General features: G+C 40.8%; 4 protein-coding genes across 5 annotated transcripts; 1 reads left to right on the top strand and 3 right to left on the bottom strand.

Moving 5' to 3' along the window:
* Positions 1-6227: 6227 nt before the first annotated feature.
* Positions 6228-7567, bottom strand: LOC143891399 (early nodulin-like protein 21). The gene is made up of 2 exons (XM_077395973.1): positions 7231-7567; positions 6228-6751 (listed from the first exon to the last, which is right to left on the bottom strand). Exons 1-2 carry the CDS (start codon positions 7424-7426, stop codon positions 6396-6398), a joined length of 552 nt encoding a protein of 183 aa, XP_077252088.1. The 5' UTR covers positions 7427-7567; the 3' UTR covers positions 6228-6395.
* A 40238-nt stretch (positions 7568-47805) lies between these two features.
* Positions 47806-102137, top strand: RGS1 (REGULATOR OF G-PROTEIN SIGNALING 1). 2 transcript variants are annotated; one of them, XM_077395971.1, is made up of 11 exons: positions 47806-48024; positions 52295-52415; positions 52500-52563; positions 52991-53075; positions 53175-53248; positions 64389-64580; positions 99006-99094; positions 99819-100057; positions 100176-100300; positions 101365-101486; positions 101580-102137. In XM_077395971.1, the coding sequence occupies exons 1-11, from the start codon at positions 47948-47950 to the stop codon at positions 101799-101801; spliced, it is 1410 nt and encodes a 469-aa protein (XP_077252086.1). In that variant the 5' UTR covers positions 47806-47947; the 3' UTR covers positions 101802-102137. The 2 variants fall into 2 exon arrangements, with proteins under 2 accessions (XP_077252086.1, XP_077252087.1); XM_077395972.1 differs by lacking the exon at positions 47806-48024 and having other exon boundaries at positions 52343-52415; positions 52936-53075.
* A 1277-nt stretch (positions 102138-103414) lies between these two features.
* On the bottom strand, positions 103415-107624 carry LOC143890012 (O-methyltransferase family protein). Its single transcript, XM_077394491.1, has 3 exons — positions 106743-107624; positions 105686-105750; positions 103415-103879 (listed from the first exon to the last, which is right to left on the bottom strand). The coding sequence occupies exons 1-3, from the start codon at positions 107464-107466 to the stop codon at positions 103580-103582; spliced, it is 1089 nt and encodes a 362-aa protein (XP_077250606.1). The 5' UTR covers positions 107467-107624; the 3' UTR covers positions 103415-103579.
* Positions 107625-111206: 3582 nt separating this feature from the next.
* On the bottom strand, positions 111207-111833 carry LOC143891164 (secreted RxLR effector protein 161-like). The gene has a single exon (XM_077395800.1). It carries the CDS (start codon positions 111831-111833, stop codon positions 111207-111209), a length of 627 nt encoding a protein of 208 aa, XP_077251915.1.
* Positions 111834-144179: the final 32346 nt, after the last annotated feature.

Raw genomic sequence — 144179 nt, 5'->3', positions numbered from 1 at the left:
CCTAAGAGAAGCAAACATATCACATCACTTATACAGACGATTAAATCACTAAACAGAAATCAGTAGTATAGTCTCATTGGCACTGGTAGGAACAACATTTTTACTCACATCGTTCATAACCTCCTTCCTCGTTTCGATAACGGTGCTGAAGTCATGCTTCTCGTCCCCCGCATGTTGTCTCTTCAACGCTTCAACGCTTCAACGACCTTCTCTTTGTCAGCCTCCAACATTTGAGGAAGCGAAGAGGGGGTTTCCATTGATGGGACATGAACAGATTATGTGCTTTGTTTCTCAGTCACATCCTTGTCCTTCCCATCTTCCGACGAGGTTGGAGGCTTCGCCAGCTGACTTGCCTTCTGCTTCTTCAGCCCTTTTTCCTTCTCCTGAGGGCCAACAACTATGCTTTGTTTTCTGCTCGCCTCCTCCTCCTTCACATCTTCCGATAATGTTGGAAGCTTCGGCAAATGACTTGTTTTCTGCTTCTTGAGCCCTTTTTTCCCTTTTTCCGAGGGCCAACAGTTGTGCTTCCTTGGGGTTCTTAGATTTTTTCTCAATGACATCCTTGTGCTTCCCAGCTTCCGACAAGGTTGGAAGCTTGGGCACCTGACTTGATCTCTGCTTCTTCAGTCCTTTCTCCTTTTCCTAGGGCCCAATCGCTCTGCTTTCTCGAGGTTCTTCGGTTTTCGGCCGTGATCGTTTATTATTAAGGGTCTCTCTCCTTTCATTAATAGCAGTCTTGAATACGTATTTATTTTCAACTGTCTCTGGAGCCACATCCACATCCTCACCCTTCCCTACCTTAACTTCCTTCTTCTTATTCCCCATAGGTAAATCTTTTGTTGCCCTCTTAGCAGCCTTATCATCTTTCTTCTGCCCTTTCTTCTTCTTCTTCTTCTTCTCCTCTATGAAGAAGCCTGAAGCATTCTTCTGCCGTAATCTTAGATTCAACGCTGATATGTCACCGCGGAGCCGTTTGTTTTCGGCCTGCAATTCATCTACCCCCTTAAGGTCAGCCTCCAACTTCCTCAACTCAGCTTCTTTTCTTTTCAATTCCTCGTCCTTCTAATTAAGAAGTGCGTCCTTGCTACTTAGTTCTCTGTTTCTCAAAGTCAGAGCAAGTTCCGTGTTCTGAAAATCAACTTCCGTGGAAGCTACCTCATGTGCAGCTTCAGGGGGGATAGCTGGGCTACCCTGAGTAACAAAGCATAGCACATAAGTCATTTCATGTAAAAGAATACGAAAGTAACTAGTATTGAGAAAAACTACTATACCTCATTAGTGGGTTCCTGGTGTTCAAAACTCTGGTTTTCATCTGCATCCTCCTGCACACACAATGCCTTCACAGATTTATTTGATGGAACATACGGAACGAGCTCTGCCTTTCCCTACTATTAAGATACAACTTTACCTGTGCGGATCTTGTACCTACGCCTGAACCTCCATCTGCACAAGCATGCCCTATTTCTTCTTCTGCTGCCTAATTACAAAACATGTTCACCTCCATAAAAAAATAGTTTAACGTTAAACATTATGACGTAATCTATATCACTCACTGTGGGTAAGATGGTTAACAACTCCTCATTTATCAGTTGTAGATCAACAATGATCTGCAAAATTTCAAACAACTCAAATACATGTCAAAGCTCTATAAACAACTAGGTATCCATAAGTTAATACTGCATCAAACAATGCTATTTTCTTACCTTGTGACCCTCTTCAAATCTAAAATATTTTTTGTACATTTCCCGATCCATGGACTTCCCGACTTTGTATCCCTCCCATCTAAAATACCGTGGCACGACATTCACATTGGAGGGAGATACGTAGCCGGTGTGCTCATAGAACCAAACCTGTGATTTCACGAACAACAAGATTATACTCTTAATCAAATCTAAAAAATTGCTCATTGAATAATCGAATTAAATACTTTGTAGTGTGGAATAAGTATGCGATCCTAACCTGGAACGCAACTACCGTACTGTGAAAATATGTAGTCTTGTGTTCCGCCTCCATCTATGCCTTGTTCTCCACTAATATATCATACACCATATTTCCCCACGAATATTTACAGATCTCACGAACATCATCAAGATAATCACAAAACACAGACTCGACTCTGTGCTTCGATGTAACGAATAAGAAAGTCGAAAAAAAAGCAAAATAAGTAGCCATACACTCTCCTCCACTTTGAGAGGATCGGCTACAGATTCTTTCAGCCTATCAAATATTACATCAGAATCAATGGAACTATATGAGGCAAATAACTGCCTGAATGGGGTAATTTTAGCCTTACCCGACTTAATTGGCTCCCCCTCTATAGGCAATCCAAATATGGCACCCACATCAAGGGCAGTAAATGGCACCGACTGCCCACCAAGTTTAAAGGCCTTAGCCCCTGTCTCCCAAGTAGGAGTCAACTCTTCCAGCAAGGCATGGTTTATAGGCATGTCATCTATTCTCCGCACTAACGTGGAGAACGGAGTCCTCCCCAACACTGTTAGATGCTCATTCCTTAAGGCTAATTGCTTTTAGTAGTTTTTAAATTTGGTGGCACTGCACCTCGAATCATATGGAACCTGCAAACAAGACGTAATTAAGTTCTTCAATTGCACTCAAAATCACACCTAAGATAACGACCCAACCCATCTCAAAGAATGGTAGATTTACTCTTGCTCACTGGTGGGGCAGTGAGGAAGAGTTAAATTTTTATGTTGGAAGGAAACATAATGTAACACAAACTACTAATTCCTGGTGGCGTTCTTCACCTATTCGGTGGCGTACAGTAGAGCTTTAAAACTGATACGCCACCAGAAACGCTACCAGAAATTAAAAAAACGCCACAGGAGAATTACATAGCTGCAGCGGCAAATGAGTACGCCATCGGAAACGCCACCAGAAATGCCAGCGCTAAGTAATAACGCCATAGGTGAATTACATAACGCCAGCGGCAAATTAATACTCCAGCGGAAACGCCAGTGCCATCGAATTTACCCAGTTACTGAGGCAATCTCGAATCGATAGCGCTACAGGAAACACCAGCACTATCGAATTTACCCTGTTAATGAGGTAAGGTAGAATTGATAGCGCTACCGAAAACGCCAGCGCTTATGAATTTACCCTGTTAATGAGGCAAGGTGGAATCGATAGCGCCACCGGAAACACCACCGGAAATGCCAGCGCTATCGAATTTACTCTGTTAATGAGGCAAGGTCGAATGGATAGCACCACCGCTACTGGATACGCCATAAAAAACGCCACTGCTATCGAATTTACCAGCTATTTACACAAAATCGAATCGATAACGCAACCAGAACACGATAATGCCACCGGTATTACGATAGCGCCACCGGGTAGGGGATAACGCCACCATTATTTTAAATGTTTTTTCACATGGCCATTTAACCTAGAAAAGGATGTTACTCCGGTGGGGACCCCGTTTCTTCTTAGATATCACGTTACTTTACAGTTTAACATGAAACACACAAAAAATTCATTTGCATACCTCTCTCTTCATCCTTCCCTACTTCAATGGTGATTCCACAGAACGAACCTGAGTAGTTGGAGGAACCTGAGTAGTTGGTGCAATTGTTGTGGCCTTCTTGGATCTCTTCGGGCCCATTTTGCCTTTAGATTGGGGGGGAGAGGATTTGATGAACGGAGGGAGTTTGATGAACAAATGCAAGGGTAGGTTGAACAAATTATTGAAAGGCAAGGGTTCGAATGAAGATGGTGAATACAGAGAGATGCAAACGGTTGAAATCAGAGGGGAGCGCAAAGGGTGGGACGGTATTAGTTTAATTTTTTTAGTAACGCCGGCGGTATTAGTAAAGGACGCCACCGTTCCATGTAGATGTCTATGTGTCGTTGATCCGACTGTCTATGCATATTGGCAACGGCCAAGATTTAAACGAACCCAAGGGACTCTGGGTTCAAACGGAAATTTCGAATCCAAACCAAACTAGCTGTCAATAAAGGTACCACCATTCGGAAAAAATTATTTACGACGTGTCAAGCATCCTTCCGTCTGCAGTTATTTCCAACGGCCAGGATCCAAACGAACCCAAGCTTCTGTCAATTCAAATATACATTTAGACGAACCCAACAAAACCTCGTGCAGTGCGCCAAACGTAAATGGGGGTGAGTTGCATTAAATACAGGGGGTTTTCTCTCCGAAGAAACTAGTAAAATAATGAAAAAGTGAATGATGAGGACCAACATACGAGGACTCCTGAGGGTATCAGAAGGGTATTGGGGTCTTCTTCCCATGCGATTTTGAAGATTAGCCCGTGTTTCATTCTTGTTTTAAAAGGTGCCGAATCCGTAATTTCTCAAAACATTAGCCATCATTCTGTACTTTTCTCGGCTACTATTATCAATTCCACTACAGATAGTCAGATACAAAGACACATGCTATGAGAAAATCACCTTTGCAAAAGTTTGGAAAGGAAAATATTTCTAAAATTTCCAATTTTAACCTAATCAATTTTTACTTTGAGGGACCTTCAATTTATGATAAAATTCTTCTAAATTAACCATAATCATATCATTTCCCTCTATATTATGGAAGGAAATTTTTTCCTAAGAAGCCATCAGAAATGGCTTTCTTGCAATCCAGACACTCAAAGGAGAGAAGGTATTTGTTACCATCAGGATTGATACAAACACATTGAGGCTCTGTTTCTTTCAAAGTAAACTTTTGTGATGGTATTTGTTAGGCAATTTCGCAGAAAGCCATTTCGCCGCTCACTTTCGGAGAATTAAATGAAAAAGACAACTAAAAAAGGGCCTGTGTGGCTATATTCTCCTGCAAAATTGACCCGCGAAATGGCTTTCAACAAAATTGCCTATGTAAAATGAGCGACTGGGCATAAAGTAAATTTAAAAATGGGCATAAATTTGTTTTATATATGCCTAATTTGCCTTGAAATCAACAGGGCCTTAGAGACTTGCTAGGAAGGCACATCCCTATTAAGGACGTCTCTAACAACCTTCAATATTTTCCCATATGTACAACATCACATTAATAATTAATGACAATAATATCTCTAATTCTTTTTATTAAATATCAAGTATAACCCTACTTTGTAATACGTGACATGGAGTATCTTACTATTTCTGATAAAAATTGCTTAAATTAACACCGGCAACAAGAAGTACAGAATAAAGAAGAGTGAGTTTCAAATTATTTTTTTTATCAGTCTACCAATACAAATTATACAATGATTTAGTAGGAAGCTGATGCTAACAAGCCTTCTTTTTTGTATTTTCATTTGTTGTTAGCATACAATATGCAAACAGGTGACCTTTGACAATTGATGCAGGAAGTTTAAAATAGGACAAATTCTATGGTAGTACAACATGTTTTTCCAAATTAATTTACTTTTGTTTTTACTGAGGCTCCGATTCTTTCTATGTAAAATGGGTGTAAAACTCATTTTATGCCAATTTTTCACTATAAAATGAGAGTAAATTCAATTTGTTTTACGCCCATTTTATGCCAAAAAAACAGGGCCTCTGAATTATTCATACTACCCCTTTGATATATATGAATGGTTAGGATCTTCCAATGGAGAAGATTTTTAGAGAAGCAACAAATCAACGGTTTGGATCATTAAGAAAATGGCTCCCATATATAATTTTACCCGATCTTATTCTTCTTTGAACGAATAGGATCAACTTCATATAATTTTATGTAAAATAGAGGAAAATAGAGGAAATGAATCGATGACAGCAAGGGCGTATCAAAGGTCGAGGTTGGACCTCATGCCTTAACACAAAATTTCTTTTCTTTTCAGTTTTCTCATTTTCTTTTCAGGCCACCTCCTCTAGTGTATTTATAACTACTCGTTTTACTCTACAAGGGTGTGATCCGAGGATGAAAAGGGGGTGAATATATCATTTACGGTTCTAATATTATGATTTTTTTTGTTGTTGTTAAACATGGATGGCAAAAAACTGCATGCAGGAAACATTTGACATTCGAAAACAAAAAATACACAATTTGATGTAAACGGTTGCATGATTGCCGTTATTTTTGGGACATAGGAGATGAACGGTGTGGATCAACTTAAGGTGGGACCTACTATGCCTTAGCAGGCGCACCACATTGTAATACAATGAAGTCGCGCCCCACTAAATCATTCATTCCAATAGAAAATAACCCATAATCCTTGTTTTTGAAAAAAAAAAAAAAGTCAGGCCTTCGTTTTCATGCGATCAAACTTACATTAGAAGAAAAACCATTTCTAGTTCAAACCCATTCACTGTCTTTACAAATCCCACATCAGAACTTGTAAAATCAACCCTAATAACCTTACGAAGAAGAAACCTAACATAGACTAACCATATAACTGAGATACTTACTAACAATGTCTTACAATACCTTGAACCTAAAATTAAAAGAAAAGGACCCCAAGGAATAGCATTATAAGCTGCACAAAGACTAGAGAAGATATGCTAGTTTTTGGAACTCCACCATTAGCCTCACCAGGAGGAGGAGGGGGCCCACCATAGCCACCAGGTGGGACAAGAGGGTTTTCCGGTGCCGGAGAATGACCCAAAACCTTAACAATCATCTTCTGTCCCCTCTCGCAGTGTCCTGAAACTCCGCTAATGAAATAGAACAGCTCCGCGCGGTCGAGCTTGAAGACAGTTTCCCCCGTGTTGGAGAAGAAGAGAGGGTGGAGAGAATTACATTGTTCATAATCTACTTTGCTTACCACCATAACTGAATCTTTCTTGTACTTGAAATCTGAGAAAAAAAAAGATAGGAAAAACATCATGAAACCATTCACAATATAATACAAGGAATTTTAAGAGGTCACATGAAATTGAACTAGATACAGAGCAAAATTTCGGAAATAAGCCCATGTTTGGCAACCATGAAATGTTTTGTTAGGTGCCTAGATGGGTCTCACTTAGGTACAATAAATTAGTTTATATCAAGAGGCCGATCTTTCCTCTAAGAAGATCAATCATGTTGCAAACCAATTTGGGTTAGTAACATTTTTTTCAGGCAATATTAGTTGGGGATGGGCAAGGGCGAGAATTGAGGATGCAGAGATGGTGCTAAGTGACTGAAAAAATAGGGGGAAAAACTCTATTTTGAACTAGATATGGAAACTATTCACAATATAATACAAGGACTTTAAAGATATCACACGAAATTGAACTAGATAAGGAGCTACATTTCAAAAATAAGAAGATGGGTCATTTTCTTATGTAACTTACTGATGGTGTCACCAATTTGAAACCTGTTCTTTGATGCCCACTCATTGTAGATTTGGGTATCATTGTGCGGTGGAACGGCCCAACCGGCTGTGTCTCCGACGTCGAATTCGAAACCGGCGACCAGAAAAAGATGAAGGGAGGATAAGATGGTTAAGAAGAGTAAGGTTTTGCATGAAGTAGAGAAAAAGGATGCCATTTTTAGGTTTTTGGGAACTGTAAATAGTGTGGTTTTTTGTGAGAGGAGATAGGAAACAAGTGGAAGTAAGGTGAGAGGGAGAGGAGATTGTTTGAGTGATTTTGGGTTTGTTAGATTATTATACTGATGAGATATGAAATTGAGGAGAGGTGGGGGTGGTTAAAGAGTTAGTTTTCTGGAGAGAGGGAGATATGGAGATATGGGAGGTAACCGTTTGAGGGCTTGCCTTTGACTTGGTCTAAACTATAGTTCAAAAGATACGAAGTTCTGAGCTGGCGCTAAAAAGGTCGATAGAGGTGATATCCGCACCCCTTGTTTTGATAATGTCGCTGAGAAGTGTGGCCTTACTATTTACAAACATGTATTTTTCAGGGGAAGTGATATATCCGCCCCTTTTGATTACCAGGAACACCCCCTGTCAGTGTTTGTGGCAATCAGGGGCATTGAATTCTTGTGACATAAGTACATTAGTACAACAGTCCCTCTTCAGTCATTGATACACTGACAGGGGGTGTTCCTAGCGATCAAAAGGGGCAGATATATCATTTTCCTTTTTCAAAATGTGCGGTTCGGCCCACACCATAGGATGATCCAAACCGTCCATTTTATGGACCATAATGTAAATAGAACGGAGGGTTAGGACCATCCTATGTAAATGATTTTTTCTTTTGTGATGAAATGGACGGTTTGGATCATTCTATGGTTTGGGTCGTACCGTACTTGCTGAAAAATACCGATTTAAACGGCCACACATCATATAATTTCTCATGTCACTCATCTCTTTGATTTTGTATTCTTCTAGTTAGCTAGTGGTGAGAGAAGTTACTTTTTAAAATATTATTCAGCATAGGATGGTATTAGCCTTTCTATTTGTAGGGGATTATATACGGCTGATTTTTATTTTTTTTAATTTTAAGAGCCGTCCATTTTACACCAAATATATCCGAGGCTTAAAATCATCATATGGAAAAGTTTTTTTGGAGGGCAAGGCCTATCGAGACTCATAAATAAATGATTTAGATAATAGAGATTAAATAGGTGGGCCCTACTGTACTTGCTTTTTGATTGGCCGTTGTTAGTTTTTATTTTATTTTAATATATGTTTTTTTTTTGGAATTTAAGGAGCCTTTAACGTTAGTGTGAAAGGTCATATAGTCTGGTCGCCTCAAAATCAGCCTTTCACTTTCTTTTTTGTGAAGGGCTGAGATTAATCTTACAAAAAACACAAGTTTTTTAATCTCAGTCCTTAACCAAAAAGGTTAAAGGCTGATTTGTAGTGACATACTTAGTTGGGGATCATATGTTTTTTTGCGGGGTGGGCTGTGGACCCGAACCAGAATCATGAAAAAAAGAATAAGATTACATCCTTGGGTAGAAGCTCCAGAGGAGTCTCGATTTACCTCGATTTGCAATCTCTCTCTCTTGTAGAGGAAGAGGGATATGATGAGGAGGAATATCCTCACCTTTGCAAGAACAGTTAGCATTAGAGAGGAAATTGGCTGCTGAGTTTGCTTCTATGGTGGGGCACGTTTTGATATGGTAGAACAAACTATCTATACCCAAAACCATGCATATGGTGGGGCATGCCTAAGGGTGTCAATTTTGGCTCGGGCTCGGAAGCTCGCTCGAGCTGGGCTCGAGCTCGGCTTGAATCCTTAACGAGCCGAGCCGAGCCGAGCCGGCTCGCCAGGCTCTTAAGCTTAACGAGCCGAGCCCGATTTAGGCCAGGCTCGGCTCGGCTCAGCTCGTTAAGAATTTAATATATTTATATATATATATATATATATATATATATATATATATATTATATATTAATATATACACTAAAAGGGTTGTCCAGGGAGTGAAAGGGGGAGGCAAAATATGTCACTTTATTTTTGGAACCCCATTTGTTACTTGGACCACCCCCCATAGTGTAAAAAAAGTAGTCAAATTACACTAGATAGGGCTGTCTAGGGAAGATGAGGGGTGTGAACTTAATATAATCCGAGCTCGGTAAGGCTCGCAGCCGCTCACGAGCCTAACCGAGCCGAGCCGAGCCGAGCCCAAGCCTGATTCGAGCCCGAGCCGAGCTTTTGAGCTTAACGAGCCGAGCCGAGCCTAGCCAAGCTCGGTTCGTTTACACCCCTAGGCATGCCAAGCCATTACTGCAGCTGAGGAACCTTTTTTTTTTTTTTTTGTTGATGGGCAAACTGGGGTTAGGCAGACCCCAACCAGCATTTTATCAAAAAACCAAAGGAGGAGAAACAACTACAAGCGTAAATAACTAGTGCCCATGGCATCAATACATATAATATTAGAAAGATCCTGGGAGGATCGAGATTTTTAACTCCTTCGAAAGGACAGTCCTGCTTGGATAAAAAATCCACTTCACTGTTAGCTTCTCGCCAAACATGCGTGACTTTCCACTTCTCGAAGCTGTTTAGGATGTCTTTAATCTTTTCTACTGTTGGGATCTTTTTCCAGGGGCAAGGGAACTCTCCCAAGACTTTTACTGCAACCATTGAGTCCGATTCCACCCAAAGTTTCGTTACCTGATTTTGTTTTGCAATTCTAAGCCCACAAAGGATTGCTTCATATTCCAGATTGTGGACAGTATCCAGATCAACATTGTAGGAGAAAGCTATTCTCATTTCGCCATCAAAGTTCCGAATTAGGCCTCCAATACCAGGTCCATCATCTTTCTTTGAGGCGTCCAAGTTGAGTTTTTCCCAGTTTTTCTCCGGTTTATGCCATTTAGAATACCTCGGGTCTGGGGTGATGCACTTTTATCGGATGTCTATATTTTAAATAGGGTTCCTTCTAAGTCCGTGCCAGTGCCCCCCTATGAATTGTGGACAGGCCAAAAGCCTGACCTGAAAGAGTTGAAAGCATGGAGATGTTTGGCACATGCCCTAATACCTCATCATATTCAAGGTGGAAAGATGGAGAAGAGAACTCGAGAGTGTATTTTTATTCGATATCCTGAATACTCAAAGGGTTACGTACTTCTCCATGACTCTGTTGAGGTTGAGTCCAGAGATGTCACATTCTTAGAGGATTCTTTTCCCAGTAGGAAGAAACCCAGGTTGGATATGGATTTTCATAAGATGCCCTTAGATATAGTAGGAGTCAACCATTAGACAGTGGGAGTCAAATGGCGGTCCCTTTGGACATTGGGAGTCAGCCACCTATACCTATGGTTGTAAGTAGTCCACCAGTCGTCGAGGATAGTGGGAGTGACCAGCACGTGGTTAGTGGAGTCAAGCCCATCATTGTTAGTGACTAACCCGACATTCCTGCCGTTAGAAGAGTGTAGACACCCCATTTTGACCGAACCCCAAATAGTTTGGTTTGACTGAAAACCTTATTAAATTAGTGATCTAGAGTCCTAGATTTTCCCCAAGAGTAGTTTAGGTCCCTTGTAGGTCACCACAAAATTTCGTCGAAATCCATCAAAGTTTGCCTAATAAGACGAGTGTAGGTCGTAGTATAGTATAACATAGGGTAAAAGAAGGGAGTGGTTTATCCGGTTTAGGTGTGTACTAGTTAGTATAATTTGCAGTTGGGGGTGTCACTGGACAACTAAAAGAGTATAGTTGATCCTCAAAAAATTTCATTAAAAAATTTCATTTGGGCCACCCATTTTGGACAGGGCAGGGTTAAATAAACACATGGGGGGTTGTCTTAGCAATTTATAGGGCCAATTAATTGACAGAATTTTCTATAAATAGAGGTGTAGGCCTCATTCTTAATTTTTTTTTAGGGTTCTCATCCCAAACCCTAGCAGCGCACTCTTTGGCAAGAAAATTAGGTAAAGAAAAGAGAACACCGAAGCCCTAGCTTTTCCAAAACCCTAACTTCTTTGTAAATTCTTCTTCTCCAGCTGAGATTCCGGCTAACTTTGTTGACCTTCGGCAAGATTCCAACCTGTAAGCCCAATGGTTCCCACCTTGGCATTCCCATCTTATTTTGATGATTCCAATACACAAGTGATTTAAAGATCACTAATGTGTTTGCATGTCTAAGTTGTAGATCTTAATTGTGCTAAGACAAGATTGCTTGGATTGAGGCCAAGAAGCTCTCATTGGACCACATTCGGAAGGCCAAAGACATCGGAGATCCAAGACGCATGAAGACTTGAAGCATTGCAAGTGAAGACCATTTTAAGTCTTTTTTAGAATGTATAAGATCCAATCCTAGCTTTAGATTTTAAGAGGCATAAATTAAGTAAATAAACACATACCCCTAAATGTTTAAATGATTGTCCTTGTGGTGTTCCAACACTTTGGAACCCTCATAACAATCCCAACTCGGTGTAAAGTTGGAAGCCCAAAAACAAAGATTGAAAATCTGCTTGACATAGGCTTCTCGGAACTGCGAGAGAATTCTCGGAGCTCCGAGACAAATCCTCGGAGCTCCGAGATTTGGTCCAGTAGAATTTTTCCATCTTTTGTTTGTATTCCCAGAACTCCGAGAGAAATTCTCGGAACTCCGAGACCACTATAATGGTAACAATTAAAGCCGTTGGGAATTTTTGCAGAATTACCACTATGCTACCAAACGGTCATATTTTGGTTCTTCTATATATATGGGCATTCATAACTTCCCAATCATCAATCTTAACACTCTAAAACTCTATTTGAATATCCCAAGAGTGAATCAAACTTGTTTATGCCTCTCATCCTTTAAGATTAGGATTTGGATCATTAGGCTCAAATTTGTACATCTTCTACAAATCTTGTAAACCCTTGTGAGGAATTTTTTGTTTGTTCTTTCTTTCTTATTCAAGACGTTTGTATTGGGCGAGTGTTCGGAGAAGCAGAGCCCACTCTCCATGGTGAAAATTGCCACCAAGGTTAAAGCAATTGGAATTGTAATCGGCACCGATCTTCGCCGAAGTTAAGAAGATCATATAGTGAAGCCATCAACGGGTTTGGTTGGTGGAGTGGAGTAGGCCTCGCGTTGGAGGACCGAACCACTTTAAATCTCGGGTGCAATCTCTCTTATCTCTTGCCTTTCTTTTATTGCACTTAGGATTTAACTTGCGTGCTTAATTTTCATTTTTGATCTCTTAATCTTCAATATTGGGTTTGAGTTTTCAAAAGATTAAAACTTGTTAGCAACCTAATTTTATCTCTTCATTAGTTGCCATACTCGGGACCACCCTTGGAATTTCACTTGGTATCAGATCCTTGGCTCTTAAAAGTGTAAGCCCAAGGGTCTACTCTCCAATCTTGTTTTGATGATTCTAAACATAATTGATTGTGTTTTTTAATACTAATCAATTTGCTTTGAAGTATTGTGTTTAAGATAGGATTGATCATTGAAGAAACCAACACACTACATGGTCATGCTTGAAGATGTACCCAACAAGAGTCAAAGGAGCTAAGTGGAGCTCACATGACCTCTCAAGCAAGCATACAAAGATGGAAGATCAATTGAAGACCAAAGCTAAACAGAAATTGAAGGTTGCATAGGTATCATTGTACATCCCCTCTCTTTAGATTTTCAAGTCAAGGCAAAGTGTTTTCAAAATACTTTTCAAAAATACTTAAAGAACTTTAAAGGTTTAGTGAATGGTTATGAAGTGGACCAACATGTTGGGCCCTCATAAACATTGCAAAATTATCATATGAGTTGAGTTCCAAAAGCCAAAAATCAAATAAGCAATAAAATCTCAAAACTGCTGATTTTTTAGGCTTCTCGGAACTCCGAGAGTTCCCTCGGAACTCCGAGAAATGGTCCAGTAGCTTCTGGACATTTTCTCGGAACTCCGAGACATTTCTCGGAAGTCCGAGAAATGGTCCAGTCTGGCCGTTCTCTCGGAACTCCGAGAACCTCGCGATAGGTGAAAATATAGCCGTTGGGATTTGAATTAATTCATGGTTTTGTTATCTACACCCCCAAACGGTCATATTCCATAGAGAGGCTATATATACAACATCTAAAGGATTCATTTCTACTCTCTTGATGATTTGAAAACCTCCTTAAGCATTGAAGAAAACTTGCAACCCATTTGTGCTTAAGATTTTGTTTTCTCCCCAAACTTGCCTTGCACTTGCAAATTTATTGAGTTGGGATTTTTAGAGCTTTCACTTGTAACCATCATTGAAGAGCAATCAAGGGACTACAAAGTGCATCAAGCTTTCAAGAGAAGCCAAGCTATTCAATCTCTATTTCTTGTAAAGGTGGCTAGGGCATCCTACCTTAATACCCTAAGGAGCACCGCTTAGAACTCGGCGGAGAAGGAGAGTTTTGTTTTGTAAAGGTGTAAGGGCATCCTTATTTAATATCTCTTGGAAGTGTAACCGCCTCGGAGCCGGGCATCGTAGAGGTCTCCAATAGTGGAAATCCTTAAGGACGATCTTAAGAAGGGTGAAGTAGGGCTTTGCCCGAACCACTATATATCGGTGTGTCATCTCTTATTCTTGCACTTTCATTATTGCCTTTTGGTTTGGCATTTCATTGTGTCTTTAATTATATTTGCACTAATCACATATTTAATCAAGTGAAGAAAATTCAAATTAGGGTTCATAATTAATTTTCAAAATGGCTAATTTAGTGTTAAAATCAATTCACCCCCCCTCTTGTTTATTTCAATTGGTATCAGAGCCTCGTCTCTAAGCTTTTAAAACCCTAACCGGTCTAGAGTAAAGATTCTAAAATGGCAAACCATCATCAACACCATGAAGGTTACTCAAACACTAGGCCACCCTATTTTGATGGAACAAACTGTGGTTTTTGGAAAACTAAAATGAAAATCTTCTTAACCCAAGATTATCAAATGTGGAGAGCCATTAATAATGAATATACATTACCCACAAGAAATCTAAATGATTGGACAGAAGCCGAACAACAAGCTTCAAATTATAATGCCAAAGCCATGAATTCCCTTATTTGTGCTTTGTCTCCCGGAGAATTCAATAGAGTATCTAATTTGAATTCAGCTAAGGAAATTTGGGATACCTTAGAAGTCACCCATGAGGGAACCAATCAAGTCAAAGAATCTAAAATGAACCATCTTTTTCGGCAGTATGAGCTCTTTCAAATGACATCCGATGAAACAATTGCCGACATGTACACTAGATTCACTAATCTTGTAAATGGACTAAGGGGACTTGGAAAACAATTTTCTTATAGAGATTTAGTGACCAAAATCCTTAGGTCCCTACCTTTGTCATGGGAATCCAAAACCTCCGCAATCACGGAAGCCAAGGACATGAATACATTAAACCTAGATGAACTAATAGGGTCCTTGATCACCCATGAGATGATTTTCAAAACAAAAGCACCCGAAATTGAAACTAAAATTGAAAAAGGAAAAGGAATTGCTTTTGCTTGTAATGTAGGTGAAAATGAAGATGCAAAGGAAGACATGGAAGATGAAGTTGTCCTCCTAACAAGAAGGATCAAATTCTTACAAAGGAATATGGGAGGCATGAGAAATAGAATGATCAATCCTCCATTCAAGAAGAAAGAAGAACTTGGTGATGGATCCTCTCAACCCCGATGCTACGGGTGCAAGAAGCTTGGACACATTCGCCCGGATTGTCCACTCAACAATGAGCCTTCTTCAAACAACCGCTTCAAGAGAAGAGAAGGCAAGAAAGGAATGACCGCCACATGGGATGAGGAAATTGAAAGCGAAGGCGAACAAAATGATGGTGAAGATTGCTTGATAGCAAGAAACGTTTGCTTCATGGCCTCAACAAACGACAATAACGAGGTATGCCTTAAAAGCCATAACAAGAAGAACACATGGTACCTTGATAGTGGATGCTCTAGACATATGACCGGAGACCTCACTCAATTTGCATCCCTATCACTCAAGGATGGTGGAGACGTTACCTTTAGAGATGATAAGAAAGGAAAGGTCAAAGGAGAAGGCACCATAGGTAACTCTACCTCTCCCATACATGATGTACTCTTTGTTGATGGCTTGTCCCATAATCTTATTAGCATTAGTCAATTATGTGATAATGGTTTTGAAGTAGTCTTCAATCCCGACAAATGCATTGTTAAAAATAAGATAGATGGAAAAGTAAAATTCATAGGTTCTAGAGACAATAACATTTACACCATTGGACTAGATGATCTTAGACTCCAGAATGTGACTTGTCTTAATGCCATTAGTGAAGATTCTTGGCTATGGCATAGGAGGTTGGGTCATGCCGGAATGGATCTCATTTCGACCCTCTCCTCAAAAGAAATTGTTAGAGGATTGCTAAGTTCAAATACACCAAAGATCACATTTGTAGAACTTGTCAATTAGGAAAACAATTGAAGAGCTCATTTGCACCTAAAAATATGATTTCAACCTCTTACCCCTTGGAACTACTTCACATGGATCTTTTTGGACCAATGAAGACAAGTAGCCTAGGTGGAAAGAGGTACGTGTTTGTAGTTGTGGATGACTGTGGGACCCGATCCCGCGAGAGGGGGTGGGGCGCGAGCCGCCACGCTCTCCCTTGGTCTCTCGTACCCACGCGATTGGCGTGTGCATTTTATTATTGGTTTTAATTCATCTTTTATGTGAACTTGGGATCACTAAGGCAATCCGAATTCCACACAAAAGAGACTGACAGAGTCGCCACCTAGATGTGGGATCTAGGACCCATAATTAACCAGAAATCTAGACTCGCTACCTGGTTACAAGAATGGAAGGTATGGGGAGTTATCCACCACATGCACCATTCCTGCCCGATAATCGGTCTTCAATTCCAAAAGTTAACTCTTTTAAATTCATTTTAAATGGCTCATTCAACTCTTTGTTAGTGTGCGAACTAAGTGACATGCATCCTAAAATCTAATTTCAATATGAATCCTAAATGTGTATCTTGATTTCTTAATTTGTCTGGATTCAATCTAACTGAAAGTTCTCCTAAAATTCTAATTTCAAGGAAATCCTACATATTTTAATTAAGAATTCATAATAAAATAAATATACAAAACTCCACATTTGTTGTGGAGCCGACTCGTGATTGGTATGCCATCAGACATCCAAGCTGCCTACGTACCCAAGCCTCACTGGGATCAGAATCGACGTAGTTCGGTGCACCTAGGCTAAGCTACTTATGCCTAACTCAACTAAGACACCGACCTAGACGGGATTGACTGTTTCAACAGTTTTAGGAGAAGTTATTTAATTCAAGTTGAGGATTTTATTATCCTAGGATTTCATCTAAGATGCTATATGATTCTTATCTAAATGCAAGTTGTTCCTTAGACTAATGCAGGTTAGCCTACATCCTAGTTTACTAGGCTTGTCCTAGGGAAAGATTGGGTGACTAGTGTAACTAAACCTAGGGCACGGTTGCTATACGTAGCAACTGGCCGTGATGAGGCTGGACTCCTAACTCTAGGACTCCCTAAAACCTAAGACTCCCTAAAACCTAGGACACGACCTGACATAAGTGTTCCTAAATTGGGCTCTAATGGTTCCTATGACGGAAACCGTGATCCAACGGTTCCGACAGACACGAGACGCATCGACTCAAGTTCTTGAGGGTAATTAATTTTAGATTTCAAGGATTTTCGGTTTCTGGATATTTAAGGATTACCAATGGCTCTAGGGTTCACCAATTTCGGCCCAGAATAGCATCCAAGGAAGGGAATCGTGCGCTCTTTCCTTGTGCAATTTAATACTTAGGTTATAGCACCTTATTGCTTGGCATATCTTAGGATTTCCGTGGACAGTAACCTCGGAGCCAACAACGTGCTATAGCTTAAATATTCAAATTGTCAAAGATCGAGTGCAATAGGGATACGATTATGGATGCGCTGGCTATTTTTCCAGGAAAATCTAAAAATCCTAAAATTTCTGTTTCGATGGATTAAGGAATTAATATGTGACAGAATTTTAAGGTTCCTTAGGAGCTTTGTGAAATTTTTTAATTAATTTCGAATTTTCAATGAATTTTATCAATTTTAAACATATGAGTGATTTTACAAGTGAAACTGTTGCAAACGAATTCGAAATGAGTTGAAACTTCTACAGAAACAAGATATGATGAAATGTAACTTACTGGAAGATTTTTAGATATTTTTACATTAAGCTCATATTTAATTTTGATTTAAAAATTAATTGACCAGATTGCAAAAATAACACAGAAACTACTAGAAATAGAAATCTAAATTCAATGAAATTTCTACAGAAATAAGATATGGGTAAATATAGCATGCTGTGAGATTTTCATGAATTTTGGAAACTATTTACTATCAATTTCGGATTTTTCAATTTTCAGCCTAGATTATGAATTAACACTACATCCCATATGAAACAAGATTCAAAGCACTTGAAAATTTTACAGAAACAAGAAATCTGGAATATAAAACTACTGTAAAATTTTGGGAATTTAATCCATGATCTGATGTCTGTAAAAATTCTCTCAAAATCTGATAAGTTTCAAAGAAAGCATAAACTAATATACCAAACCAATTCCAAAAATTCTCAAAAATTCATGGTAGAATTTGTACGTATCATATTATTTTCCCACAAAATTTCATTATTTTTGGAATCTATTTAGTATATATTTCATTTTTCTTCGTCGAAAAGATATTTTTGAAGAGTTTTCTATTTTTAAAACACGATTTTCGAGAAAATTATGATTCCGGAAAATGTCCTCCGACCTTGTTCTGATGTGATGAACACAAGAAAATTTTAAAATTCCAAAAAATAGATCATCCTGAGATGGCTATTTTTTCGAATTTCGTAATTTCTCAGCCAATATTTTAAATAAAATTCTACTCTTCACTCAAATTCTAAAAAACCGTTGATCCAATGTCCGATCCGATCCGATAGTTATTTTACTCTATTTAAGTAAAACATCGTATTAAATTTTGGGACGAAACGGATTTGAAATACTCATGCAGATCATGATTTTTAGTTCACACATTTAATATTGAATTAAATTTAATTAAATGCTAAAAACCATGCAAAATTCATAAAAAAAATGCCAAATCATTTGGGAAAAATCTGAGAATAGTGTACTAACCTGTAGGCGAGATCTCTGCCGAATCCGAGAGCCGAAAAATCCGAAAATCCTGCCGATGTGCGATCCGATCCGATTTTCTTCTTCTTTTCTTTTCTTTTTTTTTCTTTGTTTTTTTCTTCACTGTAGATGAGGAGAGGGAGGTAGGGAGAGAGAGAGAATGGTAGAGGTCGACCCTCAGACCTCGAACCCGAAATCTCTTAGCAAACTCCCCCGCGCCAGTTGATGATATGAGAGATTTTTGTAGTGATACTTGAACTCCCAAATCATCTAAAACCCGGCGGTAAACCTTAGCCACCACCTTATCGGCGATGATCACATCGTCACCTAGGACTGCATAATTTGTGAATTTGCGTCCCGGGTAAACCTTCTCTGCACAATGCCACACCACCACATGGTGGGATAGCGCAAAGAGTGGCAACTGTGTCTTTTAGCCCGATTCTAGGCGATTTGCTGCATAATCTTGCTACGGCTAGGAGTGTGGGTATATAGAGAGGGAAAAACCGAGGGAGATGGCTGTGTGGGGAAGATGGACAAGATACCGATAGAGTGATGGGGAAGCGAAAAACAGAGATCTCGAGCCCTCTTCTTTCGGCCAAAAACTCTCCTTTTGAATAATAAGTTACTTTCTTATTATCCAACCCTTGACAACAGAAAGTTTTCGAATTCATCCCAGAATACCAATATTCATCCACAGCTCAATATATTCTTCCTATGAGAAAGATAGCATATTTCCCAAAAATTTTCTTTCCTTTTTTAGTTTTAAATACCATTGCTATTTCAACTCTTTTTTTCTTTTATGTATATTTTCTTTGAAAATTGCCTGGGAATGTTTCCCATACGAGAAGCATGCTTTCTTTTTATTTTTTTATTTTTTATTTTTTATAAATAAATAATCCTTCCTCACTATGCGTTTCCACTAGCATGATCTAAACGGTCCATTTGATGGGGCATTCGACAATCTCAACTACTCAAATATTGGGCCTCGATGAATTGATTGACCACACCTTAACCTCTTCTATAAGATGATCCTAGCTATTCAATTGATGGGCCGCAACGAGAATGGGTCGCCAAAATCATTTCCATTGAGTGATATGAACCGCTCAAATAACAGGCCTCAATATACATTCGCTGCGCTCCTTGAATCGTTTTCAAGAGTCACCTGAATAGCTCAACTTGATAACTGCCAAAAAAAATGGGTTGCTAAAATGACTTATCTGAGATCTTGCTTATTCCCTTGATGGGTATCTTTATGCACTGGATCGAAGTAGGTTCAAAACTCATTTTTCACTACAACAATATGCGGACCCCCCAAACGGGTCCAAACTCTCTCGGCTTTAATTCTTGCGAACAACCCCTCTCAACAATTATCAGGACGACGCAAAACATGACAGAAATAACCGAAAAGATCGAGAAAACATAGGGGACGGACACCGAAATGGAAAACACTGAAAAAGACTGATAACAAGAACATTAACCTCTTTGTTGATTAAAGCAGAGCAAAATGGGGTGTCTACAATAACTACTCACGATTTACATGGGTCATATTTCTAGCACACAAAGATGAAACTTATGAAAACTTCCTTATATTGTGCAATCAAATACAAAATGAAAAAGGTATTGCTATCTCTTACATTAGAAGTGATCATGGAACGGAATTTGAAAATGTACATTTTGACACTTACTGTAATGAACATGGCATAAAACATAATTTTTCCGCACCTAGAACACCTCAACAAAATGGAGTTGTAGAAAGAAAGAATCGAACTCTCCAAGAAATGGCTAGAACTATGTTGCATGAAAATGATCTCCCTAGATATTTTTGGGCAGAAGCGGTTAGCACCGCTTGCTATATCATAAACAGGGTATATTTAAGGCCAATTTATAAGAAAACACCTTATGAGCTTTGGAAAAACTTGAAACCAAATATAAGCTATTTTAGAGTGTTTGGATGTAAATGCTTCATTTTAAACATTAAAGATAATTTACACAAATTTGATAAGAAGTCGGATGATGGAATATTGTTAGGGTATTCTTCACATAGCAAGGCATATAGAGTATTTAATAGAAGAACCCTAGTTGTCGAAGAATCCATGCATGTGACATTTGATGAGAGAGAGCCAACACCTCACGAAATGCCACATGATGAGGATGAACCCATTGAACATCTTTTACCTAAGTTAAGTGCTCCTCCTCATGCATCTACAAGTCATACATTACCTAGTGAGGAAATAGAAAATGAAGATGATAACTCATTACCTAGGGATAGGAGAACATTGGTAGATCATCCTGAATCCCAAATTTTAGGTGATGCCACATCGCCAGTGAGAACTAGATCATACTATCGTAGTGTGAGTAATAATTTGGCGTTCCTATCCGAATTAGAACCTAATTCATCAAAGAAGCTGAAAAGGATGAATATTGGTTGATGGCTGTGCAAGAAGAGTTAAGTCAATTCGAAAGGAATAAGGTGTGGAGGCTAGTGCCTAGACCTAGTGATCATCCAGTCATTGGCACGAGATGGGTGTATAGAAATAAATTGGATGAAAATGGAATTATCACTAGAAATAAAGCTAGGCTGGTAGCCCAAGGGTACAATCAGGAGGAGAAAATAGACTATGATGAGACATTTGCTCATGTTGCCCGTATGGAGGCTATTAGGATACTCTTGGCATATGCATCTCATAAAGGATTTAAACTATATCAAATGGATGTCAAAAGTGCCTTCATATATGGCTATATCCAAGAGGAAGTGTATGTTGAGCAACCTCCAGGTTTTGAAGACTTCAAACACCCAAATCATGTCTTCAGGCTTGATAAAGCTTTATATGGGTTGAAGCAAGCTCCTAGAGCTTAGTATGAGAGGCTTTGCACTTTCTTAGTTGAAAAAGGATTTGAGATGGGAAAGGTGGATAAAACATTATTTATCAAAAGATAAAATCAAGATATCCTCCTTGTCCAGATCTATGTGGATGATACTATCTGTGGCTCAACTAATCAAAAATTGTGTGATGAATTTACAACTATAATGAAAAATGAATTTGAAATGAGCATGATGGGTGAGTTAACCTACTTCTTAGGACTCCAAATTAAACAATACAAAAATGGAATATTTTTAAATAAAGAAAAATATACAAAGGAGTTATTAAAGAAGTATGGCATGGATAGCAGTAAGACATCAAGAATTCCCATGAGTACTACTGCTAAGCTAGAAAATGATGAATTTGGCAAATCTGTGGATCAGAAGATGTATAGGGGTATGATAGGTAGCTTACTCTATTTGACAGCCAGCAGACCAGACATTATGTTTATTGTCTGTCTCTGTGCTCGATTTCAATCGGATCCAAAAGAGTCTCACCTATCAGCAGTCAAGAAGATCTTCAAGTACTTAAGAGGAACCCAAAGTCTAGGACTATGGTATGAAAGATCATCTTCCTTTACTCTCATCGGATATTCAGATGCAGACTTTGCCGGATGTAGAGTAGATAGGAAAAGCACTAGTGGGACTTGCCAATTCTTGGGTAAATCACTTGTTTCATGGTTTAGCAAGAAGCAAAATTCAGTAGCTCTGTCCACAACAGAAGCAGAATATGTGGCAGCTGGAGCTTGTTGTGCTCAAGTCCTATGGATGAAAAGCACATTGATGGACTATGCAATTAAAATGAAAAATATTCTCATCCAATGTGACAACACTAGTGCTATAAGCTTAACAAAGAACCCCATACAACACTTAAGAACAAAACATATTGAGATTAGGCACCACTTCATTAGAGATCACTCACAAAAAAGGGATATTTGCTTAAAATATATCAACACTGAAGATCAATTAGCGGATATCTTTACAAAACCCCTTAGTGATGATAGAATTTGCTATATCCGAAGTGCCTTAAACATTTGGAGTGCGGATCAAATCAAAGAAATTGCCAAATAAATACTTTGTGCCTTTCACCAGCTTATCTATATAGTATTTATATATATCACCCTTACTTGGTAGTATCTGCATGAATGAGATGTCAAATATTAATCTTAAAAACCACTCAATTGGTACTCTTAGCCTTCGTAGTTTTCTAAGTTGGAGAGGTACCTTCACTTTAATTAAAATACCTAACTTTTTGACATATGTCAACATCTCGATCATGAACAGGTATATGTGCATTACTTGGTTATATATTTTTATACCATAAGCATTGATTTAGGGGGAGTACCTAACTAAATCTTTATCTACTCCTAAATTGCTTTTTTTCACCCTTTCTGTCGATGACAAAAGGGGGAGAAGTTTGAAATTGATTATCTATTCAATTGACTTTATGCACCATATGCTTTTAATTGTTATCATTTATCTGTGTGCATATATTGAGGGGGAGTTCCAGTATTCACTTGCCTACTATGTCACTCCACACACACCTCATAATCAATTTTGTTTGTCATCATCAAAAATGGGAGATTGTAAGCCCAAGGGTCTACTCTCCAATCTTGTTTTGATGATTCTAAACATAATTGAATGTGTTTTTGAATACTAATCAATTTGCTTTAAAGTATTGTGTTTAAGATAGGATTGATCATTGAAGAAACCAACACACTACATGGTCATGCTTGAAGATGTACCCAACAAGAGTCAAAGGAGCTAAGTGGAGCTCACATGACCTCTCAAGCAAGCATACAAAGATGGAAGATCAATTGAAGACCAAAGCTAAACAGAAATTGAAGGTTGCATAGGTATCATTGTACATCCCCTCTCTTTAGATTTTCAAGTCAAGGCAAAGTGTTTTCAAAATACTTTTCAAAAACACTTAAAGAACTTTAAAGGTTTAGTGAATGGTTATGAAGTGGACCAACATGTTGGGACCCTCATAAACATTCCAAAATTATCATAGGAGTTGAGTTCCAAAAGCCAAAAATCAAACAAGCAATAAAATCTCAAAACTGCTAATTTTTTAGGCTTCTCGGAACTCCGAGAGTTCCCTCGGAACTCCGAGAAATGGTCCAGTAGCTTCTGGACATTTTCTCGGAACTCCGAGACATTTCTCGGAAGTCCGAGAAATGGTCCAGTAGAAATTTTATTTCTTCTGGCCGTTCTCTCGAAACTCCGAGAATATTTCTCGGAACTCCGAGAATCTCGCGACAGGTGAAAATATAGCCGTTGGGATTTGAATTAATTCTTGGTTTTTGTTATCTACACCCCAAAACGGTCATATTCCATAGAGAGGCTATATATACAACATCTAAAGGATTCATTTCTACTCTCTTGATGATTTGAAAACCTCCTTAAGCATTGAAGAAAATTTGCAACCCATTTGTGCTTAAGATTTTGTTTTCTCCCCAAACTTGCCTTGCACTTACAAATTTATTGAGTTGGGATTTTTAGAGCTTTCACTTGTAACCATCATTGAAGAGCAATCAAGGGACTACAAAGTGCATCAAGCTTTCAAGAGAAGCCAAGCTATTCAATCTCTATTTCTTGTAAAGGTGGCTAGGGCATCCTACCTTAATACCCTAGGGAGCACCGCTTAGAACTCGGCGGAGAAGGAGAGTTTTGTTTTGTAAAGGTGTAAGGGCATCCTTATTTAATATCCCTTGGAAGTGTAACCGCCTCGGAGCCGGGCATCGTGGAGGTCTCCAATAGTAGAAATCCTTAAGGACAATCTTAAAAAGAGTGGAGTAGGGCTTTGCCCGAACCACTATATATCGGTGTGTCATCTCTTATTCTTGCACTTTCATTATTGCTTTTTGGTTTGGCATTTCATTGTGTCTTTAATTATATTTGCACTAATCACATATTTAATCAAGTGAAGAAAATTCAAATTAGGGTTCATAATTAATTTTCAAAAGGGCTAATTTAGTGTTAAAATCAATTCACCCCCCTCTTGTTTATTTCAAAAAGATTTTCTTTTCTTAAAATCTTTGGTAAATTTTTTTTTAAATTGTAACAAGGGAAAGATCATAAGATCTTTGGCAACTTTCTAATTGTGAAATGGCAAATACAAATGGAACCGGACTTCCGGAAGGCCATTCCACAACTAGACCTCATTTCTTTGATGGGTCCAACTATGGACATTGGAAGACAAGGATGCGCATCTATCTTCTTTCGATAGATGTGGAGCTTTGGCACATTGTTGAAAATGGATACACATTGCCTTCCAAACCATTTGAAGAATGGAATGTAGTAGAGAAAAGGCATGCAAATTTAAATTAGAAAGCTATAAACTCTTTGTTTTGCACCTTATCTACGGAGGAGTTTAATAGAGTCGCTGTTTTTTATTCCGCCAAGGTTATTTGGGATACACGTTACCCATGAGGGAACATCATAAGTCAAATATTCCAAAATAAACTTGTTAAAGAGCAAATATGAAATGTTTAGAATGGGTCAAAATGAAAGTATTTTCGATACGTATACCCGATTTTCTAAATTTCTAATGAATTAGCTAATCTTGGTAAATCTTATCCTACTGATGAGCTTGTGAGTAAGTTGCTTAGGTCACTTCCTCCACATTGGGATCCAAAGGCCACCGCAATACAAGAATCAAAGGATCTCAAGGCGCTAACTATGGAGGAGCTTGTAGGATCTCTTATCACTAATGAGATGCTCCTCACTAAACATCAAGAAGAAAAGAAGCCGAAAGAGAAAGAAAAAGAAAGTCGATCTTTAGCTCTAAAGGCCTCCAAGACGGACTCATCATCAAGTGATGCGGATAGCGATGAGGAAGAAGCGTTAAGAAAATTTAAAAGCTTATGGAGAAAGAAGCATAAAAATGATAAAAAGAAGAAGACAAAAGAAAGTGAAGTAGAAGGAGGAATAAGGTGTTACAATTGCAAAAAGACGGGACACAAAAGACCGGAGTGTCCACTTCTCAAGTCATCCTCCTCAAAGTACAAGGGAAAGAAGGATTGGAAGAAGAACAAGGTTCTTGTAGCCGCTTGGGATGCTTCTAGCACGTCAGGCAAAAGTTCAAGTGAAGGGGAAGCAGATAAGGATGATCTTTGCCTCATAGCACTCTCCCATGAAGTTGAGGTAAATTCTAACTCCTCTTGTTATTCATCAAGTAGTGATAGTGAAAAAATATCTTATGATGAATTGTGCATAACCTTGCATTCTCAAATTTCTAAAAATAAAATTCTTAAAATATCATTTCCAAAATTAGAAAATGAACTTGATGTTTTAAAAGAGTCATCTTCTTCCATATCTAAATCTCAACCACAAATTGAAAATTTTAAACTTGAGATTGAAACCCTTAAGGGTTGTTTGGATGAGAAATCTTGGCAAATTACTAAACTCCAAAATGTGGCAAGCTCTTCCAAATCTTATGAAAATAAAAATAATGATTTTCTAAATCAAATAACCCATCTTCATAATGAAAATGAAATGTTAAGATTATGTCTTCATGAATTTCTAAATGGTGATAAAATTATTGACATAATTTTGAAGAAGGCAAGTCATAAACCTAATCATGCATTTTATGATAGGACTAATCTATCAAACCCTCATGTTAGATGCCATTATTGTGGAATCAATGGTCATTACCAATTTCAATGTGCATCTAAAATTAGGGATAGTGGAGGAACCAAGAAATCTTGGGTTCCCAAAGCCCCCATATGATTCTCTTCATATGTGCTTAGATTATGGGCTTGAATTTAAAATTGAACATCTTTTTATGGTTATTTAAATATCCCCTCTTGTATTGAATTTGTTTTCCAAATAGGGGGAGTTCTATGTTTGTCTTTTTCCTTGAAAAATGGGAAGTTTAAAAATTGAAAATTTTATCCCTTTGATTTTCTTTTACCCCATCTTTTTTATAGATGCCAAAGGGGGAGAGAAATCTAGAGTAAGGAAATATATGTATGCTTTTATTGGAAAATCTCTTGTGCTTGTCATCATAAAAAAGGGGAAGATTGTAAGCCCAATGGTTCCCACCTTCGCATTCCCATCTTATTTTGATGATTCCAATACACAAGTGATTTAAAGATCACTAATGTGTTTGCATGTCTAAGTTGTAGATCTTAATTGTGCTAAGACAAGATTGCTTGGATTGAGGCCAATAAGCTCTCATTGGACCACATTCGGAAGGCCAAAGACATCGGAGATCCAAGACGCATGAAGACTTGAAGCATTGCAAGTGAAGACCATTTTAAGTCTTTTTTAGAATGTATAAGATCCAATCCTAGCTTTAGATTTTAAAAGGCATAAATTAAGTAAATAAACACACACCCCTAAATGTTTAAATGATTGTCCTTGTGGTGTTCCAAAACTTTGGAACCCTTATAACAATCCCAACTCGGTGTAAAGTTGGAAGCCCAAAAACAAAGATTGAAAATCTGCTTGACATAGACTTCTCGGAGCTCCGAGCTCGGAACTCCGAGATAAATCCTCAGAGCTCCGAGATTTGGTCCAATAGAATTTTTCCATCTTCTGTTTGTATTCCCGGAACTCCGAGAGAAATTCTCGGAACTCCGAGAAAATATCTCGGAACTCCGAGACCACTATAATGGTAACAATTATAGCCGTTGGGAATTTTTGCAGAATTACCACTATCCCACAAAACGGTCATATTTTGGTTCTTCTATATATATGGGCATTCTAAACTTCCCAATCATCAATCCTAACACTCTAAAACTCTATTTGAATATCCCAAGAGTGAATCAAACTTGTTTATGCCTCTCATCCTTTAAGATTAGGATTTGGATCATTAGGCTCAAATTTGTATATCTTCTACAAATCTTGTAAACCCTTGTTAGGGATTTTTTATTTGTTCTTTCTTTCTAATTCAAGACGTTTGTATTGGGCGAGTGTTCGGAGAAGCGGAGCCCACTCTCCGTGGTGAAGATTGCCACCAAGGTTAAAGCAACTGGAATTGTAATCGGCACCGATCTTTGCCGAAGTTAAGAAGATCATATAGTGAAGCCATCAACGGGTTTGGTTGGTGGAGTGGAGTAGGCCTCGCGTTGGAGGACCGAACCACTTTAAATCTTGGGTGCAATCTCTCTTATCTCTTGCCTTTCTTTTATTGCACTTAGGATTTAACTTGCGTGCTTAATTTTCATTTTTGATCTCTTAATCTTCAATATTGGGTTTGAGTTTTCAAAAGATTAAAACTTGTTAGCAACCTAATTTTATCTCTTCATTAGTTGCCATACTCGGGACCACCCTTGGAATTTCACAACCTTCAGGAAGCTCATAGATTTGTAGTTTGCTTAGATTTTTGCATATTTTCTCTTCATTTCACCTAGCTCAGATGGAGGGTTGAAGCAAAGTTTTGGTTTTGATTGGAAAGGAGAAGGTGATATATAAGGAAAAATAAAGCAGGTCTTTGATTTGAATTCAGGTAATTCATTACAAAATCTTTCGATTGAAACAGGTAAGTAAAGATTAGATCTGTAGAATATATGATGAAATATGTGGAGTGCATGTTTTAATTTGTAAAATATATGATGAGATCTATTGAATGCATGTGATTTTTCTTGAAACCTGATTTGAGATCTTCTTCTTTAAGGTTTATAGGATGATCCTTCATTTTTAGTCAATTCTCTAGCTGAACTTCTTTCTTCATTTTGTTTCTTCATTTTGGCAAAATGTATGCTCGTCTTTGACTGATACCCTAGCTTTGATCTAGATATACAATTCTTCTTGAAAAAATTCATATCAGCTAATCTTTTGTATCAATTGCGATTAGTTTTATTTTCCTTTCTCCATTACAAGCTTTAATTCTTATTCCCGCTTGAAATTTGGAGACAAGTAGAGGAGCATTGAGAGGGAGAGTTTCTTCCATATTCAGATTTGAAAATACAGAGAACTGAGAGGGAGTTGAGAGATTGACAGAGTGATAACTATAGAAGAAGACGAGAGACTTCATCTTTTGTAATCCTTGCAAATCTTAGTTGATTTCAAAATTCTTTCAAGTGAAAAGTTCAGGTAATCATCTTATATTTTTCCTGTTTAAGATTTTATCTCTTAATACTCTATTAATTGTTGTGATAATAGCTTGGTAATTCTTTTTATTCTATGAATGGTTTGAGTTATAATTTGGCATAAGAAGGAAGATATTTTCCCAGAACTGTATTGTTTTCAGAATTTATGTGTTTTTTGCTTCTAATAAAAGAATGTGTAAATTTCTAGCATTTTTTTGTAAATAAAATGGTAGATTATCTTGAATTTCACATCACTTTAATATTGTTTGCTCTGATTTGATTTTTTTATATGTTCAGTCCCTGATGATGTTGATATAGTGTTGTTATGAAATTTACTTTGAGTTCTTTCAATTTATGCTTCAGTGATGTTGCATTTAAAAAAAACAAATGTGTGCTTTGAAGGCTTTGGCTAGGTTTTGGACTTATGAACCATAAATTTCACAATCAAACATAAAGGCTAAGTAGAAGAAGGTTGGAATTTTAGGCAACTATTTTGTATGATGTCCTTGAATCATTTAAATTAATTGAGGATTATGGGATCAGTTATGAGTGAATTTCTTGTGTGCTGTAACAATTGGTCTTTGTGTTCTCTTGTTGAACATGTGTAGTTATCTTGTTAAGAATATAATAGGGTGAGATTCACAAAATTGTATTGACTTTGGCAGGTTATAGTGTTGATGAAAAGGAAAATGAGATGACATGAATTGAAAGATATTGTTATGTGGATATTATTCCCTTGAAAGTATATGCCTGCATTAATATGTTGGGATGAGGGCATTACATTGTTGAGTAATCCATTTGAGCGGCTGCTTTGAACATAGAGATAACTAAATTAGTAGTGTCATTATCAATTGTTGAAATGTAAAGGTTGACTGTTGATCATAGATTATATGAGTCTGTACCAATTATGTGTCCATTTGAGTTTGAGTTCTGTCCAGGGAAGAGAGTATTTAAATGCTGGAAATGAAGCTGGAATTTTATTCCTAACATGAGCTTCATTCAGATGCTTGGCTTTTGGAGAGCATTGAGACAATGTATTAGTAGGTACCCAACCCCATACTTTTTTTTAGCAGTATACCTTTCTTAGAGACTCTACTTTAGTGGTGGAAGTGTCATAAGATTCGAAGAATTGATTGGAAATGCAAAGATTTTGATATATAACCTCTTGCTAGTTTATGTGGTTCACTGGTGTGATTTCATTTAAGAATAGTCGCAAAAGCAAGTCTATTTGTTTAGGCTGCGTGGTTTATTGATGGAGTTTGGTAAAGGTTATACATGTATAATGCACTATGTATGCGCCATAGGTAAGGTTGTACCTTGCATGTATTGTATAAAGTCTATAGGTGTTAGACAAAGGTATAGCCCATGAGAGTTTAATTGCAATTAACTAATAGTATATAAATGAAATTTGCATAAGTCATTGGCCTTAATTAAGGACTGTGAGTATTTGGGTATTAAACTCGAATAAAGTATATATTGTTTTAAATCTGCAATTCTACCATCCTTTATTATTGTGTGTAAAATATAGCTTACTGAATTATTTTGATTATGACATTGGTAAGTTCAGGTTATGTGGTTATCATCATGACCTTAAAAAATCATAGCTAGAGGAAAATTCACATTATAAATGAAACTGCAGGCTTGTGGGATACAGTGTATAATTGGGCTTTAGGGATATATTGATTTGATTGAATAAGGCTATATGTCCTTGGTTTGTAAAACAACAAGAGGAGAAGGTATTTTGTTTCAGTATACATTATGAGTGTAAGAGTGCCATTTGTTTGATTAGTAAGAAGACAGCTTAGGACTTAAGAAAATAAGTTCTCATGGGGTTTTGGGGTTTGATATAGGGACTCTCCAGTCTCAAGAGAGTCATTGGAGAGCTTTTTGTGTTTGATTTCGTTAGGATTTAAGTTTCAGGAGTAGTTAATAATAGTATTCAAAGCTGTTGAATTTTATTATTTGTAGGACCTTTATTTTACTTTTTTTCTTCCCTTTTATTTTATTGGATACTAACCAATGTTATCTCAGTAATTCTTTATTTTCCATTATAAGGGCGATGAAGGAGTCATCCCAAGCCCATCCTTTAGGGGACTAGCTTAGTCCATATAGCATTCCCCTCTTCTTTTCCTCTTTAGAAGACTTTCATAGTTTTTTAGACATTAGCTCTCCATCATAGCAAGGGCTATGATGGCGCTAGCCGGACCCTCCCCTTTTAGGAGACAAGCTATGTCTCAGTAGTAAAGCCCATCTTTAGGAGACAAGTTAAGTCTCATTAGATAGTCATCCCTTTAGTAGAGCACCTTGGTCTCATTAGAAAGTTGCACCACCAGGAGACTAACTCAGTTTCATGCTAGAGCATTACCCCCTTTAATTAAAAGACTAATTCAATCTTGTAGACACCCTATACCCTATTTATCATTGCAAAGGCAGTGATAAGGATACTTGGAGCCCATTTCTATGTCTAGGAGACTTGCCTAGTCTTACCAGCACCTCATTTGTCTCCTTTTCTTCTAGGAGACATGCTTTGTCTCAGTAGCACTCCCCTTTACAGAGTCATTAGTTTAGGAGTCTATCATCTAGATAGGAGTCTGTCCTCTAGTGTTAGGAGTTAGTCGTTCAATTTAGACTTTTGTCCTACTGTCATAGTGTTAGCCAAGGGTTCACATGGGTTCAACTATTCACCTTTACCTTCTTTTTTTTATGCTAGCAAACCCAAATTGATTAGTCTTTATGGACTAATGTGTTTCTTTGAAGTATTGTGCCTTAAACATGAACTTCATATGTCATATCGTCATTACACAATACAACACAACACATGACTTCAGGATCAACATGCACAAAGGAACCAAGAGAGCTTGTACACTATGAAGAAATCATCAATGGAAGGTGTTCAAGTTAAGAGCTCGGCTTAAGGATCCCACAAGCATTCCTTGCACAATCCCAAGAGAAGCTTGAAGATGAACAAGTGTTAGTGACTATCTCAAGTATTCAAAGTGAAGATGATTCAAGAAGAGAAGTCACATGTACCAAAGCAATCACAAGTATTCACTTCCAATCCTAAGATCCCAAGAAAGACCTTTGAAGCCAATACGATCAAGGTGCTAAGTAGTTTAACTTTTTAGATTGTATTGGAGGTCTTTTTTCATGTGGTTTTCATTTAAAAGTGTTTTTTAAACCATTCTCAAAACCACATTGAAACCTATTTGTATTACATGGAAAATCATTTTTAAAGGTCCTAAACTTAGTAAAACAAAAGTCCATAGCTAAAGGAATCAAAGCCCAAGTGCCAACCAAAGTTTACAAATGAAAAGAAATGACATTAGCACATGAATTATGAAAACAACAGCTTAAACCTGATTTAATGTGTCCAAAATATTTTCAAATATTTTTAAAACTATTTTTAACAGATAGATCTCATCATTTTCATTCAAATCAAATATAAGATCGTCAAAATCCGATAAGAAACGAGTGAGATACGAATTTTAAAAGATCGCGACAAAAAAACTGTTTTTGCAGCCGCGGTCGACCGGCCCAATCGACCGCCGAACCCCGGTTGACCAGGGCACTAAATCTGCCATTTTTTAAAATTCCAAATGCCCTCCCGCGGGCGTTCGCGCGACTCCGGTCGACCGGGACAGCGCAAAAAACTAGTCGTTGAGGCTTAACGACTAGTTGCTTTTTTGATCCGTTTGGGATATTTTCTTGCCCAAATCACCCCCAAACGGTCATGAATCATTATGGACTATAAATATAAGGTTTTATCATGGATTCAAAGACTTTTGGATTTATTAAAAATCTCATTTGAGCTTTAACCTTTAAAATCCATTGTTTCTCTTCAAGAGCTTTGAACTTGCATTTCCATACTTGAAGAAGATCTCCATAGGGCTTTTATTGGTGTAATCTTTTGGATAGATTGTGAGCTATTGATAGTTTGTATTAGCCTATCAAGAGGCATTGAGTGTGAGCTTTATATTCTTCTATTTTCATTATAATTAGGGTCTACGATTCGGCCCAACAACAAAGGTGAATCTGGCGCGAAGAGGAGCTTTTCCCTTTGAGGCGGTTTGCGAAGAGGGATCACTACCTTGGAGGTAGTTTGTGAAGATGAGTGATTTCCTTGGAGGCGATTTTGCGAAGAGGGTTAATCTCCTTGGAAGTGGTTTTGCAAAGAGGATTTGTTCCCATGGAGGCGGTATTCATTGTAAAGCTTGGGATTCGGCATTTGAAGAATCCCATCATAGTGAAGGAAAATCTCAAGGAAAGACCAAGTACTTGGGTAGTGGAGTAGGTCCGTTTGTGACCGAACCACTATAAATCTTTGTGTGGTCTCCTTGCTCTCCTTCTTGCCTCCTTTAGATGATTGGTAATATCTAACATTTCTTTATTTTTATAATTATTTGAACAAGGGTTAGATTTAAACTTGTGTTGATTTCAAAATCTTAATTAAACTTATAATTGCTAATTGTTAAAATTGGTTTTAACATTACACTTAATTAGGGCAAAAATTTTAATAACCCAATTCACCCCCTCTTGTGTTGCCTATTGGGATTTCACATAGTCATAGGATTTTGTCTTACCTTTGCAGAGTTTAAGAGTCTATCCTACCCTTGCAAAGTTTAGGAGTCTGTTCTACCTTTGCAGAGTTTAGGAATTTGTCTTATCCTTATAGAGTATATGAGTTTGTCCTTTTCTTTTAGTAGTCCGTCCTTTAGATAGGAGTATACCCTTTAGCTCTAGGAATTATGTCCTTAGTGTTGACACTTCCTCAGGCTGTGGATTACGGAGTGTGGTCATATAGGTTCCCTTTTGCTAAAAGGGTGAAAACATAAAAAATTGAAAACAACAGAGATTTAAATAACAAAAACATTGGAAAACTTTAAACACCAAAAACTTAGGAGAAAAGTTAATAGTCACTAGAGAGTGGTTAGGAAAGTCTGTTTCTGAACTACGTTGACTTGATCCTCTTCCACGTCGTACGCAGACAGCTTGGGATCTTTATCCCAAGTCCAGTCAAACCTTTCAAATAAAACTTTTAAAACCTTCCAAAAACCTTTAAAAATAAAAATCTTTTCATTAAGCCATGTTTTTGAAAAGATCTTCCTCTAGAGTTAGGAGTCTGTCCTAGATATTGTGAGTGTTAGAGTTAGGAGTCTGTCCTATAGTTAGGAGAGTCCTAGAGTTAGGAGCCCCTATGCGGTCAATTTGACTATATAGCTTGGCGCATAGTCGGCTGATGGCTAGACTAGGATTCACTTAGTCATCCTATTGTTTCCCTAGGATACAGCCTAGCTGCATATAGGATATAGGAACCACCTGTATTAGTTTAAGGATAAACCTTACATTTAGTTAGGGCATATAGGAAGTCCTAAAATCTACAATCTACTTCAACATAATCAATTGCTTTCAAGAAGCTTTAATCACAAGTCAAGTCAAGTCTTTTAGGATGGTCGAGTTTAGTTTAGTGGTCTAGGCACAAATAGACATTGTAGCTTAGAATAGGCCACCGAACTACGATGACCTTGATTCCAAAAAGGGGCTTGGATACGTAGGCAACTTGGATGGCTGGTCGTCGATGGCCAGGTCTTTGTGGTGCACATTTTTATTTTTAGGTTCTTAGAGTTTTAAGAGTTTTAGGGTTTGTGGTTTATTGATTGTTATGACTCTTTGTACATAGGCACATGCTAGTGTGTTTATTTCTTTCCTTTGATTATCCTTATTCCTTACACAGTCTCACATGTTTACACACACTTAGCTGTAGTGTGCTTATTCTTTTTACTGTTTTCCTTACTGCTCTTCACATACTTAGCTGTAGTCTGTGTATTCTTTTTACTGTTTTCCTTATTGCTCTTCACATACTTAGCTGTAATGTACTTATTCTTTTTACTGCTTTCCTTATTGCTCTTCACATGCTCAGCTATAGTGTACTTATTATTTTTACTGCTTCCCTTACAATTCATTCATGTGCTTAGCTGTAGTTCTTTACCGCTTACTAGTTTATTATCTCTTGATTATCATGCTTAGCTGTAACTCTTTTACTGCTTTCCTGCTATTTCAGCTTATCATATCTGCTATTTTACCCTATTATCACCTGTTTAGCTGTAGTTGTGCATGTCTATGATTACCGCTTTCTTAGATGAGATGAGTTAAGATTATAAGGGATGTGTGGAGATAGGTAGCAGGGTTATCTGATATTGGATTATCATTAGTCTTCTCCACCTCTTTATGAGATGGTGGATTCTAGTGTTCATTCCAGTATCAGATGACACTGATATCAACTCTCATTAGGACTTGGATGTTTTATTATATCTTTTGCCTATCTCCGAGTCATGCATGCTTAGGTAAACGTCTTCTCGGGGATGCCCGTTCCCATTTCACATATTTTTACCCAAAATTCTTCGAAAATAATAATAAATGGCATAAGAGACCGAGTGCGCTCGGACGAGTGGAGTGCCTAACACCTTCCCTGTTCGTAATCAGGCACGGACTCAATTATCTCGGGATTTATCCATTGCACAGAGTAGATTTTTGGTTCCATGGCCGTATTCCATGGATGGCGACTCTTCATATTTTAGGTACATCTTGATTTTGGGCTTTGACTCCAAATTAAGGAGTATCTCACATATCTCCACTGATGCTGTGAGGGCACCATTTTGAGAGAGCCTTGGCAGAGCTCTCCATCGTGTGGAGATCGAGAGGCCCCTTCAGATTCAGCCTCGAGATCGCGGGTCCACGAAGAGGGACACGCATTAGACGACAACGGTTATTTTATGGGCATGATGGAGAGGCATTCACCAGTGTTTCTGTCGATGAGGACAAACCAGGATCATTTGTGGAGGCGTTGAAATTGCCTAACTGTAAGGAATGGGTCTTAGCCATGAATGAAGATATAAGTTCCTTGATAAAAAGCAAAGTATAGGAACTTGTTGATTGCCTCCTGGTAGAAGGGAAACAGGAAACAAGTAGGTACTAAAAATTAAAAGAAAAGCAGATGGAACTATTGATAAATTTAAGGCTAGACTCGTGGCAAAAGGGTTCACTCAAATTGAAGGTGTCGATTATGAGGAAACTTTTTCCCCTGCGGCGAAGTTCACCTCTATCCGCCGATCTTATCTATAGTCACATACTTAGACTTAAAGCTATATTAGATGGACGTTAAGACTGCTTTTCTAAACGGAGACCTGGAAGAAGAGATTTATATGAAGCAACCTCAAGGATATGAATTAAAGGGTCAAGAAAATAAGGTTTGCAAGCTCATTAAATCTATATATGGTCTGAAGCAATCTTCAAGGCAGTGGTACATGAAATTTCATCATGCAGTACTTCATTCGGGTTTAAAATGAGTGAAGAGGACAACTGCATATACAGAAAGCCACTTCATTTCTTATATTGTCCTTATATGTCGATGATATTCTCTTAGTAGGGAATGATATGGAGTTGATACAGGCAACTAAGAAGTAGCTTTCTTCTAATTTTGAGATGAAAGACATGGGAGAAGCTAGCTATATCTTGGGAGTTAAAATCGTTCGTGATCGATTTAGAAAAATTTTGGGTCTATCTCAGGAGACATATATTGATAAGATTCTAGATCGTTTCAATATGTCGAACTGGAAGGCCATAGACACATCAGTTCAGAAAGGACTAAAATGAAGTGTAGATATGTGTCCTAAGTCGGATCAGGAGAAGGCTTAAGATGAGTAAGGTCCCTTATGCACATGCAGTTGGTAGCCTTATGTACGCTATGTTATGCACTCAACTCAACATATGTTATGTGGTTAATCTCATTAGTCGTTATCAGAGTAGTCCAGGTATGTTCCACTGGTAGGCCGTCAAGAGAATTTTTCGATACTTGAGGGGGACCAAGGGATATATGCTTTGCTATCAAGGTTCAGACCTACGTGTATGAGGTTTCATAGATGCAGACTTTGGTGGTGATATAGACAGGAGCGAGTCTACTTCAGGATACATTTTCATGCTAGGGAGGCAGAACCGTTTCTTGGGCGAGCAAGAAACAAGATTGCATAGCCATGTCCACCATGGAGGCAGAGTATGTTGCATGTTCGGCAGCGGCTACAGAGGCTGTGTAGCTCCGTAAGCTTTTGGAGAGCTTAGAGATCATTGCTACTGCAAAAGATCCTATTTCATTGTCATGTGATAATACTTCTGCCATTGCTCTTATGAAAGACTCCATGTTTCACAAGAAGTCGAAGCACATTAGGAGGAAGTACCACTATGTTCGTCAGGCTGTAGTTGACAAAGACGTTAACATCAGCTATGTTCCCACTGGAGAAATGTTAGCCGACCTTATGGCTAAGCCTTTAGTTGGTGAGACATTTGCGCGTCATACTAGAGGCATGGGACGGCACTATGTGTGATATGGCTTCAGGCCAAGTGGGAGCTGTAGGAGTTTTTATGGCCTTTCAGCATTTTTATTTCATTTACATTTATCTTATGTGGATACTCATATTTAACCACATATGATGGTTGTTATTCGCTATTTGATATATCTCTATTTTTGTATTTTCACTAATGCTTATGTGGATGCATGTTAAATAACTAGATGGATTTGGTTAATCGATGAGATTGATTAATTATCGTCAACAGGTACGATCTGCTACTCACACGGCATAGACCTACCCCGACATCTAGGATGTGGGGGATGAGGCCAATCACCCTGAAATCTGGGATGTACGAGGAGGTGATTGGCCGCCCTGATTCCTCAGGAGATCAGGATGAGGTATTCCCGAGATGAGTCGGATGGGCCTTGCAGTCGTTGATGCTGATCTGCATGGTGTAACCGTATGACGATATATCTAGTTTTGGATTGCTGTGTGCTTTCTGGATTTACACCATGGCATGTGCACTGGGTGTGACATGTGCTAGAGACCACTACCTATAGGTGCATGATTAATCCCTTCTACCTAGCACCGTGTGTGAGGAGCCGGTTCCGTAGGTAACCCTTCTGGCCTTAGGTACCCTTCGCTTTGCTAGGAAGTTGAAGTCTAATACTCGCTACTTTGGCATGCTAATCTACGGTTGTGATCGATTCGACCTACTGGCGAATTGCTGGGAAAGCAATTGGACTGATACGGAATAGCATATGTGGTTGGGGAAGATCCTGTGATATTTACACTATGGCTGGGCTATGGCGTGCACTTGTTTCTCTTTATCGGCCGCGACATTTTTATCGGGTTTTATCGTTCGTTTTGCAAATTGTTTTCTAAATCTATTTATATATTTAAATATGTTTATTTTGGAAAATGATTTTGCAAAACATCAGTTTGCTCAACAAATGAACAAGTGCATGCTGAGGTGGATGGGGGATCTTTGGGATTAGAGCAGTTCATCTCGGTGTATATCGTGTGGGTCTAGGCAAGCTAGATGGGATTGTGATGTTGCCGTTCCGGTCAGATGGAGATTTGGAACGGTGCTCTCGTTGAGGGATGATTGGTCCCTGAGGTCTCACCTGTTAGGTTTCAGCATTTGAGATCGGGTGTGGATAGTTAGGATTGCCGAAGGGTTAGTTTTGTGCCGTTGATCTGACTACCTTTTGGGTTAGGCAGGTTGGTAATTATCATTATGTCTTGAGGGTATTTTGGTATTTTAGATCAGTAATGGCACGGCTGTAATAAAGTTGAAGGAGGGCTTTTTGTTTGCTCTTGAGAGTGTAGAGATTTTGGGGGTAATTTGTGAATTACCAAGTTTCCTTTCTCTATATAAGTGAGCTTATGGCTCATTCTCTACACACGTAATATTCTCTCCTCCCTCTTCTTCTTCTCCCTCTAGCACCTTTCCATCCACCCTCGGTCTCACTCGTCCATCCACTTCGGATTGAGATCTAACGGGTGTATAGTTACAAACTCCCTTGTGGTGTACGTACAAATCCCCTTTGGGTGAGTATAAAGAGAAAAAAGAAAGAGGAAAGGCTCAGTTATACTTACTATCTTTTGTTGATGAAGGAGCGGCTTAAAGCCTCGACACTTAGCTTCCGTAACTCTTCCTTATCCTTCGGAAGCACGCTGTTCAGGCACATTTCCACCCCGACCCGTTGGTAATGAATAGCAGAATCTTTGTCTCCAACTTTCCAAGAAGGGACGAAGTACTTGCCCTGTACTTTGGCCTCCTCTTTTGTCATCTCGACTCGGTGAAAAAGAACTTGCGTTCGCCTACTCCCATCAATAGCAAGGGAGGGGGAAAGATCGCCAACACCTCCATCAGTTGGTGTCCCGAAAGTATCCTCCTTCAGCTTTTTTGCCGGTTCCGATCTCTCTCCCCCGGACGATTATTTCGACTTCCCAAAAAGAAAGGTCAGAGGAGGGGCGGTACCGGGTGGGTTTCCTCCATATTTGTCTCTTCGAGCCCTCTCTAATGCTGCTACTGATATAACGGGAGTCGGTCACGAATAAACCTCGGGCCTTTTAGGAGCCTTGTGTTTTTTAGGAGCTCCAGTCTCTTCTTGAGCTTCGTCCTTTTTGGAAGCCTCAGCCTGTTGAGAAGACATTCTTGCACGAAGGAGTATAATAATTATTAGACTCTTCAACAAGGGCGCAATTGAACGAATAGGTACGGAAGCGAGGATTACCGCTCTTTGAGGATTCAACGAGCTTTTCTTGGTCTTTGAACTCCCGGGTGTCAATTTTAAAGCCCGATGAGATGGACTCGAATATCTTATTCCCCATGTCTCCTAGCCACGGCAGAACACTTAATCTGTCGGATGAGGGTTTCCTCCAATCAAAGGGGAAATCCCATGGGTAGGTGGCCAAATGAATAGGAATTCATTTTTCCAACCTTTAATCGAAGAAGGGGTCTTAGCTCCGATCATAATGTTTTGACGATGTGTGATGGTCAACCAGTCCCCATCATCCACCAGTTTAAAGCACCGCCAGAAGATATCGACCAATACATCGGCATTCAGAACCTTGCTTTTGGCCAAGTAGGCCAGTAGGCTCCTCCAACTATTTGGGAAGATCTGGGAGGGAGCGATCCCATAGAACCCAAATAACTGAGGGATCACTTCTATTAAGGGGAACTGTAACCCCCCCCCTGAACGCTTCTAGATAGAAAGTCGTTTCGCTCGAAACCGAGCTTTCATAGGCTCGCTCGGTGGAACTGGGTATCCAAATGGAATAGTCATCGGGAATGAGGTACTCATTACGAATGTCATCTATGTTCTTCCCTATTAGGGTCCAAACCTGAGTCGTGACTACCTCCGGCCTATGGGGTCCCCCAACATCCCCCATGGCCTCAAAAAAGTCGGCCGACTCTCTGACCAGAGAAACATGTTGCTCTCCTATCGACTTCTTCATCACCAGGCCAGCAGGGACTTGACCGGGTCTATAAACACTAGGGGCAGCCCCCAAGTCAGTCCTTGTCCTTTTCAATACTTTTGGAATCTTCTATTTTTTACTAGATTTCGTTTTCTTGCTAGACTTTCCTGGAGCCGGTGGCTCGCTAACACTAGCCTCATCCCTAACCTCTTCGTTTGAATCTACCTTATGAGGAGATTCAGAGTTTTCCATGTAACCTACACTCGCTGAGAGGTTCTGCGAGTATGTGGCTCCAGACATGTCTGAGAACAAAAATGAAAGATAAACGAAAGAGGAAGAAAGACTTACTAATTTTAGATGCAAGGAAGACCTTTCAAGATAAGGAAAAGTTTGCCGTTCCCTGGCACCCTCCTCAAATGAAAAGCAGATAGTAAAAAAAAAAGAGAGGCTCTGAGTGAAATATAAGGAAGATAAAACACTTTATATATGGGGTAAAACCCTTGGGCGGGAAAAACCAGGGTTACCATTTTAAAAGGAAACACATGTCACGCCCCTAGGCAATGACGCCTCACATCTCCCATCATTGTGCCGAAAAAAGTGGTGGTTACCTTTATGAGTGAATGACGCCACTTCCCAAGACAATAACTGCCAAAAAGAGACGGGTACATGACTCAGCATCGACTATATACCTCTACAGGGACTTGGATTGGTAACGAACTATTCTCAGGTAAATACTGATTTATGCCAACTCAGGTAACTGAGGTAAATGATGGAGCCCAAATGAGATAGTTCGAGTAAACTTATGACTCGGTGAATACATGTCTGAATTAGTGCTAGCAAAGTGTAAGAGAAACAGGAACTACATAAACGACCGATACTAGCAAAGTAGGATTTCTATTAATTTGTCAAACTGTATACATGTGGTGGGCTTCAAGGCCTAAAAGGTAAGCAACATATGCTAGGAAAGAAATGTAAAAAGAAAGCCTGAACTCCAGTGCTATTGCCAAAAAGGAACCCGCCCCGGATTCTGAGAGAAGTGCAAAGAACAATGATTACGCCTCTTCGATAACTAAGACTAGAATTCAGGGACACTAAGCGACATCACTCAGCAGGCTCTGCCGCGGAAGAGGCTCCTGAGGGACCAGTGTTTCCCGATAGAGCCTCGAGGCGGGCACGCAGCACCGCGTTCTTATCCTCTAGAAGGGCCGCCTTCATCTCCAAGTCGCACACCTCCTGCGCCACTTCTACAAACCGGCCGACGAATGCTATGCTCCGGTCCTTGGCCCACCTTGCCGAGCTTCGGTAGTTACGAGCGAAAATCTCATCTCCTTTAGGTCAGACATCTCGCATTGGGCGTCTGACTGGGCAGGAGAAGAAGGTTCAGCCCTCTCCGGTATCTTCTTGGTTGCCGGGGGCGGAAGAGATGGAGGTGTAGCGGTCTCATTCTTCATTATCTCTTTTCCTCCAGAAGCCCTCCTGGTCCTTGTAAGATCAATGGTTCCCACCTTGGCATTCCCATATTCTTTTGATGATTCCAATACACAAGTGATTTTATATCACTAATGTGTTTGAATGTCTAAGTTGTAGATCATGATTGTGTTAAGACAAGATTGCTTGGATTGATGCCAATAAGCACTCATTTGACCACATTCGGAAGGCCAAAGTCGTCGGAAATCCAAGACTCTAGAATACTTGAAGCATTGCAAGTGAAGACCATTTTAAGTCTTTTTTAGCTTATATTGATCAAATCCTAGCTTAAGTTTAAGAGGCATAAATAAGTATCCACACACCCTAAATGCTTAAGTGGTTGTCCTTGTGGTGTTCCAACAATTTGTAACCCTCATAACAATCCCACTTGGTGAAGATTTGGAAGCCCAAAACAAATATGAAACAAGAATTGAAAATCTGCTGAAAATAGGCTTCTCGGAACTCCGAGAAATTCCTCGGAGCTCCAAGATTTGGTCAAGTAACATTTTCTTACCTTCTGTTTCATTTCCCGGAACTCCGAGAAATTCCTCGGAGCTCCGAGATTTGGTCAAGTAACATTTTCTTACCTTCTGTTTCATTTCCCGGAACTCCGAGAATTTCTTGGAACTCCGGGAAAATCTCTCGGAACTCCGAGACCATTAGTTCGAGAACAATATTATAGCCGTTGGGGTTTTTGCCAGAATTACCACTATGCCCCCAAACGGTCATATTTTGGGTTTTTCTATATATATGGGTATTCTAAACTTCCCAACTATCAATCCTAACACTCAAAAACTCTATTTGAACATCCTATGAGTGAATCAAGTTTGTTTATGCCTCTCATCCTCTAGAATTAGGATTTGGATCATTAGGCTTAAATTTGTACATCTTCAACAAACCTTGTAAACCCTTGTGGGGGATTTTTTTTGTTCTTTCTTTCTTATTCAAACGATTGTATTCGGGCGAGTGTACGGAGAAGCGGAGTCCTCTCTCCGTGGTGAGGATTGCCACCAAGGTTAAAGGCAATTGGAATCGTAATTAGCACCGATCTTCGCCGAAGTTAAGAAGATCAATATAGTGAAGCCATCAACGGGTTTGGTTGGTGGAGTGGAGTAGGCCTCGCATTTTGAGGACCGAACCACTTTAAATCTCGGGTGCATTCTCTCTTATCTCTTGCTTTACATTTGCATTGCACTTAGGATTTAACTTGTGTACTTAATTGCCTTTTTGATCTTTTAAATCCTCAAAATTGGGTTAGAGTTTTCAAAAGCTTAAAACTTGTTAGTAACCTAATTTTACCTCCTCATAAGTTGCTATTAGAATAAGTACTCGGGCATACCCTTGGAATTTTACTTGGTATTAGAGCTCTTGGCTCTTAAAAGATTTTTTTTTCTTAAAATCTTTGGTAAATTTTTATTTTTTTAAAAAAAAAATTTAACAATGGAAAGATCATAAGATCATTGGCAACTTTCTGATTGTGAAATGGCAAACATAAATGGAACCGGACTTCCGGAAGGCCATTCCACAACTTGACCTCCTTTCTTTGATGGGTCCAACTATGGACATTGGAAGACAAGGATGCGCATCTATCTTCTTTCGATAGATGTGGAGTTTTGGCATATTGTTGAAAATGGATACACTTTGCCTTCCAAGCCATTTGAAGAATGGAATGTTGTAGAGAAAAGGCATGCAAATTTAAATTACAAAGCTATAAACTCTTTGTTTTTCACCTTATCTACGGAGGAGTTTAATAGAGTAGCTCTTTTTTATTCCGCCAAGGTTATTTGAGATACTCTTGCCATTACCCATGAGGGAACATCACAAGTTAAGGATTCCAAAATAAACTTGTTAAAAAGCAAATATGAAATGTTTAGAATGAGTCAAAATGAAAGTATTTCCGAAATGTATACCCGATTTTCTAAAATATCAAATGAATTAGCTAATCTTGATAAATCTTATCCTACTGATGAGCTTGTGGGTAAGTTGCTTAGGTCACTTCCTCCACATTGGGATCCAAAGATCACTGCCATACAAGAATCAAAGGATCTCAACACGCTAACTATAGAGGAGCTTGTAGGATCTCTTATCACTCACGAGATGCTCCTCACTGGCCGACAAGAGGAGAAGAAGCCAAAAGAGAAAGAAAAAGAGAGTAGATCCTTAGCACTCAAGGTGAAAGCGGACTCATCTTCCTCAAATGAAGCGGATAGTGATGAAGAAGAAGCTTTGAGAAAATTCAAAAGCTTATGGAGAAAGAAGCACAAAAAGGATAAAAAGAAGAAGAAAGAAGAAAGTGAAGTTGAGGGTGGTATAAGATGTTATAATTGTAAGAAGACGGGACACAAAAGACCGGAGTGCCCTCTTCTCAACTCATCTTCCTCGAAGTACAAGGGAAAGGATTGGAAGAAGAACAAGGGTCTCGTCGCCGCTTGGGATGCGTCAAGCACGTCTGGCAAAAGTTCAAGCGAAGGGGAAGCTAATAAGGATGATCTTTGCTTCATGGCACTCACCCATGAAGATGAGGTAAATTCTAACCCCTCTTGTAATTTATCAAGTAGTGATAGTGGAAACATATCTTATGATGAATTGTGCATTACCTTGCATTCCCAAATTTCAAAAAATAAAGTTCTTAAAAAATCTATTTCAAAATTAGAAAATGAACTTGATGTTTTGAAAAATGAGTCATCTTCTTCCATATCTAAATCTCAAGCACAAATTGAAAATTTTAAACTTGAGATTAAAACCCTTAAGGGTATTTTGGATGAGAAATCTTGTCAATTAGTACAATTTCATAATGTGGTAAGCTCTTCCAAATCTTATGAAGATGACACTAATGATTTTCTAAATCAAATAACCCATCTTCATAATGAAAATGAAAGGTTAAGATTATGTCTCCATAGATTCTTAAATGGTGATAAAATTATTGACATAATCTTGAAAAAGGCTAGTCATAGACCTAATCATGTATTTTATGATAGGACTAGTCTATCTAACCCTCACATTAGATGCCATTATTGTAGAATCAATGGTCACTACCAATTTCAACGTGCATCTAAGATTAGGGATTGTGGTGGAACCAAGAAAGCTTGGGTTCCTAAAGCCCCCATATGATTCTCTTCATATGTGTTTAGATTAGGGGCTTGCACTTAAAATTGAATATCTTTGTATGGTTGGTTAAATATCCCCTCTTGTATTGAATAAAAACTTTAAATAGGGGGAGTTCTATGTTTGTCTTTTTCTTTGAAAAATGGGGAGCTTAAAATTGAAAATTTATCCCTTTGATTTTCTTTTATCCCATCTTTTTGATTGATGCCAAAGGGGGAGAAAAATTTAGTGTAAGGAAATATATGTATGCTTTTATTGAAAAATCTCTTGTGCTTGTCATCATAAAAAGGGGGAGATTGTAAGCCCAATGGTTCCCACCTTGGCATTCCCATCTTCTTTTGATGATTCCAATACACAAGTGATTTTATATCACCAATGTGTTTGAATGTCTAAGTTGTAGATCATGATTGTGTTAAGACAAGATTGCCTGGATTGAGGTCAAGAAGCACTCATTTGACCACATTCGGAAGGCCAAAGTCGTCGGAAATCCAAGACTCTAGAAGACTTGAAGCATTGCAAGTGAAGACCATTTTAAGTCTTTTTTAGTTTATATTGATCAAATCCTAGCTTAAGTTTAAGAGGCATAAATAAATATCCACACACCCTAAATGCTTAAGTGGTTGTCCTTGTGGTGTTCCAACAATTTGTAACCCTCATAACAATCCCACTTGGTGAAGATTTAGCAACAACCATATTTGGGAAACCGCCCCTTTAAGAGGTAACACGCCCTAAGGCGGTGGATTTCTAAGCAAAGGAGACCCATTATTAGTAACTTACTTGTACCGGAAAGCAAGATATCTATTGAAAATAGATATAAACTTATCTTCCGGGGAAGTCGACCAATTAGGAAAGACTCCTAAAATAGTAAGATTGTAATCATCATGGACTCTATTCTCTATAAAAGGGATCCTCATATTCATAATGGAACTACGTTAGACTTGATCCTCAATAAAGGGGTACGTAGGCAACTTGGGAAGACCAGGTTCAGTCACAATCATCTCCCCCTCAATGCTCCTGAATCCCATCTATTTCCCTTCAATTTACATGTGATTCCGATTTCTAGCTTACATATTGAAGTATCATAATTCTGGTACTACTAACATCTTTCAGTGAGTGCAAGTTGCTTACAGGAATAACTCTATCACTACTAGATCGTATAGAGCAGATTTCGGCATCATCACTTCCTTCAGCTTGTGAAGAACACGGAACATAGGATTTCCTCTAACTCTTCTACTCCAAGCCCGTTCCACAACTTCCAAGACCTTAACATAGCCATTGTTCAAAACCACCGAGCATGACCACCTTCGCCACATGTTCTTCCCCCTCACACTTATAACTTCCTTCCCACGGGGCTCAGGGGTGCAGCTCGGGTGGGGTTCAACCGGAAAAAAAGTTGGGTCGAATTCGGGTTGAGTTTTCCCAACCGGTCTTGAGTTCGGGTCGAGGGCTTGGGCAACTTGACCCGAGTGAAACCCGACATTTTTTTTTTATCATTTTCTTAGTAAGCTTAAAAAGTTGGGTTGGGTCTGGTTGAACTCGGGTTGGGTTGGAAAAAAGGGTTCCTCAAGTCGGGTCGAGTTGAACTTCATCGGATTGGAAAATTGAGTCAGATCGGGTTCGGGTTGAGTAAATGGTTCCTCGGGTCGGATTCGGGTTGGCCCTGTGTCTATCCATTGTCTATTGGTGGCCGGACAACCTCTTTCACCGGCTAGACATTCGTCCAACTCTTTGCGGCGAGATACTGGTCACACTAGACCGCCCGAGGTCTAGGCCATAGAACAAACCCCGAAAATGGAGGTAGTTTTGTTTTTGAGGAATGATAGAATGAAGGGCGCCCTTGCAAAAATCAGCTCCAAGGGCGTCCCTAATGGTGGATCAACACGTTTTCTACTTTTTTATGCCCATTTCCACTTTTTTAGGCGCATTCTACTTTTTTGGCACTTTATTTTGCAAAAATCAACCAATAGGGGCGCCCTTGGAGCTGATTTTTGCAAGGGCGCCCTTCATTTTATTATTCCTCTCTGTCTTTTGCCCCTTTCATTTTTATATTTTATCAAAAGTGATGGATATATGCACTACCATATTTTGATACTAGCACATTTTTTTTCAAGGAGACACCTTTTTAACTAGTTGTCAAAGGCTATCACAAATCCCAAAAAGCTCCCACTAGTAGGGGTGTAAACGGATCGAATTCGAATCGGATATGGCTATATCCGAATTCGATTACAGTATACACTCTCCGAATTCGGATTCGAATTCGAATTTGACGGATATTTAATATCTATTACCGAATTCGTATCCGCCGAATAATGTTCGAATTCGGATATTATCTGTATCCGTTTATCTGGTAAATTCAAAGATTTTATTGCAGCATTATATCTTTCTTTTCCTTCATACTCCTCGAGTGAGTTTTTCAAACCCCAAAATCAGACCTCTATCTTCTCTTCACAAAATTCACTCTCAAACCCTAAAATATATGAGACCCTCTTCTTCCTTTTAAAATAAAGGCAGAGAGAGACGGTGGGGATGGATGATGGTGTTGGTAGTGGTCTTTGGGTTTTTTCTTTCCATTCTTTGGGTTTTTTCTTTCCTTTGGAATGGGTTTGTGCTATTTTGAACAGGGGAAGTGGTAGTGCTGATTGTGGAATATGAAGAGAAATGGGGATGGAGATGGGGATTAGGTCAGAGATGGAGGCGATTGGCGGTGATGGAGGTGGCTGTGAGAAGGTTGAGAGGGGCGGCAGTGGATTTTGGTGGGGTTAGAGGCACCAAGGAATGCCGAAGATGGTGTCTCAGCCTCCTGCTTTCTCCTCTCTCTTGCTTCTCCTTGCAAACATTAGAAGTCACCTCTTTTAATTGCATTTTGTGTTTTTATATAACCCTAAGTTGAAATTTTGATATGAGCCGTTCATTTACCATCAATGACCTAGATGGCCTTTTTGCTTTAGAATTCTCTAGAAACTATGACATCTTCTTTCAATCACCATCATCCATTTGTCTCTTTCATCCTACTGCCAACATTTGTTGCTTCATAAAGAAGCCATGTCAAACTCCAAAAATGCCCTTAAAATGAGAGATTACTTCATTTTCTACCCAAAACACTTTGTTTTTGTTTTTTTCTAAAAAGAAAATTCACTTTTCTTTTAGAAACAAAAGATAGTGTGTGATTACTAAAAATAAATATTAATGATATTATTAATAATAAATAAAAAGGATTTACTTCTCGGATTCGGATGTTAAACGGATCGGATATACCATTTACCAGATTCGCATCCGCTAAGAGTCGGATATCTCATAAACGGATTCGGATAATATCCGCTTGAAACGGATCCGGATAATATTCGCTTTAAACGGATTCAGAGGCGGACGGTAATCGAATTTTCGAATATCCATTTACACCCCTACCCACTAGCCAATCAGAAAAGTGTAAAACAAAATCATTAGTGCCATTATCAAACATTGTAGTGCGGATATCAATCCCCTTTAGCATTTTCACATCCTTTTCGTTCTTCCCAAATCAAATGGCTCCTGAGTCCAACTTCCAATAAATATTTAAATGACCAAAATATCCTTCATTAAAGGTTTAAAAATGATGTGGCACTTCGACAGAACGAGGGTACAATTGTCAATTTGGAACTACGTTTTACTTGGGGCAGACAAAAATTCCAAACTTTCTCAGTGCCTTCGGCCAAGCGACCCCCATGAGTCCACATTTCGGGTTCACACAAGAAAATAAAGGCATTATACTAGTAAAATAATCTCTTCATGGCCTTTCTCACAGAGATGCCAACATAACCAAACCCGCAAAAATGGGCAGCTGTGCCAGGGAAGGAGGCTGTCCTAGCGATTACATAGCTATTGCAATATCCATTTTATCCATGATTGTGTAAGTTCAGACCCCGCTTTTAATTACCCTTTTTTATTTTTGATTTTTTTCATGATGTGCCTTCAGTTCTTGGTCTTAATGACAATGGGTCTTTTTTTAAATGGAATAACAAGTTCTTAAGAGTGGTTTGAGTTTGAATTCTTTTGAATTGAATCAATATTTGTGTTGAGTACATTCCCTTTTGGATTGTGTTGCTAAGCTATGAAGATGGGTCTTTGGTAGGCGGTGTTTTGAATAGACAAATGTGTTTGATGATATCTTTGTTGGGTTAAACCAGTAAAGGGTCTTTCTTTGGATGAAAGGGCAAGTGGTGAGAATGGTCTTTTAATTGAGTCTCTAGATTTTGAACTGTGCTAGTTTTTATTTTGAATTAGTGAGTGGCAGTGTTTGGACTGTGGAGATTTGATGGGTTGTTCTGTAAATTTGGGTGTTGTGTGATTGGAGTGAGTTTCTTGGAATGAAAGGCTAAAGCTTGAAAAGTGGTTCTAACCAACCCCCCAACCCCCCCGCGGAATTGCTGGATGGATGTTTTCACTGCAGGTTTCTGCTTTAATTGAAAAGGCAAAATAATGTTTTTTACAGAGATGCTTCATCTGATTTGTCATCGTCATAAACATCATTCATGAAGTTATCTTCAAGGTCCATTAGTAATACATATTTGTCCATATAAATGCATTTAGTGGTAGAAAACAGTGTAGTAAACCCCACTTTTTTGTGTGGGTGTTTTTTTTTATATTTCGAATAGGAGATCAGTTTATTATGATTGATCTTTGTGTTTATAGACTGATGACAATGTCAGCTTTTCTACTATGATAAACTTCTGGCTTTTAAACTGATAGAAATGCCAAAAAGGGACACTTAAACTTGTAAATTGAGTTCTCAATGACTAAAAGAAAGAATAAAAACTAAAATTTATTTTTCTGATGTTCTTACTGCTGCTTTTCTCGTCAATCCTATGCATTTATGCCTCCATGGATTCAAAACTCCTGTGCAATTACTTTGTCCTGGCTTGGAATTATTTGCTATTCCTGCCAAAATGTTTGAATGTATTGGCTTTGCCCACATTCAAAGATTTTGTTCCAAACTAGATCCAAAAGCTCTCAGTAACTCAAAGGGGTATCAATGTTATCATCCACCTTTTCGTCGTTAATTCGTGTCCCAGATGTAGACACCTCATTTTGTACAAACTGCGACCGGACGCAGTCAAGCACTTCGATATGAACTCGTGCTTCTCGAATCGAAGAAATGACCTTGGCCACAACAGAACTCCCAAAAGAAGCCATTCCAGAACCCCGAAAAACCACCTCTAAAACACACAAATTATGAAGGCAAAGCTCTTAGTAGAGTTCAAATGGATGGTTACTTGTCCGAGCGGACTCCACTTTCATGGGAGGCGACACTGCAAAGACATGCCCCCAGACATGGGCTTAGCTAATCAGGACAAGACCTAATGCCCTCCTTGAAAATCCTCCTGCACGGTCCGTTTGGCGATCACCTAAGGTCATTGCATCCCGCCGGCGCTGCTGACCATGGGCGATGCCACTGAGAATCTCACCTTTTCCAGACTGACAATAGTCATTAACTAATCGCCGCAATCAGAAACCTGAAAAGATGCCCAAAAAGTTAAGTGTTCAACCGGAGGTCCGAAACATTTCAGTTTTTTATCTTTTTCTCCTCCAGCTATAGCTAGTGTCCCCCCACCCCTCAAGAAAGAGGAAGGCAGCAGGAAAACCCCGTGGAGAACCTTACACCCTCACCTAATCACCTTAAGCTCTTCCCCTGCATTCCAAATCAGTTCCAGACTATATCCCGACCCATACTCAGCCTCCACTTATTCCAAAATTCACTAAAAAAGCCTTATACCTCCAAAACCCCTTAGGAATGCCGGGAGAAAAACCAAAGAAACTGGTTCGAGTAGCTTGGTACTGTCGGCTGTATCTTAGTTCAACAAGGGAACTAGTCGGCCACTGTCTCTGAGGAGTACAAAAATAACGATCCTCAGCATGCATGGATGACACTCTTTTCTTTATAGTTATTCATCACCATATGATGCAACAATTTCTGTTTTCTTTCTCTTCATGACCTTCGATTCCATAGACTTTCAAGTTGGCCACGAGAAAGGGCCATCCCCTTAGATCTTTAGCTCCAATAAGGCTCCAGGACTGATGATCCTTCCTGAAGCCTTACTCATCCGGATTCTCATGGAGCGTTGCTTATGTATTGAGAACCAGTGTGGCTTCCTACCCCTAAAAGTCAATAGGGAACGGGGCTCCACACTTGCGTCTCCTTAAAATAATGGCTACCCAATGTAAGAACTCGGCCTCGTCATGCAGAATCGAAGCGACATTCCATTCTGATAGTAGTTGCTCCCACAAGAAAGCATCAATCATTTCAACTTTTGGTAGGAAATCGAGGAAGAAAATAGGAAGTACAAACATCGCCAGGGTGAGCCTCAGAAGGGAACCAAGCCAGCCACCTAGATCGGTGGGTTGAGCTCGGTCCTTGCAGTAGGAGGCTTCGAATCCATTCTTCAGGGATGATGTCCGAACGGACCTCCTCTAAGGAATATCGTCATGGCACTGGTTTCTATTTGGACCTCTCCATGTCCGTCCGGATCCCCCCTCCCCTAATAATCAAAATAAAAATATTTTCTTTTTACCATGCATCATGCCACTCTTGTTTTTTTTTTATCTATTAGCATAGTAATGTCTTTAAATAACCATTAGAACCCCCTTTCCTTGAGTAGAGACCAATCTTTGATTGCGCAGGGCTGGTGCATCTGACCCTGGAACAAGGTCTCTTACCTAAAATGTCTACGTGGTCAAAGAAGAGTCATATCTGGAGCCTAGGACCCGTTATTTCCTAGGTTGCGACTCTTAATGAAAGACGCATTGCCCTGTCCACATGGGATTCAGTGCGCCTTTCCTACTCTCCCGAAAACGCACCCCCCTCACAGAGGTTGTGTATTTCTCCTGCCGGATCACTCAATAAGAAAGGTGCTCTAGTTAACAAAAATAACATAAAAATACCAAGCCGGCAGCAGAGGCTAGCCCAAGAAGAGACGCACACCCTTGGGGCCATCCACATCAGGATGTCACTTTCTATGAATTCTTTCATTTTTTATTGCTCGTAGTGCCTCTCTTCAGGGAAGGAGTGTTTGTGAAGAGAGGACAGACTCTTAATCTATAGTTTTTTTTTCTCTTGTTCCTGCACCACCATTTGCCTTTGATATTACTACGGGCCTACAAGAGCCAGATGCTACCCCTACAAGAGAGTTGGAAGACTTACATTAGGAGGAAGTCTAAGGAGAACAACTATTTTAAGATATTCCTACCTTGGATTCAGGCGTGGCATTAGTTTCTCCTCTTCTTGTTTCTTATTTTGTTTCTATCATTGATGCTCCCAACTACGGTGATCTTCCCATGATTGTTCATAAGGGTTAGCTACATACTCAACATCCTGATTTCGTTTCTTATCAGTCATTGATCCTTTGTAGCCTCTATTTTTTCTGTTTTTGTACATTTAGTCTTTCAAACATCTTCTATCAGTGCCAATGGAAGGATGCAATGTGTGAGAAAATGTGAGCTTTAGAGAAAAATGATTATTGGGAATTGGTGAATCTTCCTCAAGACAAACATCTGGTTGAATGTAAATGCTTATACAAGCTAGATGGGTCTGTGTACAGGTACAAAGCTCAATTGGTTGCCAAGGGCTATACACATGTATCATGTATGGTATAGACTATCAGGAGACATTAGCACCATTAGTGAAGTTGAATTCTATCAGCGCCAACGAGTAGAGCATGTTTCTGTTATCCGTGTTAGAGATGATTTTGTGCAAGTAGTTCTATTAGTACAAAAATGTTACTCCGATAACCAATTTAGTTCAGTTATGATTCACAGCTTGTCTTATATGCCATTTAAAAACTGCATCATTGCACTTTTTTTGGTCTTCAAATTAAGGAAAGACATACTAACAATCTGTCCACGGCTCATAACACCTGTTGACAACTATGATAATCATGTTAAAAAAAGCATTGATTAGTAGACTGAGGTCCAGGAAAATATTCATATACTGGAATTTGTAAGAAACCATTTTTGGGGAACTTATTGAAGTTCTCTGCTGTGGATACCTGTGCATAGCTTATTTTGCAGTTGCATTTGTTGAGTGTCTTATTTTTTATGTATTTTTTTGACTTTTCTTCGCACATTTATAATAACATATGTTGGAAAGTTTTTCTGTGCTTGTTATTAATTAGCCTTTCTTTCAGGCTTTTCACTCGTGCTGCATTCCCTTTTCTGGTTTACAAGGTTCCTAGACCTTTTTCTAGTGGCTTCTGGCTTCTGATAATTCAAATTGTTGCCAGTGTCAACCTACAATTGTCATTAGTGGTATGATTCCCATAAATGGCTAATGTTTATTTTCACATAAACTAAGTCTGCGAACTTATTAGGAATTTGACTAGTAGAATGCAGATGTCCTTTAATTACCTGAAGTTCAAAAAAAGACATATGTGGCAATCCTGCTATATTTGGGCAGGTAATTTTTTTCTTTATAGTTTTTTCTCAGTTATCATTAACAGATCGTCATGGTTTGAAATTTAGGCTGAAATTCCGAAATTTCGGATTTTGGCCGGGACCGACACCGAAAGTACCTTGAATCGGTGTCGGTTTCAGATTTCGGCCAAAATTCTGAAATGTTGGAAATTTCGGCCAAATGTAATTTCTAATTTTTTTTTCATGAATTTCAAATTTTAGCCAAAATTTCGGCTAAAAATTTGGATTTTTAAGAAATTTTATTTTTTTACCGAATTTCGGCCGAGATTTTAGTATTTCAGCCAAAATTTCGGGAAAGGCCGAAACCGATACCGAAATTTTAAACCATGCAGATCATATGCTATTTTGTTTGCAGTGGGCTTGTGAATGTTGGGCGTGTTAAGATTTGCTGAATTGTATTATGTTTCCAGTCTGGTTTGAAGGTCCACTTGGATTTGGTTTGTTGATGTACTGTCGCATTGTACAGGCGTTCCACTTGTATTACTTGTTTGTTAAGTAAGTCAATACTATTGACTTGTGAATACTTCCTAAAATGTGTTGTATCTTTTTATGTTATTACTGATATTGCCCCTTGTTGCTGCTATCTATCTTTAGGCGGCGGTTACCACCAGTCAAATCATATTTCTTGCTTCCATTGACTCTCTTGCCTTGGATTGGTGCAGCTGCTTGTAAGGCTTATTTTATTTTTTAAATGGACTGCATTCAATGTTTATTACATTATTATGCCATTTTAATATCTTGAAATTTGAGCCAAACTTAGTGCGATCAAAGTTATGTTTCATGCAGATTTGTTTCATATCCCTTGTTGTATTCATCATAAGATATCTTCATTAGTTTTATTTATCTGGTGGTATGTCTTACTTCATAACTTAAATAAAAAGGAAATAAGAAACTACTTGGAGAAGACGATCAAAGTTGTGGAGATTGACGAAGTGACGAGCGAAGGAAAGGAGGAGAAAGAGAATAGGGAGAAGGAAGCTAGACGTGGCAATCTCAGTCAAAAGAAAATAACACAGAATTCCCAAATCTTTTGTGTGTAACCTGTGTTGAAGAAACCCCTTCAAATTAGCATCACTACCTATAATAATATTGTCGTCCACATACACCACTAGATTAATTCTCACAGTTTCTAAGTCACCACAGAACATATAATGATCAGATTGGTGCCTTTTCATTTCAAACTCCAATGCTGCATCACTAAATTTGCTAAAACAGGCACGTGATGACTGCTTGAGACCATAAATTGCCTTCTCCAACTAGCAGATATTCTCAGACTCCCACTGAGCAACAAACCCAGGAGGTTGCTCCATATAGACCTGTAACGACCCAGATTTGGGGCAACTTTTTTTTTTTTTGACATCAATTTTTTTCAAATTCCAAAATCCCTAAATCCGAATTGCTACCCTAAAAGGAAAACAAGCGGATTAAACAAAACCCAATACAACTCACAAAATAAAGGCATTTTGCCCAACAAGGCTACATGGCCAAACACTATTTCTTCTATCCCTTTAGCTCCCGTTTTTGTGTTCTATGTTATCATGTCATTAGCAGTACCTACAAAATCTGGGAGAGGCAACGGGGTCAGAAAACAGAACAAGATCCTGCAACAAACTTATAAAATAACTAGCAATTTAAAGAGATTGAATTATAATCAGGTCCATACACAGACAATTAGGAAATCAAACAATGGATATGGATATGAATATGAATTCTCTGGAGAAACATATACGATATTCGAACGACAACAAAATTAAGAGAAGAGAGATATCATGCATAATATGGCAAAGGATAAAAATAATAAAGCGAACCTCACGTAGACGAAAGACTACGTGGCAAGAAACTGTGAATCCAAAACCTCACCATATGTATATATATAATGTTATATATATATATATATATATATATATATATATTTTTTTTTGTCTCACATACTGCCGCATGTGGAAAGTTTATTATTATATATACACTATGTGTATATATAGGCCATGGCATTACCAAAGTAATACTGCAAGACACTAATATATACATATGGTCATGCATCAACATACATTAGTTTCAAATTTTTCTTGATAGATGGAAACATGTACAATGAAGAATATGCATGTCACGAACTATAATATCAAAATATTAAAATGCTCTTATAACATGGGTCAACTATCACTTGTTTGATTGTGGAAGGAGATGAAAGGCTCTAAGTATCAATCGAGGAACAACCCTGTACAATTTCATGACATAAAGGGCGTCAATTAATTATCCTAGTATTATCAATTCCTCTTTATCTGTTATGTGAATTTGCTTAAGATGGAGTGTTACAATCATATGTGGTCTGTGTTTGTCAAGTAGATGTCTGTAAGTATATCCTCGACTCTTTAACCCCTTTTAAAATTAGCCTTTTAAGGCTTATGTAATACATACTTATACCATATCTTTCATGCAAATCCATATAGGTATATTCTATAACAATTTTATCGAATATGTTTATACAAAACAACCCATTTAAACACCCATACTTGTTGATTTTCTTGGAAATCAGCACCATAAGACTTAGATACATTATTTATATATCACATACGTTACATAAAACACTTGCATGAGTATATAATTTATATACGATAAAATCTTTACAAAACAGCCCTCAAACACACTATTTTTGTGCTGATTTTGTTGAAAAACTACCATAAAAATCATATACAACACACCCAGGTATCGTATCTTTCATGAATATGAAAAACATCTTACATAATTTATATAACAAGTACTCGATGAAATCTCGGAAAAACAATCACTTTTAAATTCTGATTTTTAAGGAAAATAGTGACAAATCCTCTAGAAAATCACACATATATGTTTAGGCATCCAAAAATAATTCCTACTATACTTTAGATTACTCTAATTAGGATTTTTCGTAAGCAAAATACAAAACATATATTTTTAAGGCATAATATTTAAAAAGAAAATTTAAAATAAGTTTCTTGATTCAAAAGGAAGTAAAGAAATCAGTAAAACATTGTTAGAAACCCTAATTAGGTTGAAACAAGATCAAGAAAAGCAAAAATTCTGAATTTAAACAAGAAATTACGAAAGACATGGTTTTCGGGCACTTACTCGAAGACGAAAAACCAATCGATGCAAAACCGTAGCTTTTCTTCTTCTGTCTTCTCCTCTCTTCCTTTCCATCAATTATTAGGTGATTAAAAGTAACCCTAGATGAGTTTATTTATAAACTTAGCATAGAGTTTTATTTAAAGAAGGATTCCAATTATTAGATTCCTAATTATAATCTAATACTAACTTAAGAGGGTGTAAATATCAATATTGGATTCCCTAACTCATTCTAATACATTATTAGTGTTGAAAGAGAGATTAGCGAGAAAGAGAAAGTGAGTTGGGCATCTCCCCCTCACTCATTTATTAATAATAATGAAAAGAGAAGTACAGTGACCAAACTGCACATAGACTTGTAGGCTTATTCTAACACTCCCCCTCAAGCTGGAATGTATAAATCATACATTCCTAGCTTGTTACATATATCGCTAAGCTTGGATTTATTCAATGGTTTTTGTGAATATATCTGCCAACTGTTCTACAGAACGAGTGAATACAGTGCGTATCTCCCCTTTCTGAATCCTCTAACGAATAAAATGACAGTCGACTTCGATATGTTTAGTTCTCTCATGGAAGACAGGATTTGTCGCAATATAGATGGTTGCCCTGTTATCACAATATAACTGTGAAGGAGAGGGAAACCCAATACCAATCTCAGTTAAGAGTGACCTCAACCAAATAATCTCAGTCGTAGTATGCGCCATGGCTTTATGTTCTGCTTCTGCACTCGATTTCGCAATGACATCCTGTTTCTTACTTCTCCATGAAACCAGGTTACCTCCAACAAAGGTACAATACCCGGTAGTCGATCTCCTATCAGCAGGAGATCCAGTCCCAATCAGCATCTGAGAACTCCTCAATCCGTGTATGACCATGCCGTTTGAATAATAATCCTTTCCCTGGAGCACCCTTCGGGTAGTTGAGAATTTGAATCACTGCGTTCTAATGAGATGTGCGAGGAGAGATCATGTACTGGCTAACTATCCCAACGGCATAGGATATATCAGGACGAGTAACAGTATGGTATATGAGCTTGCCCACAAGTCTTCTATACCTACCAGGATCTTTCAACAAATCACCCTCTTCTGGAACCAGTTTCACATTTGGATCATGGGTGCAGCTACTGGTTTCACACCAAGATTTCCAGTCTCTTCTAGCAAATCAAGAACATACTTCCTCTGAGATAGAGATAAACCACGAGATGAGTACGCAACTTTTATCCCAAGAAAGTATCTGAGACGTCCCAAGTCCTTTGTTGTAAATTCTTTTTGTAAGAAGTCTTTCAATTTTTGAATTCCCCCTGAGTCACTGACTGTAATAATGATGTCATCGACGTATACAATCAACATAATGCATCCTGCTGAGGACTGATAGCTGAATACTGAGTGATCTACAACACACTGTTTGAGACCAAACCTCATAACTGCCGCACTAAATCTACCAAACCAAGCACGTGGTGACTGCTTTAACCCATAAATCGCTTTTCTGAGTCTACAGACAGATGAGGACAACTCCCCCTGAGCAACGTAACCTGGTGGTTGCTCCATATGCACTTCTTCAAGGAGGTCGCCATGCAGAAAGGCGTTCTTCACATCTAGTTGATGAAGAGGCCAACCATTATTAACGGCGGGAGAGTAGAACACGGACAGAAGGTATCTTTGCAACTGGAGAAAACGTCTCATGGTAGTCTACACCGAATGTCTGAGTGTAACCCTTTGCCACTAGACGTGCCTTCAGTCGATCAACCATGCCATCAGGAAGATACTTAATGGAGAATACCCATCGGCAGCCAATTGGTCGTGTGCGGGCAGGTAGAGAGACAAGATCCCATGTGCGGTTGGACTGAAGAGCGCTCATTTCAAGGTCCATTGCAGCTTGCCAACCTGGGTGTAGGAGAGCCTCATCCAAAGACTGAGGTAACATAACAGAAGACATAGACAAGACAAAGCTTTTGAAAGGGAGAGTTAGACGATCATAAGGAACGAAATTAGAAAGCGGGTGAGCAGTAGAATGGGAATGAGTACGGGAAGTAATAGGAGAGTCAGATACTTGATGAGGGGGTAAGAAGATCTCTGGCTGTGAGGATGATTTCTCGGTGTGCGAGAGACGTGCTTGCTGTGGACGACGTGTATATTGGACTGTAATAGGGAGATGATCTACTCGGGGAGCACACGAGTCGACCTGTCCAGGAGGGCAAGCAGGAGGATGTGCAATAGGAGTAGGAAGGGGAGAAAGCTCAGGAAGAGAAATAGTCACCTCAGGTTCTGATTTGACAGTGGAAGGACCAGTGGAAGAGCCAAAGAATGGTTCTGATTCGAAAAATGTGACGTCAGCTGATACATACCATCGGCGCAGACATGGATTGTAGCAACGGTATCCTTTCTGGGTGCGAGAGTAACCCAGAAAAACACACGGTTCTGAACGAGGATCCAGCTTATCACGGCCAGGACCCAAATGATGAACAAAGCATACGCAGCCAAAGACACGCAATGTAAGTGGGAATGGGTCCTGATGTGGAGAAACTATGTGAAATGGAGAATCACCATGAAGCGCTGAAAACGGAAGACGGTTGGATAGGAATCAAGCAGTGAGAATGGTGTCAGACCAAAAGGATTTAGGAACCTGCATCTGAAAGAGGAGTGTGCGAGCCACCTCAAGTAGATATCGCAGTTTCCTTTCAGCGACGTCATTCTGCTGCGAAATGTATGCACAGGATGATTGATGAAGGATGGCATCAGAAGAGAGATAGTCCTGAAAGCCATTAGTAGTAGAGAAAAACTCACGAGCATTATCAGTACGCAGGCATTTAAGATTAGTACTAAATTGATTTTTTATTTCATCATGAAAATTTTTAAAAGCAGAGAAGACCTGAGAGCGGTCTTTCAGAAGATATAACCAAGTCATGCGTGAGTAATCATCAATAAAAACCACAAAGTACTGGAATCCATTATTTGACGCGACCTGAGAAGGTCCCCATATATCGCAATGAACTAATTGAAATAAACTATCAACCGTAGTAATGACTCGGGAAGGGAAAGACACTCTATGATGCTTCCCGAGTTCACAAGACTGACAATGAAAATGAGAAATAGAACTAGGAACTAAAGATGTCTGTCGGAGACGCTGAAGGGAGGGGTGACCCAGTCGACAGTGCCACTAAAAGGCATCCACGGAACTGTGTAAGGCTGACGAAGAAGGGCTACAGTCTAGACGGTACAGGCCATCCACCTCACGACCCGATCCAATCGTCCTCCCAGTCGAAAGATCCTGAAAAAGACAGTAAGAAGGATAGAATGAGATAGAGCACGACAAATTTTTCGTAATTTGGCTAACAGATAATAAACTAAAGGGAGACTTAGGTACACACAAAACTGCAGATAGAGGGAGATTAGGTGAAGGACAGGTGGTACCAATACCACTAATAGGTGTAGTGGAACCATCAGCTAAAGTAATAGACCGAAAATAAGATGAAAAGGAGCGAAAAGACGAGAGCTGTGATGAGTTACCAGTCATATGGTTTGAGGCTCTTGAGTCAATAATCCTGGACCCAGAGCTAGAGAGTAACGTAGTGTGTGAACTACCTGGTTGGGCAAAGTCTGCAGTGGCCTGGGGGCACTCTGTCGAAGACGCTGGAGCTCCTCATAGTCTGCCCTCGTGAAGGAGAATGAGTCATCAGCAGGAGCAGATGATACTGTGTCAGACGAACCAGAGGTGCAGAGGTGGGCTGATCGGGACGGGCGAAGCTCTGGATGCAGCGTATAACAAGTCTCAATGACATGGCCATCGCGCTGGCAATGGGTGCAATAAGGACGACCATGCCCACTGCCAACACGGCCACCACCACGGCCACTGCGTCCACGAATCTGGAAAAAAGAACCACCACCCCGGGAAGGACGAGTACCACCACGTCCATCATATGCGGCAAGAGCCGAACTATCAGAAGTAGGACGAGAGGGGGTCTCGCCAACACACTGCTGGGCGCGGAAATAGACCTCACGCAACGAAGGAATATTGCCAGAACCAAGAATCTGATGACGCAGATGTGTAAACTCGGGGCCTAGGCTCTCAAGATAGTGTATGACACGAATCTGTTCCCCTTGATGTCGGAGAACATGAACATCAGAGGTTAGGGGCATGAAGACATCAAGCTGCTGGCATAATGAAATGAACTTCCCATAATGGGCCGTGGGCCTCAAGTGACATGTGGCCACGACGGAGCCGCATCCACTCAGAGTAAGTAGAGCAGATGCGAGTCAGGTTCTCAGCCCTAGAATACTTCACGGCCATGTGATCCCAGACCTCCTTTGCAGTCGGAAGAAGAATCACAGTAGAATAAATGTCTGGAGTCATACTCTGCCATAGGAGACTCCGAATCAGCGCATCTTCCTGTTCCCAGCGTGTATACAGAGGATCCTTTAGCGAGGGAGGATCCTCGCGAAGAAAGCGTACTTTACCCCGGCCAAGAAGGTATGTCTCAATCGCAACCTTCCAGGGTAAGTAGTTGGTTCCATCAAACTTGGCAATATTCAACTGTGGATAGGAATTTTCCACTGGTGCCAATTGAGAAGACGAAGAAGAAGCCGAGGGTGTGGATGAAGCACTGACCTCAGTGGTCATGCCAATAGAAGGATCAACAATGACGGGAGGATCCATACCGACAGGAAATTTAGACAAACAGAGAAACCACTACCCACAGCAAAAGAAAGATGAGAGACGAATAGACAGAACCAACTAATGCAGAGAGATGATCATATGACAATATCCCAAGTGAAGGACAAGAAACTAGAGAAGCCCATAAAGGAACAGGAAGAGGCTAGGGAAAATGAGAGACAAAAAAAGAAAAGTGTTCAGCACATAGATGACGAAGACGTGAAATTAAGGGTAGATGAGAAGAAAAAGGCATGTAGAGATAAAATAGCGTAGTTGGGTTGGAGGGGCGGGGTGGGGGGGGGTAAATCAAAATTCCTGGAAAAACTTTTCCGCCCTGGAAAATTTTAATCAAAGATCTGGAAAGAATTTTCTGGGAAAAATTTGGGGGGTGCAGATCCAAAGTTCTAGGAAAAAGATTTTCGAGGTGGGAAATTTTCCATGGGAGGGGGGATTGGGGGGGTGCGGATCAGGGTTGGGAGGGTTGGGGGGTCGCGGCCAAGGTTTAGGGTACAGGTGAGAGGGCCGCGAGGTTTAGCAATGTGTGGGGTACAGGTGAGAGGTCGTGGGGTGCTGGGGAGAGGCGCGACTGTGCGTGGGGGCTGGGGGTTGCAGTGGGGTGGGGTGAGCTGTAGAGAGGGGTTGGGGTGCTGGAAGATGGAATGGGGGCTGAGATAGAGAAAGAGAGGGTTAGGGTTACGGTGAGGAAGATGATGGAGTGAGAGAGATGATGGGGGTTAGGGTTTTCGAGGAGACGGAGAAGATGGAGGCTACGGAATTTTCTAGGGATCAGAAACCCTAGGGCTCTGATACCATGTTGAAAGAGAGATTAGAGAGAAAGAGAAAGTGAGTTGGGCATCTCCCCCTCACTCATTTATTAATAATAATGAAAAGAGAAGTACAATGACCAAACTGCCCATAGACTTGTAGGCTTATTCTAACAATTAGTATTTAGGTTATATAAGGTTACTTTTAGATTTTATTTTTTTAAAATAAAACAACCTAAAAGTTGCCTAATAAGACAAAATTTGTAATCTAGGAAGCACGGGTACTCTCCCGGGGCTCCCGCACCCAACACGTATGGGGTGTGGGTACGCCCCGGGTACGTCCGGGGTACGTACCCCATTTAAAAAAAAAAAAAGTTTTGGTGGTTGGGTGCGTGTCGGGTGCGCACCACGCGTACCCGACACGTCCTGCTTCTTCCTGCTGCTTTCCTCTCCTGTACTTCTCTCTACTTTCCTGTACTCGGTATTTACATTTTATTGTGTCTTTACTATTTTATTGTCCATTTACTTAAGATTTACATGTAAATAACGGAATACCCCCCTTTTTGATTTATTAAAAATAGTTTCAACACCCAAATCTAAAAGGAAAAAAAGTCAACTCTCCAGTTCTAGTACAAAATTCAAAGAAAAAGGGTCGGGTCAAAATTTTAACTTTCTTAACTTCCAAACAGTGGGGTATTTTTCAAATTTTAAAAATTCATAAAATCTATCGTGTCCAAACATTATTAAATCCCAAAAGTCTGGTAAAAAAAATCTCATAATTTGGTCTCTAAAAATTATTCATCTTGTCAGGCACTGGTCAACACACTGGTGACAAACTTTTTATTCTAATGAATGATGTATTGATGCCTCATGTTCTGAAATATGGAACTTAATCACTTATGAAATGAAGAGTAATATTAGAATTTTCCATTTTGATGATGTTATTGTTATTTGATTGCTCTACAATTTTTTTTTTAATTTTTATAAATATATAATAAAATATTAAAATATATTATTATATTCGGCGTACCCGAACGTACCCGCACCCAGTTTTTTTGGCAAATCACGTACCCACGTACCCGTGTCATGTCGTACCCGCACCCCGTACCCGTACCCGTGCTTCATAGCTCGTAATTATGCCTAACCCTAACTAAAAAAAGGTCTTAACTTGCTCAAATCACGTCCGAATCACTAAAACTTGGGTCTGTTGGATAGGTATTCGAAATACCCATCTACAAGGGACCAAAACCATGTCGAACGGACAAGATTTGATGCCCCAAAAATAGGTTATACTAAAAGTGACGAAAATACACTATAACCGTTGATTTTTAAGATCAATCTAATGCGGGATAGAAAAAACACAGGAATCTTAAAGGTTGAGGATCGATCCAATATATAATTTACATATAGTACGGTCCAAAAACTCAAAATCGAAGATCTAGCCGTTAATCTTTGATCGGAAGATCTATGATCTAGATTTAATTAGGATTTGTATCTTTATAGGCAACTTGGTGGGACTGGGTCATTACAAGACCTCTTCTTGAAAATCACTATGCAAGAAGGCATTTTTGACGTATAGCTGATACAAGGGCCAATAAAGATTAGCAATAATAGGCATAATTAGCCGTATTCTACGTACACCCCTTTGCAACCAAGTGTGCCTTCAGCCACTCATCAAAACCATCGTAATGACATAAATGCATGGATTTGGGTGGAAATGGAGGGCCCACTCATGGGTGTAAAGTGGTGGGCCCCACAATATGCATGGGTTCGGGCATAGATGTGGGCCCTATCATCTCAAAACCTGACGTGTAAAATGGTGACCCCACCTATGCTATGCATGGGAGTAAAATGATGGGTGTTTCCTTATCAAAACATGTGTTGCAAAATGTTGGGCCCCTCACATACTATGTATGAGGTATAAAAAATCTACTAAAGAAAAAATTCCAATAAATTTTTCCATGAAAAAAGTTTTCAATTAAAGTTTTCCAGGGAAAGAAAACGAATGACAAAGGGGGAAAAAACTGACATTTAGTATATAATATAGATTTTGGCAATTTTATGCGTAAACTAAAATCTACCATTGGTAATTTGGTCACAAATTGATGGCAAGTCCGGATTTGCAAAATTCACTCAAATGTGATGACTCCATTTTTAGATTGCCAAACTAGAAGACTGCTTTGGGAAGTGATAAATCCGTCCCTTTTGATTACTAGGGACACCCAGTGCTAGTGTACGTGGCAATCAGGCCCATTGAATTCTTCTGACGTCAAGTACATCAGCCCCACTTTAGTCATTGATACACTGGCTCTGGGTGTCCCTGGTAATCAAAAGGGGCGGATATATCACTTCCCTTTTGCAAATAAGGAAAAGTAGTAAACTTTTTTTGCAAAAATCCCTAAGAATAATACTTGTAGTGATCTGGTATCAGTAAGTAGAGATAGAGACATGAAATCCTTAGACATAACAAGATACACATGATAATTATTCAAAATTTTTTTGGCCTATGTCTCCTAAAAACAAGTTTACATCATACCATTCTGTCTAAAAAATATTTAGTATGCTGGAAAAGCAGAAGGCAGATAACTTTTCATATGTAGCCTAACAATCTAGCATCAAACACCCTCACCAAGCTGCCAAAGTTTCTATACAAGATCATGTTTGACAGTGATTTCTATTAGCCAAGGTTTGAAAGTTCAGTTTCGGCTGAGGTCGAAACCGAAATTTTGGTGGAAACTTCAGTTTCGGTGTAAATCTTATTTTTTTTAAAAAAATTCCAGTATAAATCTCGGTTTCGGTCTTGGCTGAGATCCGAAATTTCCAAATTTCGACCGAAATTTAAAACCATGCTATTAGCTCTGCTAAGCCCATAAAGTCCTTAACATATTATAATCTTTAATCTGAAAACTAACTTGTACTCTGTTCTACTCCCACTCCCGCGTCCGCTTCTGGTTTCTAAGATTTGGAAGATGACAATGAATTTGAAATACTATATTTGGCCACCATTCTTCGTTTGTAGTGGGGTTTTTTTTTGTGCGTGAAAAGGTATGCTTTTCAACTTTCATATATTATTCTGCATATATTTTGTTACTTGTTAATTGGTATCCTCTCTGTTTTTTAACACCCAACAGAGCTTAATGTGTATTGTTGTGTAGTCTTATTGACTTCGTTGTCTGTTTACATACATACTGCCAATATGTGGCAACCTGATTTCTATTCAATGAAAGTTTCTGTTATCTTGTTATTTCTACTCAACTCTTAACAAACGTCCCAACCAATTCTTGTGTAGCTATACATATAAAGAAGCCTCTGAATGATATGTGCCATATGAAGAGTCAGTGGGCCATACCAGTTACATGCCTTCACGCAGTATATGTTGCTGCATTGGTTGGCATTACACGGGCTATTCAACATATTGACTTCAGGTTTCATGAATTCAAAGATCTCTTACTGGTGATACTTGTCTCTACCTTTTCTATAGGTATTTTTGTTGGTTCGATTTTCTACAATGCATCACATTTTCTCTCTAAATTCCTTATACCTATCTTTATCTGTATACACTGTTATGGATAAGAACTACTCTCATGTGCTATGTGTGAGCACTTATCCAGATTTCTCATTGATGATCTCCATGTTCTGAGATTGGTTGTCAATTTACTGTGATGGTTATGCATGCAGCTAGAGCTCTTGGGCATAATGATATTGATTAATTTTATAGTTTTTATTTTTATAATATTTGTTAGATAGTGTATATGTGCCTAAGGGCAATTTAGTCCATGCACTCTTCTCACACATAGCACATTTTCTCTCTAAATTCCTTATACCTATCTTTATCTGTATACACTGTTGTGGATAAGAACTACTCTCATGTGCTATGTGTGAGCACTTATCCAGATTTCTCATTGATGATCTCCATGTTCTGAGATTGGTTGCCAATTTACTGTGCTGGTTACGCATGCAGCTAGAGCTCTTGGGCATAATGATATTGATTAATTTTATAGCTTTTATTTTTATAATATTTGTTAGATGGTGTATATGTGCCTATGGGCAATTTAGTCCATGCACTCTTCTCTTTATGTAAATACATAAGTGAAGGGGAGAACACCCTAACACACTTTCTCTCATTCTCTACTTCTCTTTAACATGGTATCAGAGCCCTAGAGTTGTGGTGCCCTAGGGACCACCATTGAAGAGACCCACGTCACCTCTCTTCTTTTTCTTTCTCCACCCAAACCATAACCTAACCTAAAACCCTAACTACTTGCCCACCACCCTCTCGTCCCTCATCTTCTCCAACCCTAGCCTCATGCGACACCCCTCTTCCACTCCTGCCACCCTCCCTGCCCCTCCTACCTCCCCAACCCCACGTACCCCATCCTCTGCCCCTCTACCCCTTCCCCTGCCCTCTCCTACCTCCCCAACCCCATGTGCCCCTTCCCCTGCCCCTCACGACCCCCACCTCGCCCATCTTCTCCTCCTCTTCTCCTCTCATTGCAGCCCCTCTATTTCTTTTTTTTCCCTTTCTAGCCTCTCCCTCGACCCCACCAATCCCTTCTTAATCCCCTTATCCTCTTAAACCCTGACTTTTAACCCTTTATACAATGACCTAAATCATCCCCATTAGTGTTCTTGTTCCTCTTGCGGCCCTGACTTCTTACATCTCCGATAGCAGATCTTCGGCTTCGGCACTATCCCCTCTATCATGGATGTGTATCCTCGTGCCCAACAATGCTTAGCAGGTGATTCTACTCTGCATTTCTCCAGTAATGGTTTTGCCCTCACTGTGTATGAGCCTGGTGATCGTGCTACCCGTGGTGGTGGTACATTTGGCCATGGTTGTGGCCGTGGTGCTTGTGATGTTGGCCGTGATTTTGGCGGAGGCCGTGGTACACGTGGTCATCCCCGCCCCTACTGTACTCATTGTCGGCGAGAGGGACACCATGTTGACACTTGCTATGCTCTACATCCTGAGCTCCGTCCGCCTCTTGAGCCTCGCATGGGCTGTGCCGCCCACATTTCTGCTACTGGTCCTTCTGTTGCATCGGCTTCCGCTACCGTACCCAACCCCACTGCTCCTTCTGAAGGTTTCTTTCTCTCTTGCGTTGACTATGTTGAGTTCCGGTGCTTCTGGCCTAGCAGTCGTCGTCCTAGTGCCGGTTTTGCCCAGCCAGGTAGCTCTCCTGCATCTTTTTTTTCTAGCTCCAGCTACCGGATCATTGATTCCGGAGCATCGAACAATATGACAGGTAATTCTTCACTCCTTAGTTCCTTTCGACCATTTTCTTCTAATTCTCATTCAATTACTCTTGCTGATGGGAGTACCACTCCCATCTCTAGTCTTGGTTGTATATCTCATCGTCCTGGACTTTATCCTCTATCCTCTGCATTCCTAAATCCCTATTTAATTTACTTTATGTTAGCCAACTTACGAGAAGTCATAACTGGTCCATCTCATTTTATCATTCTTATTATTTGTTTCAGGATCTCTCGACTAGGAGAACGATTGGTTCAAAACGTGAGGTGGATGGTATTAATCGACTGTGTTGGAATATGTAACTTGCCTAAGGGCATTGAGGACTTTGTACATTCCTTTATGTTTTAGTATAAAGATATGAGTCAGGGGGAGATAACCCTAACTCATTTATTTTCTTTGTGTAAACTTTTGTCTAACATGGTATCAGAGCCTTAGGGTTTTCTGATCCCTAGGGTTCTCTAGCAGCCTCCATCTTCTCCGCCACCCTCCCGCCGCGAAACCCAACTCCGGGCCAAGTTTCATCGGAGGCAGACCGGCACACCATCTTTTTCTTCCTGAGGAGAAGTCGTTCTCTTCCCCTGCGCAAAGCTCCTGGTCTTGTACCCCCGCGCAGCAACCCCCCACACATTTTCTACCTAGGGCAGAAATTATTTTCCAAGAACGAGGATTTGCACTTCCGTCAAAATTTTCCGGGAAAATATTTTCTTCCCAGCTTGGAAAACTTTTTCCAGTACCGAGGATTTGCACCCCCCAAAATTTTCCAGGAAAATCTTTTCTGACCTCTCCCCCCACAAAATCACTTTCCTGGAAATAAGTTTCGAGGGCTGTGTCCCCCAATTCCTAGGTTTGCTGGTAAGCCTCACACCCCACGTTTTTCAACCCACATCATTTTTCCGCCTCTCCCTTTCATCCCTTGGTAAACCCTACCACTCTTTTCTCCCTGTTATTATGTGTTAGATCTTCATCTCTTACCCTACTTTGATTCTTGTTTGTCTTTGCGGCTCCCCTCTGTGTCTCATGGCTTCCCTCTTGTCAAGCTTCATCGATGCCCGTCATTCTTGGAGCCGCGTCTAGCTTTCTTGGCCTATCCTAGTTTGCCCACCTATTCTGTTATCTCCTGTTATTCGTCTTGGTTTGGATTGTCTGTTTCTTTCTTGCTTGTTGTTATGGAGGAGGTGCTTGACAATCCTTCCACAGGAGTGGCTCCTGGTGTTCGTCCGACACCCTCTTTGGCGTCTTCTTCGTCATCATCTCTCTCTGTGGATGGATCATTCCCACATATCACTACTGTTAAGTTGGATGGGGCAAACTATGTTACATGGAAAGCAGCCGTCGAGAAGTATCTTATTGCCCGTGGGAAAGCCCACGTCATTCGTCGTGATCCTCCTCCTACGACGGATCCCACTTTTGATCGATCGGAACAGAAGGATGCTCTTGTTTGCACCCTTCTGTGGCAGAGTATGGCCCCTCACGTTTCTGGGCCCTTGATGCTTCTGCCTACTGCGAAACGGATATGGGATCAGGTTACTCTTCTTTACTTTGGTGTGGCAAACATTAGTCGGATCTGCTCTACCTATTCTGAGTGGGTGTGTTTCCGCCGTGGTGATCTTCCTCTTGCCACCCATTACAGCCAATTCGTTGGCCTCTGTCAGCAGTTTGATGTTTACATGCCTCTTACCACGGATCTCACAGAGGCTGCCCGTCAGAGGGATCAGATCCGTGTTGTGCAGTACCTTGAGAGTTTGGGTCCAGAGTACATGCATCTTCGTCAGCAGATTATCGGTTCTGGCGCTATTCCTTCCCTTACTGAGGTTTACTCCCGCGTCCAGCAGTGCTCTCCTGGTGATCCAGTGATATCTGTTCCTATTGATGGTTCTGCTCTCGCGACCTATAATGGTAGTACTCGCCCGCCTCGTGGTGGAGCCTCCTCTGGTCGTGGCTGTGGTCGTACCGGCCGTGGTGGTGGTCGTTCTGGTGGTGGCCGTGGCCGTTCTTTTTGCACTCACTGTCAGCGCGAGGGACATTATATTGACCATTGCTATACCCTGCATCCCGAGCTTCGTCAGGCACGCTCGGCTCACATGGGTGCTACTACTGCTTCGGTTTCAGATCGCGCTCCCTCTGCTTCTATTCCTGCACCATCTGATTCCACCTATACATTATCCCGTGCCGATTATGAGGAGTTCCAGCGTCTGCGGCTTAGTTCTCGTCCTCCCTCTGCAGGTTTCGCCCAGCCAGGTAGTTCACCCACTACCCTTCTATCTAGCTCAGGGTCATGGATCATTGACTCTGGGGCATCCAATCACCTGACTGGTAACTCTTCTCAGCTTCATTCTTTTCGCTCTTTCTCATCTCCCTCTCAGTCTATCACCCTTGCTGATGGGTCCACTACACCTATCACTGGTGTTGGTCTTATCTCCCCTCATCCTGCTCTTACCTTATCTTCTGTTTTATGTGTCCCAAAATCACCATTTAGTTTACTTTCAGTTAGCCAAATTACTAAATCTCTTCATTGTTCTGTCTCATTTTTCCCACTTATTGTTTGTTTCAGGATCTCTAGACTGGGAAGATGATTGGAACGGGTCGTGAGGTAGATGGACTCTATCGTCTTGACTGCCGGCCGCCTACTGTCTTACATAGCTCTATGGATACATTTCAGTGGCATTGTCGCCTGGGGCATCCTTCACTTCAGCGGCTGCAGCAGACTTCTCTGGTTCCCGGACCTTTTTCTAGTTTTCAGTGCGAGTCCTGTGAACTCGGGAAGCACCGTCGTGTGTCGTTTCCGTCCCGGATCATTAGTCGAGTGTCTAGTCCATTTGAATTAGTCCATTCTGATGTATGGGGACCCTCTCGGGTCGTGTCTAGTACTGGCTTTCAGTATTTTATTGTGTTTATTGATGACTTCTCATGCATGACCTGGTTATATTTACTTAAGAGTCGATCCGACGTGTTCTTTGCTTTTCGCACATTTCATTCTGAAATTAAGAATCAATATAATTGCAATATTAAATGTCTTCGCTAGAGAATATTTTTCTGATACTAATGGCTTTCAATCCTATCTCTCCCAACATGGGATTTTACATCAGTCTTCATGTGCGTACACCTCTCAACATAATGGTGTTGCTGAGAGGAAACTTCGTTATTTGCTTGAAGTAGGTCGCACTCTTCTTTTTCAGATGAGTGTTCCTAAGGCATACTGGAGTGATGCCCTTCTCACGGCGTGTTTCTTAGCAATTCGCCTTCCTTCCTCTGTCTTAGAGGGTGCCTTTTCTTTCGAGATTTTATCTCCTAGTAAGGAACAGTTTCCTCTGACACCTCGTGTATTTGGATGCGTTTGTTTTGTTCATCACCTTGGACCTGGCCGTGACAAACTCGATCCCCGGTCTGAGCGTTGTGTCTTTATGGGGTATTCCCGTACGCAGAAAGGCTATGGTTGCTATAGCCCTCGTCTGCGTCGCTGGTTTGTCTCAGCCGATGTTACGTTCTTTGAGTCTGAGGCATTCTTCCAACATGGCGCGGCATCTTTCACCCCTTCTCTCGAGTCCGAGGTCTCGCTTCCCTTACCAGATCTACCTGCTTCTCTTCCGTCATCTCCTATTTCCGTGCGGCTAGCTTCTGCAGCTTCTACTTCTTCTGCCACGTTGGAGAAGCCAGCTCCACCTAAAATTACACAGCAGTATCAGCGGCGCCAAGTTACAGATAGGTCTCTTCTACCTCCTCTCGCACAATCATCTTCTGAGCCGATGATCCCTCTCTCCCGCTCTCAGGTATCTTCTCTTCCGCCTTCCTCTGTTGTTTCTGATTCTCCTATTGCATCTCGTACGAGATCCCGTTCCACTGCACATCCAATTTCGAATTTTATGATAAGCTCACCAGTACCTTCCAGAGCTTTGTTTCCTCCTTGTCTTCTATCTCTTTACCACAGTCAGTGGTTGAGGCTCTTGACCATCCTGGCTGGCGTGATGCTATGAACCTAGAAATGGCCGCTCTTCATAGTAATGATACATGGGATTTGGTTTCCCTACCCGCTGGTGCCCGTCCTGTTGGTTGTCGGTGGGTTTTTTCCATCAAATACCTCCCTGATGGTATTGTCGAGCGCTTAAAAGCACGGTTAGTCGCGAAAGGATACACTCAGACTTTTGGTGTTGACTACACTGAGACATTCAGTCCCGTTGCGAAAATTCCCTCTGTCCGTGTGCTCCTGTCTCTTGCTGTTAATCATAGCTGGCCTCTTCATCAGCTGGATGTGAAGAATGCCTTCCTCCATGGCGACCTAACTAAGGAGGTGTATATGGAGCAACCACTAGGGTTTGTTGCTCAGGGGGAGACTTTCTCCTACATGTGTCGCCTACGCAAGTCACTATATGGCCTCAAACAATCTCCGCGTGCGTGGTTTGGGAGATTCAATGAGGTAGTCATGCGCTTTGGCATGAAACAATGCACAGTGGATCAGTCAGTCTTCAGTTATCACTCTTCAGCTGGGTGTATTTTGTTGATAGTTTATGTGGATGACATAATCATCACAGGGAGCAATTCACAAGGTATACAACGTTTGAAAACCTTCTTGCAAAAGGAATTCTCTACTAAGGATTTGGGTCAGCTCAGGTATTTCTTGGGGATAGAGGTTGCTCGTTCCTCTAGAGGCTGGTTCCTATCACAGAGAAAGTATGTCTTGGACTTGCTAAAAGAAACAGGCAATCTTGGAGTTAAACTAGCTTCTGCACCCATGGATCCTAATGTGAAACTTGTTCTAGAAGAAGGAGAGTTGTTGGAGGATTCTGGCAGGTATCACAGGCTTGTCGGTAAACTTATATATCTCACGGTTACTCGGCCAGATATTTCATATGCTGTTGGAGTTGTCAGTCAGTATATGAGCTCTCCACGTATTTCTCACTGGGCTGCGGTGACACAGATTCTTAAGTATTTGAAAGGGGCTCCAGGGAAGGGATTGATGTTCAAAAGACATGGCCATATGAAAGTTGAAGGCTTCTCTGATTCAGATTGGGCTGGATCCCCAGCAGATAGACGGTCCACCACTGTGTATTGTACATTTGTAGGTGGCAATCTTGTTTCATGGAAGAGTAAGAAGCAGGATGTTATAGCTAAGTCCAGTGCAGAGGCTGAATACAGGGCAATGGCACAGACAAGCACGGAACTTATTTGGCTACGTTCACTTCTTTCTGAAATTGGCTTCATTTCATCTTCTCCTTCGCAGCTTTATTGCGACAACAAAGCTGCAATATACATTGCCAACAATCCAGTCTTCCATGAGCGCACCAAGCATATGGAAGTGGATTGTCATTTTATCCGTCAAAGAATCCATAAAAGAGAGATTTGCACTGTGTTTACTCGGTCAGGGGACCAATTAGCTGATATGTTTACAAAGTCCTTAAATAAGTCAAAATTGAATGATATATGTAACAAGCTAGGAATGTATGATATCTACATTCCAGCTTGAGGGGGAGTGTTGGAATATGTAACTTGCCTAAGGGCATTGAGGGCTTTGTACATTCCTTTATGTTTTAGTATAAAGATATGAGTCAGGGGGAGATAACCCTAACTCATTTATTTTTTCTGTGTAAACTTTCGTCTAACAGTCTGTATTGTGGCCCCTCCAGTGCCGTTTTGCACAGCTCCATCAATGCCTATCAGTGACACTGTCGCCTTGGTCATCCCTGCCTAGAGCGCCTACAACGAACGTCCATTGTTTCTACACCCCTTCAATCTTTTGAGTGCGAGACCTGTGAACTGGGAAAACACCATTGTGTGTCGTTTCCTCCTAGGCTTGTTAGTCGGGTCTCGCACCCTTTTGATTTAGTGCACTCATGTATGGGGTCCCTCGAGGACTACCTCCCTTTTTTGATATAGATATTTTGTTATCTTTATTAATGATTTCTCTCGCATGCCATGGCTATTTTTGCTTAAAGACTGCTCTGAGGTCTTTTCTGTGTTTCACTCTTTTTATGCTGAGATAACAAAATCAATATAACTGCCCCCTCAAATGTCTGTGCACTGACAACAACGCTCAAGAATATTTTTCAAAATCTAATGGTTTTCAAGATTTCCTCACTAATGTCATTCTCCACCAATCTGCTTGTCCTCACACTTCTCAGCAAAATGGTGTTGCTGAGAGGAAGTTGAGGTCCTTATTGGATGTGGCCCACACCCTTATTCAAATGCGGGTTCCTAAGGTCTATTGGAGTGATGCCATCCTCACCTCCTGCTTCCTTGCCAACAGCCTTCCCTCATTTGTACTTGATGGCATCTTTCCATTTGCTATGCTACATCTCCAACATCATCCATTTCCTCTCACTCCCTGGGTCTTTGGTTGTGTGTGCTTTGTCCGCAACCTCTGTCCCGGCCAAGATAAATTGGACCCTAGGGCCGAACGATGTATCTTTCTGGGCTACTCTCATACCCAGAAAGGTTATGGATGTTATAGTCCTCGGTTACATCGGTCCTTCATGTCTGCCGATGTCACCTTTTTTGAGTCTGAGTCTTACTTTACTACACCTCATGAGGGTAGTAAAGCAGTCTTAGATCCGAATATCCCTCTCCCTATTCCGGTTCTTCCGGATCCAGTGGCATCCTCTTCTCCTTCAGGTGCAGGTTCCCGGGGTTCTTCCCACTCCCAAGGCCTCAGATTCACCTTCCTTGCAAGCTCTAATGGATCTTCCCTGTCCTCCTCCAGCTACTATGAAGACGTATCAGCGGCGGTTGAAGTCTACTGCCAATCACCCTCCGCTAGAGCCATCGCCGTCTCAACCGGATCCCGACCACCACTTCTCAAGTACCTCTTCTTCCTTCTCCAGATGTTGCTACAGATTCTCCCATTGCGTCTCGCGGTCGTTCACATAGCACTGCTCATCCTATTTCATCTGTTGTTTCATATGATTCTCTTATTCCTATGTTTCGTAGTTTTGTGTCTTCTTTGTCTTCTGTCTCTTTGTTGTAGTCTTTGCCGACGGCCCTTGATCATTCAGGTTGGCGTGCGGCTATGGATCTTGAGATAGCCCGCTCTTCGGGTCAATCAGACTTGGGACTTGATTCCTCTTCCTTGTGGTGCACAGCCAGTGGGCTACTGTTGGGTATATACCGTCAAATACTTACCTAACGGGACTGTTGAGCGCCGTAAGGCGTGTTTGCCAAAGGGGTTCTCATACCCCTCGCTGTCAATCACGGATGGCCTTTGCACCAGCTAGATGTCAAGAATGCCTTCCTTCATGGGGAACTTACTGAGGAGGTTTATATGGAGCAACCTCCTGTGTATGTTGCTCAGGGGGAGATGTCCTCCTTAGTATGTCGCTTGAAGAGATCTATCTACGGCCTCAAACAGTCTCCTAGAGCGTGGGTTGGGAGATTTAGTGATGCTGTGATGCAGTTTGGCATGAAGCAATGTGCAGTTGATCACTCTGTCTTCAGTTATCAGCTTGCGACTGGTTGGTTGTGTTCTCTTGATAGTTTATGTTGATGATATCATCATTAATGGTGGTGATTCATTGGGGATACTAAAATTGAAGACCTTTTTGTAGAAAGAGTTTTCCACCAAAGATCTGAGCCGTCTTAGGTACTTTCTTGGCATTGAGGTAGCCTATTCCACCAGGGGCGTCTCCCTCTCACAGAGGAAATATGTGTTGGATTTACTTGATGAGACAGGTTATCTTGGAGTGAAACCTGCTTCTGTTCCCATGGACCAGAATGTGAGATTGCTTCCCGAAGGAGATTTATTAGATGACCCTGGCAGGTATAGGAGATTAGTTGGTAAGCTCATATATCTCACAATCACTCATCCAGACATCTCCTTTGCTGTTGGAGTTGTCAGCTAATATATGAGTTCACCTAGGGGTGTTCAATCGGTTATAATCGAACCGAAATAACCGAAATTTGATAATCGAAATAATTTCGGTTATCAAATTTCGGAAACCGAAACCGAACCGAATAGTGACAGAAAAAGACAAAAAAAATCTATTTGGACAGTTTGATCGGAGGGCTATGATCAATCTATCGAAACGGTTTTTTAGGCACAACCTATTGAAGTTGTGATCAATCAAATGGACGGTTTGGATCATCCTACGGAGTCCCCAAAAAATGTTTATTTTTGGTTAATTTCGGTTATTCGGTTAACCGAATTTTTTTCCTGAGATAACCGAAACCGAAACTGAATAACCGAATTAACCAAAAATAAAAATTGAAACCGAACCGAATTAGCAAAAACCCGAACCGAACCGACCGAATCAATTCAGTTCAGTTCGGTTCGGTTATTCGGTTAAAACCGAATAATGAACACCCCTAAGTTCACCCTGTACTTCACACTGGGCAGCAGTGCTTCAAATTGTTAGGTACTTGAAAGGTGCTCCAGGAAGAGGTTTGTTGTTTAAGAATTATGGGCATCGGAAAATAGAAGGGTACACAGATGCCGATTGGGCAGGATCCCCAGCTGACAGGAGATCTAGCACAGGATATTGCACCTTCATAGGAGGAAACCTGGTGTCATGGCGCAGTAAGTAACATGATGTGATATCTAAATCAATTGCAGAAGCTGAATATAGGGCCATGACACACACATGTGGAGAGCTCATTTGGTTACGATCCCTTCTGTCAGAGATCAGATTCCCTCCTATAGAGCCATGGCACACACATGTGGAGAGTTCCCTTCGGTCAGAGATCGGATTCCTTCCGTCCTCTCCTTCTCAGTTGCATTGTGACAATAAGGCTGCGATCCATATTGCCACAAATCCGGTCTTCCATGAGAGGAAGAAGCACACTGAGGTAGATTGTCACTTCATCCGTCACAGAATTCAGAAGGGAGAGATATGCACAATATTTACTAGATCCGTTGATCAACTAGCTGATATGTGGACAAAGCCATTAAGCAAGGTTAAGTTGAGTGACATTTGTAACAAGCTAGGAATGTTTGATATATGCATTCTAGCGTGAGGTGTATATGTGCCTAAGGGCACTTTAGTCCATGTACTCTTCTCTTTATATAAATACATACGTGGGGGGGAGAACACCCTAACACACTCTAAATACATTCTCTACTTCTCTTTAACAATATTATTATTATTAATTGAGAGATTAATTAGAAAAAGGGGAAAAGATTAGTTTCTTGCCTTCTCTAGTTGCATGCCTTCACTGATGGGGATCGACGCCCATTGCGAGTTTATTCTAAGCGGGGTCGCCCAAGGTTACCTGGGTCGCTACCTCCCCCCTCGACTCGTGATCTGGATCGCACGACCCAAACACGGGTCTTTTGCGATCCGGATCTCCAAAATCAGCGACCCACACACACACACACACACACACACACACACACACACATATATATATATATATATATATATATATATATATATATATATATATATATATATATAGTAGTAAAAAACCCCGTCCGATGCAGGGGCAATGAAGAGAAAAAGAAATAGAAAATAATGTGGGACAAAGAACAGAAGTGGCAGAAGAGAGAGGAGAGACTGTTACTTAAAGAATTGATTGGAAGGTTATACTTGAATATGAATGTTACATGCTTAATATTTTTTCTGCTTGGTGTTAGACGGCCTTGTGTTCTTCAAGTCGTTAAAAAGTTGTGTTTCCTCTAATCATCCAAAAGAAGAGTTGTATTCTGGAAAGAAAAAATTTGACAAAATAATTGCACAACAAAGTTCAAAATCAAAATTATCGGTTGTAAAAAATATTCACCAATATTTGTTTGTTCAAAAAGGAAGAACATGGACACCATCAGATTTTCCAAGAAACCTGATATGTACTGTCATTCTATTGTACATAAAGAGAGAAAAAAAAAGAGTATAATTGTACAAAATTGCCACATGAAAATAGGCGTGTGCCCTACACAATCAATAGTTTGCCATTGGCTGGAAACATCCCTAGAAAAGACCTAAGAGGCTAAAAGAACCCGGGCTCACCAATTAACAATTCATCAATCACATACAAATTATCAATTCATCAATCACATTTCGAACTCTCCCAATTGATGACAGATAAACATATCTTGTAAGATTTTACCTATCTAACCAACGGCATCAAGATGGTCGACTCCTATGGCTGTCTATGATTTGTCATCTCACGTTGTGTCAGTTCAGAGCTTATCTCTTTTATCCGCTGCATTACCTTGATTGAAAACACTTTAAAAATTTTGGAGTTGCGTGAAAGTTGGTGGCCACCACCAACTTGTGTTAAGATGCAAATAAGGGTATACTTGTCATTATGTAACACATAAGGGTATACTTGTCATTATGTAATAATTTACATAATATATTGAACCGTGGGGGGGAGAGAACGACCACTGTTCTCTCCCATACACGCCTCCTCTTCCCCGTCTCTCTCTCTCTCTCTCTCTCTCTCACACACACACACACACACACACACACACACACACATACATCGCCATCATGTAGCATGTTTACATGGTATCAAAGCCAAAGGTGGATCTCTCAAAGTTACTTGGTGGTTCCTTCTTATTTTCTTCATATGTTTGGGTGTTATGTCAAACTCTTATGTGCCCCGGAGCCGGATGTTGATGTCTTCGCACAAGTATATTGGTGATGGTTTGATATATGGGTTGTGTTCACATTACTGTTGATTATTATTGATGCTATTGCGGTGATCGATCTGTTGAGGATCGACATGGTTGTTGTTTGACTTGTTGGAGGTATTGTTAGTTGTGGTTGGTGCTATTGTGGTGATTACCCTTGTGGTGATTGGTTGTTGGTGGTCACATTAGTAGTTGTTGGCTATGTTGGAGGTTATTTGTGTTCTTGTTGGTGCTATCGTGGTTACCGAGACAGCTGTTGGGTGACTCTTTGAAGGGTATTCGTCGTGTTGTTGTTATTGGTAGACTTGTTGGTTGTCCCTTGGTGTTGTTGGTGCCTTTCTTATGGATTCTACGGACCAATCATGGCAGAAAATTGCTGCCCTCAAGGTTGATGAGGGTTGCTCTTCGTCGTACAATGCCCAGCCTAGTTATTCCCATGTGAGACCTCCCCTTCAAATGAATTCCATTAAGCTGGATGAGACAAATTACCCGCCATGGAAGATGGTTGTCTACACTTATCTACTTGGACGTAGGAAAATCAAGTTTCTAGAGCGCCCACCTCCGGCTAGCACTGACTTGACGTATGATCAGTGGCGCGAAGATGATGCTATGGTCCGCTCCTTTCTCTGGGGCTGTATGGAACCCAATATTGCTACTTCCTTGATGTACCTTCAGTCATCGAAGGAAATCTGGGAGCAGACGGCTACGATGTATTCTGGAGCGGATAATCTGACTCGTATCTCTGATCGTTTTTCAGAGTGGTTTAGTCTTCAGCGAGGCGACAAGCCGGTGGGGACTCACTATAGTGATTACCTTGCATTATGTCAGGAGCTTGATTTATTGTTGCCTTTTACCGTTGATCCTGTTGTTCTTAAAAAGCACCAGGAGGAGCTACGAGTTGTTCGGTTTCTTGATTCATTGGGGCCTGACTATCTCCAGCTCCGACAACAGATTGTTATTTCTGGTTCGATTCCCACCCTTGCAGATTTTTTCTCTCATGTTCAACGTATGCGAGTGGCTCAGCATAGTGACCCTATGGTGGATGGGTCTGCTCATGTGACATATGTTGGGGCTGATCGTGGTCGTGGAGGTGGTCTTTTTGGCCGCGGCCGAGATGGTGGTGGTCGTGGCCGTGGCTGTGGCAATGGGCGTGATTCAGGGGGAGGCCGAGATGGTGGAGGTCGTGGACGTGGGTCCCGTTAGTGCACTCACTGTCGTATGGATGGACATAGTGTCAAGTATTACTATGATTTACATCCTGAGCTTCATCCTTCCAGACATGCGAGTGCTTCTGTTGCTGCCTCTGAGAATCTTTTCTCCCTTGCTGCTTTATCTATGACTCCTGACACCATGGTAGTCCCTCGTGCAGAATATGATGAACTTGTGCATCTCGGGGACAAAGGAAAGCTGTCGGTTGCCACATTTGCAAATAAAGGTAGCCCCTCATATTTTCTCTCTGGTACTTCTTCTGGATCATGGCTTATTGATCCAGGGGCATCCCACCATATGACTGCTAATCCTGACATTCTCTCTTCTTTCCAGTCATTTCCTTCTATGGGCCCTCGTACTGTTACTTTAGCTGATGAAACTACATCCCCTATGTCTGGGATGGGTGTAGTCTCCACCTCAACATGCCTTCAATTGTCTTCTGTTCTTTATGTCCCATCCTTTCCTGCTAACTTGTTATCTGTTAGCCAATTAACAAAATCTCTAAATTGTTCTGTTTTCTTTTTTCTTCCTATTGTGTTTTCCAGGACATGAAGACTGGGATGAGGATTGGCTTGGGCTGTGAGATTGAGGGCTTCTATTACCTTGACCAGACTGGAGCTGGTGTCGCACTTCGTACTTCAGTTGATGCTTATCAGTGGCATTGTCGTTTGGGACACCCACCTGCTGACATGCTTAGGAAAACTTCTTTTGTTTCAGAGTCTATTCCGTCTTTTCATTGCGAGTCATGTGAGTTGGGAAAGCACCATCGTGTGTCTTTTCCTTCTTGAGTTAATAATCGAGTGTCTCGTCCTTTTGAACTTATTCATTCTGATGTTTGGGGTCCTTCGAGAACTACTTCATTAAATGGATTTAATTATTTTATCATATTTGTTGATGATTATTCTCGTGCCACTTGGTTGTTTTTACTTAAAAATAGATCTCAAGTCTTTAATGCCTTTCGTAATTTTTATTTTGAAGTGGTTAATCAGCTTAAATGTTCCATTAATTGTTTACGCACTGATAATGCTAAGGAATATTTCTCCGTGGATAATGGATTTCATGATTTTCTTGCATCTCGTGGTATCATTCATTAATCATCATGTGCATATACTTCGCAACAAAATGGTGTTGCTGAAAGGAAAATTCGCTACCTACTTGATATGACCCGCACCATAATGTTTCAGATGAAAGTTCCAAAGATTCATTGGGGAGACGCAGCCCTTACAACATGCTACCTAGGGAACCGTCTTCCTTCCTCTATTTTATTTGGGAAAACACCGTTTTCCATCCTGTATCCTTTAGGAGATTCGTTTATCTGGGAAAACACTGTTTTCCATCATGCTACCTTGGGAACCGTCTTACAACATGCGTGTCTTTGGTTGTACGTGCTTTGTTCAGAACTTGTCTCCTGGTCTTGACAAGTTGGAGCCTCGGGCAGAGAAGTGCATCTTTCTGGGTTACTCTCGTACCCAGAAAGGTTATAAGTGCTATAGTCCACGCCTTCGGAAGACATTTGTCTCTGCCAATGTCACGTTTTTTGAGGACCAACCGTATTCGGGTAATTCTTCTCCTCCTTTATCCGTTGACGTATCCAGTATGCCAGTTCCTATCGTTATGGGTTCCCCTCTACCTATCTCTACAGCAGTTCCCGAACCCGCACCGGGTCCTACAGGGAAACCTACTGATTCGGAATTGCAAGCTTATACTAGGGGACCTCGACAGGTTGTTCTTCCTACGAATGAGACACTATCTTCGGCCACTGCTACGAATGAGGCACCTTCTCAGCCAGCTGAGCCTCTTCCGCAGTCAGATTGTTCTACTTCAGGTATTTGTTCTCCTACTCCAGATTCACGCATTGCAACCCGTACTCGATCTCGTACTATTGCACATCCCATTTCAAAGTTTGTTTCTTATGATCATCTTTTACTATCGTTTCATTCATTTGTTTCTAGCATGTCTTTGGTTATTTTGCCTTCATTAGTTACAGATGCTCTAAATCATCCTGGATGGCGGGCTGCCATGGACGCAGAGATGGCTGCACTTCACTCGAATAAAACGTGGAAATTGGTTACTCTCCCTCCTGGAGCACGACATGTTGGGTGCCGTTGGGTCTTTGCCATAAAGTATCTTTCAGATGGGTCTATAGAGTGTCTCAAAGCTCGTCTTATTGCAAAAGGGTATACTCAAACATTTGGCGTCGACTATCAGGAGACCTTTTCTCCCGTCGCTAAAATTCCTTCAGTACGGGTACTGATCTCTCTCGCTGTTAATCGTGGTTGGCTTCTGTATCAGCTTGATGTAAAGAATGCCTTCCTCCACGGTGATCTTTCTGAGGAAGTTTACATGGAGCAACCTCCCGTGTATGTTGCTCAGGGAGAGATGTGCTCCTCAGTATGCCGTCTTCAGAAGGCGATTTATGGTCTGAAGCAATCACCGAGGGCTTGTTTTGGAAGGTTCAGTACTGCAGTTTTGCGTTTTGGGTTGAAGCAATGTGTTGTCGATCATTTTGTGTTCAGTCACAACTCCACTACTGGATATATACTTTTGATAGTGTATGTCGATGATATTGTAATTACAGGAGATGATAGATCTGGGATACAAAAATTGAAATCCTTTCTCCAAAGGGAATTTTCCACTAAAGATTTGGGTCAGCTCAGATATATCCTTGGTATTGAGGTAGCACGCTCACGCCATGGACTTTCTTTGTCACAAAGAAAATATGTGTTAGACATTTTAGAGGGGACTAGATCAATGGGGTAAAACCTGCAACTACTCCTATGGATCCAAATGTTAAGCTTCTTCCTGATCAGGGCGAAGTACTTGATGATCCTGGTCAATACAGAGGACTAGTTGGTAAGTTAATCTATCTGACTGTCACCCGGCCAGACATATCATTTGCAGTGGGTATGGTTAGTCGCTTTATGAGTTCTCCACGTACTTTCCACTAGGCAGCTGTCATTCAGATCATCAAATATTTGAAGGGTAATCCAGGTAAAGGCTTGTGTTTCAAAAAATATGGGCATGAAAAGGTAGAAGGATTCAGTGATGCAGACTGGGGAGGATCTCCTGCAGACAGAAGATCAACTACGGGATATTGCACGTTTGTAGGAGGCAATTTGGTGTTATGGAGAAGTAAAAAGCAAGATGTTGTTTCTAAGTCGAGTGCAGAGGTGGGTATAGGGCTATGTCCTATACGAGTGGGGAGCTAATTTGTCTTCGCTCCATATCAGAGATTGGGTTCTCATCAACATCTCCAGCACAGTAGTATTGTGATAATAAGGTTGCAATTCATATTGCAACGAATCCGGTATTCCATGAACGAACCAAGCATATTGAGGTAGATTGTCACTTCATTCGTCATTAGATTCAAAGTGGTGATATTTGCACAGTGTTTACTCGATTTGCAGATCAGCTTGCAGATATGTTTACCAAACCATTAGGGTGTGCAAAATTGAAAGATTCTTGTAACAACCTTGGAATGTATGATATATACATTCCAGCTTGAGGGGGAGTGTTAAATGCAAATAAGGGTATACTTGTCATTATGTAATAATTTACATAATATATTGAATCGTGGGGGGGGGGAGAACGACCACTGTTCTCTCCCATACACGCCTCCTCTTCCCCATCTCTCTCTCTCTCTCTCTCTCTCTCTCTCTCTCTCACACACACACACACACACACAGACATCTCCATCATGTAGCATGTTTACAACTTGAACTGATCTTCTGGCATCCAGTAGAGATTCCTCAGACTCCTTCCTGAAAAGGAAAGAATTTAACATAGTTAGCTTAGGCAATCAATGGCTGATCCATAAATGCAGCCTTCATGTTAATCTAACTATACTGGATCTTGTGTAAGAGTAATCTCGCTGAAAATTAGGACGCAGCTTTACAGAAAGTAGGCAATGTCCGACAAAATAGTTATCAGGTTAAGAATAAATGAAAGTCAGTCTCAGTATGGTATACGTATGATTAACCAATTTTTTTATAAATAAAAGAATGCCATTTGTAACAGGTATCAAAAACTTGCTGAAACTTAAATGCATCAAGATTAATAAGCATTTGCGAGTGTTAACTTACCAACTTCTCCAAAAGCTTAAGCTGTTGGAGAAAGGTGTTATTTATCTTTTATACTTTAACACTCCCCCGCACGTGTGGCCCACTTGGCAAATACGTGGCACATGTGGTCCCACTTTGGGCCGACCATCGCATGTGGATTTTTGCTATCCAGGAGGTTTGAACTCGAAACCTTTGGCTCTGATACCATGTTAACTTACCAACTTCTCCAAAAGCTTAAGCTGTTGGAGAAAGGTGTTATTTATCTTTCATACTTTAACAGCGAGTAAGCATTTACCAGTAATGCTGTTAAAACAAAGTAAGGGTCCACTTGGGTTTGCAAACCACTTGCATTTTCGGTGCAATTTGTGTGCTACAACCCAGCAAACTATTAGATTGAAGTGTTATTAAATCCATGCAAAAGAAATCCAGAAAGAAGCCATGTAAGACCTAAATATTTTACTCAGCAATACATAAATTTATGGGTTTGAAGCCATTCCCATAGTTACCCTAACATTTCAAGAGAGGCAGCCAAATTAAATAATCTGCATTGAGAAATAGATAAGCATCAAATCCCAATTAAATATATTCTGACTAAGTGGCAAGGAAAAATCCCACATCAATTTTTCCAAGGAAAACTCCATGTCAATTTTTTTCTAGGTGGCCAAACAAACTAAACTAAATCAATAGGACCGGTCTGTATAATCAACAGTGTAGTTTAATTTTATCATTATAGAAAATCAAAATATTCTTCCCTTTTTCTATTGGTTTTGTTATTGTAAGTAGGAGAAACCTAAAATGAAACAAATGAAGTAAGACTTGGCCACTTACATATGTGAATAACGGTTCACTTGGAGGAGCCTACACTCAACAAATAACTGAAACACAACCTGAACTAAATCAGCATAAAGCATGCTGGATAGACCGCTCTATAAATTAAATATAGAGTTATGGAGTTGGAGAAGCAATTATATGGAATTTTTCTTTCTTGAGCAAGAAAAGTACATGATCCATCAAGCAAAAGAGGAGAAGAGATATGACAGGATGAGAGAGATGGTGGAAACATATGAGTGCATGATCTATGAAGGAACTATATGTATGCATGAAACTACACACCTTCATCTCTAAATTTCAAAATATAATAGAAACATAGAAGACTTGAGCAAATGAAAGGCCATAATACCTGAGGATTGAGAGGTTGATTGAGGTTACAGACCCAAGTATGGATCTGTTCAGTCCTTTGATGTGTAAATGTCCTTATTAGGCAATTCCTCAAATACAATATCCCCCCACTCAAATATAATAAAAACAAAGCACTACAATTAAAACGAAGGGGTGTATAAATCTAAAAATAAATTAAGGTTTTATTGATGGAAATCAGAGAAGTTTCCTTGTTTGGTTTCAAACGCTGGATATTTATTTAATGGCTTTCATGAGTTTCTTTCTAATGTATTTATTAACATTTGGAGTCTTGTTGCCATTCAAAAAAGAAAAGAAAAAACATTTGGAGTCTTGTGTGATCGTTTATCATATATCGTGGCCTTGAACTTCTCATCGAAATAGTGTTTCCGATTGCAAAACACGGACAACTGCTAGTTTTGGTCTTTTCCCCTGAACAAAGTCCAACCAAGGTTATTGGATAAAGATTTCTCAACCTGTGATTTAATTGAGTCCTAGTAACCACCTTGAAATATAAAATCGATTCAATACAAATGAAATTACAGCTGAAAAAATCATCAAATAGACTTCCTCTGCCATGACGCAATTTGAAAAAGTATTCCAAAAATGGAAATCGTCAAATGTCTCCAGAACATGCCATCAAGTTCTTTGAAATGCTAATCATCAAGCTCATCATTATTTTCCAACAGCCTGAGTTACATATGGTTTCAAGGAAATTATAGAATCAAATATAAGGCCGTGGACCCAAAATCCAAGAAGCAAACCAAAAATCCGAAAATAACAAAATTTCGCATAGTTGATCTCAATGGTCTTCGGAAAAAGGGCTAGAGTAGAAGATGATGGTTCTTCGTTTCAAGAGGATAATGACGATGATTTATGTATGCATGGGGTTGATGCACAAAACTTGGAGGATATAGATGAAGGTGAGGATATTGACAATCATATTTCAAATACAAGCACGCCAAATAAGTAGTTGGATCCACAATCAAAACCCTTATTGGATGAAGTCGTTCTCATTGGAGTTGCAAGCATTGCAAAAATAAGTTTACAAGTTCGTATACCCGAATTCATTATCATTTTTTCGGTGCTCCACTCAGAAAGAAAGCGCAAATTCAACGATGTTCTGTATTGTTGAAAAATCAAGAAGAGTATGAAAGGGTGAGAAAAAAGTGCATGATGTAGAAAAAGTGGGTGTTTCTTTATCGTTGAAAAATTCTACACTTACAAAGTGACAAACTCCATCAATACCGGGAGCAATTGAAAGTGCATTCGACGTAATGGAAAGGGATGTTGTTGATGTGAAGGTACCAAGGGCTTTATGTGCCAATAGAATTCCTTTTAACTTGTAGAAAAATCCACAATTTTATGAACTGGTTATAGCTATAAATAGAGCTTCTAAAGGTTACAAGGCTACTTCTTTCGAAAAATCAAGAACAACATTATTAGATGAGGTGAAAAGGACTGTTGAAAAAGAGATGCATCATATTAAAAATACCTGGTATTCTCGTGGGGTATCTATTGTGTCAGATGGGTGGACAAATGTTAGGCATCAACCACTAATTAACATTCGCTGTAAATAGCCATGAAGCAATGCTTTAATACGTTGAAGACTTTGAAGGAATAGAAAAATCAGGTGTGGCAATTGCAGAACTTTTGCTAAAAGCAATTGAAGAGGTCGGGCCAACAAATGTACTTCAAGTGGTGACGGACAATGCATCAAATTGCAAACATGCCGGAAAAGAGGTAGAAAAGGTACACAAGCATATCTTTTGGTCACCATGTGTTATTCATACGTTAAATTTGATTTTTAAAGATTTGGCAAAAGAATTTGAATGGTTCCAAAATACCTATAAAAGAGGAAAAGCAATTGTGAAATACTTTTCAAATCATACCCATGCATTGGCCATGTTTGGAGCATAATCAAAATTAGAGTTATTGAAAGTGGCTAAAACGAGGTTCGCATCACACTACAGCTTATTGAAGTGACTCATTGATTGTAGAGAAGCTCTTGCAACTACTGTTGTACTCAAAATATGGAAAGACCTGGTAAAGAATTGAGAGGAACATACTTGAAAAATGGGGGAGCTTTGGTTGCAGAAACTATAAGTACTGAAGAATTTTGGGAGGATGTAGATAGTATCCTAGCCATCACAAAACCAATTTATTTTCTAATTAAATTTTGTGATGGTGACAGTCCAAAAATGGGTGAAATTTATGAAAGGATGGCCAGTATGCTTTGTGAAATAAAAGACTTCATGTAAAATGGAATCATTATGACAAGTATCCCAAGGTCGAAGAAATTGTGTTAAAGAGTATATCCCAATGCATGTCATGGATTTGCACTTACGCTGCGATTTTATGATCCACGGTACCTTGCTATACCAACACGAAGAGTCACAGTTAGGAGTCCGAATCAAGATAAAGAAGTGATTAAGGGTGTTATGGGAGCTTTTGCAAAAATATCGGAAAGTGTGGTAGAAGCGAAATTGCTACGCGAACAATTTGCTGTCTTTCATATGCGTAAAAGTCTATATGCTATGGTAGTTGCTCAAACAGATACTGTAACCATGGATGCAATCGATTTGTGGGCAACATACGGATCCGAAACTGCAAGCTGAAGTAGCTAAGAAGGTACTATCCCAACCAATTATTAGTTCATCAGCTGAGCGAAATTGGAGCACTTATTCTTTTATTCATAATGTCAAGAGAAATAGGTTGAACTCTTCACGTGATGATAAATTGGTTTTCATCCATTCAAATTCGTCTCCAGTCACGTTTTACAGAAACTTATAAGGGTGGACCTTTTATGAAGTGGGATATTGATCCAGAACATACCAATATTGATGATTCCATTGTTCGACTAGAGGATTTGAGATGGAGATCCCTTGATGGTGACTACATAGATGCTTCAGACGATTTTATAAAAAAAGATGATGAAATAGCATCTTTGCATGCTTCGATGCCGGCTTCAAACACAAAACCATCTCCTTCTCCATGTTCAAGCATGCCATCAAATCGTCGTCCCAGACTACAACAAACTCGCATATCCAGCTTTACAAGAGGGGGCGCTTCAGTGGCTAGGGAAAAAGAGCTGTGGTGTTGCAGTTGCACATTAGCTTATTAGTTTGGTCATTTATCATATTTTACGTTTTTATTTCAGATCCGAGTAGTTTTTTGTTTGCTATCTTTTTGGATAGAGTATGCAATATATGTTAGTTTGGACTTTGGACTTTGGAGTATGGAACTATGGATTTTGGAATTAATTTTTTTTTAATAACTCTGGAGTTTCGGATTTGTATGTTGCCCACCAATCTTTTGTATCCATGGTTACAACATCTGTTTGAGCAGCTGCCATAGCATATAGACCTTTATGCATATGAAAGGCAACAAATTGTTCGCGTAACAATTTCGCTTCTACCACACTTTCCGATATCTTTGCAAAAGCTCCCATAACACTCGTAATCACTTCTTTATCTTGATTCAGACTCCTAACTGTGCCTCCTCGTGTTGGTATAGCAAGGTACTGTGGATTATAAAATCGCGGCGTAAGTGCAAATCCAAGACAATGCATTGGGATATTCATGTTTCCCAACTCTTTAACACAATTTCTTCGACCTTGGGATACTTGTCATAATGAGTTCCATTTTTCATGAAGTCTTTTATTTCACAAAGCATATTGGCCATCATTTCATAAATTTCACCCATTTTAGACCGTCACCATCACAAAATTTAATTAGAAAATAAATTGGTTTTGTGATGACTAGGATACTATCTACATCCTCTCAAAATTCTTCAGTACTTATAGTTTCTGCAACCAAAGCCCCCATTTTTCGAGTATGTTCATCTCCATTCTTCACCAGGTCTTTCTATGTTTTGAGCACAACAGTAGTTGCAAGAGCTTCTCTACAATCACTGAGTCGCTTCAATAGGATGTGGTGCAATGCGAACCTTGTCTTAGCCAAGGTTTAAAATTTCGATTTCGGTACCTGTTTCGGACTTCCGAAAAACCGAAATTTCGACCTAAATTTGGTATTCGTTCGAAATTCCGGACATAAATTCCAAAATTTCGAATTTCGGCCGAAATTTTTTAACGCTTTTTAAAAAAAAATAAAAAATGCATTTTCTTGAAATTTCGGACCGAAATTTTGCCGAAATTTGGTAAATGGCGAAATTAGAAATTTCGCCAAATACCGGTTTCGGTCCCCACCGAAATCCAAAATTTAAAACCATGGTCTTAGCCACTTTCAATAGCTCAAATTTTGATTGTGCTTTAAATATAGCCAATGCATGGGTATGATTTAAAAAGTATTTCACAATTGCTTTTCCTCTTATATAAGTATTTTGGAATCATTCAAATTCTTTTGCCAAATCTTTAGAAATCAAATTTAACGTATAACGACACATGTTGACCAAAAGATATGCTTGTGTACCTTTTCTACCTCTTTTCCGGCAAGTTTGCAATTCAATGCATTGTCCGTCACCACTTAAAGTACATTTGTTGGCCCGACCCCTTCACTTGCTTTTAGCAAAAGTACTGCAATTGCCACACCTGATTTTTCTATTCCTTGAAAGTTTTCAACGTTTAGAAACATTGCTCCATGGCTATTTATAATGAGAATGTTAATTAGTGGTTGATGCCTAACATTCGTCCACCCATCTGACACAGTAGATACCCCACGAGAATACCAAGTATCTTTAACATGATGCATCTCTTTTTCAACAATCCTTTTCACCTCATCTAATAGTGTTGTTCTTGATTTTTCGAAAGAAGGAGCCTTGTAACCTTTAAGAGCTCTGTTTATATCTGTAACTATTTCATGAAATTTGGATTTCTCAACATGAAAGCCCTTGGTACCTTCACATTAACAGCATCCCTTTCCATTACGCCGAATGCACTTTCAATTGCTCCCAGTATTGATGGAGTTTGTCGCTTTGTAAGTGTAGAATTTTTCAATGATAAAGAAACACCCACTTTTTCTGCATCATGCACTTTTTCCTCACCCGTTCATCATTTTTTCGATTTTTCAACAATGCCGAACACTGTTGAATTTGCGCTTTCTTTCCGGGTGGAGCACCAAAAAAGTGATAATGAATTCGGGTATACAAACTTGTAAACTTATTTTTTGCAATGCTTGCAACTCCAAATCTTCGACCCCCCGAGATTTTTTCATTGTGCGGCTCTAATGAGAATGATTTCATCTAATAAGGGTTTTGATTGTGGATCCAATTGCTTATTTGGCGTGCTTGTAATTAAAATATGATTATCAATATCCTCACCTTCATCTACTCTAGCCCTTTTTCTGAAGACCACTGCAATCAACTATGCGAAATTTGTAATGGTGAAAAGTTGCAATGAAAAAACTAAAAAGAAAACTTTAGTAAAAACGTATTATGAGTTCCTGAGAAGGATGGTTGTGACTGTTTCCCCTTTTTTTTATGCAAACAGAGGCCAAAAGAAGCGAAGGAAGTTCAACGGTTTAAAATATGACCATAAGTAAAAAAAAAAGATATTTATTTTGGCATGAAATTGAAAAGATATTTATTTTGGGAAGTGGCAACCTAAAAGTAGTTCTCCTTTCTAGTTTTTTTGGACGAGACAGCTGAATAATAATACTAGACTTATTTTTAAGAAATGATATATTGCCCCTGTTTTTACCCGGGATAGCCCCATATAGTTTATAAAAGTAGTCATAAATACACTAGAGAGGTCTGTCCCCAGTAAAATAAGTGCCTATATCACAACCGAAGAAATTTCAATGGTTCACGTCACGTCACTTCTCAGGTTAGCAAACTTCCAAAAAGAGAACTTTAAAAAAGAGAAGGTGTATGATGAAATACCTATATTCTTTTAAAATTAGAAAATCTTCAAAGGGATTTTGCATTGGAATTGAAAAAGTCTTTTTTTTTGGGAAGTGACAAGCTAATATTAGACAACTTAATATAATATTGGGTAAGCAGCAAGATGGGCTGGAGTGTGTTGCCTTTTCTTTGTAATTAATATATGGCAGACCGTATGTACAGTTTGCTACCACATTTTGGTCAGTTGTCTTTTTTTATGAAAATAGAGAGCAAAAAGAAGGAAAGCTACTTATATTAATAGTGCCATATATTTATAATGAGTTTTTATATGATGTAAGCCCTTACCCTTATTTTTCAAAAAGTACTGTATGGACCACACTATAGGATAATCCAAACCGTCCATGTGATGGGCTACACCGTAAATAGGTTGTTCCCCAAAACTTATCTCGATAGGATGATCCTAGCCCTCCGATCTATAGAGGTTTCCATAATATGCGGCTGCTCTATAGATCGGAGGGCTGGGATCATCCTATAGAAATGATTTTTTTGGGAACAACCTATTTACGGTGTGGCTCATCGCAATGACGGTTTGGATTATCCTATAGTGTGGTTTGTACAATATTTTTAAAAAATAAGGGACTATAAGGGCTCACACCATATAAAAACTCATTTATAATTGCAGTCTCATCTTGTCCTCTATTATTTAAACAGGGTGTAAAGGTTATTACGGTGCCCGAAAGTATGTCAGAAACCTTACAGAAGAGAAAAAGAAAAGTTGAGTTTCTGCTATTAGAGAAATAGAAAGAAAAAAACAGGGTAGCTAAATTTCAAAGGCTTCCTTTTATAAATAGTATCGTCAGAGATAAGGTCCCTTTACTTTTGGCTCTAATTATAAATGCAAGAAGTCACCCCCTTTTTTACTTTGAACAACTCCCTTTAGTGTAAAAGAATGGTCATAAACTCATAATACACTAGAGGAGGCTGTCTCAATTTATTTTTTTTTGAAAATTGACATATTTCATTAATATTTAGATTACATTCGGGACTAGGGGTCCCCTCCTGCATTACAAAATATTAAGATGGATTGGCCCGGGCATACCCGAGACCAATTGAAAAGTACCCAAAATAAGTTGCAAAGGAACACAGCCTTTCCTTTCCTCTATACTATAGTATCTTCTTTTTACATCTTTTCATAACATTCTTTCAAACCTTTCGTCTGTTCCTTTTGAGCTCTGCATGATTCTGGGTCCTCTAGACCAGTACCTCTTGAAACTACAGGTAAACTGAAATTCCTGAGAACTATCGAAACTTCAAGCTTCTAAACCTTACAAATTGAACTCAAACTCGAGGACTAATATAGACTTCCAATAAAGTATAGCAAAACTAGAGTATCCAAACAAAGGAAGCTAAACGAAAGAACGAATCTCTCAAGCTATGGCTACTGAAGATCGAAAACTTCTGGATAAAGACAGACAAGTCACAAAGCTATTAAACAGGAGGTATCTTGAATGATTATGGATGGACTTTAACCTCTACGGTACTACGACCCAAATTTTGAACTTCAACAAGTCATCAGATTAAATCAAAACTTCATTACCTCCATCAGACACTATACTGAGGGAGAAATCCGTGTCCATCTTCTAACGTAGTTGCTTAAACACCTTCTGCAATCTTCTTTTCAGTTTCTTTTTCTCTTATCTTCTTCTCTTCATTATCTCTTACCTCCATTGCAAGAAATATGTCTTTGGTTGCCCCCAAGTCTTCATCATATTGAATCCCAAATACACCCCCCATCGATAACAAATCTTTGAATTCTTCCGAGAACGATCCCCGACTCCTTGAATCGTCAGAGCTATCCTCAACCTGTTTTGCCTTACCTTAAGCATTCCCACAAGTCCTCTTGGCCCCCCCAGCATGCAGGTTATCAATCCGTCCTGAATCAACTGAGGTAACAGATACCTCAGGATTTGGGATGGATCGATTATCCTCCAGGTCTTTGATAATAGACTTTCTTTCCTCTTCCCAGAGGCGCCGGCGGGTGCGTCTTTCCTTTTCTAGGACTTTACTGAACATGGGAAGGTCAAGGAGAGGTAGGTGCAATTCCTTATCACTTGTCGATTCTGAATTATTGTCGAGGCTAGTGTTGGCGGTAGATGTTTTCTTTAGCAGGGCCCAACGCTTTTTGAGCGGGCTAAGAGAAGTCTCGGGTAGGCGACTCATTTCTAGAAAGCTTCTTGCAACGACCAGGATTTGGGGAATTTTTTTTTTTTTAGACGTGATTTTTTTTTTTCAAATTCCAAAATCCCAAAATCCAAATGGTTACCCCAAAAGGGAACAAGCAGACGAAAAAAAAACCAACACAACTCACAAAGTAAAGGCATTTTGCTCGACAAGGTCATATGGCCAAACCCTCTTTCCTCGATCCCTTTACACTCCCTTATTTTGTGTTCATGTCATCATGTCAACCTACAAGAACTATAGTAACTGAGTCAAAACGAGCTCAACAAGATCCTTTAGTGGGCTCACATAATAAAAGTGCACAGTAATGAAATTGTATTATAACAATGATCCTTATGTCAATGGATAGAATAGGCAACAACTTGAATAGAGATATGGAAATCGAAATAAGAGTATGAGTATGATAGTCAAAAGACATGAGAACAAACAAGAAGGATATCAATGGATCATGGTAGAGATAAATAACGCAAGAATAAAAACCTTGTATTTGAGGAAAAAAAACATAGATAAGCACTGTAAAAAAATCACACCGTATACCAAAGTATACCGTCTCAAATCTGAATCATCATATGTATATCCACGGGTCAACATACATCACATACCGAAGCATGTGGCTCAAAGTCATCACATATATATGTATGTGTGTACACACACACACACACATGTATATACGCAATACCGAGGTAAGGCGACTCAATGTCATCGTGTATATGCATACGATAAAAAATAAAAGATCATAAGAAATTATTTCAAGTGGATAATATTGTAGTTCTAAACAAAAGAAAATGAGCATGAACATAGGGAATAGAACTATAATATCAAAACCATTAAATGAACCATTATTATGAGAGTCCACTATCACTTGCCTTAGTGTTTGACTGTGGAAGGAGATGGAAGGCTCTAAGTATCAATCGAGAAGTAACCCTGTACAATTTACAAATCAAGCGTGTTACCATTGGTACAAGTGTTGAATTCTTTTCTAATAAACTTGTTCGTATTCATACCAAATCTATTACTAAAACTCGGAGATTGATTTCTTCGTAAACCAATTATTATAACATATTGTATCATTATTTATAAATCTGATTTCTTTTGAAAACCAAAATAAAATGATTATTTAATCCCTTTTTTGTGCTGATTTTTATGAAAATCAGCCCTTTAAGGCTTATATAATACATACACATACCATCTCTTTCATGCAAAACCATAGAGGTATATTCTATAACAATTTTATCGAATATGTTTATACAAAACAAGTTATTTAAACACCGATAGTTGATTTTTCATGAAAATCAGCACCATAAGACTTAGATACATTATTTATATATCACATACATTACACAAAACACTTAAATGAGTGATATAATTTATATATGATAAAATACTTACAAAACAGTCCTTAAACACTCTTTTTGTGCTGATTTTGTTGAAAAACTACCACAAAAATCATATATAACACACCGAAGTATCATATCTTTCATGAAAAACATCTTACATAATTTATATGTGAAGTACTCATGAAATCTGGGAAAAACAATCACTTTTAAGTGCTGCTTTTTAGGAAATAATTTCTATTATACTCTAGATTACTCAAATTGAGGTTTTTCGTAAGTAAAATACAATACATATATTTTTAAGGCATAAAATTTTAAAAAGAAAATTTAAAATAAGTTTCTTGATTCAAAAGAAAGTAAAGAAATCAATAAAACATTGTTAGAAACCCTAATTAGGTTGAAATAAGATCAATAAAAGCAAAAACTTTGAATTTAAACAAGAAATTACGAAAGATATAGTTTTCGGGCACTTAAAGACGAAAAACCAATCGATGTAAAACCGTAGCTTTTCTTTTTCCTTTATCCTTTCTTCTCTTCTTTTTCCTTTTCCTTCAATTTTTAGGTGATTAAAAATAACCCTAGATGGGTTTATTCATAAACTTAGCCTAGAGTTTTATTTCAAGAAGGATTCTAATTATCAGATTCCTAATTATAATCTAATACTAACTTAAGAGGGGTGGAAATATCAATATTGGATTTCTTAGCTTATTCTTATATTTTATTAGTATTTAGGTTATATTAGGTTACTTTTACATTTATCTTTTTTTAAATAAAACAAGTTAAAAGTTGCATAATAAGACAAAACTCATAACTATGCCTAACCCTAACAGAAAAAGAGTCATAACATGCTCAAATAATGTCCGAATCGCTAAAACTTGGGTCCGTCGGATAGGTATTCAAAATACCGATCTACCTAGACCAAAATCATGTCGAACGGACAAGATTTGATGCCCCAAAAATAGGTTATACTAAAAGTGACGAAAATACATTATGACCATTGATTTTTAAGATCGTTTAGTCTAATGTGGGATAAGAAATACACAAGAGTCTTAAAGATTGGGGATCGATCCAATATTTAATGTACGTATCCTACGGTTCGAAAACTCAAAATCGAAGATCTACCCGTTAATCTTTGATCGAAAGATCTACTGCCTAGATTTAATTAGGATTATCATTATGGGCCCATGTTGGGAGCGGGTCATTACACTTTTCGTTATAGCGAAGATCTTTCAGGAGCTCAATATTTGCAGCTTCATATACAAAATCTTGGGCGGTTGGAGAATTTCCACCCAGAGCTGATACCTTTCCTGACATAGCTGACGAACTGGAGGTGTCGAACTTTTGAAGGAACTTTTGAGTTTCAGCAACTAGTCTCCTCCTCCTATGATCCTCTTTCCTAAAGATACCTTTGAGTTTTCTTGTAAACACTGAAAGACCACCTCGAGTAGCTAGTACCTGTATTTCCGGGTTAATACTTCTACGGGGTACGATGCCTTTTCCTTTACGTGAGAGCTTTTCCTTAATTTTTTTAGTTTCACTATTAAATCTAATTTTTATCTTTAGAGCCTTTTTTCTCTTTAGCTGAGGTCAGTGTACAGCTGACAACAACATCCTTTCGGAAAGCTTTTCCTTTCTCGCCACGAGTTGCTGCATTTAATGTTTTCCGTGTCGATCCATTTCCATTATGATCCCACTTTCCAAGCACTACAGCTATCCTACTATCTAGGTGAGTTGGTGGCGGAAGGCTTGGGTGATTCAAAATTCAAATCGGGCCCACCAATGGCTCCTTGGATGGGTCGAAGGTATCGGGATTAGCGCCCGTCGCCTTTTCCGATGAGACAACCATCGCCGGCAGCCGGACGCCAGAGATTTGGTCGGTGCCCTCACATACATCAAATTATCCTTACTGCTTGATTCCCCTATAACCGACAACGCCAAACTATTAATGCTATCCTCGGAAATCATCTTAACTCTGACAGAATAAATGCTGGAATCTACTCTTAGATTAATGGGTGAGGGGATTGATTTCCAAAGGGGAGTTATGACCGACATGCAATGGTCATGATTTCCAGAAAGCTGGGTCTAGATCACTTGGCCCAGATGCTGCCCAAGAGACTCCACAGTTGACGTTGACCAGACATGAAGAAGAATATTGTAAAATCTAATTCTGATGGTTCTAGCACCCGTATTATAGGCTGGAAACCACGGCTGGAGGAAAGAAAGAAGCCCTTCTAGAGCAACACCTCCACGCCTGAGGATGGCAGTCGCTTGTGATTCTGACTCAAAACAGAAAATGATATCCACTGAATTAATAGAGAAAGGTTTTTGCAATCCCGGCAGGCCCTAACATTTTTTAGCCCACTCTCATACATCTTCCAGCAGCCTAGCTCCAGCTTTCAAGCTTCCAATGAGGCAGCTCTTTAGGTATTTCTTTCTTTCCTCTACCAAAGGGGCCGGAACCTCAAGGGCTAAGGGGTCAGCATGTACATCTGCCTGAGAGGATTTAGGCCTCCACACCATGGCTGGGGCCAAGTTAGTTTTGAGGTCTAAGCATTTTCTACAGTCATTTCGCAAACCAAAGTTTCTGTATTGACATTTGGGACACATCCAATCACTGCCAGTAGGGGGCAAACGACGGTTAAATTCAGAGGCTCTACGACCAGGGATCCTTTTGGCTCCGAATTCCAACCGTCGCGCTCTGGTATCCCTGTCCTCTATGCTACCCAAGGACCCTAAGTGGGATCTGGGAAGAGCCCATTGAGACCTATTCAGGTTATCACCTTGCCCAAATAAATTGAGAGTCCTCCTCCAACAAATATTGAGGATTCCCAAGGACTCAAATACTTCTAGAGCATGGTACCCTGCTTGAAGGAAATTCTGGAAGTGATTCACCGTGTTATCAAGATTAATGCCACACGAGCAGATAGGGGAGTCCACCGGGAATCCTGAAACAACGGTCGTCGTAGGAAGAGGCCGGCAACTTCTGAAGACGTCCCTGATAGTCATTTTTTGCGATGGACGCTAGGTTGTCTCAATTAGTGTAATGGGCGAATATATCTTTTCCCTTTAAGTGTTTTTTTGGAATGCCAAACGCCCACTCTCTCTCTCTCACGTGCTTGGCATTATTGTTCTTTCTTTTTTGGGAGAGTTAAAAAAACAAGAAAGTTTGGGCTTTTCTTCCTAAAGACGTCTTCTTCCTCTCCATTTTTTCTCTGTAGAAATGAGAAAGCGGATCTAATCAGCACACTCGGCATCCATTGCAAAAGAGAAAGTGGAGAATAGTCATTTTCCTAATTACATCTTTTTTCATTCATCTTATTGTGTTGCTTTCTCTTACATGTTATTATGTGGCTCTCTCTCTCTCTCTCTCTCTCTCGGTCTCTCCCCCCTCTCTCTCTCTCTCTCTCTCTCTCTCTATATATATATATATATATATATATATATATATATATATATAAATGTGGGTCGCTGATTTTGGCGATCCGGATCGCAAAAGACCCGCGTTTCGGGTCGTGCAATTTGGATCGCGGGTTGAAAATAGACTAGGCAACCTAAGAGAGGGGTGAATTAGGTATTATAAAAATTTGTTGATTTGAAAAACTTGTTTTAAGAAATTCTACCAATTACTTTGAAGTTATCTTAACTGGAACTTGTAAAGAGTGAGGTTTAAGATATTACCAAGAGTATAGAGAGATGAGAGAGATAGTAGAAGGCACAGCACAATGAACACTGCAATTTATAGTGGTTCGGTCTTCTCAAAAGGCCTACTCCACTCTTCCAAGTTTGTCGTCCTTGGGTTTCTTCACTATCCGAACACCACACCACGGCCGGGTCCGAGGCCTCCTTGCAAACACCGAGTCTTTAAACTCTCCAAGGGTTACAACCCTTCTTTATAATAGTAGAATGAAATAAAAGCACACTAGCCTCTTGTTTAGGCAAATACAAAGGTAAGAACTTAAGCAACAACTCTTGTCTCACTCAAAACATAAACCCTAATGAATCTCTCTTTTGGGGAATGAAAGTAATGGAACTCAAGAGGAGTAAATGTATGTTCTCTCTATAAATGGCAAGAAGGAAGTAGGTGAGAGTTAGGGTTTTCAAAAATGGTGGCTAACAACTTAGCAAGAGCTCAAGAGATATCTAGGGTTTTTCAAAATAGCATATTTATAGGTTAGAAGAACAAAAACCCTAATTTTTTGCTTTCGTAGGCGTCGCGGACGAAGTCTGAAGTCCGTACGTCCAGAAAATAGATTTGTTTGAAATTCCATACGCCCGCCCAAATCTGCCCACGGATGTCCGCAAGATTCCCGGACGACTGCAATATTCTCAGTTATTTAAATCCGAACTTTCAGGTTTCAGACGGACGTCCGCCAGAATCCCGAACGTCCGCAATTCCCTCAGTTATCCAGTTTCAAATGTTCAGGTTTCAGACGGACGTCCGCCAGAGCCCCGGACGCCCGTAATTCCCCTGGACACTTAAATTCATAATTTTTGAGGGAATTTTCTACGGACTTTGAGCCTACTTTAGGGAGTGTGATTCCTAGAGATATCTAAGTTTATTTTAAACCTCCCTAAGTGCCAATAACACTCAAAACACCTAAGAGAGACTCTACAATCTAAATTACGCATATGACATCTTCTCTTCTGGGCTTCTTGAGACTTCGATTGACTTTAGATTTGCGTGCGTCAAGGTTCCACGGATCCCTTGTAGTGTCCAAGTCGTCTTGCTGGAATGCGATGTACTGAACCTTTTCATTTCATATGCAATAAACATTGGTGTGATCAATCAATATGGGTTTGATTCCAATCAAAACGTTGGTGATCGATAGCCTCCCGGTTTACACGGGTCGAGGGGGGAGGTAGCGACCAAGGCAACCTTGATTGACGCCCATTACGAGTTTATTCTAGGCGGGGCCGTCCTCTGGGAGCTTCTTAGGGATTTTTTTTTATTGTTTTAGTGTTATTTTTATTGTTCGTAGGGATATTTTGGGGCATATTTGATGTTATTAGGGCTATTTTAGTCTTTATTGATTTTAGGGTAGTTTAGTCTTTTAGGGATTCTTAATTTAGCTGGTTTCTTTCTTTTTAGGACTCTAATTGCCTATTTATAGGACAAGCTACGGCTTATTTTATTACCTTTTTGATGATTAATTGAATTGAATTGAGATTTGAGTGCTTCTTTCTCCCTAATTTCTTCTCTTTTAGTTCTAATTCTCTTCTTCTTTCTTCTTCTTCTAATTCTCTTCTCAGCCTACATCGTTCACACAGGGTTTTAAATTTCCTCGAAAGATTGAAATGTTTCTGTTTCCTTCCCCACTGAAACAAAATCTCAATGAATTCCTTCCATGTCATTATTTCCTAAATTCACGAAATTCGACTAATATAGTCAGAACAACAAAAAATTGAAAGAGGTTATGATTTGCATTTCATTTCATTTCATTAATGTAGAGAATGATATTTGGTAGGCACCATCATTGAACTGCATGGCAAAGTAACTGTATCTTATGCATGGGTTGTCATATCAGCATGGGACCAACACATGTCACTAGGTGATGTGATTAAGCCATTGTGGATGATTTTCTTGCTTGTATGATGGTTTCTCTTGCTTGTATGATGGTTTCTAATTTTGTATTTTAGCTTATTCTTACATTTCCCATAGTTTCATCTTAAAATTTCATCATTTGCATATGTTTCCACGCGTTTGCATGATTTTACAAGATTTCCACCGAAATTTCTATCGAAACTAAATATTTCCGTTTCCGTTCCGACCGAAACCAAAACTGAAACCGAAATTTAAAACTTTGACCGTATCTCTGCCCGTGTGTGTACAGAGACATTATATTTATTTATTTTTACCCTTAATAAAGAAGCAATTTGGTTCACCTTATATGTGCATGTTTTCATCAAGTTTCTCTTATGTGTGTCTCATTAACTTTCAACCAACTTTCCATTTCCTAGAGTATCTCCTTTCCTGTGCTATTTAAAAATCCATCACATAGTAAAATTTACTACTGCATGTTATTCCTTTTTAAGTCAGCAGCTAGAATTCTCAGTCCTTCTCTGCCAGATTAGTTTGTTCTGGTGCTAATGTGACACTTGCGTGTACTCATGCACCTGGAACAGTTATTAAAACACAGTTCCATCCACTAACGATTACTTGGCCATCCAGAGTGGTGCTGATTAAAATGGTGTTTGTGTTGCACCTTTTTATTTGAGTTATAGTTCAGTTACCTTACCCATAATTTCCCCTTGTGAACTCTCTTTTCTATTTTTGTGGCAGGAATCTGGGTTGCTTCCTACATCACCAATGAAGTCCATGAAGATATTCAATGGCTTCAGGTTGCCTCCAGGTTTTTGATGTTAGTAGCGGTATGGTATTGTTTGGTCATTCCAATTTTTGACATAGGTTAAATCATTAATGTTGTTGTGAAAACAACCCAATTACTCCAAAATCTTAAGCTGTTGGAGATGGCATTATTTAATCTTTTATACTTTACACTCCCCGTCACGTGTGGCCCCTCTTTTTTAGGGTTGGCCTACACGTGGCACATGCTCCCTCTTTTGGGTTGGCCATTACATGTGGATTTTTAATATCAAGGAGTTTTGAACCCATACAATTGCTCTGTTACCATGTGAAAACAACCAATTACTCCAAAAGCTTAAGCTGTTGGAGATGGCGTTACTTAATCTTTTATACTTTACACTTGTCACGGGCACTTTTTAGCAGTTGTGTGCACCTATGCTGTTTTGGTACTGCATTTCAAATGAAGTACCTATGTTGGCCAATGTTCTTCGATGCATTTTAGTGAATTCCAGCTGTTTAATTATTTAGAATACACCTAGCTTTGTTTAAATTAAAATCTGCTGGTATCTAATTTCTTATTATATATATTTTATTTGATAAAACATCCAATACTTTGGAAGGAATTCATCTGACATATTTTTAGTCAATTTAGTCTATTATATTGATTCTAAATTTAAAATGAAGTGTTTGCTTTCAAAGCTAGATATTTATATTCCAATTTCAGATCCTATTCTTAGTTTTTAATTGTACATCCTAACATGTCTCGGGATGTTATTATCTTCTGCGCAGTCAAGTATTCTTGTACTTTCTTTCTTTTCAATATCAACTTCTCATCCTTTGCTGGCGCAAATGAGCTTGAGGAGAAGGCAGACGCAGGGGTTTGAGTCAATGGGACGTGCTTTAGGTATACCTGATAGTGGATCGCTTGTACCTGAAGCAACCACAATGGATATTGACTTAAATTCACCTTTGGATAACCTTCTGCTAAATAAAAGATTTCGTCAATCTTTCATGGCCTTTGCAGACAGGTTCATCATCTACTTTATCCTTCAAGTTATATATCTCAAGTACTTGGAATTTGATCATTCATTGTTCAGTTTCACAATGGAATAAATTTCAAGATAATACTTTATTTTCTTTTGAAAGTTGTTTGGCTGGGGAGAGTGTGCATTTCTATGATGAAGTCCATGAGCTCAGCAAGATACCTATTGGTGACACTGTAAGAAGGATATATATGGCCCGACACATTATTGAAAAGTACATACTCAGTGGTATGTTATATAAACTATGGAATTTGTTTCAGTACTTTGTTCCATAACCTTTCTATGTTGCACTTAATCCAACTCAATTGTCCAGAATTTTGCTGACAATTCAAAAACTAGTTACTATGATTTGGCATTAACAGTACACAATGATTTACTGCTTTGTTGGTGCTAATTATTCCAAATATTTTGTTCCATCACCTTTCAACCTTTCCACTTTTGTTTTAACTAATTTTCCAGAATTTTTCTGACTACTCAAAACCCAGTTACTATCATTTAGCATGGACATTTCTCAGATTTCCTTCCTAAATTATCTCTTCTCTAATGTTTGTCTCATAGTTAACAGGGTGGGAAACGAATTCAGGAAACGAAACGTGAAGCGGAAACGGGAAACGCATGAAAAAAAATATAGGGGAAACGTAAAACGAAAAAACAATAGAAAATCGTAGAAAAAACACATGAAACACAAGGAAAACATGAAATATGTGGTTATGTAGATTTAAATTTTGTTAATTTCAAATTTCTATTTGAATTTTCTTATTTTTATTTTTATTACAATGTATGCTATTGTTTTCTTTTTTTAATATCTATTCCACAATTTTTGGTGTGTTTTTCTCAAAATGATTTTCGTAAGTTCCACACATGTTTCCTACATTTTTCACATGCATTTTCTGTGAGCGTTGCATATGCTCATCACGCTTTTCACACATGATTTACATAAGTTTCTCATATGTTTCCCATGCATTTCGGAAACATTTGCCCTATTTTTTTTTTATCATGTTTCGGAAACATTTTCAAAGCGCGGGAAACACGTTTTAGGGGAAATGAGTTTCCCACCCGAGAGAAATGCATTTGAGGGAAACGATTTCCAACCCGCCCAAGGAGTTAGTTTCCAGCATCTATGGTTTGTCTTCCTAATAACAACAGTTTTTTGAAATGGCAAAAACTTGAGTATCCCTGATTCTGAAATATTAAATTGTTGCTTGTGTCTATTTTTTTTTTTTATGTATGAGCTTTCCACACTTTAATTCTAGACTCTGATTATTCATTCTATATAAATACATGATCTGCAGGTTCAGCAATGGAGGTGAACATATCGCACAGAACCCGTCAGGAAATTCTGGCTACTCTTGATCTTGCACATCCTGATCTCTTTAAGCACGCAATAACTGAGCTCATGCAGTTAATAAAGATGGTACGTTTTTCCTTAGGTGATACAAAAAAATAGGCTATGCCTTTACTTCTTCTTCTGTAAATTTCATTGCTAATTATATTTTATATTTTCAAGAATTTGGCGAAAGACTTTTGGTCATCCATATTCTTTGTGAAGTTCAAAGAGGAAACTCAAACGCAATCCTATGGTAATGAGCTCATTGAGCGTGTGTTGGGGTGCGATTACTCTCCTAGATTGAGTTCAGTTCATGGCGCTGATGATCCCTTTCACCAAGAGCATCCACACAAGGGATCCAGTCTCAAATATGATATAAATGATGCAGATCAAAATTCATAGTCCTAAGAAATTATTTTCCTCAATTTTTCAGAGGTCAGTTGGTCATCTACACAAGGGATCCATTCTCAAATATGATATACATGATGCAGATCAAAATTCAGTCCTAAGAAATGATTTTCCTCTATTTTTCAGAGGTCAGTTGGTCATCTTGGCATTTTTGTTGAGACTTGTTTTGGCCTGCAAGCTGGAAAGCAGTGTATAATATTGAAGCATGGCTTATACTTATCTCCCATTATTAGAGGCCTATGTGAAAAAAATAAACCACCACAAAAGTGGGGTAACAGCCACATATAATTGCATGTATAATCCAATTTAAAATTTTCTCACTTATCTTGATCATAGTTCTTTCTCGGAATCAACTGGAATTATTGAAAGAGGAGGAGGGGGGTGTAGGGGATTATCAATCTAACCTTTTAGGTTTAAAACGCTATAGGGCATAAAATAAGTATTTTAAAAGGATAAGAGAAAGAGAAGTATATAGTAAGGAAAGAAGAGAGAACTGAGGAGAGTGAAAATGGGAAAATGGTATGTTTCCTTCTTGGGTTGAATGGTCGATCCCATTTTTTTATTTATGTCATAACTGCCCATGAGTAACAGCTCTGTGAAAATCAACTTTTATGTGCTTGCTTCTCTCGTTAAAAAAGAACAAAAAAAGAAGTACTATGTATCGCAGCGTTGTTGTCACGCTAGACTTTTATAAGGCTATCAACTCTTACTACTATTTGTTAAGAAGAGTTTTCAGCCGCAGGCTTACATATTGCATGAATTATGGCCCTATGCTCAACCTCTACACTACTGAGCTTCTTAGCAGCCACAACTTATTTCTTGCTCCTCCATGTGACAATATTACTTCCAATGAAAGTGCAATAGCTACAGTAGATTCATGATATGTGTGAAAACTAGCCCAATCAGCCTTACCATACTCTTCTACTGTTAGACGACCACTGTTGACATGTAGAACACCTTTTTTCGGGCATTCTATTCAGATGGATCGTACATGTGTCAAAGTGTGTGGATTGTGATGAGTCGATGAATTTGCTAACCACACTCCCAACTTATACAAGAACTTGACAAGTGATCGTGAGATAAATAAGTTTTCCTTGCTGATCTTAAGAATCCCGACTTTTTTCTTTATATAAGAATAAAATTCATTTAGATATTCAAAATTAATTTATTTATTTTACACAATAAAAAATCTCTTTTTAACCGCAGTTAAAATGGTTACTGTTATTAAACACATTTTTACCGCAGTTCATTTTCACGAAAAAAGGCGTGTTTAGCAAGGCACTTAAAACAATTTTTGAGACATTTTCTTAAAGTCATTTACAGACAGTTTTTTATCACGATTTATTACGTCGTTACCATTTAGGAAACATTTAATATGTAATGTTCTGCAAAATCATGTCCAGAATTGTCAACCTCTATCTCAATTAGTTATAGTTGACACAAGAACATTACATCAGCAAAGTCTCTTCATTTTCTACAAGTATACGGTAACGAATACAAAATGAGTCCTATTCACAAGGCTACCGGGTTGTTTGAGTGCACATCCCTAAAGCAGAGACCCGTTGATTCATCGAAGGTGGGGCAATATTAGCCAATTCATCTATTCATATTATAACTTACGCTTTTATTTATTATTACCACCTAAACAGTAGAAAGTAGTAAGAACGTTTATAACATAGCCAATACATCACAAACCATATAAATCCAAGAGGAGAGACAAATCAAAACCAAAATCATTTCGGTATCAAAGCCAAAATCATTTTGGCTAGTTATTACTTTTGGAATTCCAACAGAGTGTAGAAATGGTCGACATATGTTGACCGGAAATTGGGAAATCCGGCCGAGAGACCCATTGATCGGAATTCCTCTTCCGTCCGGTGTTTGCCCTTTGTCCTGTAGATAGTCATCACAAAGATGTCTCCTTCTAAAAGGGCCCGAGTCCGATGGCTACTATCGGTTTCGTCCGGCAGCACTGGTTCGCAAGCTATCACCTTACCTCCTTCCGGGAGGGCATTGTGGCAATTCTTCATTATTAATTTGCATTCATCATCTGTCCATGTTGTCAATATCCACTGCAACAACAAATTGATTTTTCATATCCCTATTTTGTTAGTGGCAGCCCATCTCCGAGTGGTGAGAGATGGGTAAGTCATGTGAAGGGGCAAGAAATCAGGAAACAAGTGTTTCCAAGTAGTGAGAAGTGGCTAAAAATCAGGGTAGAAAAAAAATACTCAAAATAAGATCGAATTTTTCCTGATTTTTAACCATTTCTCACACTCATCTAATCATGCCCTCTCAAATCTCTCTCCTTTTGCCACCCGAATAAAAAATGTATTTAATTTTTTTTTGAATTTTAGTTTTTATTTTAATTTGTTCCATTCCATTCCATTTCCAAGAGAATTGGAATAGGATGCCGATTCCAATTCCTGATTCCAGCAATCTAAAGTGCTTTATAGGGTTATGCTCAAAAGCTCATAACTCAATAGGAAGGTATTCAATAGTGCGTCCCACCACTTTTGATTGGTCCAATCCGTCTAATCGGTAGCCCTACTTGTTTCAGATCTCGTGTGGCCCAACCTTAAAAATACATATTACTATCATAGGATTGAATTATTGGCGTGATTTTGGGGCAATCACATATCCAAATCAAGGCCTATCAAGTGGACGGTTCAGATGAATCAGATAGCAAAATTTCACAAATTCGCCAAAATTCACAAATGTGAGAACTTTTGAATTATTTTCGAAATTTTTAGACCTAAGAAAGGGCATAATTATTCCCGAATTTTGTAACTATGCTCTAAAGTGCCAATTGGTTTGAAAGTTGGAAATATAATTTAATAACTAAATTAAAAATTAAATACTTCAAAGATATTAAGAAATAATTTAGCATTTATTTTATTAAATATAAGTATGTTTTAATTATTTTCCACCAAAAATAAATTAGGTATTACTCCTTAGGTTTGGCTGAGATGATGGGACCCATGAGAATTCCGGGTTAGGTGGGTCCCACCTAGAGCCGGCAAAATGGGACCTGTAGCCGCGGGTACACCCGGCCCGTAGTAAGATTTGCGGGTACGGGTACCAATTTTCGTACCCATCAAAAAAATACCCGCACTCGGCCTGTACGCGTGACCAGCAGGTGGCTCTGGGTCGGGCCCTCGTGCCTGCGGGTTACCCGTCAAAACTAGGGTTAAGTTTTTATTTTGTTTTAAACTTTTCATTCCGTAAAATCATCTGCTTTTTATCTCGTGAAGTGTGAACACCACCGAGTCCTATTTTGCCTAAAATCAAACACAAACAAAAATAAAGTGAGATATGAGTTGGAGAGAATTTATATGGTGGCCGACCGTGAAGTCTCGTCAAGGTGGTACATCAAACGTACCCCCCTTGATATATGATCCAACAGCAGCATCTTAAAAAGTTTAAGTGTGCTGCTGTTGGATTAAATATCAAGCGCGTACGGTCGAGCACCATATAAAAACTCTGAGTTGGATATCTTAGACTTTTTTTTATCTCGTGAGGAATCTAGCCTAACCCACCTTGGTTTCTATATGTATTTTGGGGTTAGTTATCCACTAGCTTAATATTAAGTTAATTGAGATCCAAAGCAAGACCTGTCAAACGAACGGTTCGTTGCCGCAAAAAAAGTTAGAAAAAAAAAGTAGATATAAATTTACTGGGTTACCCGTGGGTTTACCCAACCCGCACTGGGTACATGAAAAACCTTCGTGTAGAATCGCGAGTAATTTTTACCCGTACCAGCGGGTTACCGGTTTGCCGGGTCTAGTCCCACCGTACTCAACTGTGGCCCTGTGGGACCAACGTAGGCACTAAAAAAACTAAGAGATGAGATCTTAAACAAGGGGGAAAAAACAAACCCTCATGAAAATAGCGTCCCCACTTGGGATCGACTTGAACATGTCGCCACCCACGTGAACTACGCCTGCCAATCAACCAATAACCTTTCAGAAACAAACAACTGACATAGCCCATTAGAAAAACTCATAAAAAGACAAGAAAGTCCATTCTCTCTCTCAAAAGAGAGTGAATTTTGCAAGTTTCTGACCAAAACACCCAAGCTATATTTTACTTAGGACAGGTCATGCCATAAATTTGTGACCAAAATACCCACGCTAGATTTTTTTTTTTTACTCATAAAAGACCAAAATGTCCTTGTGTGTGGAAAGGCAAAAATTACCTTCTAAAGAGACCAAAACACACATAACGGTGAATGATATTGATATGTTTTGAATCAAGGGTGTGGAAATATCATTTCTATATATATATATATATACTAGAATTCTTGTAAAGAAAAAAAGATTTGCTAGCGTCCATCGTAGAAGGGATTTCGCGGATGGGCTGTTGCATTGAGAGCAGCCCCACAGGCTCACTTTTTATAGCAGATTTTGTCTTCATTGACGAGGTGGCTGCACACACATGCAACAACCCGTCTGCGAAATGCCTTCTGCCATGGACGCTAGCAAATCCCTGTAAAAAAAGGCTGAACTTTTACTGGGTAATGTTCGTCTTTTTACACATAGCGGCATTTTGGTCTTTTTATGAGTTAAGAAAGTCTACCATGGATATTTTGGCCACAAATTGATGCCATTACCTGATTTGCAAAATTCAGTCAGATGTTTATAGTCAAACTAGAAGACCCTTTTTTAAAAATAAAATAAAATAAAAAAGAAGCATAGTAGATGATTCCTCTTGCAAAAAAGCCCTATGCTAAAATTAAGCACACAGCAGATCAAGAATCTAAGAACAAGCCAAAAAAAAAGGCAATCAATATATTCGATCCCCTCTTTTACTTGCGACAGACCCTCTACTGTATTTGTGACTACCCTTTTACACTAGAGTGACCTCCGCCAAGTAAAAGAAGGGGGCGAATATATCATTTCCAGAAAAAAAAAAAAAAAAAAACTCCTCTCTTACCAGGAAAATTTGGGGCTTTAGCCACGACCTCAGGGAGATCAAAATTAATCCCCTCTTTAACACTCGGATTCCTCTGCAAAATCATTCTCAAACAAGCCCCAGAACTGCCCCCAACATCAACCAATCTCTCAACACCTTTAAACCCATCATAAGCGTCCATCAAATCATCCATGAACGGCACAGAAACCCCCTCCATAGCCTTCTGCATCAGCTCATTCATCTCAGGATTCTTCCCATAATACCCATAAGCCGAAACCCCTCCATTCGCCTTCACAAATGGCTCCAACGTGGGGTCCACAACAGCCTCGTGTAATCTCGGCCATGCCCTAACAAGTGCCTCGTGATGGTGCTGTTGTACATAGGGTGCGAAGGATAAGCCCTCAGAGTTTGTTACTAGGGTTTTCCCGATCTCGGTTAGACTGTATTTGCGTTCGTTGGTGGGGCCAACTATGTGTTCGGTAAAGACTTGGTAGCTTGCGAGCATGCGAAGGATTCGTTGGAGATTTTCTGGGTCAGGGGAGATTGACGGGGGGAATTGTTGTAGGGCTAGGATTTGGGTTGAGGAGAGAGGGGTGTTGGATCCATTTTGCCAGATTAAATCTGGGACGTTGAGATTTACGATTGCATTGAGGGACATGGGGACACTGATCATGTTGGCTAGCTCCATGATTGCTAATCTCGCTTGCTTTTGCTTCTCTGCCTGACTCTGACTATCGCTCGACATAGCTGGTTGGATGGATTTTTTTTTTTTGCTGTGTTGGGGTTTTCTCTGCGTTGTTTCTTCACTTGTTGGAATAAATAGATGGGATGTGGAATCTGAGAGATTGTGTAATGAGAAATGATATATTCGCCCCTTATCTTCCCCACAGTACCCCTTGTAGACCTGGGGGCGATTGTATACGTGGTTTTTATAAGGAAATTTGACAGAGGGGAGACAAATAAATCACATAATATCAGAGGGGTCAAGTGTTTTTTGAAAATCACAGAAGGGGGTCAAAACCCGGTTTACGAAAATTTGATTGACGATAATGCCCTTCTGGCAGAAACAGAGTGACTTGACTTAGAAAATTAAAAAAACATTTCAGTTTTCCCTCTTCTCTCTTCCCTCTTCTCTCCTCACGTCTCTGTTTATTTTTCGTCCTCTCCTCCGGCGATCTCGACGAAGGTGAAGCACGTATCAAACCTCGCATTTGAAGGAAACCCTACCTGGTACGTCGTTTCCTTCCCTTCCTTTATTCAATCTCTTTTTTATTTATTTTTTAAAAAGAAAATCAGGTTAAGAGAGATGCAAAAGGGGGGGGGGAATCCTTTTTCATGCGTTTTTCTATGGCATTTGAGTTCATGTAGATGTCAGTTACTGCATTTCCTCCTACAGAGTAAAATAGTTGTAAATGTTGTTTGTTGCTGCTAGGGTTTTATGTTTTACATTAATTTGTGAAATGGAGAAACATTCTGCTGTTTTTTTATTGTAGGGTTTTATTTTGTACATTAATTTGTGAAATGGAGAGATGGGATTTCATTTCATATATGCGTATCCACCTACAGAGTAAAATAGAGTTGCATGCGATGCTATTTGTTGATGCTAGGGTTTTATTCTATACTTTAATTTGTGGAATGGAGAAATGCGATTTTCATATATATATCACTTATCGCATTTCCACCTACAGAGTAAAATAAATGCAAATGCTCGTCTGCTATTTGTTAATGCTAGGCTTTTATTTTTACAATTTGTGGAGTGGAGAAATGGGATTTCAAAACACCTTCTTCAAAACCATGTAAAGTTCCCCTATATTGCACTTCAAAACCCTCTTTAGGTACTAGTAACCCCACCTAGGTAGCTGAAAACCCTTTTCTGTGAACTTGGGGACCATGGTGGGCAGTTGATGGCCCCTCTATGGGGACTTCTTCTACCCCATTTAAGGACCCATAACACCTTCTTCAATACCATGTGGAGCTCCCCTATATTGCCCTTCAAAATCCTCTTTAGGTACTAGTAACCCCACCTCGGTAGCTAAAAACCCATGAGAAGCCCCCCTTAGGTACTAGAAACCCCATTTATGTAGCTGAAAACCCCTGAGTTTGAATTTGAGAACCATCTTCTGATTTTATTTTTTGCATTAATTTGTGGAATTGAGAAATGCGATTTCATTTCATGTACATATCACTTACCGTATTTTCACTTACAGAGTAAAATAAATGCAAAAGCTCGTCTGCTATTGGTTTATGCTAGGCTTTTATTTTTACAATTTGTGGAGTGGAGAAATAGGATTTCATTTCATATAGGATGTGGACAGAAGAGATGTTGCTATTAATTTTTTTTTGTATGCTTTTCTCTGCCCGGAAGGAATGGTAATTTATATAAATGACGTGAAGTAGATGTAAACCCTTTTCTGTGAACTTGGGGACCATGGTGGGCAGTTGATGGCCCTCTATGGTGACTTCTTCTACCCCATTTAAGGACAGATAACACCTTCTTCAATACCATGTTGAAATAAACAAGAGGGGGGTGAATTGAATTTATCTCAATATTAGGCCTTTTTAATATTTCCTATGAATCCTAATTGGAATTTTTCTTCAATTAATTAAATATTTGGTTAGTGCAAATATAATTGAAAAACAAAAAGAAATGCCAAACCAAACAATAATGGAAATGCAAGAGTGAGAAATGACACACCGATATATAGTGGTTCGGCCAACGGCCTACTCCACTCTACTCAAGGTCGCACTTGAGGGATTCCACTATTGGAGACCTCCACGATGCCCGGCTCCGAGGCGATTACAATTCCAAGGGATATTAAACAAGGATGCCCTTACACCTTTACAAAGACTCTCCTTCTCCGCCGAGTTCTAAGCGGTTGCTCTCTAGGGAATTAAAAACGGAATGCCCTAGCCACCTATACAAGATATGAAAGATTGATAGCTTGGCTTCTTCTTGAAAGCTTGATGCCCTTTGTAGTTCCTTGATTGCTCTTCAACAAGGATTTGCAAGTGATAGCTCTAAAATATCCAAACTCAATAGGTTCACAAGTAAAAGGCAAGTTTGGGAAAAACCAAAAATCTTAAGCTTAAAAGGGTTGCAAGTTTGCTTGAGTGCTTAAGAGGGTTTTTCAAAAATCAAGAGAGGAGGAAATAATCCTCTAGATGTTGTATAAATAGTCTCTCCTCAAAATATGACCGTTTGGGGGTGTAGATAACAAAAATCAACTTTAAAATCAAAACCCAACGGCTCTTTTTTGAGCTGTCGCAAGGTTCTCGGAGTTCCGAGAAATATTCTCGGAGTTCCGAGACAACGGCCAGAAGAAATAAAATTTCTACTGGACCATTTCTCGGACTTCCGAGAAATTTTCTCGGAGTTCCGAGAAAGTGTCCAGACGCTACTGGACCTTTTCTCGGAGTTCCGAGGGAACTCTCGGAGTTCCGAGCTCCAGTCTCGGAGCTCCGAGAAAAATCTCGGAGTTCCGAGAAGCCTAAAAAATCTGATATTTTGATGTGTGATTTTTGGCTTTTGGAACTTGACTCCTATGATAATTTTGGAATGTTTATGAGGGTCCCAACATGTTGGTCCACCACATAAGCATTCACTAAACCGTTGAAGATCTTTAAGTGTTATTTGAAAAACAATTTTGAAAACACTTTGAAAATACTTTGCCTTGACTTGAAACTCTAAAGAGAAAGGATGTACAATGATACCTATGCAATCTTCGATCCCTCTTTAGCTTTGGTCTTCAAATGATCTTCCATCTTTGGATGCTTGCTTGAGTGATGATGTGAGTTACACTTAGCTCATTTGGCTCTTGTTTGGTACAGCTTTAAGCATGACCAAGTTGAGTGTTGGTTTCTTCAACGATCAATCCTATCTTAAACACAACACTTCAAAGCAAATTGATTAGTATTCAAAAACACAATCAATTATGTTTAGAATCATCAAAACAAGATTGGAGAGTAGACCCTTGGGCTTACAATCTCCCCCTTTTTGATGATGACAAACAAAATTGATTATGAGGTGTGTGTGGAGTGACATAGTAGGCAAGTGAATACTAGAACTCCCCCTCAATATATGCACACATATAAATGATACAAGTTATAAGCATGTGGTGCATATAGTAAATTTGAATAGATAATCAATTTCAAACCTTCTCCCCCTTTTGTCATCGACAGAAAGGGTGTAAAAAACAAATTTAGGAGTAGATAACTCCCCCTAAATCAATGCTTATGGTATAAAAATATATAACCAAGTAATGCACATATACCTGTTCATGATCGAGATGTTGACATATGTCAAAATGTTAGGTATTTTAATTAAAGTGAAGATACCTCTCCAACTTAGAAAACTAAGAAGGCTAAGAATATCAATTGAGTGATTTTTAAGATTAAAAATTTGACATCTCATTCATGCAGATATTACCAAACAAAGATTATATATATAAATACTATATAGATAAGCTGGTTAAAGGCACAAAGTATTTATTTGGCAATTTCTTTAATTTGATCCGCACTCCAAATGTTTAAGGCACTTCGGATATAACAAATTCTATCATCACTAAGGGGTTTTGTAAAGATATCCGCTAATTGATCTTCAATGTTGATATATTTTAAGCAAATATCCCCTTTTTGTGAGTGATCTCTGATGAAGTGGTGCCTAATCTCAATGTGTTTTGTTCTTGAGTGTTGTATGGGGTTCTTTGTTAAGCTTATAGCACTAGTATTGTCACATTGGATGAGAATATTTTCCATTTTGATTGCATAGTCCATCAATGTGCTTTTCATCCATAGGACTTGAGCACAGCAAGCTCCAGCTGCCACATATTCTGCTTCTGTTGTGGACAGAGCTACTGAATTTTGCTTCTTGCTAAACCATGAAACAAGTGATTTACCCAAGAATTGGCAAGTCCCACTAGTGCTTTTCCTATCTACTCTACATCCAGCAAAGTCTGCATCTGAATATTCGATGAGAGTGAAGGAAGATGATCTTTCATACCACAGTCCTAGACTTTGGGTTCCTCTTAAGTACTTGAAGATCTTCTTAACTGCTGATAGGTGAGATTCTTTAGGATCCGATTGAAATCGAGCACAGAGACAGACAATAAACATAATGTCTGGTCTGCTGGCTGTCAAATAGAGCAAACTACCTATCATACCCCTATACAATTTCTGATCCACAGATTTGCCAAATTCATCTTTTTCTAGCTTAGCAGTAGTACTCATGGGAATTCTTGATGTCTTACTGCCATCCATGCCATACTTCTTTAATAACTCCTTTGTATATTTTTCTTGATTTAAAAATATTCCATTTTTGTATTGTTTAATTTGGAGTCCTAAGAAGTAGGTTAACTCTCCCATCATGCTCATTTCAAATTTATTTTTCATTAAGGTTGCAAATTCATCACACAATTTTTGATTAGTTGAGCCACAGATGGTATCATCCACATAGATTTGGACAAGGAGGATATCATGATTTTCTCTTTTGATAAATAAGGTTTTATCCACCTTTCCCATCTCGAATCCCTTTTCAACTAAGAAAGTGCAAAGCCTCTCATACCAAGCTCTAGGAGCTTACTTCTTCCACCCCACTTAAGGACCCTTAACACCTTCGTCAATACCATGTTCAGCTCCCCTATATTGCCCTTCAAATCCCTGTTTACGTACTAGTAACCCCACGTGGGTAGCTGAAAACCCTTTTCTGTGAACTTAGGGACCACGGTGGGCAGTTTATGGCCCCTCTATGGGGACTTCTTCCACCCCATTTAAGGACCCATAACATCTTCTTAAATACCACGTACAGCTCCCCTATATTGCCCTTGAAATCCCTCTTTAGGTACTAGTAACCCTACCTCGGTAGCTGAAAACCCTTTTCTGTGAACTTGAGGACCATGGTGGGCAGTTGATGGCCCTCTTTGGGGACTTCTTCCACCCTATTTAAGGACCCATAACACCTTCTTCAATACCATGTAGAGCTCCCTTATATTGCCCTTCAAAACCCTCTTTAGGTACCAGTAACCCCACCTCGGTAGCTGAAAATCCTTTTCTGTGAAGATGTGGACCATGGTGGGCAGTTTATGGCCCCTCAATGGGGACTTCTCCCACCCCATTTAAGGACCCATACCACCTTCTTCTGTACCATGTACAGCTCCCCAATATTGCCCTTCAAAACCCTCTTTAGGTACTAGTAACCCCACGTGGGTAGCTGAAAACTCTTTTCTGTGAACTTGGGGACCATGGTGGGCAGTTTATGGCCCCTCAATGACGACTTCTTCCACCCCATTTAAGGACCCATAACACCTTCTTCAATACCATGTACAACTCCCCTGTATTGCCCTTCAAATCCCTCTTTATGTACTAGTAACACCACGTGGGTAGCTGAAAATCCTTTTATGTGAATTTGGGGACAATGGTGGGCAGTTTATGGCCCCTCTATGAGGACTTCTTCCACCCCATTTAAGGACCCATAGCACCTTCTTCAATACCATGTACAGCACACCTATATTGCCCTTCAAAACCCTCTTTAGGTACTAGTAACCCACCTCGGTAGCTGAAAACCATTTTATGTGAACTTGGGGACCATGGTGAGCAGTTTATGGCTCCTCTTTGGGGACTTCTTCCACCCCATTTAAGGACCCTTAACACCTTCTTCAATACCATGTACAGCTCCCCTATATTGGCCTTCAAAACCCTCTTTAGGTATTAGTAACCCCACCTCGGTAGTTGAAAACCCTTTTCTGTAAACTTGGGGACCATGGTGGGCAGTTTATGGCCCCTCTATGGGGACTTCTTCCACCTCAATTAAGGACCCATAACACCTTCTTCAATACAATGTACAGCTCCCCTATATTACCCTTTAAAACCCTCTTTAGCTACTACTAACCCCACCTCGGAAGCTGAAAACCCTTTTCTGTGAACTTGGGGACCATCGTGGGCAGTTTATGGCCCCACTATGGGGACTTCTTCCACCCGATTTAAGGACCCATAACACCTTCTTCAATACCATGTCCAGTTCCCCTATATTGCCCTTCAAAACCCACTTTAGGTACTAGTAACCCCACGTGGGTAGCTGAAAACCCTTTTCTGTGAACTTAGGGACCATGGTGGGCAGTTTATGGTCCCTCTTTGGGGACTTCTTCCACCCCATTTAAGGACCCATAACAACTTCTTCAGTACCATGTACAGCTCCCCTATATTGCCCTTGAAAACCCTCTTTACGTACTAGTAATCCCACGTGAGTAGCTGAAAACACTTTTCTGTGGACTTGGGGACCATGGTGGGCAGTTTATAGCCCCTCTATGGGGACTTCTTCCACCCCATTTTAGGACCCATAACACCTTCTTCAATACCATGTACAGCTCCCCTATATTGCCCTTCAAAACCCTCTTTAGGTACTAGTAACCCCACGTGGGTATCTGAAAACCCTTTTCTTTGAACTTGGGGACCATGGTGGGCAGTTGATAGCCCTTAATGGGGACTTTTTCTATCCCATTTCAGGTCCCTTAACACGTTCTTCAATACCAAGTACAGCTGCCCTATATTGCCGTTCAAAAGCCTCTTTAGGTACTAGTAACCCCACCTCGGTAGCTGAAAACCCTTTTTTGTGAACTTGGGGCCATTGTAGGCAGTTGATGGCCTCTCTATGGGGACTTTTTCCACCCCATTTAGGGACACATAACACCTTCTTTAATAACATGTACAGCTCCCCTATATTGTCCTTCAAAACCCTCTTTAGGTACTAGTAGCACCACGTGGGTTGCTGAAAACCCTTTTCTGTGAACTTGGGGACCATGGTGGGCAGTTGATAGCCCTCTATGGGGACTTTTTCTACCCCATTTAGGGACCCTTAACACGTTCTTCAATACCAAGTACAGCTCCCCTATATTGCCGTTCAATAGCCTCTTTAGGTACTAGTAACCCCACCTCGGTAGCTGAAAACCCTTTTCTGTGAACTTCGGGACCATGGTGAGCAGTTTATGGCTCCTCTTTGGGGACTTCTTCCACCCCATTTAAGGACCCTTAACACCTTCTTCAATACCATGTACAGCTCCCCTATATTGGCCTTCAAAACCCTCTTTAGGTACTAGTAACCCCACCTCGGTAGCTGAAAACCCTTTTCTGTGAACTTGGGGACCATGGTGGGCAGTTTATGGCCCCTCTGTGGGGACTTCTTCCACCTCAATTGAGGACCCACAACACCTTCAATACAATGTACAGCTCCCCTATATTACCCTTCAAAACCCTCTTTAGGTACTACTAACCCCACCTCGGAAGCTGAAAACCGTTTTCTGTGAACTTGGGGACCATCGTGGGCAGTCTATGGCCCCTCTATGGGGACTTCTTCCACCCCATTTAAGGACCCATAACACCTTCTTCAATACCATGTACAGCTCCCCTATATTGCCCTTCAAAACCCTCTTTAGGTACTAGTAACCCCACGTGGGTAGCTGAAAACCCTTTTCTGTGAACTTGGGGACCATGGTCGGCGGTTTATGGCCCCTCTTTGGGGACTTCTTCCACCCCGTTTAAGGACCCATAACACCTTCTTCAATACCATGTACAGCTACCATATATTGCCCTTCAAAACCCACTTTAGGTACTAGTAACCCCACGTGGGTAGCTGAAAATCCTTTTCTGTGAACTTAAGGACCATGGTGGGCAGTTTATGACCCCTTTATGGAGACTTCTTTCACCCCATTTAAGGACCCATAACACCTTCTTCAATACCATGTACAGCTACCCTATATTGCCCTTCAAAACCCTCTTTAGGTACTAGTAACCCCACCTCAGTAGCTGAAAACTCTTTTCTGTGAACTTGGGGACCATGGTGGACAGTTGATGGCCCCTCTATGGGGACTTCTTCCAGCTCATTTAAGGACCCATAACAGCTTCTTCAATACCATGTACAGCTCCCCTATATTGCCCTTCAAAACCCTCTTTAGGTACTAGTAACCCCACGTGGGTAGCTGAAAACCCTCTTCTGTGAACTTGGGGACCATGGTGGGCAGTTTATGGCTCCTCTATGGGGACTTATTCCACCCCATTTAAGGACTCATAACACCTTCTTCAATACCATGTAGAGCTCCCCTATATTGCCCTTCAAAACCCTCTTTAGGTACTAGTAACCCCACCTCAGTAGCTGACACCCCTTTTCTGTGAACTTGGGTACCATGGTGGGCAGTTGATGGCCCTCTATGGGGACTTCTTCCACCCCATTTAAGGACCCATAACACCTTCTTCAATACCATGTAGAGCTCCCCTATATTGCCCTTCAAAACCCTCTTTAGGTACCAGTAACCCCACCTCGGTAGCTGAAAACCCTTTTCTGTGAACTTGGAGACCATAGTAGGCAGTTTATGGCCCCTCAATGGGGACTTCTTCCACCCCATTTAAGGACCCATAACACCTTCTTCAATACCATGTACAGCTCCCCTATATTGCCCTTCAAAATCCTCTTTATGTACTAGTAACCCCACGTGGATAGCTGAAAACCCTTTTCTATGAACTTGGGGACCATGGTGGGCAGTTTATGGCCCCTTTATGGGGACTTCTTCCACCCCATTTAAAGACTCATAACACCTTCTTCAATACCATGTAGAGCTCCCCTATATTGCCCTTCAAAACCCTCTTTATGTACTAGTAACCCCACCTCGGTAGCTGAAAACCCTTTTCTGTGAACTTGGGTACCAAGGTGGGCAGTTGATGGCCCTCCATGGGGACTTCTTCTACCCCATTTAAGGACCCATAACACCTCCTTCAAAACCATGTACAGCTCCCCTATATTGGCCTTTAAAACCCTCTTTAGGTACTACTAACCCCACCTCGGGAGCTGAAAACCCTTTTCTGTGAACTTGGGGACCATGGTGGGCAGTTTATGGCCCCACTATGGGGAATCCTTCCACCCCATTTAAAGACCCATAACACCTTTTCAATACCATGTACAGCTCCCCTATATTTCCCTTCAAAACCCTCTTTAGGTATTAGTAACCCCACCTCGGTAGCTGAAAACCCTTTTCTGTGAACTTGGGGACCATGGTGGGCAATTTATGGCCTCTCTATGGGGACTTCTTCCACCCCACTTAAGGACCCTTAACACCTTCTTCAATACCATGTACAGCTCCTCTATATTGCCCTTCAAAACCCTCTTTAGGTACTAGTAACCGCAAGTGGGTAGCTGAAAACCCTTTTCTGTGAACTTGGGGACCATGGTGGGCAGTTGATGGCCCCTCTATGGGGATTTCTTCCAGCCCATTTAAGGACCCATAACACCTTCTTCAATACCATGTACAGCCCCCCTGTATTGCCCTTCAAAACCCTCTTTAGGTACTAGTCACCCCACCTCGGTAGCTGAAAACCTTTTTCTGTGAACTTGGGGACCATGGTGGGCAGTTTATGGCCCGTCTATGGGGACTTCTTCCACCCCATTTAAGGACCCAGAACACCTTCTTCAATACCATGTACAGCTCCCCGATATTGCCCTTCAAAACCCTCTTTAGGTACTAGTAACCCCACCTCGGTAGCTGAAAACCCTTTTCTGTGAACTTGGGGACCATGGTTGGCAGTTTATGGCCCCTCTATGGGGACTTCTTGCACCCCATTTGAGGCCCCATAACACCTTCTTCAATACCATGTATAGCTCGCCTATATTGCCCTTTAAAACCTTCTTTAGGTACCAGTAACCCCACGTGGGTAGCTGAAAACCCTTTCTGTGAACTTGGGGATCATGGTAGGCAGTTTATGGCCCCTCTATGGGGACTACTTCATCCCCATTTGAGGACACATAACACCTTCTTCAATACCACGTACAGCTCCCCTGTATTGCCCTTCAAAACCCTCTTTAGGTACTAGTAACCCCACGTGGGTGGCTGAAAGCCCTTTTTTGTGAACTTGGGGACCATGATGGGCAGTTTCTGGCCCCTCAATGGGGCCTTCTTCCTCCCCATTTAAGGACACAGAACACCTTCTTCAATACCATGTACAGCTCCCCTATATTGCCCTTCAAAACGCTCTTTAGGTACTAGTAACCCGACGTGCGTAGCTGAAAACCCTTTTCCGTGAACTTGGGGACCATGATGGGCAGTTTATGGGCCCTCTATGGGGACTTCTTCCACCTCATTTAAGGACTCAGAACACCTTCTTCAATACCATGTAGAGCTCCCCTATATTGCCCTTCAAAACCATCTTTAGGTACTAGTAACCCCACGTGGGTAGCTGAAAACCCTTTTCTGTGAACTTTGGGACCATGGTGAGCAGGTTATGGCCCTCTATGGGGACTTCTTCTACCCCATTTAAGGACCCATAACACCTTCTTGAATACCATGTACAGCACCCCTATATTGCCCTTCAAAACCCTCTTTAGGTACTAGTAACCCCACCTCGGTAGCTGAAAACCTTTTTCTGTGAACTTGGGGACCATGGTGGGGAGTTTATGGCTCCTCTATGGGGACTTCTTCCACCCCATTTAAGGACCCATAACACATTCTTCAATACCATGTATACCTCCCCTATAATGCCCATCAAAACCCTCTTTAGGTACTCGTAACCCCACGTGGGTAGCTGAAAATACTTTTCTGTGAACTTGGGGACCATGGTGGGCAGTTTATGGCCCCTCTATGGGGACTTCTTCCACCCCATTTAAGGACTCATAGCACCTTCTTCAATACCATGTACAGCTCCTCAATATCGCCCTTCAAAACCCTCTTTAGGTACTAGTAACCCCACCTCGGTAGCTGAAAACCCTTTTCTGTGAACTTAGAGACCATTGTAGGCAGTTTATGGCCCCTCTATGGGTACTTCATCCACCCCATTTATGGACCCATAATACCTTCTTCAATACCATGTACAGCTCCCCTATATTTCCCTTCAAAACCCTCTTTAGCTACTACTAACCCCACCTCAGTAGCTGAAAACCCTTTTCTGTGACTTTGGGGACCATGGTAGGCAGTTTATGGCCCCTCTATGGGGACTTCTTCCACCCCATTTAAGGACCCATAACACCTTCTTCAATAGCATGTAGAGCTCCCCTATATTACCGTTCAAAACCCTCTTTAGCTACTAGTAACCCCACGTGGGTAGCTGAAAACCCTTTTCTGTGAACTTGGGGACCATGGGGGGCAGTTTATGGCCCCTCTATGGGGACTTCTTCCACCCCATTTAAGGTCCCACAACACTTTCTTCAATACCATGTACAGCTCCCCTATATTGCCCTTCAAAACCCTCTTTAGGTACTAGTAACCCCACGTGGGTAGCTGAAAACCCTTTTCTGTGAACTTGGTGACCATGGTGGGCAGTTTATGGCCCCTCTATGGGGACTTCTTCTACCACATATAAGGACCCATAAAACCTTTTTCAATACCATGTACAGCTCCCCTATATTTCCCTTCAAAACCCTCTTTAGGTACTAGTAACCCCACGTGGGTAGCTGAAAACCCTTTTCTGTGAACTTGGGGACAATGGTGGACAGTTTATGGCCCCTCTTTGGGGACTTCTTCTACCTCATTTAAGGACTCATACCACCTTCTTCAATACCATGTAGAGCTCCCCTATATTGCCCATCAAAACCCTCTTTAGGTACTAGTAACCCCACGTCGGTAGCTGAAAAGCCTTTTCTGTGAACTTGGTGACCATGGTGGGCAGTTTATGGCCCCTCTATGGGGACTTCTTCTACCTCATTTAAAAACCCATAACACCTTCTTCAATACCATGTACAGCTCACCTATATTTCCCTTCAAAACCCTCTTTAGGTACTAGTAACCCCACCTCGGTAGCTGAAAACCCTTTTCTGTGAACTTGGGGACCATGATGAGCAGTTGATAGCCCTCTATGGGGACTTTTTCTACCCCATTTAAGGACCCTTAACACGTTCTTCAATACCATGTACAGCTCGCCTATATTGCACTTCAAAAGCCTGTTTAGGTACTAGTAAACCCACCTCGGTAGCTGAAAACCCTTTTTTGTGAACTTCGAGACCATGGTGGGCAGTTGATGGCCTCTCTATGGGACTTCTTCCACCCCATTTAAGAACACATAACACCTTCTTCAATACCATGTACAGGTCCCCTATATTGTCCTTCAAAACCTTCTTTAGGTACTAGAAACTCTACCTCGGTTGGTGAAAACCGTTTTCTGTGAACTTGGGGACCAAGGTGGGCAGTTTTTGGCCCCTCTATGGGGACTTCTTCCACCCCATTTAAGGACCAATAACACCTTCTTCAATACTATGTACAGCTCCCCTATATTGCCCTTCAAAACCCTCTTTAGGTACTAGTAACCCCACGTGGGTAGCTGAAAACCCTTTTCTGTGAACTTGGGGACCATGGTGGACAGTTTATGGCCCCTCTATGGGGACTACTTCCACCCCATTTAAGAACTCATACCACCTTCTTCAATACCATGTAGAGCTCCCCTATATTGCCCTTCAAAACCCTCTTTTGGTACATGTAACCCTACCTCGGTAGCAGAAAACCCTTTTCTGTGAACTTGGGGACCATGGTCGGCAGTTTATGGCCCCTCTATGGGGACTTCTTCCCCCCCTATATTGCCCTTCAAAACCCTCTTTAGGTATTAGTCACCCCACCTCGATAGCTTAAAACCCTTTTCTCTGAAGTTGGGGACCATGGTGGGCAGTTTATGGCCCCTCTATTGGGACTTCTTCTTCCCTATTTAAGGACACATAACACCTTCTTTAATACCATGTACTGCTCCCCTATATTGCCCTTCAAAACCCTCTTTAGGTACTAGTAACCGCACGTGGGTAGCTGAAAACCCTTTTCTGTGAACTTGGGGACCATGGTGGGCAGTTGATTGCCCTCTATGACGACTTCTTCTACCCCATTTAAGGACCAATAACACTTTCTTCAAAACCATGTACAGATCCCCTATATTACCGCTGAAAACCCTCTTTAGGTACTACTAATCCCACATCGGTAGCTGAAAACCCTTTTCTGTGAACTTGGGGACCATGGTGGGCAGTTTATGGCCCCTCTATGGGGACTTATTCCTCCCCATTTAAGGACCCATAACACCTTCTTCAATATCTTGTACAGCTTCCCTATATTGCCCTTCAAAACCCTCTTTAGGTACTAGTAACCCCACCTCGGTAGGTGAAAACCCTTTTCTGTGAACTTGGGGACCATGGTGGGCAGTTGATAGCCCTCTATGGGGACTTTTTCTACCCCATTTAAGGACCCTTAACACGTTCTTCAATACCATGTACATCTCCCCTATATTGCCCTTCAAAAGCCTCTTTAGGTAGTAGTAACCCCACCTCGGTAGCTGAAAACCCTTTTTTGTGAACTTGGGGACCATGGTGGGCAGTTGATGGCCTCTCTATGGGGACTTCTTCCACCCATTTAAGCACACATAACACCTTCTTCAATAACATGTACAGCTCCCCTATATTGTCCTTCAAAACCCTCTTTAGGTACTTGTAACCCCACCTCGGTAGTTGAAAACCCTTTTCTGTGAACTTGGGGACCATGGTGGGCAGTTTTTGGCCCCTCTATGGGGACTTCTTCCACCCCATTTAAGGACCCATAACACCTTCTTCAATACCATGTACAGCTCCTCTATATTGCCCTTCAAAAGCCTCTTTAGGTACTAGTAACCCCACGTGGGTAGCTGAAAACCCTTTTCTGTGAACTTGGGGACCATGGTGGACAGTTTATGGCCCCTCTATGGGGACTTCTTCTACCCCATTTAAGGACTCATACCACCTTCTTCAATACCATGTAGAGCTCCCCTATATTGCCCTTCAAAACCCTCTTTAGGTACTAGTAACCCCACGTCGGTAGCTGAAAACCCATTTCTGTGAACTTGGTGACCATGGTGGGCAGTTTATGGCCCCTCTATGGGGACTTCTTCTACCTCATTTAAGGACCCATAACACCTTCTTCAATACCATGTACAGCTCACCTATATTTCCCTTCAAAACCCTCTTTAGGTACTTGAAATCCAAGTAATGACTTGGTTTGGCAACCTAGAGGGGGGGTGAATAGGATGTTTATAAAACTTTTACCTTTTGAAAACTTTTACTAAAATTTCACCCAAGACTTATCCCTTGTTTAATTAAGTTTGAAATAGTTGAACTTAAACAATATTACAAATTAATATAAGTTCAAAAACCCTTGTTGATTAGCAAACTTAATTAGGTGATTTATAGCCTAGTTAGCAAGGTACCAATATTCAATCAAAACCAAAATGCTAACTACTCACTCAATTCCAAATATGTAAGAATGCAAGCACAAATAAATAAGAAAGTGAGAGGGAGAGAAAAATAGAGAAATACCAACACAAGTGACACAAAGATTTATAGTGGTTCGGCAAACGGCCTACTCCACTCTACTCAAGGTCGCACTTGAGGATTTCCACTATTGAGACCTCCACGACGCCCGGCTCCGAGGCTTTTACACTCCAAGGGAATTAGATAAGGATGCCCTTCCACCTTTACAATGACTCTCCTTCTCCGCCGAGTTCTAAGCGCTTTCTCCCAAGGGAATTAAACACGGATGCCCTTGCCACCGATAGAATAAAGAAGAAGATAAAAGCTTTGCCTCTATGTAGGCTACAATGCAAGTTGAAGCTCCAAAGATGCTCTCAAGAATAAACAAGTTTAAGCCTAAACCAATCTCAAAACATTTTCTCAAATCAAGGCACAAAGAGTTTGGTTGGTGAGAGAATTTAACCAAAAATAGTTCACAAATGATTTTCTATGGTTTGTTGAAGTTGGACAATGTTCCTCTTAATGTTTTGAAACCATACAACTTGTATATATAGGTTCCCAACTCAATATGACCGTTTGAGGGGCAAAGTGGTACTTTTAGGGTCAAAAAATCCACTAGCCGTTGTAGCCGCAACGGCTATAATTTTTTGTCCCTGACTGTTTTCTCGGAGCTCCGAGAGATTTCTCGGAGTTCCGAGAAAATTCTCGGAGCTCCGAGACTGGTTTTCCAGCAGGATGTTCCTAACTTGTAAAATTCATATCTCCCTCATTTCTCGTCGGATTTGGACGTTCTTATACTCTACGGATATGAGAAAAATGAGAGCTATCTGTTAAAAATATTTTCAAAAATATTTGAAAATGTTTTAAATAAGTTTTGATAGGATTTAGTTGCTGGTCCAGGTTGTTGTTTCGGAACTCTGTTTTGTTCATTCTTGTGTTGAATGCCATATGGGTCCCAACATGTTGGTACACCACCATGGCCATTCACTTATCCATTTAAGTCCTTAATGGGTGTGTTAGTCTCTTTGAAAAACATATTTTTAAGGGTTTTAAGATGTGCCTTGATCAAGAGAAAACACAAGAGAGAAAGGTGATACATACTACCGTTTTGAACACTCTCTTGAATGAACTCTTGAGCCAATCTTCATTTGATCTTCAATGTGGTTCTTGGATTGCTTGTGGGATCTTCACTTGAGCTCCTTGCTTTAACATCTTCCAAGGATGATGCCACCAATGTGTTCAAGCTCCTTTGCATGTTGATCCTCAAGCATGTGTTGTGTTGCATTGTGTAATGGCGATATGACATGTCAAGCATGTCAAGTTCCTGTCTAAGACACAACACTCAAGGCAACTGATCAGTCCATAAACGACTAATCAATTTGTATTTGTTAATCATCAAAACAAGGTGATTGACTGAACCCATGGGGAACCCTTGGGGAACCCTTGGGCTTACAATCTCCCCCTTTTTGATGATGACAAACCAAATTGATTAGATAGGTGGGAGGAACCTCTTATGAGGATTAGATGGACAATTTAATCATGACTACTCCCCCTCAACATATGCATGAGATATATTCAACAAGGTATAATACAAGAATGCATATGATAATGGATCTAATCAATTATACAAATTCTCCCCCTTTTGGCATAAGCAAAAAGGAAGAATTAAGCACTTAAGCACAATACATAAAGCATCAAGATATACAATGAGAATATGATGCTCCCCCTAGTTTCTTGTCATGATTTACCAATTAAATTAATGTATATATGGCATGATAAGAGATAATCAACATAGGAAAGGAATGACACAAAACAAATCAAGCCTATGTTGGAAAAACAAAGAGACATTCCAAATTTAGCACAACTTTTTAGGGTATATCTTAGTATATATATAATTCCAATATAAATCTACCCTATGACCCATAATATAGTAATAGATTAGAAAGTTAAAGCTTATATTTTACTTATCATGAAAGAAATTAAGCAAGTTTTAGACTTAGCATGATAAACCCCCTTTTGTTTTTAAAATTCCTATTAGAATCTTATCATGAGGTGATGTGTAAGTATAGACTCATCATGATAAGCAAGAATATATATTTCAAGTTAAAAATATATTCTTAAATTGTCATGCATAGAAATGGACATTTGATCCTAATATGGCTAACTATTAGGATATATGGCATGACAATGAAACTTATCATGAAAATACAAATTTTCAAGTGAAAGTACACATGATAAGCAATCAAATTCATAGAGACTAAGATTCAAAGTATAATTTTCTCCTATGAATGGGAAACAAGAAAGATATTCAAGATTGAGCACAAAATTCAAAAAGATGAACATTTAAGCCTTTTTTTTGTTTTTTTTTTTGTTTGTTTTTTTTTGTTAAAGTATGAACATATAAGCACATATATGTGGGGAATGAAAAAATTAACTATATAAGCAAGTCATTATAGTCATTTTAAACATGAATATAGCAAAGGTAATCTCTCCCCTTTGTATTTGTCATTTGCCTTATATAAAAACAAGGTATGACATTACACAATAGGCCAAAGATATGACAATTGAACTTGGGGACAATGGGGGGCAATTTATGGCCCCTCTATGGGGACTTCTTCCACCTCATTTAAGGACCCATAACACCTTCTTCAATACCATGTACAGCTCCCCTATATTGCCCTTCAAAAGCCTCTTTAGGTACTAGTAACCCCACGTGGGTAGCTGAAAATCTTTTTCTGTGAACTTGGGGACCTTGGTGGGCAGTTTATGGCCCCTCTATTGGGACTTCTTCCACCTCATTTAAGGACCCATAACACCTTCTTCAATACCATGTACAGCTCCCCTATATTATCCTTCAAAACCCTCTTTAGGTACTACTAACCCCACCTCGGTAGCTGAAAACCCTTCTCTGTGAACTTAGGGACCATGGTGGGCAGTTTATGGCCCCTCTATGGGGCCTTCTTCCACCCCATTTAATGGCTCAGAACACCTACTTCAATACCATGTAGAGCTCCCCTATATTGCCCTTCAAAATCCTCTTTAGGTAGTAGGGACCCCACGTGGGTAGTTGAAAACCCTTTTCTGTAAACTTGGGGACCATCATGGGCAGTTGGTGGCCCTCTATGGGGACTTCTTCTACCACAGTTCAGGACCCATAACACCTTCTTCAATACCATGTACAGCACCCCTATATTGCCCTTCAAAACCCTCTTTAGGTACTAGTAACCCCACCTCGGTAGCTGAAAACCCTTTTCTGTGAACTTGGGGACCATGGTTGGCAGTTTATGACTCCTCTATGGGGACTTCTTCCACCCCATTTAAGGACTCATAACACCTTCTTCAATACCATGTACAGCTTCGCTATATTGCCCTTCAAAACCCTCTTTAGGTACAAGTAACCCCACCTCGGTAGCTGAAAACCCTTTTCTGTGAACTTTGAGACCATGGTGGGCAGTTTATGACCCCTCTAGGGGGACTTCTTCCACACCATTTAAGGACCCATAACACCTTCTTCAATATCATGTACAGCTCCCCTATACTACCCTTCAAAACCCTCTTTAAGTACTACCAACCCCACCTCGGTAGCTGAAAACCCTTTTCTGTGAACTTGGGGATCATGGTGGGCAGTTGATGGCCCTCTATGGGGACTTCCTCTACGCCATTTAAGGACCCATAACACCTTCTTCAATACCATGTACAGCCCCCCTGTATTGCCCTTCAAAATCCTCTTTACGTACTAGTCACCCCACCTCGGTAGCTGAAAACCTTTTCTGTGAACTTGGGGACCATGGTGGGCAGTTTATGGCCCGTCTATGGGGACTTCTTCCACTCCATTTAAGGACCCGGAACACCTTCTTCAACACCATGTACAGCTCCCCGATATTGCCCTTCAAAACCCTCTTTAGGTACTAGTAACCCCACCTCGGTAGCTGAAAACCCTTTTCTGTGAACTTGGGGACCATGGTGGCCAGTTGATGGCCCCTCTATGGGAATTTCTTCCAGCCCATTTAAGGACCCATAACACCTTCTTCAATACCATGTACAGCTCCCCTATATTGCCCATCAAAACCCTCTTAAGGTACTAGTAACCCCACGTGGGTAGCTAAAATCCCTTTTCTGTGAACTTGGGGACCATGGTGGGCACTTGATGGCCCCTCTATGGGGACTTCTTCCACCCCATTTAAGGGCCGATAACACCTTCTTTATTACCGTGTACAGCTCCCCTATATTGCCCTTCAAAATCCTCTTTATGTACTAGTAACCCTACCTCGGTAGCTGAAAACCCTTTTCTGTGAACTTGGGGACCACGGTGGGCAGTTGATGGCCCTCTATGGCGACTTCTTCTACCCCATTTAAGGACCAATAACACCTTCTTCAATACCATGTACAGCCTCCTATATTGCCCGTCAAAACCTTCTTTAGGTACTAGTCACCCCACCTTGGTAGCTGAAAACCCTTTTCTGTGAACTAGGGGACCATGGTGGGCAGTTGATAGCCCTCTATGGGGACTTTTTCTACCCCATTTAAGGACCCTTAACACGTTCTTCAGTACCATGTACAGCTCCCCTATATTGCCCTTCAAAAGCTTCTTTAGGTACTAGTAACCCCACCTCGATAGCTGAAAAGCCTTTTTTGTGAACTTGGGGACCATGGAGGGCAGTTGATGGCCTCTCTATGGGGACTTCTTCCACCCCATTTAAGGACACATAACACCTTCTTCAATACCAAGTACAGCTCCCCTATACTGTCCTTCAAAACCCTCTTTATGTACTAGTAACCCTACCTCGGTAGCTGAAAACCCTTTTCTGTGAACTTGGGGACCATGGAGGGCAGTTGATGGCCCTCTATGGGGACTTCTTCCACCCCATTTAAGGACCCATAACACCTTCTTCAATACCATGTACAGCGCCCCTATATTGCCCTTCAAAACCATCTTTAGGTACTAGTCACCCCACCTCGGTAGCTGAAAACCCTTTTCTGTGAACTTGGGGACCATGGTGGGCAGTTGATGGCCCTCTATGGGCACTTCTTCTACCCCATTTAAGGACCCATAACACCTTCTTCAATACCAAGTACAGGTCCCCTATATTGCCCTTCAAAACCCTCTTTTGGTACTAGTAACCCCACGTGGGTAGCTGAAAACCCTTTTCTGTGAACTTGGGGACCATGGTGGGCAGTTTATGGCTCCTCTTTGGGGACTTTTTACACCCCATTTAAGGTCACATAACACCTTCTTCAATACCAAGTACAGCTCCCCTATATTGTCCTTCAAAACCCTCTTTAGGTACTTTTAACCCCACCTCGATAGCTGAAAACCCTTTTCTGTGAACTTGGAAACCATGGTGGGCAGTTGATGGCCCTCTATTGGGACTTCTTCTACCCCATTTATGGACCCATAACACCTTCTTCAATACCAAGTACAGGTCCCCTATATTGCCCTTCAAAACCCTCTTTTGGTACTAGTAACCCCACGTGGGTAGCTGAAAACCCTTTTCTGTGAACTTGGGGACCATGGTGGGCAGTTTATGGCTCCTCTTTGGGGACTTCTTACACCCCATTTAAGGACCCATAACACCTGCTTCAATACCATGTACAGCTCCCCTATATTTCCCTTCAAAACCCTCTTTAGCTACTACTAACGCCACCTCGGTAGCTGAAAACCCTTTTCTCTGAACTTGGGGACCAGGGTGGGCAGTTTATGGCCCCACTTTGGGGACTTCTTCCACCCCATTTAAGGATCCATAACACCTTCTTCAATAGCATGTAGAGCTCCCTTATATTGCCCTTCAAAACCCTCTTTAGGTAGTAGTAACCCCACGTGGGTAGCTGAAAACCCTTTTCTGTGAACTTGGGGAAAATGGAGGGCAATTTATGGCCCCTCTATGGGGACTTCTTCCATCTCATTTAAGGACCCATAACACTTTCTTTAATACCATGTACAGCTCCCCTATATTGCGCTTCAAAACCCTCTTTAGGTACTAGTAACCCCACGTGGGTAGCTGAAAACCCTTTTCTGTGAACTTGGTGACCATGGTGGGCAATTTATGGCCCCTCAATGGGGACTTCTTCCACCCCATTTAAGGACCCATAACACCTTCTTCAATACCATGTACAGCTCCCCTATATTGCCCTTCAAAAGCCTCTTTAGGTACTAGTAACCCCACGATGGTAGCTGAAAATCTTTTTCTGTGAACTTGGGGACCTTGGTGGGCAGTTTATGGCCCCTCTATGGGGAGTTCTTCCACCTCATTTAAGGACCCATAACACCTTCTTCAATACCATGTACAGCTCCCCTATATTATCCTTCAAAACCATCTTTAGGTACTAGTAACCCCACCTCGGTAGCTGAAAACCCTTTTCTGTGAACTAGGGGTCCATGGTGGGCAGTTGATAGCCCTCTATGGGGAATTTTTCTACCCCATTTAAGGACCCTTAACACGTTCTTCAGTACCATGTACAGCTCCCCTATATTGCCCTTCAAAAGCCTCTTTAGGTACTAGTAACCCCACCTCGATAGCTGAAAACCCTTTTCTGTGAACTTGAAGACCATGGTGGGCAGTTTATGACCCCTCTAGGGGGACTTCTTCCACACCATTTAAGGACCCATAACACCTTCTTCAATACGATGTACAGCTCCCCTATACTACCCTTCAAAACCCTCTTTAAGTACTACCAACCCCACCTCGGTAGCTGAAAACCCTTTTCTGTGAACTTGGGGACAATGGTGTGCAGTTTATGGCCCCTTTATGGGGACTTCTTCCACCCCATTTAAGGAGCCATAACACCTTCTTCAATACCATGTACAGCTCCCCTATATTGCCCTTCAAAACCCTCTTTAGGTACTAGTAACCCCACATGGGTAGCTACAATCCTTTTCTATGAACTTGGGGACCGTGGTGGGCAGTTTATAGCCCCTCTATGGGGACTTCTTCCACCTCATTTAAGGACCCATAACACCTTCTTCAATACCATGTACAGCTCCCCTATATTGCCCTTCAAAACCATCTTTAGGTACTAGTAACCCCACGTGGGTAGGTGAAAACACTTTTCTGTGAACTTGGGGACCATGGTGGGCGGTTTATGGCCCCTCTATGGGGACTTCTTCCACCCCATTTAAGGACCCATAACACCTTCTTCAATACCATGTACAGCTACCCTATATTGCCCTTCAAAACCTTCTTTAGGTACTACTAACCCCACGTGGGTAGCTGAAAATCTTTTCTGTGAACTTGAGGACCATGGTGGGTAGTTTATGGCCCCTCTATGGGGACTTCTTTCACCCCATTTAATAACACCTTCTTCAATACCATGGACAGCTACCTTATATTGCCCTTCAAAACCCTCTTTAGGTACTAGTAACCCCACCTCGGTAGCTGAAAACCCATTTCTGTGAACTTGGGGACCATGGTGGGCAGTTGATGGCCCTCTATGGGGACTTCTTCTACCCCATTTAAGGACCCATAACACCTTCTTCAATACCATGTACAGCCCCCCTGTATTGCCCTTCGAAACCCTCTTTAGGTACTAGTCACCCCACCTCGGTAGCTGAAAACCTTTTTCTGTGAACTTGGGGACCATGGTGGGCAGTTTATGGCCCGTCTATGGGGACTTCTTCCACCCCATTTAAGGACCCAGAACAGCTTCTTCAACACCATGTACTGCTCCCCGATATTGCCTTTCAAAACCCTCTTTAGGTACTAGTAACCCCACCTCGGTAGCTGAAAACCCTTTTTTGTGAACTTGGGGACCATGGTAGGCAGTTGATGGCCTCTCTATGGGGACTTCTTTCACCCCATTTAATAACACCTTCTTCAATACCATGGACAGCTACCTTATATTGCCCTTCAAAACCCTCTTTAGGTACTAGTAACCCCACCTCGGTAGCTGAAAACCCATTTCTGTGAACTTGGGGACCATGGTGGGCAGTTGATGGCCCTCTATGGGGACTTCTTCTACCCCATTTAAGGACCCATAACACCTTCTTCAATACCATGTACAGCCCCCCTGTATTGCCCTTCGAAACCCTCTTTAGGTACTAGTCACCCCACCTCGGTAGCTGAAAACCTTTTTCTGTGAACTTGGGGACCATGGTGGGCAGTTTATGGCCCGTCTATGGGGACTTCTTCCACCCCATTTAAGGACCCAGAACAGCTTCTTCAACACCATGTACTGCTCCCCGATATTGCCTTTCAAAACCCTCTTTAGGTACTAGTAACCCCACCTCGGTAGCTGAAAACCCTTTTTTGTGAACTTGGGGACCATGGTAGGCAGTTGATGGCCTCTCTATGGGGACTTCTTCCACCCCATTTAAGGACACATAACACCTTCTTCAATACCATGTACAGCTCCCCTATATTGTCCTTCAAAACCCTCTTTATGTACTAGTAAACCTACCTCGGTAGCTGAAAACCCTTTTCTGTGAACTTGGGGACCATGGTGGGCAGTTGATGGCCCTCTATGGGGACTTCTTCCACCCCATTTAAGGACCCATAACACCTTCTTCAATACCATGTACAGCCCCCCTATATTGCCCTTCAAAACCATCTTTAGGTACTAGTCACCCCACCTCGGTAGCTGAAAACCCTTTTCTGTGAACTTGGGGACCATGGTGGGAAGTTGATGGCCCTCTATGGGGACGTCTTCTACCCCATTTAAGGGCCCATAACACCTTCTTCAATACCAAGTACAGCTCCCCTATATTGCCCTTCAAAACCCTCTTTAGGTACTTTTAACCCCACCTCGATAGCTGAAAACCCTTTTCTGTGAACTTGGAAACCATGGTGGGCAGTTGATGGCCCTCTCTGGGGACTTCTTCTACCCCATTTAAGGACCCATAACACCTTCTTCAATACCAAGTACAGGTCCCCTATATTGCCCTTCAAAACCCTCTTTTGGTACTAGTAACCCCACGTGGGTAGCAGAAAACCCTTTTCTGTGAACTTGGGGACCATGGTGGGCAGTTTATGGCTCCTCTTTGGGGACTTCTTACACCCCATTTAAGAACCCATAACACCTGCTTCAATACCATGTACAGCTCCCCTATATTGTCCTTCAAAACCCTCTTTATGTACTAGTAAACCTACCTCGGTAGCTGAAAACCCTTTTCTGTGAACTTGGGGACCATGGTGGGCAGTTGATGGCCCTCTATGGGGACTTCTTCCACCCCATTTAAGGACCCAGAACACCTTCTTCAATACCATGTACAGCCCCCCTATATTGCCCTTCAAAACCATCTTTAGGTACTAGTCACCCCACCTCGGTAGCTGAAAACCCTTTTCTGTGAACTTGGGGACCATGGTGGGAAGTTGATGGCCCTCTATGGGGACGTCTTCTACCCCATTTAAGGGCCCATAACACCTTCTTCAATACCAAGTACAGCTCCCCTATATTGCCCTTCAAAACCCTCTTTAGGTACTTTTAACCCCACCTCGATAGCTGAAAACCCTTTTCTGTGAACTTGGAAACCATGGTGGGCAGTTGATGGCCCTCTCTGGGGACTTCTTCTACCCCATTTAAGGACCCATAACACCTTCTTCAATACCAAGTACAGGTCCCCTATATTGCCCTTCAAAACCCTCTTTTGGTACTAGTAACCCCACGTGGGTAGCTGAAAACCCTTTTCTGTGAACTTGGGGACCATGGTGGGCAGTTGATGGTCCCTCTATGGGGATTTCATCCAGCCCATTTAAGGACCCATAACACCTTCTTCAATACCATGTACAGCTCCCCTATATTGCCCTTCAAAACCCTCTTTATGTACTAGTAACCCTACCTCGGTAGCTGAAAACCCTTTTCGGTGAACTTGGGGACCACGGTGGGCAGTTTATGGCCCCTCCATGGGGACTTCTTCAACCCCATTTAAGGACCCATAACACCTTCTTCAATACCATGTACAGCTCTCCTATATTACCCTTCAAAACCCTCTTTAGGAACCACTAACCCCACCTCGGTAGCTGAAAACCCTTTTCTGTGAACTTGGGGACCATGGTGGGCAGTTTATGGCCCCTTTATGGGGACTTCTTTCACCTCATTTAAGGAGCCACAACACCTTCTTCAATACCATGTACAGCTCCCCTATATTGCCCTTCAAAACCCTCTTTAGGTACTAGTAACCCCACGTGGGTAGCTAAAAATCCTTTTCTATGAACTTGGGGACCGTGGTGGGCAGTTTATAGCCCCTATATGGGGACTTCTTCCACCTCATTTAAGGACCCATAACACCTTCTTCAATACCATGTACAGCTCCCCAATAATGCCCTTCAAAACCATCTTTAGGTACTAGAAACCCCACGTGGGTAGCAGAAAACCCTTTTCTGTGAACTTGGGGACCATGGTGGGCGGTTTATGGCCCCTCTATGGGGACTTCTTCCACCCCATTTAAGGACCCATAACACCTTCTTCAATACCATGTACAGCTACCCTATATTGCCCTTCAAAACACTCTTTAGGTACTACTAACCCCACGTCGGTAGCTGAAAATATTTTCTGTGAACTTGGGGACCATGGTGGGTAGTTTATGGCCCCTCTATGGGGACTTCTTTCACCCCATTTAAGGTCGCATAACACCTTCTTCAATACCATGTACAGCTACCCTATATTGCCCTTCAAAACCCTCTTTAGGTACTAGTAACCCCCCTCGGTAGCTGAAAACCCTTTTCTGTGAACTTGGGGACCATGGTGGGCAGTTTATGGCCCCTCTATGGGGACTTCTTCAACCCCATTTAAGGACCCATAACACCTTCTTCAATACCATGTACAGCTCTCCTATATTACCCTTCAAAACCCTCTTTAGGTACTACTAACCCCACCTCGGTAACTGAAAACCCTTTTCTATGAACTTTGGGACCATGGTGGGCAGTTTATGGCCCCTCTATGGGAACTTCTTTCACCCCATTTAAGGACTCAGAACACCTTCTTCAATACCATGTAGAACTCTCCTATATAGCCCTTCAAAACCCTCTTTAGGTACTAGTGACCCCACGTGGGTAGCTGAAAACCCTTTTCTGTGAACTTGGGGACCATCGTGGGCAGTTGATGGCCCTCTATGAGGACTTCTTGTACCACATTTATGGACCCATAACACCTTCTTCAATACCATGAACAGCACCCCTATATTGCCCTTCAAAACCCTCTTTAGGTAGTAGTAACCCCACCTCGGTAGTTGAAAACCCTTTTCTGTGAACTTGGGGACAATGGTGGGCAGTTTATGACTCCTCTATGGGGACTTATTCCACCCCATTTAAGGACCCATAACACCTTCTTCAATACCATGTACAAGTCCCTTATATTGCCCCTCAAAACCCTGTTTAGGTACTAGTAACCCCACCTCGGTAGCTGAAAACCCTTTTCTGTTAACTTGGAGACCATGCTGGGCAGTTTATGACCCCTCTATGGGGACTTCTTCTACACCTTTTAAGGACCTATAACACCTTCTTCAATACCATGTACAGCTCCCCTATATTGCCCTTCAAAACCCTCTTTAGGTACTAGTAACCCCACGTGGGTAGCTGAAAATCCTTTTCTGTGAACTTGGGGACCGTGGTGGGCAGTTTATAGCCCCTCTATGGGGACTTCTTCCACCCCATTTAAGGACCCATAACACCTTCTTCAATACCATGTACAGCTCCCCTATATTGCCCTTCAAAAACCTCTTTAGGTACTAGTAACCCCACGTGGGTAGCTGAAAACCCTGTTCTGTGAACTTGGTGACCATGGTGGGCAGTTTATGGCCCCTCTACGGGGACTTATTCCACCTCATTCTAGGACCCATAACACCTTCTTCAATACCATGTACAACTCCCCTATATTGCCCTTCAAAATTCTCTTTAGGTACTAGTAACCCTACCTCGGTAGCTGAAAGCCCTTTTCTGTGAACTTGGGGACCATGGTGGGCAGTTTATGGCCCGTCTATGGGGACTTCTTCAACCCCATTTAAGGACCCATAACACCTTCTTCAATACCATGTACAGCTCTCCTATATTACCCTTCAAAACCCTCTTTAGGTACTACTAACCCCACCTCGGTAGCTGAAAACCCTTTTCTGTGAACTTGGGGACCATGGTGGGCAGTTTATGGCCCCTTTATGGGGACTTCTTTCTCCCCATTTAAGGAGCAATAACACCTTCTTCAATACCATGTACAGCTACCCTATATTGCCCTTCAAAACCCTCTTTAGGTACTACTAACCCCACGTGGGTAGCTGAAAATCTTTTCTGTGAACTTGGGGACCATGGTGGGTAGTTTATGGCCCCTCTATGGGGACTTCTTTCACCCCATTTAAGGTCACATAACACCTTCTTCAATACCATGTACAGCTACCCTATATTGCCCTTCAAAACCCTCTTTAGGTACTAGTAACCCCCCTCGGTAGCTGAAAACCCTTTTCTGTGAACTTGAGGACCATGGTGGGCAGTTGATGGCCCTCTATGGGGACTTCTTCTACCCCATTTAAGGACCCATAACACCTTCTTCAATACCATGTACAGCCCCCCTGTATTGCCATTCAAAACCCTCTTTACGTATTAGTCACCCCACCTCGGTAGCTGAAAACCTTTTTTCTGTGAACTTGGGGACCATGGTGGGCAGTTTATGGCCCGTCTATGGGGACTTCTTCCACACCATTTAAGGACCCAGAACACCTTCTTCAACACCATGTACAGCTCCCCGATATTGCCCTTCAAAACCCTCTTTAGGTACTAGTAACCCCACCTCGGTAGCTGAAAACCCTTTTCTGTGAACTTGGGGACCATGGTGGGCAGTTGATGGTCCCTCTATGGGGATTTCATCCAGCCCATTTAAGGACCCATAACACCTTCTTCAATACCATGTACAGCTCCCCTATATTGCCCTTCAAAACCCTCTTTATGTACTAGTAACCCTACCTCGGTATCTGAAAACACTTTTCTGTGAACTTGGGGACCACGGTGGTCAGTTGATGGCCCTCTATGGCGACTTCTTCTACCCCATTTAAGGACCAATAACACCTTCTTCAATACCATGTGCAGCCCCCTATATTGCCCTTCAAAACCTTCTTTAGGCACTAGTCACCCCACCTTGGTAGCTGAAAACCCTTTTCTGTGAACTTGGGGACCATGGTGGGCAGTTTATGGCCCCTCTATGGGGACTTCTTCCACCCCATTTAAGGACCCAGAACACCTTCTTCAATACCATGTACAGCTCCCCTATATTGCCCTTCAAAACCCTCTTTAGGTACTAGTAACCCCACCTCGGTAGCTGAAAACACTTTTCTGTGAACTTGGGGACCATGGTGGGCAGTTGATAGCCCTCTATGGGGACTTTTTCAACCCCATTTAAGGACCCTTAACACGTTCTTCAGTACCATGTACAGCTCCCCTACATTGCCCTTCAAAAGCCTCTTTTGGTACTAGTAACCCCACCTCGGTAGCTGAAAACCCTTTTTTGTGAACTTGGGGACCATGGTAGGCAGTTGATGGCCTCTCTATGGGGACTTCTTCCACCCCATTTAAGGACATATAACACCTTCTTCAATACCATGTACAGCTCCCCTATATTGTCCTTCAAAACCATCTTTATGTACTAGTAACCCTACCTCGGTAGCTGAAAACCCTTTTCTGTGAACTTGGGGACCATGGTGGGCAGTTGATGGCCCTCTATGGGGACTTCTTCCACCCCATTTAAGGACACATAACACCTTCTTCAATACCATGTACAGCCCCCCTATATTGCCCTTCAAAACCATCTTTAGGTACTAGTCACCCCACCTCGGTAGCTGAAAACCCTTTTCTGTGAACTTGGGGACCATGGTGGGAAGTTGATGGCCCTCTATGGGGACGTCTTCTACCCCATTTAAGGGCCCATAACACCTTCTTCAATACCAAGTACAGCTCCCCTATATTGCCCTTCAAAACCCTCTTTAGGTACTTTTAACCCCACCTCGATAGCTGAAAACCCTTTTCTGTGAACTTGGAAACCATGGTGGGCAGTTGATGGCCCTCTCTGGGGACTTCTTCTACCCCATTTAAGGACCCATAACACCTTCTTCAATACCAAGTACAGGTCCCCTATATTGCCCTTCAAAACCCTCTTTTGGTACTAGTAACCCCACGTGGGTAGCTGAAAACCCTTTTCTGTGAACTTGGGGACCATGGTGGGCAGTTTATGGCTCCTCTTTGGGGACTTCTTACACCCCATTTAAGAACCCATAACACCTGCTTCAATACCATGTACAGCTCCCCTATATTGCCCTTCAAAACCCTCTTTTTCTACTAGTAACCCTACCTTGGTAGCTGAAAACCCTTTTCTGTGAACTTGGGGACCATGGTGGGCAGTTTATGGCCCCTCCATGGGGACTTCTTCAACCCCATTTAAGGACCCATAACACCTTCTTCAATACCATGTACAGCTCTCCTATATTACCCTTCAAAACCCTCTTTAGGAACCACTAACCCCACCTCGGTAGCTGAAAACCCTTTTCTGTGAACTTGGGGACCATGGTGGGCAGTTTATGGCCCCTTTATGGGGACTTCTCTCACCTCATTTAAGGAGCCACAACACCTTCTTCAATACCATGTACAGCTCCCCTATATTGCCCTTCAAAACCCTCTTTAGGTACAAGTAACCCCACGTGGGTAGCTAAAAATCCTTTTCTATGAACTTGGGGACCGTGGTGGGCAGTTTATAGCCCCTATATGGGGACTTCTTCCACCTCATTTAAGGACCCATAACACCTTCTTCAATACCATGTACAGCTCCCCAATAATGCCCTTCAAAACCATCTTTAGGTACTAGAAACCCCACGTGGGTAGCAGAAAACCCTTTTCTGTGAACTTGGGGACCATGGTGGGCGGTTTATGGCCCCTCTATGGGGACTTCTTCCACCCCAATTAAGGACCCATAACACCTTCTTCAATACCATGTACAGCTACTCTATATTGCCCTTCAAAACACTCTTTAGGTACTACTAACCCCACGTCGGTAGCTGAAAATATTTTCTGTGAACTTGGGGACCATGGTGGGTAGTTTATGGCCCCTCTATGGGGACTTCTTTCACCCCATTTAAGGTCGCATAACACCTTCTTCAATACCATGTACAGCTACCCTATATTGCCCTTCAAAACCCTCTTTAGGTACTAGTAACCCCCCTCGGTAGCTGAAAACCCTTTTCTGTGAACTTGGGGACCATGGTGGGCAGTTTATGGCCCCTCTATGGGGACTTCTTCAACCCCATTTAAGGACCCATAACACCTTCTTCAATACCATGTACAGCTCTCCTATATTACCCTTCAAAACCCTCTTTAGGTACTACTAACCCCACCTCGGTAACTGAAAACCCTTTTCTATGAACTTTGGGACCATGGTGGGCAGTTTATGGCCCCTCTATGGGAACTTCTTTCACCCCATTTAAGGACTCAGAACACCTTCTTCAATACCATGTAGAACTCTCCTATATAGCCCTTCAAAACCCTCTTTAGGTACTAGTGACCCCACGTGGGTAGCTGAAAACCCTTTTCTGTGAACTTGGGGACCATCGTGGGCAGTTGATGGCCCTTTATGAGGACTTCTTCTACCACATTTATGGACCCATAACACCTTCTTCAATACCATGAACAGCACCCCTATATTGCCCTTCAAAACCCTCTTTAGGTAGTAGTAACCCCACCTCGGTAGTTGAAAACCCTTTTCTGTGAACTTGGGGACAATGGTGGGCAGTTTATGACTCCTCTATGGGGACTTATTCCACCCCATTTAAGGACCCATAACACCTTCTTCAATACCATGTACAAGTCCCTTATATTGCCCCTCAAAACCCTGTTTAGGTACTAGTAACCCCACCTCGGTAGCTGAAAACCCTTTTCTGTTAACTTGGAGACCATGCTGGGCAGTTTATGACCCCTCTATGGGGACTTCTTCTACACCTTTTAAGGACCTATAACACCTTCTTCAATACCATGTACAGCTCCCCTATATTGCCCTTCAAAACCCTCTTTAGGTACTAGTAACCCCACGTGGGTAGCTGAAAATCCTTTTCTGTGAACTTGGGGACCGTGGTGGGCAGTTTATAGCCCCTCTATGGGGACTTCTTCCACCCCATTTAAGGACCCATAACACCTTCTTCAATACCATGTACAGCTCCCCTATATTGCCCTTCAAAAACCTCTTTAGGTACTAGTAACCCCACGTGGGTAGCTGAAAACCCTGTTCTGTGAACTTGGTGACCATGGTGGGCAGTTTATCGCCCCTCTACGGGGACTTATTCCACCTCATTCTAGGACCCTTAACACCTTCTTCAATACCATGTACAACTCCCCTATATTGCCCTTCAAAATTCTCTTTAGGTACTAGTAACCCTACCTCGGTAGCTGAAAGCCCTTTTCTGTGAACTTGGGGACCATGGTGGGCAGTTTATGGCCCGTCTATGGGGACTTCTTCAACCCCATTTAAGGACCCATAACACCTTCTTCAATACCATGTACAGCTCTCCTATATTACCCTTCAAAACCCTCTTTAGGTACTACTAACCCCACCTCGGTAGCTGAAAACCCTTTTCTGTGAACTTGGGGACCATGGTGGGCAGTTTATGGCCCCTTTATGGGGACTTCTTTCACCCCATTTAAGGAGCAATAACACCTTCTTCAATACCATGTACAGCTACCCTATATTGCCCTTCAAAACCCTCTTTAGGTACTACTAACCCCACGTGGGTAGCTGAAAATCTTTTCTGTGAACTTGGGGACCATGGTGGGTAGTTTATGGCCCCTCTATGGGGACTTCTTTCACCCCATTTAAGGTCGCATAACACCTTCTTCAATACCATGTACAGCTACCCTATATTGCCCTTCAAAACCCTCTTTAGGTACTAGTAACCCCCCTCGGTAGCTGAAAACCCTTTTCTGTGAACTTGAGGACCATGGTGGGCAGTTGATGGCCCTCTATGGGGACTTCTTCTACCCCATTTAAGGACACATAACACCTTCTTCAATACCATGTACAGCCCCCCTGTATTGCCCTTCAAAACCCTCTTTACGTATTAGTCACCCCACCTCGGTAGCTGAAAACCTTTTTTCTGTGAACTTGGGGACCATGGTGGGCAGTTTATGGCCCGTCTATGGGGACTTCTTCCACACCATTTAAGGACCCAGAACACCTTCTTCAACACCATATACAGCCCCCCTATATTGCCCTTCAAAACCATCTTTAGGTATTAGTCACCCCACCTCGGTAGCTGAAAACCCTTTTCTGTGAACTTGGGGACCATGGTGGGCTGTTGATGGCCCTCTACGGGGACTTCTTCTACCCCATTTAAGGACCCATAACACATTCTTCAATACCAAGTACAGCTCCCCTATATTGCCCTTCGAAATCCTCTTTAGGTACTTTTAACCCCACCTCGATAGCTGAAAATCCTTTTCTGTGAACTTGGAAACCACGGTGGGCAGTTGATGGCCCTCTATAGCGACTTCTTCTACCCCATTTAAGGACCAATAACACCTTCTTCAATACCATGTACAGCCCCCTATATTGCCCTTCAAAACCTTCTTTAGGCACTAGTCACCCCACCTTTGTAGCTGAAAACCCTTTTCTGTGAACTTGGGGACCATGGTAGGCGGTTTATGGCCCCTCTATGGGGTCTTCTTCCACCCCATTTAAGGACCCAGAACACCTTCTTCAATACCATGTACAGCTCCCCTATATTGCCCTTCAAAACCCTCTTTAGGTACTAGTAACCCCACCTCGGTAGCTGAAAACCCTTTTCTGTGAACTTGGGGACCATGGTGGGCAGTTGATAGCCCTCTATGGGGACTTTTTCTACCCCATTTAAGGACCCTTAACACGTTCTTCAGTACCATGTACAGCTCCCCTATATTGCCCTTCAAAAGCCTCTTTAGGTACTAGTAACCCCACCTCGGTAGCTGAAAACCCTTTTTTGTGAACTTGGGGACCATGGTGGGCAGTTGATGGCCTCTCTATGGGGACTTCTTCCACCCCATTTAAGGACACATAACACCTTCTTCAATACCATGTACAGCTCCCCTATATTGTCCTTCAAAACCCTCTTTATGTACTAGTAACCCTACCTCGGTAGCTGAAAACCCTTTTCTGTGAACTTGGGGACCATGGTGGGCAGTTGATGGCCCTCTATGGGGACTTCTTCCACCCCATTTAAGGACCCATAACACCTTCTTCAATACCATGTACAGCCCCCCTATATTGCCCTTCAAAACCATCTTTTGGTACTAGTCACCCCACCTCGGTAGCTGAAAACCCTTTTCTGTGAACTTGGGGACCATGGTGGGCTGTTGATGGCCCTCTCTCGGGACTTCTTCTACCCCATTTAAGGACACATAACACCTTCTTCAATACCAAGTACAGCTTCCCTATATTGCCCTTCAAAATCCTCTTTAGGTACTTTTAACCCCACCTCGATAGCTGAAAACCCTTTTCTGTGAACTTGGAAACCATGGTGGGCAGTTGATGACCCTCTATGGGGACTTTTTCTACCACATTTAAGGACCCATAACACCTTCTTCAATACCAAGTACAGGTCCCCTATATTGCCCTTCAAAACCCTCTTTTGGTACTAGTAACCCGACGTGGGTAGCTGAAAACCCTTTTCTGTGAACTTGGGGACCATGGTGGGCAGTTTATGGCTCCTCTTTGGGGACTTCTTACACCCCATTTAAGGACCCATAACACCTACTTCAATACCATGTACAGCTCCCCTATATTGCCCTTCAAAACCCTCTTTTTCTACTACTAACCCCACCTTGGTAGCTGAAAACCCTTTTCTGTGAACTTGGGGACCATGGTGGGCAGTTTATGGCCCCTCTATGGGGACTTCTTCCACCCCATTTAAGGACCGATAACACCTTCTTCAATACCATGTACAGCTCTCCTATATTACCCTTCAAAACCCTCTTTAGGTACTACAAACCCCACCTCGGTAGCTGAAAACCCTTTTCTGTGAACTTGGGGACCATGGTGGGCAGTTTATGGCCCCTTTGTGGGGACTTCTTTCTCCCCATTTAAGGACCCAGAACACCTTCTTCAATACCATGTCCAGCTCCGCTATATTGCCCTTCAAAACCCTCTTTAGGTACTAGTAACCCTACCTCGGTAGCTGAAAACCCTTTTCTGTGAACTTGGGGACCATGGTGGGCAGTTTATGGTCCCTCTATGTGGACTTCTTCAACCCCATTTAAGGACCCATAACACCTTCTTCAATACCATGTACAGCTCTCCTATATTACCCTTCAAAACCCTCTTTAGGTACTACTAACCCCACCTCGGTAGCTGAAAACCCTTTTCTGTGAAATTGGGGACCATGGTGGGCAGTTTATGGCCCCTTTATGGGGACTTCTTTCACCCCATTTAAGGACCCAGATCACCTTCTTCAATACCATGTACAGCTCCGCTATATTGCCCTTCAAAACCCTCTTTAGGTACTAGTAACCCACCTCGGTAGCTGAAAACCCTTTTCTGTGAACTTGGGGACCATGGTGGGCAGTTTATGGCCTCTTTGTGGGGACTTCTTCCACCTCATTTAAGGAGCCATAACACCTTCTTCAATACCATGTACAGCTCCCTTATATTGCCCTTTAAACTTCCTATTTAGGTACTAGTAACCCCACGTGGGTAGCTGAAAACCCTTTTCTGTGAACTTGGGGACCATGGTGGGCAGTTTATGGCCCGTCTTTGGGGACTTCTTACACTCCATTTAAGGACCTATAACACCTTTTTCAATACCATGTACAGCTCCCCTATATTGCCCTTCAAAACCCTCTTTTTGTACTAGTAACCCCACCTCGGTAGATGAAAACCCTTTTCTGTGAACTTGGGGACCATGGTGGGCAGTTTATGGCCCCTCTATGGGGACTTCTTCCACCTCATTTAAGGACCCATAACACCTTCTTCAATACCATGTACAACGCCCCTATATTACCCTTTAGAACCCTCTTTAGGTACTACTAACCCCACCTCGGTAGCTGAAAACCCTTTTCTGTGAACTTGGGGACCATGGTGGGCAGTTTATGGCCTCTCTGTGGGGACATCTTCCACCTCATTTAAGGACCCATAACACCTTCTTCAATACCATGTACAGCTCCCCTATATTGCCCTTCAAAACCCTCTTTAGGTACTAGTATCCCCACGTGGGTAGTTGAAAATCCTTTTCTGTGAAGTTGGGGTCCATGGTGAGCAGTTTATGGCCTCTCTATGGGGACTTCTTCCACCACATTTAAGGCCCCATAACACCTTCTTCAATACCATGTACTGCTCCCCTATATTGCCCTTCAAAACCCTCTTTAGGTACTAGTAACCTCACGTGGGTAGCTGAAAATCCTTTTCTGTGAACTTTGGGACCATGGTGGGCAGTTTATGGCCCTTCTTTGGGGATTTCTTCCACCCCATTTAAGGACCCATAACACCTTCTTCATTACCATGTACAGCTCCCCTATATTGCCCTTGAAAACCCTCTTTAGGTACTAGTAACCCCACCTCGGTAGCTGAAAACCCTTTTTTGTGAACTTGGGGACCATGGTGGGCAGTTGATGGCCCTCTATGGGGACTTCTTCTACCTCATTTAAGGACCCATAACACCTTCTTCAATACCATGTACGTCTCCCCTATATTGCCAGAGGGGCATTATCGGCATTCAAATTTTCGTCAACCGGGTTTTGACTCCCTTGTGTGATTTTCAACAAACACTTGACCTCTCTGATTTTATGTCATTTATTTGTCCCCCCTCTGTCTAATTTTCTTTTTATAATCAAGGATTGTAAAATCCACAATCCTGGATTTTAGAAGCTAAAATCGGAATTTTATAAGCTAAAACCCGATTGTACATTTTCAAGATTATAAAATGAGTGCTGCTTGTTAGGAGATCATTATAACCGTTTGATTTGGCCTTAGCAAGATCAAGGGTCATGATCAATTTAGTTATAGTTAAAAATTGCAGGGATGGATGTAACTCTTTACGTGAAAGAGTATATGTGATATGGAGAGTCGTTTGAGAGGGGAAGAGACGTGATGAGGAGCCATATTCCTCCCTCGAACCTCTATAAATTCTTTCTTCTGGTCCCTGCCTGCACATATCCACGTTCGTTTCCAAATCTCTACAATCCAACGACAAAATGAGAAGAGGTGGGTTGATTGTGGAGCGAGGAGAAAAGCTGGAGAGAAGACCCATCCAATGAGAGAAAAGCGACATTCATGGCTTTCGATATGATTTCCTTTCATTTTGTTTCGTAACCATAGAGTTAGTTTTCTCAAAGTTGGATCACCAAGATCCGTTGCCGGTGTTGCTAATATGATGAACACCGGCATTATGGTATCAGAGCCACGATTCCGGAGAGAAAACGAAAGGAAAATTGCTTTAAAATGGTGAAAAATATTTAGGAATAAATACACTTAGACCCCCTATGGTTTCTGACACATTCAACATAACCCCTAATGGTTAAAAAGTTACAAGTAGACCCCCTGTGGTTTCAATTTGTGTAAGGTAGACCCCCTCAGTTGACGGTTCATCCACAGATTGAAGGGTTAGGATGATCCGATGGAGCTGATTTTTTAGGCACACCCTATCTATGTCAAGGTCAATCAAATGAATGCTTTGGATCATCCAAACAATGTGGGCCCACTGTGTTTTTGGCAGTGTTTGGATTCAGGTATGGGCTCACATTGTTTGGATGATCCAAAGCGTTCATTTGATGGGCCCTGACATAGATAGGGTGTCCCCAAAAAATCAGCTCCATCGGATCATCCTAACCCTTCAATCTGTAGACGAACTGTCAACTGAGGGGGCCTACCTTTTACAAATTGAAACCACAGGGGGTCTACTTGTAACTTTTTAAACATTAGGGGTTAAGTTGAATGTGTCAGAAACCACAGGGAGTCTAAGTGTATTTTTCCCAAATATTTAAAATAAGTTTTTTAGGCGAAAAATGGTAATCATATTGCTGTCAGTAAGTCACAAGTCCAATTGGTGATCGAATGATATAGAAACATTATTGGTGACTATATGAACTGAACACAACAAACAGTGCATCAATTTGATGACTAGATTGTCACCAACAGAGATTTACAGTTAAAAAATTCATTTTTTGGAAAGTTTCATGCATCACCGAAAAGTTGTTTGCCGTCAGAGATTGGTTGTTCCAACCTGCGATCACCGAGTATGAATGAGTAGTCCATCATGAGACAGATCCAATGCTGCAAGTGACACCTCAATCCGATGTTTGAAGAGTTCCCGGCGTCGTCCC

Source organism: Tasmannia lanceolata, unplaced genomic scaffold (genome assembly GCF_043159265.1).
Source record: "Tasmannia lanceolata isolate RefF3 unplaced genomic scaffold, GAP_Taslan_0.1 ptg000013l, whole genome shotgun sequence".
Taxonomy (NCBI): Eukaryota; Viridiplantae; Streptophyta; class Magnoliopsida; order Canellales; family Winteraceae; genus Tasmannia; species Tasmannia lanceolata.
The sequence above is the reverse complement of the archived record's forward strand: the minus strand, read 5'-3'. Positions and strand labels throughout refer to the sequence as shown.

Coding starts and splice junctions, on each gene's coding strand:
- LOC143891399 (XM_077395973.1), bottom strand. CDS start 7,426: ATGGCATCCTTTTTCTCTACTTCATGCAAAACCTTACTCTTCTTAACC. Junction 6,752..7,230: donor TCAAATTGGTGACACCATCA/GTAAGTTACATA, acceptor TTTTTTTCTCAG/ATTTCAAGTACAAGAAAGAT.
- LOC143891164 (XM_077395800.1), bottom strand. CDS start 111,833: ATGTTTATTGTCTGTCTCTGTGCTCGATTTCAATCGGATCCTAAAGAA.
- RGS1 (XM_077395971.1), top strand. CDS start 47,948: ATGGGCAGCTGTGCCAGGGAAGGAGGCTGTCCTAGCGATTACATAGCT. Junction 48,025..52,294: donor TCCATTTTATCCATGATTGT/GTAAGTTCAGAC, acceptor CCTTTCTTTCAG/GCTTTTCACTCGTGCTGCAT. Junction 53,249..64,388: donor TTGGATTGGTGCAGCTGCTT/GTAAGGCTTATT, acceptor ATTCTTGTGTAG/CTATACATATAAAGAAGCCT.
- LOC143890012 (XM_077394491.1), bottom strand. CDS start 107,466: ATGTCGAGCGATAGTCAGAGTCAGGCAGAGAAGCAAAAGCAAGCGAGA. Junction 105,751..106,742: donor TAAAGCCCCAAATTTTCCTG/GTAAGAGAGGAG, acceptor GTTGATTGGCAG/GCGTAGTTCACGTGGGTGGC. Junction 103,880..105,685: donor GGGACGCTATTTTCATGAGG/GTTTGTTTTTTC, acceptor TTGTTGTTGCAG/TGGATATTGACAACATGGAC.